The 144,179-nt window shown below is 41.2% G+C and overlaps 1 protein-coding gene across 1 annotated transcript; it reads left to right on the top strand.

The window, feature by feature from the left end:
• Positions 1-81,712: 81,712 nt before the first annotated feature.
• On the top strand, positions 81,713-142,083 carry LOC137294954 (poly [ADP-ribose] polymerase tankyrase-like). The gene is made up of 51 exons (XM_067826184.1): positions 81,713-81,860; positions 84,064-84,144; positions 86,101-86,275; positions 86,611-86,955; positions 88,458-88,553; positions 89,510-89,548; positions 90,557-90,695; positions 90,969-91,086; positions 92,504-92,673; positions 93,292-93,379; positions 100,822-100,947; positions 101,182-101,304; positions 102,478-102,558; positions 102,996-103,159; positions 103,476-103,588; positions 104,666-104,775; positions 107,234-107,390; positions 108,969-109,180; positions 109,830-109,929; positions 110,648-110,772; positions 111,485-111,532; positions 111,888-112,016; positions 113,317-113,469; positions 115,399-115,719; positions 116,930-117,098; positions 118,216-118,412; positions 118,659-118,738; positions 119,019-119,149; positions 119,773-120,007; positions 120,820-120,979; positions 121,399-121,475; positions 122,272-122,455; positions 122,971-123,048; positions 124,144-124,302; positions 124,615-124,735; positions 125,661-125,754; positions 126,136-126,400; positions 126,565-126,988; positions 128,624-128,880; positions 129,219-129,391; positions 130,152-130,257; positions 130,863-131,032; positions 131,814-131,952; positions 132,447-132,568; positions 133,018-133,099; positions 133,256-133,433; positions 134,251-134,358; positions 135,208-135,401; positions 135,574-135,666; positions 137,585-137,714; positions 138,027-142,083. The coding sequence occupies exons 2-51, from the start codon at positions 84,073-84,075 to the stop codon at positions 138,155-138,157; spliced, it is 7,461 nt and encodes a 2,486-aa protein (XP_067682285.1). The 5' UTR covers positions 81,713-81,860; positions 84,064-84,072; the 3' UTR covers positions 138,158-142,083.
• The last annotated feature ends 2,096 nt before the right edge of the window (positions 142,084-144,179 follow it).

Here is a 144,179-nt window from a genome sequence, read left to right as displayed (position 1 = left end):
ATGATTTGGACTTGCTTGTTCTCAGGCTTTAGCACCGCAGAGAGGGCATGGCAGTAGGGGGAATAATGTGGGCAGACTTGCTTAGTCCCTGAATATATAAGATTTATAGTAACAAATAAATCAGTTTATATTGAAGAGTAGCCCCAGCGATTCTGAACCCGAATAAATCTGGACCTGCTCCATTTAGGGTTTCAGCATTGCAGGGATAGTTGATCATTTAGGGAAAATAATGTAGTTCAGGACCTCTGAGACAGACTATTCTACCCTTTAAGAGGTGACTGTAGATAGGTGGACAGTCTAAGGACGCCAGTCTGTTACAGGGACATCGATTTTTTGAGGAATTAACTTTTAAACTATTAATGTTTATATCAAAGGCTTGTGTATAGACTTGAACCTTCACCACTTCATTGACATTACGATAACCGCGACATAAAGCATCATTACGAGGGGCAGCAGTTTATATTTTTCAAGAAATTGTCGTTTAAACTATTAAACAATACCTTAGAGACTTATGCAAGTCCAAGAACAGCCTCACCTTGCTCCATGGCTGCACTGAATGTTATAAGCCCATGTATGTATAGCAATTCTATCCTTAAAAAGACGAGCGGACAGATAGGACGCCGGTCTGTTATACGGATAATGTGTTAATTTTGTTTATATTTTCAGAAATAACTGTTTATTTCATTCATAAATTCATAATTACCTTAGAGACTAAGGCATGTTTCGGCAGCGTTACACACTTGTCTCACACTTTGGGAGCGCCGTCTATTCTGAGTAGTACCTGCATCCACTGCCCCGCAACAAACCAAAAAAACAAGTGATTTTTTTCGACAAGAGCATGAATTTGTCATTCCGCGGTTAATAGGCTGATATAGCGACGCGAAACAGTCAGGTCGTATTAGTATTGTCTCCCCAGTCTCCAGAATCGGCGTCAAAGTCGGCGTCTCGCATGTTACGGGTCAGCCACGACCCCAAAGCGTTCCGTCGTACAAACCGTGCTTGGGATTGGTTCGTGGAATCCGTCCAAAACAGCATGTACTCGTTTACCTTTCATATTTCAACACCGTAGCTCTTATCACGACACTCATGTTGTTCTCTTGAAAACAAATGATAATGACTGTCTGTGGTTGTAGCAATATCGCTAAAACGTCTTTCGTGTTATTTGGAAACCAAGACTGTAAAGCTTGAATTTTATTACGTTTTAAGAGTTTGGTTTAATCTCCTCTTTAGGGGCGCTTGGGTAGCCTAATATTAATGGGCAAAGCGTTCGCGCGTCACCTTGAAAAATCGGGTTCGATTCCCTGCCAGGGTACGATGTGTGAAGCCCACTTCTGGTGTCCCCGTAGTGATGTTGCTTAATACGACGTAAAGCCAAACTCACTCACTCACTCACTCACTCACTCACTCACTCACTCACCTGCCAACATGTTGCTGGATGGTCATCCTAACTGATACAGATGTGATACTGCTTTCACATTCGTGATACCCACGTTCAAACCCCCTTGCAAAGGATCCTCTCAAACCTTAGGGACGCAACTCCGCACTTGAGCAATCGACCCCATTGCAATGCAATCCCTATATATTTGAAGCAAGTCTAGATTTTCCTCAGGTTTTGAATCTCCCATCTCACTCGAGCTCTTTTCAAATGTACAAATATGAAATGTTTATAAATTCAAACAATAACGTCGTCCTGCGACCCTTTATTGTGAGATAAACATTGAGGGTAATGGTAGTTAGGTGCTCATGCTGTTTATCACTGGATTGTCTGGTGAAGCCATGATTATTTAGAGACCCCCGCCATATAGCTCGATTAGTGCGACGTTAAACAACATTCAAACAAAAGAAGCAAAGTATCACTTAATATAGCTGATGTATCGGTGTTCAACAACGTGGTTACATAAGACCTAAGGCTTCTATAAACACACATAATATTTCGCTCGGTGATTCCTCAATCGAATCAAACATTTGCAACTGCTCAATGTTCTCGGGTTAATTACGCTACTAGCCTCCGACTGAGCATAAAGCTATCTGCTAGGGGCCATATTACTGTTTGTTTATGCTACGGCCTCTTGGTACAAAATTAAAATAACAAGCTTCTTATAAATGCTGGTTTGTTTCAACCCCGGAAACGTCAACGGAAGGATCGTGAAGCAAAGGGAGGTTACTCCGTTTTCCAGCCGTGATAGAAATCACGTGAATGTGCCATGTCGATGATGCGCGGAGCCAGTAGTAACAAGAGAATTAACAGGATGGGCAGTGTTACGTGATTCACTGGGGCAAGTGCATAAACAGATATTACTCTGTGATTATTTACAACGTTACTCACTTTTTTCTTTACTCGCTGTCCGCCTCCATAGTGCAGTGGATACAGCGTTTGCCCATACAGCCGAATGACGGTGGGTCGATTCTGGATGCCGAGCGAGAGTTGCGTGAGTGAGTGAGTGAGTTAGTGGTCGAGTGATTTGGTTGGATGGTTGAGGGAGTGGGTCAGTGTGTTAGAGCTAGTTGGATGGCTGAATCGTTGCGTGTGTTAATCTTTGCATGAGCTCGTTGGATGGTTGAGTGGTTGCGTGAGGTGGTTGGATGGTTGAGTGGTTGTGTGAGTTGGCTGGATGGTTGAGTGGTTGTGTGAGCTGGTTGGATGGTTGAGTGGTTATGTGAGGTGGTTGGATGGTTGAGTGACTGCGGGAGTGTGTTAATCTTTGCCTGAGCTAGTTGGATGGTTGAGTGGTTGTGTGAGTTGAGTGGTTGATTGAGTGGTTGTGTGAGCTGGTTGGATGGTTGAGTGGTTATGTGCGGTGGTTGGATGGTTGAGTGATTGCGGGAGTGTGTTAATCTTTGCCTGAGCTAGTTGGATGGTTGAGTGGTTGTGTGAGTTGAGTGGATGATTGAGTGTGGTTGAGTGGGCTGGTTGGATTGTTGAGTAGGGGCGTGAGCTGGTTGGATGGTTGAATGGTTGTGTGAATTGACTAGATGGTTGAGTGGTTGCGGAATGTGTTAGTCTTTGAGGGAGTTAGTTGGATGGTTAAGTTATTGCGGGAGTGGGTGAATGAGTGGCTGAGGGGTCTTGTGAGTGACTGTATGGTCTTGTGAATGAGTGAATGAATCACGTTTTATGCTGACATCATCAAAGTTCCTGTAATCTGAAAAAGAACACAGCAAAATAAGCATCACATCTTGTACTTACGTATATTAAGCTTAAGATCTTCTGAATATAATTTTGGTCATGTGAATGCCTGCATACCTTACAATACAATTGTACTATGAACCATGTGACCTAAGTACGTAATAAACCTGATGAGTTGATGAGAATGTAGGCAACAGAACCCGGGACTTCGGCGTGACGAGCGAACACTTTAACCACTAGGCTACTCCACCGCCCATGAGTTACAGTAACGTGAGACAACTCATGTATAGATGCTCACAATATCACGGAACGTGTTTCAATATTCATAAAGAGCAATCATGCACCCAATTAGCCTTAGACTACATAGATCTCTGGATAAGACCTTAACGTGTTTTCATAAATGGATACTAAACTCACAACGATCTTATCTTACAAGCAGGCGTTCAAATGTTCACTTACACTAACACCAATATATCTGCTTTCCAGGTCTCAACCGATAATGGCCGTTTCTTCTTCCTCTTTCCTCGCGTTTCCTGTATCTACCCACGGGCTTACTCTTGCAATATACAAGAACCCGTTATCCTAACGGTACATCGCTGGAAGGTTATCGGCCTGAGTATCAGTGTTTGCAATGAGTTTTCTTGATTCTGTAGATACAGATTTCGTCATATGAACTGAGAGCCAATGTTTTTCATGGACATGAGAGAACCCACAATGGGCAAATTCTCTTTGGATTTCTCTGATGGTATTTCACATTCTGGTAATCAGTTTTGAACATCATTGAATGAACGCCTACCTTAAATAAAACATTTGTCCAACAGCCAGCTGCGTTATAGTATTTGAAACCATAAGGTAATTAACTGACCATAGACCCCTCCTTATCAAATCAACAATTGGTGTTTATTCACGGATACTCACAAACATGTATTTGTAGTTGTCTTCCTATTTGGCAAATTATTCCAAATTAGTGAATTCAGTTGCACGAATGGAACTGAATAAGAACATATCCAAAAGTATTCATATAAAAACGTATAATGTGCAGAGCTTCGTTCTATGTTTCAAAAAGAACCTAAGTATGGTGGCTGATTTGGGACATCCCTTTCTCGCTTTAAAATTCGGAGGCGAGAATAAACGATGGCTCTAATCAGCCACCATTAAGTAACGCATTTTATTAAATAAAGCTGGGAAAAGTGATTCAAGCAAATACTTCAACAGATTTCGTAATACACCAATCGAATCCCACGTTCATCAAACTAAGTTTCATGGGTTTGTCTGCACCAGACCTTTCCTCGTTGTCTTCACCGAAACGGTAAACGTCTAGACCTACGTCACTTCCGGCTTTCCCATATCACTTCCGGCATTCCTCTCAAATCAAGCTGATTTGCGTGTTACTCTATAGTTCTATTCAAAGCCGCCTTCAACCCAACTTACTCACAGTAGATACACTCTGGACTCATGAAGATCTGTGTTAGAATTGATCTTCAGTAACCTATGCATATGCTTGTAGTGAAAGGTAGCTTACGGAATCGGGTGGTCAGACTCGCTGTCTTGGTTGACTGACGTCATCGTATCCCAGTTGCGCAGATCGATGCTCATGCTCATGACTACTGGATTGCTTGGTCCAGACTCATTTACCGCAGTCCTATAGCTTGAATTTTGTTGAGTGTCAAACCACAACCCAACCCAACCAAAGCAGGTTACGGTCCAGAAGTCTCACGCCATTTTAACGCAAACTTACAATCGTGGCACCTCTATCAAGCAAAACACTGTGGACACTAACAAAGTCCAGTACAACTAATTGTTGGACAGCTCTTGGGTCATTTATAAAACCGCTTAACTCGGGACAGGTACTTACATAGTAAACAGTGATGGACGAGCCATCATGAGAATGAGACCCGAAGGACGCCTCAAGAGAACTAGCAAATAGCTTGAGAAGGGTAAAGACAGCACCAAAGCTATCTACAACGCTGATCAATATCAGCGAACGAAATGAAATAAGATTAATAAGAAAACAACATTTCGGATGTCCATTCCTTCTTTTCTCTGACCCCTGTGTTTTAACCAATGGATAAGCTACCAAACTGTACAACAGAATCCCGAGAGCATTCAAGCAAACATTCATTGCAGTGAATGACACTCAACTGCAAGCACTGACAGGACGTGTGTAAGAGCGGCGTTCACACGCTGACAGGGACGGAAAAGGGATTGACGAACGACGTGCGCAGGGAAGCAGCAATACTCAGTGGGTACGGAAGATGGTTCCGGAAACACGTCGGCTCCAATAGGAACGAATTGGGTGGGATAACACCCATCCTGGTGCGTCTGGTGGGAAAGTAACGATGACAGTATGCAATTGGGTCATGTCCGCCTCGGATGTTATGAAATCGGATAATGCAAACATTTGTTTGTAATGACCTTACAGCTGCAATGTTCAGGGATATTTTGGTCAAATAAATTAAGCCTGCAAAAAGAAATTGTCACCGTTGTGTTATTAGTCTGTCTCACAGTCCTTGTCTAACCCTCTCTGCCCTGAATGAAGCAAATCTAGATTTCCTCAGGTTCTGAATCTCTGTTTTCCGTTTTTTCCCTTTACAATTAATATGATTTGTTTGTTACTATCAAAATTATAAACAGACTAAGGGTAAGGCTATTGCGTGGTGTGAATGGAGTCATGTGGGCACAGTGACATTTTGTTCCCGAATAAAGTAAAAGAAGTACAGATATTTACCTAAATGGGGGTCAGGGCTGTTCTTAAGTTTTCATATGAGACAATCCGAATTTGCAAACCAATTCTGTACTTGAGTAGAAATATTTTTTAATTTATTGCTAGTGTGAAAACGTTCTCTCGCTACACCAAGCCAATATCTTCTACGTGGGTACCGTGTGTGAATCCCATTTCAAGTCCCCTTCGCAGTGGAATATTGCTCATTATCGACGTACCCGTGAAGATCCGGGCTAGAACTGATCTTCAGCAACCCATATTTGTCGTAAGAGACGACTATCGGGATCAGGGCCTCCTTTCACGAAGCAACCTTTACTAGGGTTAACCTTAACTCCCATTCTTTAACAATGCAGTAAGTTTACCTAAGTTTAGGTAGGTTACCTAGGTTTAAGATAACCTTAGTGCAATGTTAAAGAATGGGAGTTAAGGTTAACCTTAGTTAATGTTGCTTCGTGAACGCAGCCCCAAGTGAAGAGACGACTAACGGGATCAAGTGTACAGGCTCACTGACCTCGTTGATGTGTCGCCTTATCCAAATTACTGAGATCTATTCTCAAATTGTGTGATCACTGGATTGCCTGGTCCCTAAGTGATGAATTACAAACCGCTCCCGTGTAGCTGGAATAGTGTGGCCACAACCACGTTCATACTGACGCAATATAGCTGGACTATTAAGAAATAAAGTCAACCCATAAAACCGTAAAACCATGCTCACTCACTTTAACACTAGATCCGGATACTGCAACGGTAAAACCATGCTCACTCACTTCAACATTAGACCCGGATATTGCAAGTACGCCTGTTAGGATTTCTATCACTGACGCTGTGTCCTATTTTCTGGTAAAGAAAACAAATATCCATCGTATTCAAGTACCAGAGGACGAGCTACGAGTGACTTCTTCTTACTTCAGTCCATGAATGTAGTTTAAAAAGGAAGTGTGATCAAAGTTGATCGCAGTTGATGCTAATCCGTTATATAGATGGAAGATGTGGGATGTTTTGTTACCGAGAAATATGCACAGTTCAATGAAAATATACACAGGTAATTGAAATGAACCTCTCCAGTAATCAAATCAGAAAAGCAATTTGCGAACGGAGTATATACTTGGATTAGCATTAATTTACTGTGTATCTTGAATAGCTTTGTATAAATTGGACGCGAGTTTGGATACAGTTAGAAGAACGTCCGGTAAATATTTACTCATCAAGATTCGTTAGAAGTTATAAATAATTTATCTACTTATAGGTTAGGAAATACACCCTCTGCTTCTTCATCCACACAGGCATGCTATATTGCCAAGTTTGCATATTTTAAATCTCATAGCGATGGCTTCTAGATGTCGAGACACTGGAATTTAAGACGCAAAGTGAGTATTAGGTCAGTGTTCCATGATCCACAGAAGAAAAGTGTAAAAGCGAAATAGGTGGCGGTTGGGTAGCCGAGCGGTTAACGCTTTCGCTCATCATGACCGAGACATGGGTTCAATTTCCCACATGGGTACGATGTGTGAAGCCCATTTCTGGTGTTCCAGTCTTTGATAATGCTGGAATATTGCTAAAAGCAAGCGAAATAAGAGCTCTTTGAAGGTGGTTGACAAGAGGTGCAAGATTCCTAGGCCCCCGACCTATGTGTGTCATCCATGTTTTGTTTCTTTGCTGCCGTTTTTGTCCAGATGTAATCTGTCTCCAAGAACCATGACATCTATCCTACATTTCGAATGGTTAGGCGAAAGCTTGGATAACTATATTTCTGGGTCTTAACGTTACTCTGCACAAAGGCCTTTTTTATCGCGAGTGCAAGGTTAAGCATCGACGAACGATAGTCTCATTGCAAGAATAATTTGGAATATGACGTCAAATAGAGGGAGTGTAACAAGCATTTCGACAGTCGTACGTCTAAAGATTATCGACGTAACGTTAAGACTTTCAAGTGGAATAGAGATATGAATGTACCCTCGACACAATAAGTTATTCATGTGAATATCGTCCATTGGACTGACGTGGGATGTTCTATGCCACGGAGTCAATGAGAGTGATTATGACACGTGTTCCGATCTATGCATAGAGAATGAGAATGATTGACAGCTTGGAATTAAATGTGAGAAGAGACGGCGGTGCTTGAAATAATTATCTCTCATCTGAAGTCGCAGTCGAGTTCGAAACGACCTGAACGTCGACCTGGTGTGAACGTAGTGAAGTAGTTTTGAAGCAGCTGTCCCTCCGCCTTTAAAGCCATCTTATGTCATACAGCTGCCACTATCTTTTAAATCTACGCTACTCGCCGAGTGAAAATGTCGTTAAATGACACCCGGAGCTAACGCTGGTTTTCCCTGTGTCATGTTTTAAAAGAACAAAGAATTTCTACACTCTAATGATAAAATTACACCTTCTAGAGGTGAAACTTGTTTTTTAGCAAAAGAAAACCGTGACTAATTCGTTACCACCGGCGGTTATGCGGACCAAGGCATATTTACAAGATTGCTGATGTTTAAGGTCTGAGTTGCTGATGTTCTGGGATAATCAGGTTTTCGTGGAGATGTATATTGCAGTTGGTTCTGGATATATTTGGTGGTATCTTTGTGAATCATGCAACCATGCACGCGGTAAAGGTTTGATTATCTTTGAGGTTGAGGCCGCAAGGTAGCTGAAACGTGGACGCTTTCCTGACCACCCGGTGTTCGTGTCAAACTTACTCATATTGTATATACAATTTTTCGGGGCTTTTTGTTTGTTTGTTTTTTCTTCTTTTTTTAATGTGTGCACCTTTGACATCTCAATCTCAGTGAAAGAATGGACGTGGATCAGACATTCACTTTACATGGGGCGACGTTTCACAGGGAGCAATTACGCAACTTAAGGTTGACAATTTCCTGCTTTAGAAGATTTGTTTAATACCTTTCGTTGAATTACACTGCTTTCATCTCTAATTGAAAATAATTTAAGTCTATGTAGGCCAAGGAACTAAGAATAGATAGATACATGTATATTGCAACATTCCGCGTAATGATTAATAAATTAATGGTATGTATTCCTGCCAGAGCTAGATGTAAATTATGATGTTTCTGTCAAAATGAACAAATCAAGGCTATTTTGGCACCAGCTTCCGAACACTGTTAAGATCACATTCCAAGGCCTTGTCTGCCAACACAAGCACAATCGTCTTGACAACAGAAGCTTAATTTTAAGTTTCAGACTTGAAACGAGGGTAACTCAAAACAGATGAAAGATAAAACATTTTTTCACCCGGAGTCATACTGGTTTATCAAAGACGCGAAGACAGTCTAGAAATAACTCAAAAGAACGCCATTTAGGAGCAAAGGAAACGGTGAACCATAGTCATGGGCGCCCCCTTTGAAAGAAACCGAACCCCTTTCAAGTTTCTGTTTCAAGACAGATGCCTGGATTATTTCAAACGTGAGAAGGAAAAATCAGAATTTTGATTGAAAAAAATCTATGGTGTCCCCGCTCCTCAAAGAATTTGATATATGTTCTTAGAGGTCTTTGTTCGTAACAACGTCTCCAAGTGTCGGAAAACTAGACAGACTTACGATGACAACGGAGCCATACGTTCTCCGATAACGACAGCCCCGTCTTTTGAAATAGACTCTATGTTAATGTAGAGCATTATCCTTTGTGCAGACACCGTCTCGCTAGCGGTATTCATACTTCAACAGCCGGAATGGCAACAAGTAACCTTTCCGCAAAGCGGGGTCATTTAAACTGGTGATAGAAGCTTTGGACAAAGTCTATGAATCAAATGCGCAGTTCTGTTAGACGTGATGGATAGCAAACGAACGGGGGCGACAGAATCGCTTAAGATTAAAGATTTATCCTCTCCGCTTAAATGAAGCGACATGCTTCGAGCAATGAAATAAATAACCAACCCTAACGCGTATTCTATAGATGTATTACCATTATTCTAAATACAAGGAAGATACTTCTATCTTTGACTAAATCCGTTGTCGGTGAAATCGATTTACGTTTTCGCTTCCAGAAAAAATACATGCCTTCTTATTATGATATGGAAGATGCAGTATATTAGGAAATAAATGGTGGTTCTGAAGTCAGATTAACTGAAACGACAGATATTCTCGGGCGATAATTGCATAGAAGTCGTGTTTTAGAGGTGGTTAGATACAACTGAATTTCACATGGATGATCAGTCCAAGATTTAAACCAATAAGATCAATAATCGAACATTCTCGAAGGGATCACTTTCAGTTGGTATTTAAGCGTTGAGTTAAATGAAATGAATGATGTCAATCACATAATCAATATTTAAAATAGATCATATATTTCTCTATTTGGGCCAGTTTTAAGTAAGGTGGCAGGATGTCATTCCACTTGCTATGCAACACGAAAATGTTTTTCTTCGTGTACTTGAAGCAAACACTTCTGTGTTCCTATGAACTATTCGATATTTATAAAATCCAATACATTTGTTTAGTACAACATTTCAATTCTGTTATAAATGTGTTCTTTTTAATACGTTATGATAAACTAATCTTGTTGTCAAAACTCGTTCTGGGGCCATGCAACTGCTTGACATACCTGGTGTTCTGATTAATGGCTTTCCTGTTTTTCGTACGCATCAAAAGTTCTTCAAACTTCCTCCGTTTCTTCCGACACATAGTTTCTTATGTTTAACATCAAAAGATTGATTAATATGTACAGGAATGAAGTCATTATCATAAATAATCATTGTCGATATTTTGCTATCAATAAGTTCCTTACACCACAGCCATTGTTGCCGTGCGTGAAATGTTTTCATGATTAATGTTGCACATATTTGACATGGCAGCTCATGATGAGAAGAATATGAGAGTTTACAGTGCTATATGCTTCCATCATGAATAGATGTTTGACGAAATATGATAATTTATCTCCTAATGTTTAATCGACACGCCTAGATGTTTGCAAAAGAGGTTTCCTCAAAGTATGTTTTTCTCAATTTCGCCAACGTTGTCTTTGAAGTACACGTCTCCAGCGACTTCATCAAAGAATCTTTATGATTCCACGGCTGTTATTGTAGTCGTAGTGTAACTGTTGTTTCACCGGAGTGGGGTGAATACGCTCACGGCACTGACTGCGGTGTGGGGGATGGGACGAGAGATATGCCCCAGCCCCCAAGGCGCATCGTCACATATCAGTGTCATACATGACAAATACAATGTAAATTATGCCCCTTGGGAATCACCATTGTAATGTGATTAACTGAATTGATAAATACCGTAGATACGTGAAATCGGATCGACGTTATGACCAAGGACAACTGAATAATTGGAATTTTGAGAAATGACCCAGTAAATATACGTCAAATACGTTCGATCAGGGCCTGTGATCGTTTTACATTAGCCCCTATGAAGGATGTTACGCTCCTAAGGCCATGGCGCCGTGTGAAGAATGACTTCCGGGTTGGAGCCATGTTGCCGTCTCCCAGATCTAGCGAACCCCTCTCATCTGAGGGTTTAAGGCTCAGGGGGTGTAATGTAAATGTAGTACATGTGAAGGGGAAACCTACTAGCGGTATATGTATGAATGGGTCCACGGAAATGAAACGTTATGACATCTCTTGGCATGTTGGCTTCAGTTTCATTAATATTGGTTCCCCACTGTCGCTGAACTCTCACCAACTGTGCAGCTTAGGACTTTTATTTGCCATGTTTAAGTTTTCGGCATAGTAGAAAAATAATAAAATTCAAGCTATTATATTTTACTCCGTCCCCCAAATCATCATCAATATCAGCAACCCAATCTCATTTATCATCAGCAACAACCGCGACAGCAGAAGCTTGAGATTTATAATCATCTTCAACGTCTGAAACAAAAACACATTAGCAATACATTTTTTCTCTGCTCAAGTAGAGGTCCAGTTTCTTCGCTCAATGCTTCTTCCCCTTCCTACTTGGGATGTATTTTATGACATCCAAAGCTGGATCTACATGCACGATTACACTCATTCCCGTCCCCCACACATGTAACAGATGAATATCCTGTTCCATTGCTGCCCATCCCGTCTCCCCAACCTCTGGCTCTCTATATTGTCCTGTATCCCCAGAGATCGATACTAATGTCCATCTACTGCTTGCTATCGTGCAGCGTATTGACAAGCAGATACTGGGTAGCTGACGGCGCCAATGTTAGTTCTCGTAAAAGTGACACAAGATTTTGGCTTTAATTTATGTTTATTCTGCAACGCGTCTTGTCACAATTCTGTAGTATCTCTCGGTGACGTGGTTGAACTAACTTATGAGTGAACTCAAGCGGGAGCTGCTATTCAACGCTACTTGGATGATGATGATGATGATGATGATAAGGATGATAAAGAGGAGGAGGAGGAGGACGAAGGGGAGGATGATGATAAGGAGGAGGATGGCGATGATGATAATGATTAATATGATAACGACTAAGAATACGACGATGATGATGTTGGTGATGATGACGATGACGATGATACTGACGATGATCATGGTGGCTGTCAGGAGGAGGAGGAAAAGGACAACGGCTATCATGACAATGGTGGTGGTGGTGGTGGTGGTGGTGGCGATGGTGGTGGTGGTGGTGGTGGTGGTGGTGGCGATGGTGGTGATAGGCATGGTGCTGTCGTCGAGGATGGTGATAAAGAGGAGGATGAACGTGACTATGATTATGATTGAGATAATATTGCTGAAGATAAGACTGTAGGTGGTGAAGTCAGACTGAGGCTGTTTTTTGTTGATGACTTAGATGCCCGAGGGTGGTGTTTTGTAGTTAAGCTAAGAGCCCTGGGAGTTGTTTTGCAGGACAGTGAGACCCGTTTCGGTGCGCTCTTTGTTTGTTTGTATGGCGACAGTCTGCAAATAATGGAGACAAGGCAACACAAAGTTGTGACTGACATTAAGGGAAAGAACCAGGGTAACTATGACACGCAATCAACCAATGCAGCGAGTCTGACCATTCCGCCAATTAGGTCACAAATGTAGGTCAGTGCCCAGAGGAGAATATGGCTCTGCTCCTGATGGGGTCATAGCGGTCTATGAGTCATGTCAAATCAAAGATCATCTCTATCTAGGCTGTTACTCGACATCGAATATCAGATTTCTGCTTTCAGTTTTACTTCCCAAACAGCAGATGTCTTCCTTTTGACTTTTGAAACCATTTTCTTTCATCCAGATTTCGATCCGAGTGTCATTTGGCTGTACGAGCAGGTGCCTGTTGTGTAGATAAGGTCTTCACTCGACCAAATGTCCATAGATAAGACGACACTTTCCGTCTACAAGGTCGAAGTCACGTGTACAATTGTCTTTTGTGGCACAAGCCACACAGCAAACCACGCTTACAAAGAAGATCATATAGGAACTTTGGTCAGAATTTCGAAGGTTGAATAAAAGCAGGAAGTCTATTTGAATTAGGTTTGTCCGAATTAACAGTGTTTAAATACGTGGCTTTTTGATGGATCAGAAGGTAGGTCTAGTTATCGTTGGTCAGATGGTGTCAGATGGTGGCCAAGCACAATGTGGTCTACACTGGTATTCTTGGGATTCTCCTCATGTCAACAAAATAATCGTGTAGGTCACACAGATACTACACTAAGTTCTTAGTCACAGGCTAACATCTTATTTTTGTAATGAAAAGTTTCCTAAATAATGTTCATTAAAATATGATGAAAACTGTTCCAGAGACCTAGTTCATATCAAGAAACTGAACCCGTGATGTCCTGGACCCGCCATATTTCTTGGACTTTCTTAGATATCTGTTTCAGTGTGTGTACGACAAATTAAACCAGTTTGATACAACATCTTGTTTGTCAGGGCCAGCCTATTGCAATGTTTTAATGGTTGATGAGATGCACACCTTGTTATGTCTCTAGACGGTAGATTAGACTTTAAGTATTTACGAGTCACATATAATAGACAACCCATGTATGCAAGGCAGAAGGTATGTGCTGGACGCGTAATGGAGCCAGCAGTCTTTGAAAGTCACACAGTCGACAGTAGCTGTTTGTACGTTCTGCACATTAGACAGTATGTGTTGCTCAGGCACATAAAAAAAACAACAGGTGATGGAGGGCCACATGCAGCAGACAGCAGGTGATGGAGAGTCACATGCAGTAGACAACAAGTGATGGAGTGTCACATACAGCAGACCGTAGGTGATGGAGAGTTGCATGCAGTAGACTACAGCTGATGGAGGGTCACATGCAGTAGACAGCAGGTGCTGGAGAGCCACATTCAACAGATGGAAGGTGATGTGGAACACAATAAGATCTAGTCCGAAAGCTTTGGGCACATACACTAGACAAGACTTAGGGTCAGAGAGGTCAGCCCATAGTATCGAGTACAACCACTTAACAATTGAATTTGATATATGTGTATACAGATACTTAATTGGTTAGGATTTTCTCTGAAACTACTTTGATAGAGGATCTATGGTAGGTTAAGGACCCGAAGAAACGAAACAGGGCATGACTGGAACCTGTGTATTTTATCACCATGAACAACATACTATACGTTATTGATGAGGGCAGTTATGGCATTTGGCGTTGGCCCAGTTATCGCCCAAAGATTGTGGAACAGAAATCATTAAGCACTCAAAAATAGGTCAAATGAATATTTAGGGCAAACAAATGTAGGTCAAAGAAGAGTCTAGAGCAGGTCTTGTAGGTCAGAGGGAAGTCTAGAGCAGGTCTTAGTATGTCAGGCTGTATTGATCAAGCAGCATCGTCGCTGTAGGCGATGGGAGTCGCCTGGTAATTGATATCGACTGGTGGTGAAAGGCGCCAAGCGCACTCTAACAGTAACACAGTGACTGCATCATGTTCAAATGTCCATCTATGTGTGCAGTGACATTAACAGAATGATATTGTGTTCTACATGAGCATCACGTCTCTTCTAGACATGAAGTAGACCGACTGTCTCATTGCATATCACCAATGGTTAACTTGCAACAAGGATCTCTGTTGTGCAACTCTCGCTGTCATACTGTGTCAGGGAGGAGAAGGATGGATGTAGGATGCAGTATGCTGGAAGGGGCCGTCGAGTAGAAGGACATGTTTCCAGATGGTTTCCGTGTTTGATCTTGTCTTTGGCTTGTAGGGCATGATCAGATATTACCATATTCGCCAAGTGTTGAGTAATATGAGAACAGTCTAACTTGATTGAGCAACATTTTAATGGGACGTTACACATATGCAAAATATCATCTCAAGTGAGTGTGCGTGCGTGTGTGAGCGTGTGTGTGTGTGTGCGTACGTGCGTGCGTGTGTGTGTGTGTGAGTGTGTATTTTAGTTCTACGTCACTTTTAGGAACATTGTCGCAATATCACAGCGGGGAACACCAGAAAAGGGCTTCGCACATTGTACCCATATGGGTCATGAAACACTGAATTTTGGTGTGACAAGCGAACGCTTTAACCACTAGGCTACACCACCGCACCTCAAAGACCAAGTATTCCAAAGACGCCATGCAATGACGTGTCCTTCTCAGCATGGGTTATTGGAGACCAATTCTAACCCGTATCTACACGGGTCTGCACAGTAGGATTTCTCTTTGACGGAAATGTACATGTGGAGTTTGAGGACAACATCCCATAGTGTATTGCTGGTGAAATTCAGGACCTCATAAGATCGGGTGTGTTCAACGGAAACGAAAACTGACCTCATGTACATTTAACATTTGGGGAAATATAGAGATGTTTGCATGATCTGGCTGAAGTAGAAGTAGGTATAGACTGATGGAACATATAAGGGGATGATTTTGACAGCTAGAGTTGAGAAGTAGAAGTGAGTATAGACTGATGGAACATATAAGAGGATGATTTTGACAGCTAGAGTTGAGAAGTAGAAGTGAGTATAGACTGATGGAACATATAAGGGGATGATTTTGACAGCTAGAGTTGAGCAGAAGAAGTGAGTATAAATCTGATGGAACATATAAGGGGATGGTTTTGACAGCTAGACCTGAGCAGAAGAAGTGAGTATAGACTGATGGAACATATAAGAAGATGATTTTGACAGCTAGACCTGAGCAGAAGAAGTGAGTATAAATCTGATGGAACATATAAGGGGATGGTTTTGACAGCTAGACCTGAGCAGAAGAAGTGAGTATAAATCTGATGGAACATATAAGGGGATGATTTTGACAGCTAGACCTGAGCAGAAGAAGTGAGTATAGACTGATGGAACATATAAGGGGATGATTTTGACAGCTAGAGTTGAGAAGTGGAAGTGAGTATAGACTGATGGAACATATAAGGGGATGATTTTGACAGCTATACCTGAGCAGAAGTGAGTATAGACTGATGGAACATATAAGGGGATGATTTTGACAGCTATACCTGAGCAGAAGTGAGTATAGACTGATGGAACATATAAGAGGATGATTTTGACAGCTAGACCTGAGCAGAAGTGAGTATAGACTGATGGAACATATAAGGGGATGATTTTGACAGCTAGAGTTGAGAAGTAGAGTGAGTATAGACTGATGGAACATATAAGGGGATGATTTTGACAGCTAGACCTGAGCAGAAGTGAGTATAAATCTGATGGAACATATAAGAGGATGATTTTGACAGCTAGAGTTGAGAAGTAGAAGTGAGTATAGACTGATGGAACATATAAGAGGATGATTTTGACAGCTAGACCTGAGCAGAAGAAGTGAGTATAGACTGATGGAACATATAAGGGGATGATTTTGACAGCTAGAGTTGAGAAGTAGAAGTGAGTATAGACTGATGGAACATATAAGGGGGTGATTTTGACAGCTAGACCTGAGCAGAAGAAGTGAGTATAGACTGATGGAACATATAAGGGGATGATTTTGACAGCTAGACCTGAGCAGAAGAAGTGAGTATAGGCTGATGGAACATATAAGGGGATGATTTTGACAGCTAGACCTAAGAAGGAGATGTGAGTACTGACTGATAGAACTGATAAGGAAATAATTTTAAGAAAGTGGTACTGGTATAGGTTTCTGGAGCTGGCTGGAGATTGGAAGAAGTTGGTGAGTATATGTACTCCTGTAACTGACAAACACGATCAGCACCGGCTGCTGGAGCTAACAAATGGCTTAGTATAGACTGCTAGCGTTGTCCCGGGATCGAATATAAACTGTTGGAGCTGATAAGATGAAGATACGCTAACGGAGTGCATATTTAGATGACTGTTGGAAGGATTAGCTGAGAAGAACATAATTGTTATAGTTACAACCGAGAAGGAAACTGATATAGGCAACTAGACCTTAGAAGGAATAAATATAGGCAGCTGAGAAGGAGAGGCGATTGACACGAGCGAACATTCATGAAATAACTGCCCTGGGATATGTCAGAGACAATAAACCCATCCCTCCCAAATGCCCCGTCTCGCCGCTACCATCCTCGCGTGGGACGTCAATGCTATCAAGTAAGAAGGCCCTGTCATAGATGTAGGACATAGGCTACTGACATGACACATCGACCTGCATGACCACGTAGATCGGGCATATTGAGGTCACTGACCGCCTGCGGAGAAGAATGGCATTGGCAACATGCCATGCTACGTTCCGGTTATGTTTCTTTGTGTATGTCAGTCGACCGATTTATTCTGCGGTATGGAGATTGCTAGCTCATGAATATATTCCGGTTAAATTTCTCGTCGATCATTCATTACTGCGTGTTATCACAGCTTTTGGCTTCGAGTTCAAATGCTGTTAAAAGTGTTCTCACTGGTTTAGTCTTCTAAAACACTGTTCACTGGTTCTGATGCTGTTAAAAGTGTTCTCACTGGTTTAGTTTTTTTGGCATGGTTTCGTTTTGAGTTTAGTCCTCTCGCCTATCATTCTCTATTGAGTGTTTTCTATTGAGTATTGTCCCGTCATAATTTTAGCCTGCTCGTCTCTTTTTCTGCTTTGAACGTCATCAAAGTTTTAGTCTTCTAGTAGATAAGCATGTAGTGAGTGTTCTCGCTGTTTTAGTCTTCTAATGCATGATTCTCTGTTGAGTTGCATAGGATTCTCTGCTGAGTGTTAACACAGTAGTAGTCGTCTAGTACATGATTCTGTATAGAGTGTTATCAATGTTCTAGTCTTCTAATGCATGATTCTCTGTTGAGTGTTAACACAGTAGTAGTCGTCTAGTACATGATTCTGTATAGAGTGTTATCAATGTTCTAGTCTTCTAAAGCATGATTCTCTTTTGACTTGTATAGAATTCTCTGTGGAATGTTTGCATAGTTTGTATCTTCAAGTCCACGCACATGTCTCAATTTAGTTTTCCTATCAATTCAGCCTTCTCGCATCTTGTATTGTATTGATTTCTCCTCTGGTTTACACTTCTCACATATCTAGGTAAACCAATCGTGCTTTCTTTCAGTATATTCGTGTTGCATATTCTTGTGTCTTTAGTCACCTAGAATACCATTCTGTATAAAGTCTATTCACTGCGTGAGCCTACTTAATTTGTATTTACCCTACTATAAAGTTTGCATTAATGATGGATGTGATGGGTACCATGAAGTATTTTTGCTTGTTTTATTTTTTTCATATCAGTACGCACAGAACAGTAGTCACTATTAATCAAGCCTTGTACAATGTCAGAGGCAGTGAGGGGTAGCCTAGTGGTTAAAGGATTCGCTCGTGACGTCGATGACACGGGTTCGATTCCCGACTTAAGCACGATGTGTGAAGCCTATTTCCCTCGCTCCTCGCCATGTTATTGTTTGAATATTGCTGAAAGCGAAGAAAAATTAAACTCACTCGCTCTGCAGTGTGATTTTCAAACATATTATAGTGTGTTGCAAGCCGCTTGACTTATTGCCTTATATTAGGCTTCCGTAACAGACCACTCCCACTGTTCATCTTTGAGTGTTGAAGGTGAGGGTCAACGTCGTTGTCAAGGTCATTGTACCTACACAGCGACGTATATACACGTATACCTGAGGAACCTCTAATAGACCCGTCACAATTACTGCAACCACAGTGAGATATGTTAACGTATTCTCATTCATATTTTGTAAATTGCTAAAGGCGGCGTAAAACTAAACTCACTCACACATTCTGTAAGGGTGCGCATTTCAGTCCAAACGTTAGGATTTGTTTTACGCCTCAGTCGGCAATATTCCAGCTCTATGACAACGGTGTGAATAGTCGAGTCTGGACCAGGCCATCCAGTGATTGACATCATGAGCTACGGTCTACGATGGCTTGGATATGGTAATTGGCATACCTTGAAACATAATCGAAGTGAAGAGAGATTCTAAGAGAGAGAGAGTGTGTTTGTGTGTGTGTGTGTGTGTGAGAGAGAGAGAGTGAGTGAGTGAGTGTGTGTGTGTGTGTGTTTGTGTGTGTGTGTGAGAGAGAGAGAGAGTGAGTGAGTGGGTGAATCTAGGTTTTCGCTGCTGCATTCCAGCAATATCACGGCGAGGTACACCAGTAAAGGGCTTCACACAGTGTACCCATGTACCCATGTGGGGAATTGGGGAATCAATTCCTGGTTTTTTGGCGTGACGACGTGACGGCGTGACGGAAGACCGCTTAAACCACTCGGTTCCCCCACTGCATCTTTCAGTAAATTGAGAGATTTGAGCATAGACAAACATGCAGACAGACTGACATTCAGGCAATGTTGTTGGGTGCAGCGCAACAGCCCAGATGTGGTAGACGTCATCAGTGGCGATATGCTGCAACTGCCTCTTTACATATATCGATCCGGCCGTATGTGTAGGGTGTATGTCATGAAGAAACATACAATGTGAATTTAGTTCCAGTTCCACAGCCATCCTGCAGATAACCACTGAATCGGTCTCAGTGGGGAGACTAACGTGTTTAATGTATGGCAGTAAACGATGGAGGCAATGTAACGTTGGGGGTGGGGGTGGGGGGGTGGGGGGGGTGGTGGTGGTGGGGAGAGATACATAGAGAGAGACGGAGAAAGAGGCAGAATGAGAGACATACAGAGAGACAGGCACATAGAAGGGCAGACGACAGACGGAGAAATACAGATAAGAGAGAGAGAGACGCAGAGAGAGAGTTTTTAGAGAGAGAGAGAGCGAGCGAGCGAGCGAGCGAGCGAGCGAGAGAGAGACACAGAGAGAAACAGAGAATGAGTGACATGCAGAGACAGGCACACAGAAATACAAAGATACACATTGAGACAGACAGACGGAGAGAGGACGAGACGGAAAGACAGTGACGGCCGGAGGGAGAGTGAAAGAAAGCGAGAAACAGACATAAAGACGTACACAAAGAGAGAGAGAGAGAGAGAGAAACAGATGGAGAGAGCTATAGACAGAAAGAGACATAGAGAGACAGACAGAAAGAGATACAAAGAGACATAGTGAGAGTGACATAGAGAGTGAGAGAGAGAGACAAACTGAGACAGAGAAAGACAGACGGGAAGTAAGACAGAGGTAGATTTGAGGACGACGAACGAACAGACAGACGGACATGCATGCAAATAAAATGGGTGAACCGATAGGTACAGCGAATTATTATCACGGTACATGAGCTTGAATAAATTGCTAATACTGTGACTGTTTCTTCTGTAGAATTTATCATTTCGTTTCTGTCAGGACATATTACAGGATTGACGTCAGCATCAATGACACACCAGAAACTGACCGATTGACTTAAAACGACACCGCGATCTCTGTCTCATAGTCGTATAATTACAGAGACGACACCACTCACCGATCTTACGTAATGTCCAGTGCCGCGAAGGTATGTCCGGCATACATAAAACTGACCACTGATTGCCCTTTTGACCTCGCTTGATAAAAGCATAATTATCTACACCGAAAGATAGTTATAACGGTATACTAAACATGTTTCTCATCCATAAACAGATTGGTGTCATAAACAGACAGAGCAATTAGCGAATGCAAGTCTATAGACGAACTCTTTGTTTCTGAATATACGTTATTTTGATAGTAACAAATACACTCATTTTAACTGAAAATGAGTCCCAAAGAGACCAAAGATTCGGATTTCAGAAATCTTGACTTGCTTCATTTAGAACTTAAGCATTACAGAGAGGGCTAGGCAGTAGGGAAAATTATTTGCTTCGGGGACTGCAAGACAGGCTAGTCAGTCTTCTCTCAGACGTAGTTAAACAACCGTAGTTGAACAACAATGGTAAAAACTATATGTCTGTTAATGCCATTTCAAACAAGGATAAACATTTATTATAGGTTTTTATTAAGTCTATTTCAAGAACGTCTACGGAGTAACGGATTCATGATTCAGCTTCTGATGATTCTATCACGTCTTTCGTTCATATCCCACATGAATCTCGATCGCTAACCGGCGTGGGCCGAGGGTAATTGGAAATATCACGGTATCATTGAGAGGGACGGGGAGACATACTAGGATGGAGGGGGTGGACGGGGGAGGCGTCATATTGTAAAGATAAAACAGAGGGGGCGATATTACTGATACAGATCGAAAAGGTCGTATCCAGACACCGAGCTTGAATTCTGCTATTAGAAAAGAGCTTCCATTATCATGTTTTGAACGAAGTTTACTTAGACGGGCATTAGACCCAGAGCATAGACATGCCTTTGATAACATGTATATGCAACATCTTATAACGTAAGACTAGAGTGTCCCCAGCCGTGATATTGCTGGAATATTACTAAAAACGGTGTAAACTAAACTCATTTACTCGTTTAAATTTTGAGTGGCGGGGGACACCGGAAATGGGCTTCCCAAATTCTAGGGAATCGAACTCGGGTCTTCAGCTTGACGGGTGAACGTTTAAACCACGAATCTACCTAACCGCCCTCACACTCGAAAAGAGTCAAGAACATATGTTAATTTCACGGTTAAGCAGAGGCAATATATACTTGCGTAATAATGTTAGACTCGAGTTGGACTCCTTATGAAATATATTTGTCATGGTCAGGGAGACGGACGATGCGTTTTCCTTTGGGCTATAAACTTGATCCAGGTGCCATCCTGACTTACTGCTTCCGGTTTATGACCCCATAAAACAAAGTCATAGGTCATTTGGCTCATCCTGGATTAGATGTAGGGGATTATCGTCTCTGTACGTGACACAAGTGGCGGCAGCGTCTCTCTAGCGGTGTACGGGAGACATTCGGGTTTATGTTGCGCAAGGTGCGCAATGGATCCGAATCAGTAACAATACCACAGTTAGGCATTTGTCCACTTATGTACTCGATTCTTTTACATTTAATTCATCTGAAGGAATGGAGTTGTTCTTCTAAAGTAATTTCGTTCGGAAAATTCCGTTAATGTTCGAAGAATTGAGGCATAGTTCATGAATGTGATAAACAAAATTGCTGTTTGTGTGATACAAATGTAAATTCACCAGTTCGGCAGTTCGACAATTTGACAATTCGTGAGGGTAACATGAGAAATGTACCTTACATGTTAGTGAGCTCAGCGATCATATATCGGTATACAGTCTTCGGTGAGCTTCACAGAAGATAACAGAATTGGTCCTAACCAATGCCAGTTAGACATTCGGTGTAAAGGTCAGATAAGAGACTACATGTTAGTCTACGGTAGAGGGACACGTGACCTGAATGTAGAATACGACAGCACAAACAGTGAGATATCACCAGAAGAAAGACTGAAAGGGATAGCTTGTTTGTTTGTTTGTTTTGTTTATTTGCCCAAAGCCGCCCTCAGCAATATTCCACCTAAATGGCGGTATGTAAATTATCCATTCTGGACTAGACAATCCAGTGATCAACAGCATGAGCATCGATCTGCGCAGTTTTGATCCGATGACTTGTGCCAACCACGGCAGCTAGACTGACCACCCGATTACGATTCCTCCTCTTGCGACAAGCTTGGATTGCTGAAGATAAATACTAACCAGGATCCTCACGGTTTGATGGGCAATGGCCAATATGTGTGAAAGGTGAACCCATATACCCCCGGTTTAGCTGACTGAGAAGACCAGTGTACAGTTTATATGTGTGGAGAGGAAATCATTTGCAGGCCAGCCGATTCAACATTTCCTTCCTAACGTCCTTATGTAGCGACTCTCTGATTGGCTGTATCCGATGTGAATTGGTCTATTGTGTAGCTGATGTATGGAGAGTGTTAGTCAGATATACAGATAGTGTATTGTGTGACTCGAGGAGTCTTACAGTCAGATATGCAGATAGTGTGTTGTGTGACTGGATGGGTCCTATACAGGCAGATATACAGATAGTGTGTTGTGTGACTGGAGGAGTCTTTCAGTCAGATATACAGATAGTGTGTTGTGTGACAGGAGGAGTCTTACAGTCAGATATACATATAGTGTGTTGTGTGACTGGATGAGTCCTATACAGGCAGATATACAGATAGTGTGCTGTGTGACTGAAGGAGTCTTACAGTCAGACATACAGATAGTGTGTTGTGTGACAGGATGGGTTCTATACAGGCAGATATACAGATAGTGTGTTGTGTGACAATGGGGGTCATATACAGGCAGATATACAGATAGTGTGTTGTGTGACAATGGGGGTCATATACAGGCAGATATACAGATAGTGTGTTGTGTGACTGGAGGAGTCTTTCAGTCAGATATGCAGATAGTGTGTTGTGTGACAGGATGGGTTCTATACAGGCAGATATACAGATAGTGTGTTGTGTGACAATGGGGGTCATATACAGGCAGATATACAGATAGTGTGTTGTGTGACAATGGGGGTCATATACAGGCAGATATACAGATAGTGTGTTGTGTGACTGGAGGAGTCTTTCAGTCAGATATGCAGATAGTGTGTTGTGTGACTGGATGGGTCCTATACAGGCAGATATACAGATAATGTGTTGTGTGACTGGAGGAGTCTTTCAGTCAGATATACAGATAGTGTGTTGTGTGACTGGAGAGATATTCAGATATGTAGATAATGTGCTGTGTATGTGCGTGCGTACAGACCGACCGACAGACAGACAGAGAGTTAACCACATACACTGACAGACAAACACTCACTGACGCATACACACAGACAAAACACATACGGAGAGACAGTTACACACACGCACACAATGGCGCACACAACACACACTGACACACATAAAACACATCATGTGTGAGCATACATTCCGGCACACCAACCCCGATCTCTTGTAGAAACCATTCAATTCATATCATTGTAATAACAAAAAAGCGAAAAAAAACCAGAAAAAACCCGACAGCATCTGGTAACCATGGAAATGATACATATATTACTCTATACAAGTATTCTGTGAAAAGGTCAACTAGGAGCCTCTCACAAACACAGACAGAGTAAGCATAATATGCCACTATAAGTATATCAAGCGTGCACGGCGCGCTATCATACAGTCACAGTTAGTATCCTGTCTTGCGATTCCTATCAATATCTCATTAACGTTTTATGTGTGTGACGTTACTCTTGGTTTATCAGTACGACCCTTCCACACACGTACGCTTAAATACATGTTACGCTAAGCTAATGACCGTTTGAACTCCAAGCAAGTATAAATAATTTATTTCGTACACCACTGTTTACTCGATACGAAAATAGAACTGCCTGTTGGATACCTTAATCGCTCGGGGGACAAAAGCAGTTACGTTCCGTTAGAATTTCCGGAAAATTCCGATGATGCCCGGCATTCTCTCGTCATGTTCAACACGATTCGTGTGGGGCTGTGAACCCAAAGGGCGACATTCAGATCATACCTGCCATGGGAATGAAAGAGAACCAAATCGAGGCGGACTTGGTTGCACTTTCAGCAGTTGTATATGTCCGAAAGTTTGATTAATGGCCAAACTAGTCAATGTCGGCGTGATTGACGTTAGGTCGGACATTAGGACTGGTATTAAGGTTGTGTGATGTCTCTAAGTGGTTGTGGGGTATTTTCAGTTACGGCATGTGGGTTTTAGGTTCTGTGCCAAGACTGAAGAATATCTGCTTTTAATTTATTTGTAATTCTTTAAAGCCGCCCGACGTTAAAAACAGGCAACTCGAGGAGCTATATTAAATCAGCATCGGTGAAGAAGATATTTTAAACAGGTAGATTTATCACACAATGTAGAATGTCGTGGGTTAGATTTTGGCTGGTGTTTTGTTGGCACTGTCTGCTTCAGTGTTGAACAAAAGGGATATGGAATATGTCTGTTTTCATTATAATTCTACCGCCGAGAATACCCTAACAAAGGAACCGTTTAGATATTAAGACGACTCCATATACATACATGTGCGTGCGTGCGTGTGTGTGAGTGTCTCTCTCTCTCTCTCTCTCTCTCTCTCTCTATATATATATATATATATATATATGGATGGATGGATAGATACTCACTTGAACACCTGTACATACACGCACGCACGCACGCACGCACGCACGCACACACACACACACATACATACATACATACATACATACATACATATATACATACATGATAACATTACCGCAAACACGCTGATCCATGATCCGCGACATGTATTCAGTTGACGCTTGAGCGCTTGAGACAGACAGCACTCTATAGCGATAAACACGTCATATTCTCCAGGTCATTATTTCCACTAATCCCAGTCACACTATCCTAACATGACACAAAAACCACAACAACACCATAGATAACCAACAAGAAGTCACCCCGACATACACCACCGAAATCTACTCACAGCTATGGAATATATTTTATTTCTAAGGTCGAACCGACCTGCGTTGACCAATCACATAGATGCGAAATGACAAGCGTGTGTTTTGGCGATCGTTTTGCATATTTCACGGAAGTAAAGACTGTATAATTGGCATTTACGAGCCTAACCGCTCTCCTTCATATGAAATCCCGTATCTTTGCCGCCAGGTCCGACTGAGAAATACCTCATGTTCTGTTTCATAGTGCCAACTTCATGTCAAGAGAAGGGCGATAGCCTGTTGCTCGCGGCTGAAAAATAACCTACATGAATCCTATCTGTTTATCTTAATATTTATATGTTATTATGTAGCTATGCTGGTGCTTGTTATTTATCCGTGTGAATATCACGCACACGTGAAATCAACACCGAATAGCTTCCATGATTTATAATTCTCGTTTTCTGAACTTTTTACTGTTTACACATTTTTGTACATGTATTTGGTTGTAAGGCTTGAAGCCTCACAACAGTATTAGTCAGTGTTTTCATGAGTGAGGGAGGGAGGGAGTGGGTTTTACGCCGCGTTTAGCTATATTCCAGCAATCCAACGGTGGGGACACCAGAAATGGGTTTCACACATTGTACCCAAGTGGGGAATCGAACCCGGGTGTTCGGCGTGACGAGCGAACGTTTTAACCATCAGACTACCCCGAATCTCCCGTCAGTGTATGGAGTCTAGGAATGAGTACATGGTTCAGTTTTGCTCGACCATTTTTTCGGCACCATTCAAGCTATACTGGTAAACTGACGAACATAGCTACCCAAACTGGTAAAACTTAGAAACACTGCCTCAACATATCTGATCAGTCTGCCTGTCCTTGCCATACCGTCACCTTTGTAATCTCATCTTGTTTTCCACCCGGCTGCACAAATTCGGGAGTAGCGATAACATCACGACACATGCACATACAAGTCAAGCAGCTGACCCAATGACCGCAGTCTTCTCTGATCGCTCGCGATATCCCAACATGATGTCTTATTTAATAGTCAAGAAGCCTGACGGAGTATTAAACAGTATCCTATATAACATCTGACTGATCAGCGTTCTTGAAGCCATCGACATCACTGAAGACAAATCACGAAAAATACAGCTTCACAGTGATGGGAGAAATACGTTGATTGAGTGGAACAATTTGTAAGCATTTGTCTAGGTTTCCACTAATCGCTAAGGTATTATTTAACTGCTTCAATGATAATTTCTAAAAACATATTTAAAAGAAAATATTGCACCACTAACAGATCGGAGTCCGTGTTCTGTCCACCTCCTTAAAGGACTGACTTACTATGCATCCATAGTTTATCATTTAGGAGCATGGCTTATTTCTACCATATCTCATAGTTTAGGAGTCATATGGTATTAAAAGAATAGCATTCAACAAGCGAAACACAGATGTGAGAACGACGCTTTGAAATTCGACCTGTTTTATTGATTACGTGATTGCGTTTATAGATATGCATGTAAAATATTTAGAATTACTTCACATAATTCAGGCTTCATTAACTACAGCGTTTGAAGATTTCTTTTGGTAAAAACAGTTACAAACATCATCAAAAGTCGACGACGAATCGAACTTGTTTCAAACACAACCACGATAGCCGTATCGAATTCAACAGCATTAGTTAACCATTTAATGTCGATTTCATTTTCCGTCAAACATTGATGTACTTACATGTATTACTTTGCATGACCATTTTGTTGTAAAGGCAGCACAGTTTCAATAAGGATAAATGATTGTGTACAGTTTCTCCTATCCAAACAGGAAAGAGCGACAAAATTTCCAGGGAGTGAGTGAGTTTTGTTTTACGCCGCACTCAGCAATATTCCAGGTATATGGCGGCGGTCTGTAAATAATCGAGTCTGGACCAGACAGTCCAGTGATCAACCGCATGAGCATGGATCTGCGCAATTGGGAACGGATGACATGTGTCAACCAAGTCAGCAAGCCTGGCCATCCGATCTCGGAAGTCGCCTCTTAGGACAAGTGTGGGTTACTGAAGGTCAGTATTATAATCCGGGCCATCACGGGTCAATTTCAAAGGAAACACCTGTATTCCAAAAGGGTAATGCAGTGACTGATTTCCAGGTGTCAATTTTTTCATGCATAAAACTTTTGAAGGCTTAAAGAGCACAGCTATTTTGCTTAGCTTCCGTACATAATAAACACTAAACATGGTAATGCCATTGTAGTCCTGTCAAATATAGATATCGACACTCTCATTTCAGAATCGTCACGTGACACTGTGACAGGGACGTACAACCGGAAGGGTCACTACACTGGACTGTCCAGTTAGACCTGGGTATAAGCACCGACAGAAATCAGTGTGCCAACTAGTGAGTAAGTATGACTTTACCCCGCTTTTAACAATATTCCAACAATATCACGGCGGTGGACACCAAACACGGGTACCATAACCACAAGGCTACCCCACTGCCCCAAATATGGAAACTAACTGCCGGGCAAGGATACACATGAAAATATGACTTACCGTTACAAACGTTATTTGTTTAGGTAGCCTAAGGGGTTAAAGCGTTCGCTTGTAAACGCGCGGAGACCCGGGTTCGATTCCACGCATGGGTACAATGTATGAAGTCCAAGCTTTATAGCACCCCGCCAGTTTTTGTGAAGGCAACAACGCGGCAAGGTGGATCCTTTCTAGGGTTCCATTCTCATGCCATAACTCCCACTGGAGTCTTTTTTTTCTCTTTCTGTATACATGAATCTTTATTTGAAACAAATGTAACTGTGTACATCGCTCTTAACAATGTTCCCACAGCAGGGATACAACTTAGGGCAATGTGTGTATTTGGGCAATCAACATCTGCTCTTCAGCATGTCACAAACGAAGTTTTCAGTATGCATCCTCTCCCACGCGGACTCAAAAATACAACTGACAAATTGTTTATCTGTCTGCAATAAAATATTTACCGAATTCTTTGACGTTATTCACGTTATCCTTGAGAATATCCTTGTTTGTCTTCGACGGTATTTTTCGTGTTTTTTTTAGTTGTTATTATTATTTTAAAAATGACTAAACGGAATTGACGTCACAACGCTATATAATATCTGTGTCTCATCATTATTTATTCCCAGTGTCATTTTCATATCAGCTTCTACAACTATTAGAATCAGTTTTTGTAACCTACAAGATACATAGCTACATAGGAAAAACAAATCGCCTTTGAACAGGCTAGCTGGAACTCGGGGCTATATGAACAGATTATAAATAAAAATTGTTAGAAAGACACATAATATCATCAAACCTACAATAACGGCAAATGTCACCCACTGGGCCTACATCAATCATGTCCATTTCACAGCTGGTGATAACAACATGAAATGTACACCATCAAAATCCAACAATAAGACTATTATGATGATTTAAAGCATAAAGAATTTCGGACCATGTGCCCTGGCGTCAGCGTCTACAGCGACATACCGATCCGTGGTCGACCAGGTCGTTGACGTAGGTGCCATTTCTGTCAATGTCTGTTGTTAATTGCACGTCTTGTCCAGAGATGTTAATTGCAGAAGCTGTCAACAGAAGCCTATAGCTTGTCTATGTCGATGCTACAGGAAAGTGCAAGTCGGTGGTGTAGTTTATTACAGGCTATTTTCCCGCAACAGGTCAATACAACGTGCGTTCTGTCTGGACGCCGGCTTTGACATTTGGTTGCGGTAATTGCATTATTTATTTACCAGTAGCACTGCTGCCACGAGCAACAACAACCGTTATAAACGAGATGATTTCAGGTGGTGTTCCTTGAACGTATCTTGTAGCAAATGATTATTGTTTTACGCCGCTTTTAGCACTATTCATGCGATAAGATCATGAAAAGACTGATGTTATGTTAAGCCCAGTCAGAAACACTGGCGAGTGAGTTTGGCTTTATACCGCTTTTGGCAATAGTCCAGCAATATCACGGCAGGGGGACACCAGAAATGGGTTGCACAAGTTGGACCCATGTAAGGAGGTAAATAAGAGTATAGTGCGTATACTGACCGAGCTTTATTAAGTTGTATGATAAACCGATGCAGATGGGTACGTGTAGACTTGCACAAAGGTGAATGATGTTTTTGTGTGATATCTCCTAAAAGTACATGAATAAACATTAGAAGTTGTTCACTGGTCACGAGGGTTAGATGGGTTGATGTACCCTCAGTGTGTGTTTATGGTCCCTGAACCAGAATGGCGAACAAGCATTCTGGGTACGTCAACCCATGGGCTCCGAGGATCAGTAAACAACGCATTCATCTTCCGAATACCTCAATGTTAATTTTGAACTGTTTGAAGCACGGGTATTATATCATAATTAAGAGTACCGGAGTTAAGCAACAGCCCAAACACTACTAACCCGAAGTACCAAACGAACTCCTATAGTTCGGCATTTCCATTTCCATGCTAAAGCGTGTGTAAAAGGTTTAATTGTTGAAAAATACACGCTTCCTTGTCTTCAATGACTTAGGAATAAAATATGTGTCACAATTCCACATTTGATTACAACAGAAACGTCCACAACCACTGTCATAACAGCTACAACATCGATTAAAACAACCACTTACCCGTTACCATGTGGGTAATAATAATGGTCTACAGCGAGAGTGACTGAGCCTAGTTTTACGCCGCACTCCTCAATATTCTAGCCATATGGAGACGGTCGAAAGTAATCAGTTTGGTCGATCCACTGATCAACAGCATGAGCATCGACCTGATCTCTTGGGAACCGATGCCAAGTGTCAACCAAGTCAGCGAGACTGACCACCCGATTTCGTTAGTCGCCACTTACGACAAACATGGAATACTGAATTAAGACCATTTCTAACCTAGATCGTCTTGGTGTAGCGTTAAACAACAAACAAACAAACCACAACTTCAGTTGCTACAACACAACGACTTTTCCAAGGACTACCACATCACCTACCACAATAGCTGTGTCTCACGCCACACCTCTGATCTCTACCCCAAACAACAACCTCCTCCGTCCCCACCCCTCGTAGGACCCCACATACTCCTACCCTAGCCCTGTATCCTCAACGCACTGAGCTGCGTGCCACGCCCGGGTATGTGCATACGTGATAACCTCTTCTCCCCTTCCCCCCTCCACCCCACCAGTCGGACTGAATGATAAACGATCTCAGTAGTCAGCTGACTGGTGTAATTATCTTCAAGTCGCTACTTGAGTGATATACATCGTTCGAACTTAATAAGCAGCCAAATGTCATTATCATTCTGGACTTTTCTCCACCGACTCAGCGGCGTCAACCACATGTTGTATAATGAGCGGGCTTTAAATGTGAGGACTGTAATGAAATACACTACACCATAAAGAGCGAGATGTTGCTGTGTGTTGTTATTTTGATCATATTCCCTCATCTTCTCCCTCTCTCATCACAGGGACTTCCGATACACCTCGTTTCTTCTCATTCCTTCCCCCATACTGAGCGTCCAATCTCATTCCTTCTTGTACACCTACTTTCTTCTTTTATTCCTTCCCCCATACAGAACATGCACCTACAGTGGACTCTGTCAATACCGGCATCAATCGGGACCAAATAAAACATGCCGGTTTTGACAAAGACGCCGGCGCACACCGAAAGTCGTACTGTCTCGTTGGCATTAATAACATATTTGGATAAGGAACAAGGCAGTGTCAGAATAAACATTCATTTATTACTCATTCAATTGAAAACAAGGTTGTTAACATTGTGAAAACAGTCTCTGATCTTGCTTGGTATTTTCTGTGCCGATGGCTCGAGTACAATGTCCTCCGCTGCACTTTCCAAGTTCTGCACATCTTCGTGGCTAGATGCGAAGTGTTTGATCTGAGTGCACATTCTCAAAACATCACTTACGGTCAGTTTAAGAAACAGATTTTCGTTTTCGTCTTCTACATAATTCTCTTCTTCATCATGACAGTTTCTCTCAGTCTGTTTTTAAATTACTTGAGTTATCAAATCTGTTTCAAATTCACTCAAATCGGGGTTTTCAGTAGGCAAATCGTCATCACAACCGATATATTCATTGCTTGTACAACTTGTAGCTTCCTTGTTTATCGTGGCCACTGATATAGCTAGGGCAATGTTGTCATCTTCTTCGTCGTCAGTGCAAACAGCTTCACACCCACACCAAATCCACATGAAGCAAAACACTTGCGAATAGTCAGGGGTGTTGTCTCGTTCCACGCTCTTGCGGTCCAGTACACTGCATCTAATGTACTTTCGTTTCTCGATCCTCCTATACCTTCACCAAGCGTCCACACTCAATCCTTCCTCCACACCGACTTTCTTCTCTTACTTCATTCCTACGCCGAACGTCCAGCCTCGTGCCTTCCTGTACACATACTTTCTTCTCTTACTTCATCCCTATACCGAACGTCCAGTCTCGTGCCTTCCTGTACACATACTTTCTTCTCTTACTTCATCCCTATACCGAACGTCCAGTCTCGTGCCTTCCTGTACACATACTTTCTTCTCTTACTTCATCCCTATACCGAACGTCCAGTCTCGTGCCTTCCTGTACACATACTTTCCTCTCTTACTTTATCCCTATACCGAACGTCCAGCTTCGTGCCTTCCTGTACACATACTTCCTTCTCTTACTTCATCCCTATACCGAACGTCCAGTCTCGTGCCTTCCTGTACACATACTTTCTTCTCTTACTTCATCCCTATACCGAACGTCCAGCTTCGTGCCTTCCTGTACACCGACTTGGGTAGCCGACTGGTTAAACCGATCGCTCGTCACGCTGAAGCCCCGGTTCGACTCCCAACACGGGTACAATGTGTGAAGGACATTTCTGGTGTCCCCGCAGTGATGTTGTCGGAATATCGTTATAAAAGCAGTGTAAAAACATGCTCACTCACTCACGTAATGTCTCTCCTCTATCAGAGTGACGTTTTCCTTACTCATTACATTTATCCTCAATTCTAGAGGCTTCTGTACAGATGTTGTCAGCTAGAGGGCTCCGCCTGTTAGTTACAGGGCTCAATGCTCCCTTTGACCGATTAAATACCAAGAAGTCAATCGCAATTAATAGTTTCTTATCGCCATCCTGCCTATCCCCATATAAACATAAATATACGTAATCTCATTTCCAGTAACGAAAACAAACTAGTTCCATTTGAAGAATCAGAGTCTAATGTTTTGGGTGAAAACTGAAAAATTATAATTTCCAACAAATGGGGACATGGCTGTTAATTAAATAGTTGAGACGTGACATTCCCTCGGTTGAAGCTGTCATATCATTGCTGTGTCGCCTCGAACACAAACATGCTTCTCATGACATTTACAGATCGATACCGATTGATCTCCGTTGTATCGCCTAGGGCGCACCCCTAAGAAGTGCCTCTCCTTTCCACATTGCAAGGTGCTACATTCCTGACTGGGATGCTTATGATTGCGTAACGCTTTGATTAACGATAGAGGGTTGGCTCGTCCATTCATTCCTGTCTTGTATATATTGACTGCTTCTCCCAGTCCCCATTAAGAATACACAAGCCCTAACCTAATCCCCGTCTAGTATAGACTGCAGTCCCTCCCTATTCCCCGTCAAGAATACACAAAGCCTCACCTAATCCCCTTCTAGAATACAGTGCAGTCCTTTCCAATCCCCCGTGTTCTATATACTGACCGACTCTCTCAGTACCTGTCTAGTATATTACTGACTACCTCTCTCAGTCCCTGCCTAGAAACCCGTAAAGGACCCGGGGTAGAATAGGCCTTCAGCAACCCATGTTTGTCATAAAAGGCGACTATGCTTGTCGTAAGATGCGACTAAAGGGATCGGGTGGTCAGGCTAGCTGACTTGGTTGACACATGTCATCGGTTCCCAACTGCTAGCGTTGTTGATCACTGGATTGTCTGATTCAGACTCGATTATTTACAGACCGTCGCCATATAGCTGGAATATTGCTGAGTGCGGCGTAAAACTAAACTCACTGCAGTTCCTAGGAAATACTGACTGCCTCTCTCAATCCTCGTCTTGTATACACTGACTGCCTCTCGCAACCAATGTCTTGTATATACTGACCGACTCTCTCAATCCCTGTCTAGTATACACACTGACTCACCGGATCTCCGTCTACTACATTCCCCTCGGAAAGCCATGGAGGAATTTACACAAATATCACAATTATGTTTGCAGAATCTCTTAAGTCACACCATGAGTAGCTTCAGTCGCCGACAGCTTCTATGATTAACGTGTCAGTGAAGCCGTCCTACAGTTTAAGAATGTAAGAAAATTAATATAAAAAAATACACAAAAGACTATTTTTTTAGAATATACCTCATGAACTTTGATTTGTCAAAGAGAATGGTAAATGCCAAGGGATACCAAAGAAAATATCATATATTTCAATTAGAAATAGCAACACAATTTACAAATAAGACCCATAACGTTTGCATCGTAAGAAGTAACACCCACCGTTTTCAGTCAATAGCGGTTTTGTTCCTACCACCTGGCTTTGGTTTCATTGAAAACTTGATCCATCATTCATTCATTCATTCATTCATTCATTCATTCATTCATTCATTCATTCATTCATTCATTCATTCATTCGTTCCTTCGTTCGTTCCTTCGTGTGTTTGACCTTTCAAGGCGCATTCACCAAAATTAATGACGATCCGATCTGGACCAGACAATCGGGTGGCTGACATCATGAACATTGATGAACATGAAAATGTCAACCCGACCCAGTTTCACGTAAATCATGGGGGTTAGAGCTTGTGTTTGTTTCCTACTCAAATCTGTCTGTTATAGGGACTCGATGGGTTTGTGAGGGAGGTAATCAAGAATAACCCGAAACATCAAAGGGTTCAGCATCACTGTTAAGTAATTACTTTACCCTGAGGTACATGCCTCAATTATTCATCGCGTTGAAAACTACCTACAATAACGGCATGTTCCCTAGGGAATATGGTCGTACACAGTTGGACCAACCGATATCTGTGTACAACACCCCGTCAATGTGTACGAATGGACGTTGTGCATACACACAATTTCGTTCATTTTGTCATCCAAATAGTTTGTTTAATATTTTACTTCCCCACTTCTTAAATGTTGATTTAGGAACACCATATTCACAGAGGTCATTCTACATATACACGAAGGTCAATTTTCATATATACGGAGGTCATTGTACATATACACTAAGGTAAATCTACATACAAATGAATTCAGTTCTACATTTTCGCGTACATCATTTTGCATATATACTGGACTAAATAGTTGGTGATATATGTAAATTTTGGAATCATTAAAAGTGATGTATTATTTATTTGCTCACTGATAAAATATCAATAATGAAAATACCAATATCCCTAAATCATTTTGTCCAGTATACCTGATAATCGACCCAATCCACTCCATAAACACGAAGTCAGTTCTACATGTACACGAAGGTTATATGTATGTATATACAGATTTATTAGGCTGGCAATTTCACTATCAATATAAACATATCGTCCTAGTTACAAGAGTTCCGTACTTACGTCCTTACGGTATTGTATATTTATTTCTTGCAACATTCTAAGTGGCGACTGGCCTATAGTGGATTTGAGTGATTGAATGAGTGTAGTTTTACGCCTCTTTCCGCAATAATCCAGCAATATCACGGCGGGTGACACCAGAAATGGGTTTCACCCATTGTACCCATGTGGGGAATCGAGCCTGGTCTTTAATGTGATAAGCAGACGCTTTAACCACAAGGCTACCCCACAGCCCCTAATGGATTTGACTTGATAGAAGTATGAATGAATGCATATAACTCATGTCAATATAGTCATAACACACAGAATGGATAAACCGTCAAGCACTCCCTCGATGACAGCCATGATCAACCTACTCCCCTCACCCTTTTCACGTGTCCCCCGCGTCTCACAGGATCACGAGGTTCTACATCCTTGTTACAATGCCCTACATCGGGCAACTACATTGCGACTGCGACCACGCCGACGCAGTAGTAGAAACCAAAAAAAATTCTACCTCACTGACCCCTTTCTCCCTTACCATTCCCCACCCTCAAAATCATACACACATAACTCTGGGTCCCTCTCTCCTCCTTTTCCTGGTTAATCGTTACCCACTATTGTCGTCACATTATGCCAGAGGGTAATTAAGTTCAATCCAGTCGTTACCTCCAATCGTGAACTAAGCCTATATACTTTTGTAGGTCATTAATATCGATTAATGCTGGTCACAGCCCGAGTTAGTGAGACTTGTGCAGTTACACTGCTTACCACAAAACAGTGTGACCTATATATGAGACGGCGGTCATTCCTGCACACCGTACGGTCGCTGGACATGCGTCTCGCTGCCCTGGGGGTCACACATCAGTCGACCGGGGTCGTGAACTCATTAAGATAGACGTGAAAACCATAACTTTATTCTAGTGTATCTGCGCTTGTTCGTTTGAGCCGTTTGTTTGTTCCGACTGAGATCATTTCCAAGACATGATATTTCAAATGTGTTGACTTAGATGTGATATGTAATTTATGAGGGTGTCAATTTCAAAACGCCGTGTTGACGTGTGAGCTAACACGCATATCTAACTGACGAAATTAAGTTACTTGATTACTCAATCCATTTACGTATTTCTTGGTATATTTGTCTTCGGGGTATGTTTTTTGCGAATTCTAGAGCAACATTCATTCACGCAAACATGAGTGAGTGAGTGAATGAGTTGTACGAGGTGGGGGACCCTGGAAATTTGTTGCACATATTGTGATCATGACGGGATTCGAACCTGGGTCCTCGGCATTTTAACCATTTGGCTACCCACGTGCACCCATAAAACAGGAATGATGACGGCGGTGATGATGATATTGATGACGATGACCACGACGACGAATGATGATGATGATGATTATTATATGATGGTTATGATGATGACCACAACGACAGCCACGACGATGCTGGCGTTGCTAGTGTTGTTGTTGTTGCTGTTGTTGAGCGTTGTGGTAATGAAGGCAATGTTGATACTATATTGCTGATGCTGATGCCGATTTTGATGTGATCTTGTTGCTTCTGATGATATGCCATATTCACTTAGATACATAAGCACACAGCGACGAATTGATGCATGGGCTTAATGAAGAAATCCTATATCTGCCAAACCAAACGCGTTCCTCTTCGTTAATGTCAATCAGGGGCTGATAGGCACGGTGTGTGTTTCCCATATTAATGGCATGCTGTTTTCACACGGTGAACATCGACCATGTGCTCTCGCTATGTCGTCTCGCGTGGACAGCTGAAGACCATCGCCACCGATGTATGTGTGCCCACAAGGTCGGAGTGACCTTGACTTGACCACGCTTATTGATGTAAAATGACAAGCATGTCAGAACTACAACCATCAGCATCTCAACAGACCGGGAGACGTTCGTGTTAAAACTGCAATTCATGCATCCGGGATGAGCTAAGGGCGGTAACTACCGATTTGTTTACATAACTTACATAACAGAACGACTGATGCTTTTGTCACGCCAAGTCAAGCGGATGACAGATGAGAGCATATGCACATATTATTACTCAAACCATGTCCCAGCTATCAAATGACGTCACTCGGTTGACCTGCTTTGAGGAAATGCGAGACGTCTCTGTCTGACACAGGTCAAATAAGTTATGTCTGACTGTCTAACATGAAAGTATGTAACGTGGTGTTATGTAAAATATCATTTCATTAGAATAAATGGTCATGAACACACATGTACAAACTTACCGTTACGCACTAATATTTATCTAATACCTTTTCATAACACGTTGGTATAATCTAGTCTCTCTCTCTCTCTCTCTCTCTCTCTCTCTGTAGATGTGTGTGTCTCTCGTTCTCTCTCCCTCTTTCTCTCCCTTTCCTTCTCCCTCCTTCTCTCTCCCTATCCTTCCCTCTCTCCTTCCCTTTTCTTCCCCTCTCTCCTTTCTCTCCCCTCTCTCTCCCTCATCTCTTTTCCCTCTCTCTCATTCCCCCTTCCCTCCCTCTCTCTCCCTATCCTCTCCCCCTTTTCTCCCGTCTCTCCTTCCCTTTCTCTCGACCTCTCTCCCTCCCTTTCTCTCCCTCCCTTTCTCTCCCCTCTCTCCCTACCTTCCTCTCCTTCCTCTCTAACCTCCCTTCTCTCTACACTCCCTCCGTTTCTCTCCCCTTTCTCTCCTCCCCCTCTCTACCTCCTCTCTTTTCCCTCTCCCTCTCTCTCCCTTTCTCTCTCTCCTTCTCTCTCTCTATCCTCTCATCCCTTTCCCCCTTTCTCTCCTCCCTCTCTCTCCCCATTTCCTTCTCCTCTCTCTCCTTCCTTTCTCTCCCCTCTCCCGCTCTGTCGCTATCCCTCCCTCCTCTTTCTCTTCTCCCTCCTTCTCTCTATCTTCCCCTCTTTCGTTACATTTCAACAAAAAAAACCATTTTTTAGCACATCTGTAAGCATGAACAAATAAACAAACTGTTTAACACATATCGTGTTAATATACAACGTTGGATACTGATGTGACACTTATGTGATACTTATCTCAGTATGAACACACATATCCATATTTTGTTTCATTTTCCATCATGCCCATTAATTGTAAAGAACAGACACTTAGTACAATTTATTAATTGAAATGGATAGCGAGTATATCAACTGAAGTGACAGGTTTGTTACAGAAATGTAATGTAGGGCATCGATGCGGTGGATTCCAATATTGATTCAAGTCATTCTGTAAACACCATGTCACACTTTCTGGCAAGATAACCCAGATATTGGTGTTTACTGACAGCAGCGCTTATTTATTGTGATGTTTGTTTGACGCAAGCTTGAAATATTAGTGACATTAAATTTTTTTGGTTGACTGAAACTTGTCAAATTACGATGTGCAATGTAATAATTTAATATCTCATGGGGCAGTCGGGAAATTAAAGCAAAGTTGAATTATTGACAGAGAGAGAGGGGGGGGGGGGGAGAGAGAGGGAGAGAGAGAGAGAGCGAGAGAGAGGGGGAAAGAGAGACAGGGAAGGAGGGAGCGAAGGAGGAAGGAATGGAGTGATAGAGAATAAGGAAGTTACAGAGGGCGGCAGAGAGACACCTAGGGACACAGAGAGAGGCAGAGGCAAAGAGGCAGAAAAACGGGGAGAGAGACACAGAGAGAGCCTAAGAACCACAGAGACGGAGACAGAGAGACGGAGACGTACGAACAGAGGGATATAAAATGGAGCGTGAGAGATACAGGGAGAATGAGAGATAGAGAGAGACAAAGATAGAGACGGAGAGAAATGGAGAGAGACAGACACCAAGTGCTCGTGAAAAGGGTATGACCTGGTCTATCGACAGTATTTCCATTGTATCGTTTAGTACGAATCTCTGTGAGGATAAGCATCACCAATGCATCTCCTCCACATAGATTCATCAGTACGTAATTTTATAATACGTCAAAGACCACCTTCGGGTCTCCAAAATGAAGATGTGCATAAGTTAAATATAAAATAATTCTGCAAAAAAAACCATCTAAAAGACAGTAAATTACTGAAACTGGAAATAATATGAAATTTAGCTGTCTTGTTTTATTTGATTTATCTTTTGACCATATATCGGAACTAGCATAAATCTCTTACATTAATGGTCATGGGTCTTTAATAAGGTCATCTGGAAGGTCATGGCGGAAATGAAAAAAAAGGTTCACAGGCGAACACCTGCGCGGAGAAACCAGTAATATGATATTCATAGGTATGGTACAAATTCACAGCACCATCATCCCATGCGGTTCTCGGCAGCCGTTCAATTGTAAATTAAAAAGTTGCTGTCCGGAAAGAAAGCTTCACGTGATAATTAATGAAACTGTACTTACATATTTCCCAATAAAAAGTACGTCAGGAAATACGATATGTTTTAGCTTCATATAAATATTTATTGTCAAATTGTATTATCTAAACTGAATATAATTGTCTAATGGCGTCTTCTGGAGGGACAAAGGGATCTTTACAATGTAGCAGGGAAACCGTATACATGGGTTTCATGGCCGGTGTTTGCTTCCGGAGACGCTTATAATTATGGTCTTTGCTCTGTTTATCTGACAATGGTTGTCCTGGCTATCTCCACTGACCACTAATTGTCCTAACCGGTGTCGACAGGTGCTACCGGATGACCGCTTTTTACCTGAACAGGTGAAGCGTTTGTAACGACAGGTGTGAATTCCAAACTCTAGCCACGTTCATGTCAAACTTAAATCCAGTAAGAACACTGATTTAAAGGTCAACTGCTGCCTTGAGTGTCGCCTGAAAGGTCACTTCACGAACCTGTTGACAACAGAGAAAGCCATTAATATCCCCATCTTGCCAGGGGTCTGCAGATAACCGGAAAAAGAAACATAAATTGCATAAATTTCCATTCCTTGGACATTGCAGGACAATGCAAGGTTTTCATGTTCAACTTGGTGAGGATTCATCGTCCTTTAGCATGTAACCGATGTGAACGTCCACAAACATATCGCTGTGGGTCAAGACGTCAAATGGACAGTGGTCATTATAATGGTGTTGACTGTTGGCGTTAGGCCGGGAAGAAACCCTCAATATTGAGACATCGTATGTGCTTTACTGGTTGCGTTTTCAAAGGCCACAGCGCAGATCAAAGGGTGAATTGAACTGATGTGACTTTTTAAAGTGAAAGTGTGTGAAATCGTGAGTGTGTGTGAAAGAGTGTGAGTGTGTCTTGAAGAGAGAAAGAGAGAGAGAGAGAGAGAGAGAGAGAGAGAGAGAGTATGTAGTCATTGAGGACGAGGACGTTTAGTTCCCTGGGACCCAACTGCTACTATGAAAAAAGCTTGAGCTTACACATGATTTTGAAAATGAAAGTTGAGCGAGCCCACAAAATGGCTCGCTTTGCGACTGCTTACTGAAGATCAATTCTAACCTGGATCTTCACGGATCGATATGTTGAAGTAGATAATTTGGTTTTCCAAATAGGTAATGTTTTAATCTATTACCGTGTGATTGTCGTTGACAACTCCAGCATGTCACTTCCCTCCGGTCAGTGTATCACAGCTGAACTGTGGGAACATGACATGACCTTGACCTCAAGGTTGCAGACAAAATTATGATTTATCTTTATAAACTAAGGTCAAACACTCACGTACAGATTCGTGTACGCTTTCACAACACATCATCGCCAACAACGACACACTAAAGACAACAACTCAATACCAGCAACAAAGCTACACAACACACACCGCAATATCACCACTAACAATAACCCATCACTGACAACTAATCCATTCCAAAAAAAAATGAACGCAACACCAACAACAACCCAACGCCACAAACAACAACACGAGCTATGAAGCCACGCCACCAACAACAACGCAGCGCCAACAACAACGCCGTTCCACAAACAACAACGCAGCACCAACAACGCCGATCCATAAAAATCGCAACACGCCAACAACAACGCCGATCCACAAACAACAACGCAGCATCAACAACGCCGATCCATGAAAATCGCAACACCGCCAACAACAACGCCGATCCACAAACAACACAGCACAAAGAACACCAACAACGCCGTTCCGCTACACCACACACATCAACATTTATTCCATGCCATGGTATTTATAAAACTTCTGACAGTTACAATCATATTTGTCTTTCTCTCTTTTGCTCGTTTTGACAAATAAGTCAGTTATTTTAGCTGAACTCGTAAATCCTATAAATGTCTTTATCTTGATTCCATTTTGAATACATATTTGTCGAAACATTTGCATACCTGACTTTATTTGTATGTATGTATGTATGTATGTATGTATGTGCGTGCGTGCGTGCGTGCGTGCGTGCGTATGTATGTATGTATGCATGTGTGTATGTATGTGTGTGTGTGTGTGCGCGCGTGCTTGCGTGTATACAGATATGTATATATATTACATCTTTACACGTGGATTGAAACACATCTCGTCACTGCATTTGGAACTTCTGATGATGCTAGTGCAACAGGTCACGGAAATGGAATTCATATATCCATTGAAACCCGAGGCCATTTCAAAATCAAAGATGCTTTTTGAAATGACAAATGAAAACTTAAGCTTTCTTGCATCTTCAGTGGGAGAAAACAGGAACGCAAATTTAGGCTTGACAAAACCTGACAAAAGTGCCCTTTAAAAAACAGTAACTATAAACACCAACCTCCAGACAACACACCGTTCATTATACGCGTGAAACGATTACTGTAAAGATTACTGACAGACAGTGGATCAGTTTCAGTGTGGTCAGATGAATGTCATGACTTTTAGAAGTACATAGTAACATTTTAACACATCTAAGCTAGACAGAGTGTAAAGTCATTTCCTAATTGTGTACTTGTTTAATAATCTGTTATTAGGACACGTGGTAAACACTTCTACAGAAAATAAACGATGCCTTTCAGGAAGTGATCAAGTGTATCAATAAATCTTGTTTGTATTACTTTACTTGGATCTGTATTTGACTGTGAGAGGCGTAAAGATCCGGACCCAAGTCATTGTATCCCAGTTGCGTGGAAAGATGCGAATGGTGTTAATCACTTGATTGTGGTGATCGTGGAGGCATTAAACACTTGTGTTAAGTTCGAAATGGGATTAAAACAGAAATGCGCTGAAAGTAATACTGGAAACGCCAAAAGCAACCCCGGTCGCGGTAAAACAGGGTCGAGTGAGTGCATATTGTGGCCAGCAATATCCGTGCTTAGAAAATAGAGGCCACGACATTTAAGCTGGAGAAACTGCAGACTACACTGCTGGTAGCTACCCTCTCGCCTATCCAGTTGACTCCTTTAACAATGAGAATTGCATGTACGTCAAAGTGTGTATGTCAATGTGTGTACCTATGAAAGCGTGTATGTCAATGTGTGCGTGTGAAAGCGTGTAATGTATGTCAACGTGCGCGCGCGTCAAAGTGTGTGTGTCAACGTGTGTATCGTCCACGCGTGGAATTTATGTCAACTGGTGTGCGCGCCAAAGTATGTATGTCAACGTGTATGCCAAAGCGTGTATGTCAATGTGTGTGTCAACGTGTGTATCTGTCAACGCGTGTAATGTATGTCAACGTGCGCGCACCAAAGTGTGTATGTCAACGTGTATGTCAACGTGTGTAAGTGACAAATCGTGTAAATCATTAGTTCTCCTGAAGCAACATAAACCTGTAAAGATCAAGGCGAGGACATGTAGAACCTAATTTCCAGGAATAAGCTTGATTAACGTCACCAGACAACTCATCATTTCAACGAAGTGATATAAACCTGTCACCTGCAACACTTCATGCATATTTCCCGCAATAAAGGAATTTAATGCGCTGTTGTCAGCATAATTATTTAAAGGTCCACAATCACATCCACAAGCTGCTCCATACAATCTAAAAGCTCAAAACAGACCTGCGAAAATACTTTCAAATTTCACATTCAACATGGGAGTGGTGAAGTAGCCTATTGGTTAAAGCGTTCGCTTGTCACACCGTAGACCCGGGTTCGATTCCACACATGGGAATGATGTATGAACCGCATTTCTTGTGTCCCCAGTCGTGATGTTGCTGAAATATCATGTTCACTCTAAAATGGTCGGGCAAGTCTAAATTCCTTAAGTCTGATGAGAGCCTTGATCTTGACTCCATTTTGTGAATATATATTTCAAATGCATAAGACTTGACTTTATTTTTTAACTAAAAGTCAGATATGGACAAACCAGAGTTAACAGCAAGAGCAACAACTACTGGTTACCGTGAAACTGGAAGAATCAATCGAAATAATACGCCCAGAGTATCGGGGATGTAATCATACCACGACTTCCCACAGCAGGTACCAGAATAATACCATCCTTACTGTTTGGGACCGTATAACAAATATTTGGATAATTAAAAACGAAATGGATCTGTCATGATTTGCTGTGATAGATTACCGGGTCACTGAGTCTGTTCGTTCTTTGAAGAAGGTATTTTTGAATATGTTTAAACACCCATTCAAAGCTTACACAGTCTGATATTCCGGATATTAAGCGAAGTTCTTAATGCGTTAAACATCGAATTATTAAGGATGCTACTTTTAGAATTATCGGGTGATCGTGTCTGTCCATTTGAAAATAATGTTTGCAAGGCCTGCAACCTCAATTCATCGTCTATCGATAAGAACCGGAAGATGCAATAATATTAAGGGAGAAAATCGATTTTGCACATTACGCCATATCCCTGTTCGAGATAAAATCCATCACTCGTGCATCATAATTATCTCGTTATGGGTTGTGAGACATTTGTGCAAGCGCTGTATCACTTACCACTTTCTGTGCCATGTAAACAAAATTCAGTTATCACTGTGATGGGGGAAAACCGCGGACGTCTACTTCAGCATCCCCTGCTGCGCGACAGCAGCAACGACGCACAAAACCAAACTCGTCCATTTTAATACGGCGTTTATTTATCATCGATTCAAGTGATGGTTAAAAGACTGTTATAATAACATTATTTCGACAAAACCCTACTCATCCACTTTAATGTGCATTTTATTTGCCATCGATTCAAATGAATGCTGAAAGAATGTTTCAATAATATTGTCGAACTCAGTAGAGCGAGACGACGAGGAACTATCGAAATTAGTGAGTGTGGCGTTACATCTCACATAGCTGTATTCAGTGTCACTATGGAAACAACTAAGTATAGACCCCAGGCAGCGTGTCCTGTTTCCGAGTATTTTCTCAATTCGGGTGTGTCCGAAAAATATCTCAACGAGAAAAATTATCAGTTTCTATCTCTTTTGCTAAAGGTCTGACTAAATTCTGTTAATGGTGATTTCATTGTTGGAACTTTATCAGAAATATGAATACATGGTAATGTGACACAACGACTAAAATGAGTGAGTGAGTGAATGACTGAATGAGTGAGATTGGTTTTTCGCCATTTTAACAGTATTTCAGATTATCTAGAGAGAAGACTTCGAAATGAGGCAGAACTTTGACTAGCTTTGCTCCAAGGCTGTACTGAATGGATGAAGCTCATAGGTGTATACTAGTCATGTCCTTTAAAGAGTTGAGCCTAGATAAACCATCATCGACATCTCCAGGATTTTCGTTCCGATAAATCTCCACTATACCCTGGATGCATCTACGGCTCAATCAATCTATTACCTCCCTTTGCTGACTCCACATTCTCACAGTAGCCAATCAGTGAAGCCGTCGTTAGTGCCGAGCTTGCCATTGTCTACCACTGATAGTGGTCGCTGCTGCGAACTTTTGTTCGCAGTGCGACTCAGGTTTGGGGAAAATCTAGCGACGAATTGATAGGTCTGAAATTTATATTAAATATACGCATGAACTCCGTCTATGTCTTTAAAAAAACCTATGCATGGTTTGTGTTTCCAAGTTTAATCGGTTAGATAATTTAAAAAGCGAAAGTGAGCAGTGATTGGTTCGCTCAACTTCCCAGCGTAGACACCTGACTGGATAAAAAGCCCGCCAAGAGAGGTGACAAGTGTATCGGGCTGCACCATGGATGCATCCAGGGTATTGTTTAGCGTATACCCTAAAGATATCGAGGATGAGATAAACGGACAGTTCAGGAACATGAATGTATATTTTTTGATATTATCATTTTGGAGCTAGCCTCGTGGTTAGCGTCCGGTCGTCACACCAAAGGCCTGTGTTCCATTGACCACATGTGCACGATGTGTGAGGCCCATTTCTGGTGTCCTAAGCCGTGATATTGCGGAAATACCGTTAAAAGCGGATTAAAACTAAACCCACTCATATCCTCCAAAAAAACACTGACGTTATTAAGACAATATTGATAACTTATAAACTAACAGAAAGGGCGAGTTATACCAATTACCCGTTATGTTTAATTGAAAAGTACAAATTTCAAACATTTAAAATGTATCCTTAAAGTTCGTTTACGTTCAGTCTGGACATATATTTAGTTCTAGCTGCATTCCACTTGACAAAAACAAGAAAAACAATCCTAATATACACCCATAACAACTGCACTTACAGCCATAACTGTGGACAATGGAATCACAAATATATATATAATCTCTCAGACAAAGACCAAATCACGGTTCCTACGTCCTCGAAGTGTCAAAGAGAAAATTGGAGAGATTATCCCTAAAATATACAAAGAAAAAACGATTTTGCCTAGACCATGCATAAAGAATATTGCACATCGCTTATGAGTCTCCGCTCGCCAGCCCAGGTAGAACGTGTCGTGGACAGTGTACACGACGTTGACGCTTGCACGGAATGCAATTAACAATCCAGCGTCTCTGGTGCTGCTAATCACGTCTCAGTAATGAATAGCTTTGATTTTAGCTTACTTACGTGAGCAGTTCGCGGGTTAAGGGCGTAATGCAGGTGACATATTGACTAGAGGCCATGCATTGTCAATAGGGAAAGCAGTTTGACCTCAACCCCTTGCCCCACCCCCCGGAAGGACAGGGTCCGGGAAGGGGGGACGTGAGGCAAGATGTGTATGAATTGTGTAGTAATTATGTGTGCACGCTGCTTTATCTAACCAAATTTACACTGCAAGTTTTCTTTCAGAAGTTTATGAAGCTGACAACCAAGGAAGATAGTTCTGTGAATGTACTTCTTCTTTACGCCCCCAGTGATAGTGTTGGGATATTGCAAAACGTGGCGTAAAACTAAACTCACTCTTTATAGGATTCTAACAGCGTTATGTATGTGCCTATGAATATATGTGGGTGTCTTTCATATTACATGTCATCTTAATATGTAAAACAATTGTCCTTCGGTATTGTAAAGTATTGTCATCACATACCATGTCATATGTATTAGCCTTGCTCCAAGGATGTACCGAATACTGAGCCCATGTTTTAAAAACATTATATCCGCCAAAGAAGCAAGTATCTAAGGACCCAGTTCTGTTTATTATTAATTATTCCTTTGGAAATTGTCATTTAAACTATTAATTTTACCTTAGGGACTCGTGCAAGTCAGCATAGATATGTACATGTATGTAGAAATTTATTGAGGAGAAAAATATTTCGACGTACTAAAGAACACCGCCCATGAGCCTCATCTTTCTTAGTGAGTGAACCTTTTATTCAAGCTTGGCCACTTGCGGAACATGACACATAGCGTCATATTTAAAGACTCATGTTTATTCATTACCTATAGATAATGCACATGACGTGTAAGTACACTGAATTCAATATAAATGTGGCGCTATCTCATGTCCGTGTCAAGGTAGGTTTTGTTGGTGGCCTATAAAACAGGCTGCTGCGCTATAAAATGTCTTGTGCGTCCCTTCTTTTCAACTTTTAATCCCCCGGTTGTGCAGATCAGAAGGTTTACGTAACCTCTCAGGGAAAGACAGACTTAGTATCTAAGACAGTAAGAACTAGTGATGGAACTTTAAATGACAATGTAATATAATGCAGAATTGTCCTCAGACGTTATTTCTTGTACTATCTCCAGATCTAGTGAGTGAGTGAGTGAGTTTAGTTTTACGCCGTATTCAGCACTATTCCAGTTATATGGCAGCGGTCTGTAAATAATCGAATTTGGACCAGACAATCCAGTGATCAATAACATTGGGAACCGATGACATGTGTCAACCAAGTCAGTGAGCCTGACCACCCGATCCCGTCAGACGCCTCTTACGACAAGTATAGTCGCCTTTCACCGCAAGCATGGGTTGCTGAAGGCTTATTCTACCCCGGGACCTTCACGGGTCCTCCAGATCTGGAAGTACTTTAGAAATGTAAATGATAATGTTGACTGTTGTGATGATGACACTGTCACCATGGACTGCGTCATTTAACATTTTGACGGTTTCTTATATCTTGTATTCTTGCGAGGCCCATATCGTCTTGGTGCCGTCTCTCTGGCCGGTCAATGGGATAGAGCTATCAACTCGAGAGAGAGAAAGGTCGGAGTTTCGATCTCCTGCCCTGTCTCAGTGAGAAAGTCTTCAGGCTGGAGTGCCTGTCTGGATAGAGGAAGGTCGGTGGTTCGATCTCCTGGCTCGTTTTGTGTATCAAAACTGTAAGTAGTAGTGCTTCGAGAGCAATGTATAATTTAGTTTAAAAAGCTAGAAATTTAGACTTGCCTTTCGATTGCTTATTCTTGACCTACGGTGCTGACGTGTGGTCTTTCGAAAACCTTGAAATTTTAGAGAAAATGTATTTAAAATTCTTAAGACTCATTACAGGATTAAGAATTTCAACCCCTCATTTCATGCTCTATGGTGAACTAGGAAGATTCCGTATTAGAAAGCTTTGATATATAAACGTTTATTAACCTTTTGGCACAAGATAACTTACCAAGAAGGTGTTTTTAAGCTTACCACCTTAATATAGAAATACCTATCATACAAAGAAGAACAAATAAAAAATATGATCCCTGGCTACAGCACGTTAAAAATATATTAGACACTACTGGACTTTCTTGTGTTTTTGAAAATCCATCAACTTGCACAACCCAGTGGCTGCTCTCAAAAGTTGAATATATTCTTAAGGATCAGTTTATCCAAAACTGGCACAATGACATTATAACTAGCCCCAAGGGAATTTATTATCAACATCTAAAGCCGTTTCCTAATTTTGATGAACATCTCGTCCTCTCAAAACGTGTTTCATTGCCACTGTTGAGATTTAGAACATGTAACCATAATTTACCTACTGAGACGGGCCTCTGGTATAATATTCCAAAGGACGAGAGAACGTGACAGCTATGCGCTTCTAAAAACATTGGGGACGAGTATTATTATATTTTCCAGCGTAGAACATTAGATACTTTGAGGAAGCAATATCTTCCCACCCATCTCATCATTTTCCCTGATGAAATAAAGTTTACGAAAATACTATCTTCTAAAACTTCGCAAGATACAATGAATCTATCAAAATTTATTGTAAAACTATCACCCCTTGTAAGAAAAAGATGTTAATAGGTTGCTTTTCTGCCATCTTGGATCTGAGCTGATTTTGTATTTGTATAATTTGTTTATATGTTCAGGTTATATGCTCTTGTACCACCAAGGGGTTTTATTAGAATAAAGAATTGATTGATTGATTGATTGACAAAGTCATCAGGCTAGATTTAGAGTGTCTGTCTGGAGAGAGGAAGGTCCTATGGTCGATCTCCTGGCAGGGCGATGTCTCAGTGACAAAGTCATCAGGCTAGAGCGTCTGTCTGGCGAGAGGAAGGTCCTATGGTCGATCTCCTGGCTGGGCTATGTCTCAGTGACAAAGTCATCAGGCTAGAGCGTCTGTCTGGAGAGAGGAGGGTCCTAGGTGCAATTTCCTGACTGGGCGATGTCTCAGTGACAAAATTATTAGGCTAGAGCGTCTGTCTCGAGTGAGGAATATCGGAGGATCGTTCCTTTGGCTTGGCGATGTCTCAATGACAAGTCATCAGTTTAGAGCGTCTGTCTGGAGAGAGGAAAGTTGGCAGTTCGATCTCCTTTCCTGTCTTAGTGACGGCAAAGTGGTCAATACTAAGTGTCTGTCTGGAGAAACGAAGATCAATGGTTCGATCTCCAGGTCATCCCATCAAAATACGTTAAATGATGGGTTGTTCGGTTTCGCTGTCTGGCGTGTGGCATTATTGGAAATAAAACAACGACTGATAGTGTACTGTAACTGAGTGTAGAAGTCAAAGGTGGTACTTCAGTGGCCTAACACCATAGCCCTGACTTGTGAAAAGCAGACCGTATACACACATGTACGTCGGTATATGCAATGACCTTGAACACGGCAATTAACCCCAATTTCTCAGGAGCAACAAGAGCAGGGCACTACTAGTCTCAGGGCTGAATCCCTGCAGTCCTTGTATCTCTGAATGACTCTTTGTGACTTTATTCTATCACATATTAACTCAGCATTACGACTTAATTGTGCAGTTTTAGTTCTGTGGCTATTTGACCATAATCCCATGCCCCTATGTTATTATTCTGAGGCCGTACGTCCTTTCTCCTTTGAACGTATGTCTTTTATTCCATGACCGTTTGACGAAGATCACGTGACCGTATGACCTTTGTTCTATGACACTGACATTAACGTTGTACAGCCAGTATTCTGCGACTGCGTGACCGCTGTGGCTTTTCAGCATGGCTATGACTTCAGCGACGGTATGACTGTACATATATATTACCTCTACATACTAAGATCATGTGACCTTTATCCATGACGTGTCCCCATGACTGTTTGACTATGATCTAATGACTGTACCACATATATCCTGTACCTGTGATCACATGACAAAACAACGCGTTTCTATCGTTGCCAGGATCCCCTAACAGCTTGGCTTCAATGGTTCAACAATGCCTGACTCTCTGGCATTGGTGCGGCACCCTGGTGCTGAATGTAACGGTATATCTTATCAGTGCACCGCTGCATTTTGTGTTTACAGTCGGTAGCTAACCTTTGCCAGTTACAAATACCAAACATACCTGCCTTCCCATAGACACAGTATGAGGCACACATACAGATACGCTTTTCTTTAATCCAGGATGCAACATTTTGGCGCATGTTTCTAATTAACGCACGAGATATTGTGCAGCGTGTTGGGTGTAAGCTATCTGTTAAAAGATATGTTTGTGTTTATCACTAATATGGCGATGAGTTTGGGACTTTGTAGTACGTGCTTTCCAAAGAGGAAATTGACATTCCATTCCGTTAATTCATTGGTTCGCAGCTTGTGAGAAGGGCCTGTGGGTACTGGGCTTATGTTAACACACATACATGAGTTATGGCTAACCGTTGACTCAGAGGATAGGACTGATGTAATAAAGACATATACGCGTGTGCTTCTATAGAAATATTTGCTTGTTCGGGAGTTATGACATTTCTGATATTTCCGTGTGGCTTCTATCATAAGTGCATGAACATGTTTTTACCTACTCGTGCGTGTGAGTATGTGTGTGCGTGCGTGTGCGTTCTTGTTAATATTTGTCAAAGAAATTTATATAACATTTGTTTGTGCACGTATGTTGATGTTTGTTTGCGGTTTTGTTTTGTTCTTTGCACACCTTTTTGTTACATTTTTGCTTATTGTTTCATTCTCTTTCTTCTTTGAGAGTTGTTCTCTATAATTATTGTCACTTGTCAAATAATAACGACATATGACTTCTTTTTACGGAGTCAAGTTAACTTATATTGCGTTCGATAAGAGTTGTTACTATCGTTCTTTGGGGTTTCAATCACTATTTTTAGTTTCGTTTTGTTTTTTAAATCAATTTTTTGTATCTTGTTTGATTTGTTCTGAGGGGTCGTTTTCTATTCTCAAGGATACATGTCAAATGATGACACATGGGGTTCATTTTTCGGAGTCAAGTTCACTTATAAATAATTTTTTGTGTACGTAGAAGAAGGTTGTTGTTGATGATCATATTGTTTATAATCATTTTAGGATTTTTAATTTCTTTTTGGTCTGCCGGATGGTTTTCTATTCTTAACAACACTTGTGAAATAATGATACATAGGCTTTTCTTTCGGAATCAAGTCAACTTAATACACCATTTGTTTGTGTTAGAAGAAGTATGTAGGGTTTTTTTTGTTTTGTTTTGTTTTTTTTGTTTTTTGTTTTGTTGTGTTGTGTTTTTTTGGGGGTGTGGTCAAAGAATTAAGTGTAGTGGGGTTTTTTAAAATTAATTTTGCCTATTGTTTGATAGGCATCTTAATGACATATTTCAAGACTCATAGGTTCTTCTTTAGAAGTACGCACACATATGACAAGTTTAGATGTGAATTGCCCAGGCTTCACAGTATCCTGGAAAGGACACTAATGCATACATGACAAGCGTAACCAGCAATTGTCACCATGGTAACACAAAGTTCCTATTCCTCTCATTTACAGTGCATAAGTTTTATATGATCAGTGATTTTGCCAACATTCCTTAAACTTGAAAACCATTGGTGCACGTGTACAATGTAGATCGTCACATACAACATATAAAGCTTGTTAGAAGCGAGGGTTTTTTTTCGTACGGCTGACATTATGGGGGCTCGGCATATTTCGGATGCCACCTACTCTATAACAAGAGAACAATATAGGACTTTTTTATAAACAAACACGAGTTGGCATTTGTAGATTGTGTGTAGAATGATTTCATCAGTCAGATTGTTGGGTCACATGATCAGTCGGGGGATATGTGGGCAGGCATTTAACATGTATCGTTTCACAGAAAGTGGGGAATTGTACCGCTTCGTTTTAAGTTTAATCTTGTGTCAGAGTTAATGAGCTTCGAAAGTCGGTTATATTGATTTGACAATGTGGTTAGTAACATTGAGTAATGATTTTTTTTGTTTTTGTTTTGTGTTTACGCTTGTTATATATTTTAGTGTTATGTGGGGATTGGATTTCGAATATGTTTCATTATACATTTAATCTTCTCTTATTTTGCACTAGTGACAAGTATCCATCATAAAACTGTCCGTCTTTTGCCTGAACAGACAAGGATGACCTAACAGTCCAGGGCACCAAAATCGAAAACTGATCTTCGACGGTAACCAACGATTGAACCTTTAAGTCACGCCATCACACACTCTCGACAGACAATCATGGTTCCGCTCTCAGTACTCCCGCGTTGTTGATCTCTTAACGTTACGTCGCTTCCATATGTGTAAGTTGAGTGAGTTTAGTTTTACACCGCTTTTAGCTATATTCAAGTATTATATCACGGTGCTGACACCAGCGACGGGCTTCACACACTGTACCCTGATGAATCGAATCCAGGTCTTCGGTGTGATGAGCGAACGCTTTAACCACTAGGCTACCACACTGCCCCGCGTAACTTAGCCAAAAATATGTGGTTTCGATCGCATTGATAATAATCTCCGGAAAGTTCTTGGTGGGTTCGCCTTTCCGGCCTGCATGACTGTTCCAGGATCACCCGAACCCTCACTGCTGCATTTCTACCTTAATCTGTAAAACATAATAAATAATAGCATTTATAAACCCCTGTATCCATCCACAAGATGCATGCTCAAACCGGACAGGATCGGCTCTGATACCGTTCTCGAGTGAACTCGTACTCAATAGCACCCGGTGGATATTCGCTAACACCTGTGGTACATACGTGTGTTTAGTTCAGCGCGTATCTACAAAGCCGTTACGATCGTTCTAAGGGATGTTCAACAGGTGTCTCAGGAAGCCGACCTCTGATTTTGTTAAGGTAGACTGACGTTTTGCCTCTGAAAATTCTCATAACTCATAATTGCGTTGGGAAGAAAAAGTAAAACTCGCGTGGTTCATGACCAATATGTACATTTCACCATGTACATTTCACCATGTACATATCAACAACAAACACTTGACTGCACCAACCGCACAGTAGGTGTGATCTCCATGCAGTTTGCATCGAACGTGAATGCTGGAGTTTGCGCGATCTGCTATCTGCACACTTTATAAAGAACATGCTTGTACCGAACTGTCGGATATAACGGACTGTGTCTTTTTTGTCCCGGTCACCTCATATACACTATGTTCGTAGTTTGCAATACTTTCATTTGCCAGTTAACCATCGATCAGGGCCTTTTGTTACCTGCATGCTTTATAATCTACAAGCCCTGAATGAAATCTGCAGGTCCACTTTGTTGAAGTCGAACCAATAAATAGAGAATCTCACCTAAGTGTCTACTGATATCAAATATACCAACACGAGTTGATAAAGTAATAAATACTTTAACCTTTATCAATGAGTGTTGATATAATTGATATCAGTAGACACGTGGGTGAGATTCTACTTATCATCCAGAATCATTCATCATTAGTTTTCAATGAAAAATGTACATCTCTGAAGAACACAGCACTGATATTAGGTTTGAAGTGCAATGATGTCATAGTATTGTTGTCGTCATGAAGCTCATGACGAAAGAGCATTGTCATTCATTGTGCAACATCTACTGCTAAAGCAACATCCCGCACCGGCGATTAATTCGAACGCTGACGATGTTAATACAAATTCGTATCGAACTAAGGTTGTAACGAACTAATACCTTTGTGTTCGTTATAACGGTAGTGTACTGTGGTCGGAACCAGTGAAGATCCTGTCAGAAATGATCCTCACCAACCCATGCTTGTCGTAAGAGGCGACTAAATGGATCGGATGGTCAGGCACGCTGATTTGGTTGACACATGCCATCGGTTCCCAACAGGGTATATCGATGCTCATGTTGTTGATCACTCTATTGTCTGGTTCAGACTCGATTAGTCAAAGGAAACAGTGCAGCGTACAACTAAACTCACTCACTACTGTAGTCTTAATTCGAGTATTTGCCGGTACTCTAACTTCACTCGCTCTGGCAATTAATCACGGAACTTACATACTTATAAATACTTAATCAGGACACGTACACTCTTACATATATTTATTGAGCATGCTGACGCACTTATAAACCCCGACACTCGTCCTCAGTCTGAAACACAGGACAGTCCGGATTATCCAGGTTTCACTTTAGATTGAAAGCGCGTAGATCAGATTCCCAGAAACGGAGTAGGTGCCAAATCAGACCCGTCCAACAGCCAAACAGTCAATACTTGAATCTGTACATAGTTTGTCTCGCCTTAATCACAAACGACTATCATTCATGAATATGTGTTTTGGAGGCTGTCCTTGTTTAGACAGGATTACTTCAAAGATGTGTATGTAATTGTTATGATAATTATCATCGGCGTTTCGGTTTTTTTTATTATCTTAAACGAGGTGATTTCGGATAAGACACAAGCGGTGCCAAACAGCCGTCTAAATGGTCCTTTCCCCGTAAACTTGGAAACTAAATCATTATTATTGTGTCTTGAATGTCAAACTTTGATGCACTGACGGAAGAGCGAGATGTGTTTGTATGGCAGAACAGGTTCACCCAGTGCTGTAGCCCACCTTCCTCACTAAACGCTGCCAACGTCGTCACACGCGGATGCACAGGTACGTGAATACGACAGATGCTATCTCGCAATTCTGGCTAGGAGCGTTCCGAGTGACAGAAATGGAAGCGCTAAAAAATTACGAGCGTTAAAGGGCCAATGAAAGTAAGTGTTTCTGGTTAATAGTGTATATCAACCCTGAACATTGAAGTGTTCAGCTGATTACATACCGTTAATTAAATTTCAACACTAATTAGCTGTAATATCAGCTAACGATGTGCTTTACGTGTCGATGAGGTTAAATTGCGTCAACAAAATTGGCTCTGAAAAATCTTACACATGTATCACAGGGCATAAGGACACCGTGTAAACTGAAGGGTGAATGAGTGAGTTGGGATTTACGCCGCTTTTACAACATTCCAGTAATATCACAGAGGGGGACACCAGAAATGGGCTTCATACATTGTACCTATGTCAGGAAATGAGCCACGGCCTTCAGCAGCCCATGCTTGCCATAAAAGGCGACTATGCTTGTCTTAAGAGGCGACTAACGAGATCGGGTGGTCAGGCTCGCTGACTTGGTTGACACATGATATCGGTTCCCATTTGCGCAGATCGATGCTCATGCTGTTGATCACGGGATTGTTTTTTCCAGACTCGATTATTTCCATATACCTGGAATATTTCTGATTGCAGCGTAAAACTCAATTCACTCACTCACTCACTAACTCACTCGCTCGCTCTGACACCATACATTACGTTGCTTATGTTGTGAACTCGATCGAACACATTTGGGATGAGCTTGGAAGATAAGTGTGACAACAGATGAGTCATCTCAGACCTCGCCACTTGGGCAAGCACCAGTTGATCTACGGTGATGACATTCGGTTATACAGTGTTCTAACAGGACCGCCTTTCCATGAAGAAGACGAGTTGCAGTCGTTGAGTGTTTGTGGAGGAGGAGGCTGTTCTGACCTGGGTGTAGGGGTATGATACACACTTGTTTTTTTTGTTTGCTTGTTTTTTTGTTTTTTTTGTTTTTTGTTGTTTTTTTGTTATAATGAAAACATTACATCCATTTTGAGTCTAATTTTATCAAGTTTCATGTTTTTAATTTCATCGAGTATGTCTTGTTATTGCATCTGACTGCATGTCTTAAAAAACAATACACAGTCAGTTAGTCAGTCAATCAATCAATCGATCGGTCAATCAATCAATCAATCAATGCATGATTATTGCTTTCCTAATTCGACGAGTTTTCATGCGTTAACTGACCAACTACAGTATCGTGTACAAAAGTGACGTCGTGGGTCTGCATATTTAGTGGCACTTGATAATCTGTCGGCTGGTGTGGGAGGGGAACCCGGAGTAATGTATGTTAAACCATCCAGCACAGAAAATGTGACAACAAAGCGAGGATCACAATCAGTTCGAATCTACCGCCATCGGATCCTAGTACCATTAGGGGAGGGAACACGGCTCCCTACACCTCATGTCTTCGTTTATCAGTACATCACGAAGGTGTGTTTCCTCTTCATCCTGGGCACATCCATCAGTGAAGATCGTAGCATCCGTGATGAATATCCAAACGCATTCCCCCGCTCTCTCCCCTGGTCGGCATCAATGGATGCAACATCGAAAACCTGCTTCCGCAGCTCGGCTGATACAGATCGCCCATGAATATCAAGCTCCAACAAAGAGCAAGCCTTCCCCTGTGGCCGTTCCAGTCTGATTTATTCTGTATCGTCAGCCAACGACACACGCGAGGCCACGATTACTCACCTTAGTTAAAACATAGGTCAGCGTTGTAAGTCCGAATTACTTCAGGAGCCGCCAAGCGTGGACAAATTGTCTGCTCCAAACTGTTTGACTCACAAGATGAGTCACGTCTGACGAGATCGTCACTGGAAGGCTGTTTTGGGAATATATATCAAACCCAACTACCCACTCCCGCTTACGCCCCACCCTCACACCCCGTGCTCCCTTGGTTACTAATTCGCACGGCTCCGGTACAATGTTCTGGATGTCCCAAGGTGATCGTTGCATGTGGCGGTTTCTTTGTGTTTTCTGGAACGAAAAGGCAGACATTTGCTTCACTATGGAGCAGCCTTTGGCGTTTATAGTTTATGGTGCATAAAGGTCTATGTTAAGTAAAATAAATTTATAAAGAAAAAAGAAAAAGAAGAAAAATTAAGAAAAAAACGAAACAAATAAATATGTTCATGCTTTGTTTTGGTTTTCTGACTGATTATTTATTATCACAAAATGTTATTTCCGGTCTACACAAAACTACGTTTAAGAAGAACACGCTTCTAACGAACTCACCGATATCACGAACACTATTTATCTCGCCTCATGCTGTGTACTTCAGCATACGTGAACCAATCTACGGGTAATACTAGCGAAAAATGCTGCTTCCATTGAGTTCAGTATAACTGCCACAGGTCCGCAATATATTGGAATATTCCTGAGTGTGGCGTAAAACTAAATTCACTTGTTACAACAGTAAATTACTGTATTTCATTTAACATTTGTGCCGAGCAGCCCCTGTGAACCTTATCTCTCAGACAGGCGTTCCGCGACATATAAGACACATTCACACGGCAAAATGTGGCTTGTATCAATGTTCGTACAGACACTTCCTCTCGTCTCATCCCGCGTTTTAGTTACAAATATACGCCTGTGCCTCTGACCGTAGCTCGCCATCCCCAACCCCTATAGGGGTAAGTCAAAGCCATACCCCACCCCTACTCCGATTCTCGTAGATCACACAGCTATATATATACAAGTAGATATCTGTCTCCGTGGTGTTCACTGACGCTGCTTCTGATCACCCCTCCCTATTACGTCATCGAAAATTAAATATATATCATATATATTCTGCCTGACATCGCCCAATGGCTCCAGTCTTCCAGACGCCATTCCGCGAGAAACCACAACGTTGTCCGTGACATAACATCGCCGGTACACTTGTATAAGTACAATTACGGGAGGTGTAATTCATAATTGTCCGTTGAAAACAGTCTCTGGGGTTAAATACAGTTGACGAAGCATTTGAAACAAATAAAAATATCAATTTTGAAAGAAACATACCATTAGTCAATAGTCTTCCATTAATCAGTCTCCGAGTATTGATAAACAAAGTATTGCCCGAGTTTCCTTTGTGAGTGAATGGTTGCCCGACTTATTGAGGTTGCAGTAATTCTGTTATATCACGGGTTATGTGTATTAACCATTTAGCTATCGGCATGTCAGCCGTGAACCGAGATATTATGTAAGACGTTGACGGAGTAAACAATGCAAATGGCGAATGTTTTCGACGTTCGAAAATTGCAGAATTAGTGGGTGAATTTGCCTTACTCCCTTCGTAGCAATGTTCCTGTAATATCACGTGAGGAGTCACCATAAATCTCGCTTTTCTTGCCAGAAATGGGCTTCACACATTCTACCCTTGGGAATCGAACCCGATTCTGTGCGACGAGCGAACGCTTTGACCACTAAGCCACCCCCATTCACGGTTATCATCCGACAAAATTATCGAAACAAGATATTGAGTCTGGGATTCAAACCCAGGATACTAACAAGAGTAGGTGATAGATACAAGTCTCACCTTGAAGAGCAATGAAGATGACCAGCAGTGCGGAGTGACTCAATGTTAGAAATGCAAAATAACAACAATCTATCTTATTCCATTAATATTATACAAACATCTAATAAAAAAACCAAACTATACATTTATAAATATGCTTAAACCTCCCTAACCCCTACCCCGACAGCTCAAATCATGCCAAGCTAAACCACAACTGTGACTCAACCCCAAATCCCATCCCACCCATCGAAAGAAGAATTTCAAAAGCAAACTGCTTCCATCAATAAAGAACGTTGTCAGAACATCACCCATCGTTGTGCCAGTAGTTGTTTTGCCCATCCCTAATGTCACCGTGTTCTAAACCCGAGTACTCACTTACAATATACGAGGCATGTGTTGCAGTCGACGACGTTGTTTCGACACTGTAATCGACGTAGTTGTTCCCCCGAGGCTGGGGTGAAAAGGGCAATGGTAGTCTGTCACAGCTAGCACACACTGTCATCAATTGATGAGAGCAGACCAAACTCCGTGCAGCACTCTACACAAGTAGATTAATCCCATAGCACATGCCGACTAGTCAGTCAGTCGATGACTTGATATTGTTGTACGTCTGCTTGGTTTATTCTGGCGCCAAATCCTGGTTAGCGGTGTCTTGCTATGATACCAGATGGAACGGTGACATGTTTCAGACATTACGTAAAACATTACAGGTTTAAATGTGGTAACAGGCGAGTGATTGAGTTCAGTTTTACACCGCCTTTAGCAATATTCCAGCATTGTCACAGAAGGGTACACCAAAAACGAGCTTCAGCCTTTGCACCCATGCTGGGAATCGAACCTGTTTTTTTTCTGCGTGATGAGTTAACGCTTTAACAAACAGACGACCCTGCCGCTCGGTTGGAATAAGCGTCAAATACAATCCATCGTCATGTATTCCATATACAATTTGACATACATTTCAAACCGTGAGATGGTATTCTGCATAATGCTGTTTTCTTTGTAACATATTTGTCAAAGCAAACTGTTTTGCAGTAAAATTATCTCCCATCCAAAGCATTACTGAGAGGATACTTTCCGATCTTGTCTATGCCTGGTCTGGTTCCAGAAGTCCTCGTCCTGCGAGAGCTTTTTTGTCCTCCAAGAAGGATTAAGATCGCAAATGCTTTCTTACCCTAGTCTTAATGAAATTTATTGGACTTATATGCTATATTTCGTGGGCCAGCGAATACTCTTTTGGAGCTGGAATATTTGTTACAAATGTACCTCAAAACTTGAATGTCTCACCTTGCAGTATCCACATGAAATTTGGATTTGCCAAAAGAATGAAGAACTTTGCTGAAGACAATTGCCGAGAAATTGTAAACTGTAAAACAAAACTAAGATTCTTCATTCAAATGCATCTGGTTCGTTTCAAACCCAGCAGCTATTGACGTGTGTGCACGTTCTTTTTCAGTATTTGGGTGACCTTTACGGGGCTTGTGGCATTTGAATAACGCTTGTGATATTTTTGTTCCGATCTAATTTTCAGCTGTATGATGTCCATAGCCCGTCCGTTTATCCTGCAAAACATATGTAAAAAGGTGTTGAAGCCACAGCGGAATACACTTTATTTTTGTGTAAATATTTTTTAAAATCGTTCTGAAACCAGAATATTCCGAAATCATGAGCAACAACAATATGAGTGAGTGAGTGAGTGAGTTTAGTTTTACGCCTCATTTAGCAATATTCCAGCAGCATCACGGCGGGGAACACCAGAAATGGGCTTCACACATTGTACCCGTGTGGGGAATGGAACCCGGCTGCTCGGCGTGACGAGCGAAAGCTTTAACCAGCTTCCCCACACCACCTATAATATGAAAAAAAATCCAAAAGCGTTATTAGTGTAATATTTAAGTCCAGGTTGTTTTCGCTGATGTTTTTGTTGTCTTAGTTATTTTCTTTTTTTAAAATCTATGTTGGTTTTTTAGGTTGTTGCATTTGTTTCTGGGAATTTTTTGTTGTTTTTTTTCTATTTCTGGGGTTTGTTTTATTTTAATTTTGGCAAAGATCATCGTCCGTTTAATTACTCAAAACAGCAGATACAAGACGATCGCTCGGTGTACTAACCGCGTGGTCGTAAACAAAGCTACACTGAACTAACAAGCATATTTACTGTTTCAAGACGGGTCACCTGTCTCACACCTTTCCACGGCCTTGTTCAGGGTCAGGAGGTCCTGACGTCACGCCTTGGTCTCGCGCTACGTGACTCGCGGCATCGTTTTTAGGGAACCGGTTACCCGAGAGAGTTAAATGACTACCCGTGAATATTAAAGGGGGCGGTCGAAGGAGCAAGGTGCCAACAGGGGTTTGTGATCAAATTGTGCGAGGTGACTGCACATTTGTGTTGATCTGTGCTCGCAACAGTGTGCATTGACTTGACGCACTGCATGCACATACGCGGAATAGTTGACGTGGTGTGAGGAGCTTACAACCCCTTGTTAGCTTTCGCCATCCAGGCAGGTCTCTGTGTTTGCCCAGCTAACCTTTGGACGGACAACTGTTTAAACAAAGGAAATATAATTTGAGGAAAAGTTTGTTGAGGGAAATGTTCGCGAGAGTCTCAGTAACACGGGTTTGGGACAGGTGATACTGAAACTTTGTAGTGACAACGTGTTAACTATGTGAGTGAATATTGTTTTACGCCGCTTTAAACAACAGTTTAACATTCCGGCAATATCTGGACGAGGACAATAATAGTCTAGCCCAAATGTGCCCACTGGGGAGAATGGTACCGGGATGGTCGGCTTGACAAGAGAACGCTTTAACCACCAGACTACCCACACCACCCTAAGACACCACCCGTTATCAGTAAACTTAGACCGTTTCACAATCAAACTCAATACTATTGATGCGTCATCCTATGGGTTTCACAAACAATGGTTGCCTTACTATCACTACACGTGGCACGGAATATCAGAGTGGGTCAGTTCAGTTACACGCTGCCTTTGATACATTACATTCCAGCTGTGTCATGGAGGGGCACACTAGAAATGGGTTTCACACACTGGGCCCCTGCTGGGAATCGAACCCGTGTCTTCTGCGTGACGGGCGAACGCTTTAACCACTAGGCTACCCCACCGTCCCGGTTTTACTCCTACGCAATGAAAGGTCAAAGATCAAGCATTGTGAATGAACATACAATATCGTTCATCGTTTTCAACGACTACTACATATGTTGCCTACCGGTGCGGTGAACTGACTCTTGTCAGTAACAAATAGCAGTAATTTATTCACGAAAAACGTTTTTAATGATTTACAAAGACAGAAGAAAAAGTACCGTGTCGTCCTAAAATGCTTTTCAGCAGATACGATGTTCTGTACATATCGTCGCCAAATATAGAATCCAGTGGGAACCATGAGGTCATGACGTGACACTTTGTGCGACCCTTTTGTCACGTACGCCTGACAAATACACCACCTCTATCGTAGAAGTAGTTGTCACGTTGCATTTGTATACGCCAGTCGTTGTTCCTGTCGCCCTGTGACAAATCGCTCTGGACTTATGCAGTTCACTGACATTAGTCACGCGACAACGCGGCGTGCAGTCTTATGTCACGTTAAACACGCGTAGCAGGTATTTATTTCATAATGGTTGAATTAGGCTGAAAAACGTATTCTGGAGTAAATGGTGTATATTTTGTTTTACCATTAAATCTGATGGGTTTTTTTTCACTATCTACTTAGATTTATAGTTGGACTTATTTAATGGAAATTCGTGTTTCCACATGTGTTATTCCTTGCATATTCTTTATCAGTATTATATTAGAAAATATGAGGACATTGAATGCCATGTTCAGCTCCCTCTGCCAACGTCATCGTATCCCAGTTGCGTAGATCGATGTTCATGCTGTTGATCACTAGATCGTCTGGTGCCGGCTCGATTGTGTACAAATTGCCGCCATATGGCTGGAATACAGTGCGGCGTTAAGCAACAATCAATCAATCTAAGGACTGACAACCATTAACGATAGGACGTCCAAAAAGAACCTACAGCCATTGGCTAGGGCATGTCCAAGAACTAACGTCCATTTTCTATAGAGCATGTCACGTCACTAACCACCGTTAGTCACCGCACGACAAAAAGACGGCAGAGAAAATTGATACTTAACTGTGAGGCGGGTTTCCAGCATTTAAACGCCATTTGACAGAGCACAGTGACCTTTAGCCGCATCCCTGTTTAATTGACGCCATGGCCGAAAAATATATCGAATGTACACGTGGACTTGACAGAAACTGCTAACCTGTAAGGGAGTGGTGGAGTAGCCTAATGGGTAAAGCGTTCACGAACCCGGGTTCGATTCCCCACATGGACACAATGTGTGAAGCCCAATACAATTTTGGCACTGCAGAAGGGACTACGTAGAAGGGAAGATAAGACGTTGATATATGCTACAACAGTCTGTTTGTTTTCATTTGAAACTGGGGGCGGTGGGGTAGCCTAGTGGTCAAAGCGTTCGCTCGTCACGACGGAGACCCGTGTTCGATTCTCAACATCGGTACAATGTGTGAAGCCCATTTTCTGGTGTCCCCCGCCGTGATATTGCTGGAACATTGCTAAAAGCGGTGTAAAACTAAACTCACTCACTCACTCATTTGAAACCGATGAACACGAAATCTAATAATTGCAAAAAAAACCAAATCAATATTTTTCGCTATTTTGTGGACCAGTTGCTAACAAACAGCCAGGTAATCAACAAGCCTGCTTAGTGAAATTTCAATTTTCAACAACTTTTACCAACAAGTGAGCCCCCTCGTAACAAAATACTGATTTTTTTGTTAAACAACGTTTTCACTTGGATGTCCAAAATTATGAGACAAATCAATCGAGTTGGTCTGTAGATTTCATGTGACTGTGTCAAATTTGGGTTTGTTGCAATTATCACATTTTGTGTTACTGAGCAATTCATCGGTCTCAAATGGAATCAAACGGACTGTAACTGGGAGTGAGACACCGGTTTTCACACAGTGTTGCTCACCGGTTTTCACACAGTGTTGCTCCCCGGTTTTCACACAGTGTTACTGATCACGGTATTATACACAAAGGGATCAGTAACACTGTGTGAAAACCGGCCCCGTGTTGCATCTCCTTTCCCTTGTCTCCACTGCATGGCGCGTCATGCTCATGATGTTGGTTTTTATAATCCAATTTATTACGTCTGTATTTGTTCATGCCTGTGTGTTGTATTTTCAGTTTTGTTCACACCATGAATCACGTATACAAAAACACATGTGGCCGTGCCCTTGAAATTTATGAGAGAGTTACCGCCCATCTCTATTTCGGCATGACTACATGCTGTTGGGATCCTCCCCTGACTATCTGAATTAAACAGTTTGAAACTCAATATATATTCGTCCATTCGGCTGTTTCAACACCCAAAACTGACGTAAAATTCCCCTCGTTCCGCTATTCTTCTATTTGAATCCCCATAAATAATTTGAAACTTCCACTGTTCGCCCGTTCAGCTGCTTGAATCCCCAGAAATAACCCGAAACTAACCTGTCTGCCCGTTCAGGTATTTTACTCCACGGAGCTATTCTGGAACTCCCTTGTTCGCCCATTCAGCTACTTGAATCCCCAGAAATAACCTGAAACTAACCTGTTCGCCCGTTCAGGTATTTTAATCCCCGGAACTATTCTGGAACTCCCTTGTTCGCCCATTCAGGTACTTGAATCCCCACAAATAACCTGAAACTAACCTGTTTGCCCGTTTAGCTATGTTAATCCCCGGAACTGTTCTGGATCTCCCTTGTTCGCCCATTCAGCTACTTGAATCCCCGGAACTATTCTGGAACTCCCTTGCTTGCCCGTTCAGCTACTTGAATCCCCGGAACTGTTCTGGATCTCCCTTGTTCGCCCATTCAGCTATGTTAATCCCAGGAACTATTCTGGAACTCCCTTGCTTGCCCGTTCAGCTACTTGAATGCCCGGAACTATTTTGGAACTCCCTTCTTCGCCCGTTCAGCTACTTGAATCCCCAGAAATAACATGGAACTAACCTGTTTGCCCATTCAGCTATTTCAATCCCCGGAATTCCCTTGTTCTCCCGTTCAGCAGCTTGAATTCCAAGAAATAACCTGAAACTAACCTGTTTGCCCGTTCAGCTGTTTTAATCCCCGGAACAGTTCTGGAACTCCCTTGTTCGCCCATTCAGCTACTTGAATCGCCAGAAATAACCTGAATCTAACCTGTTTGCCCGTTTAGCTGTTTTAATCCCCGGAACTATTCTGGAACTCCCTTGTTCGCCCATTCAGCTACTTGAATCGCAAGAAATAACCTGAAACTAACCTGTTTGCCCGTTCAGCTATGGGCGAACAAGGGAGTTCCAGAATAGTTCCGTGGATTAAAATAGCTGAACGGTCAAACAGGTTAGTTTCAGGTTATTTCTGGGGATTCAAGTAGCTGAATGGGCGAACAAGGGAGTTCCAGAATAGTTCCGCGGATTAAAATAGCTGAACGGGCAAACAGGTTAGTTCCAGGTTATTTTGGGGGGTTCAAGTAGCTGAACGGGCAAGCAAGGGAGTTCCAAAATAGTTCCAGGGATTCAAGTAGCTGAACGGGCAAGCAAGGGAGTTCCAGAATAGTTCCGGGTATTGAAATAGCTGAATGGGCAAACAGGTTAGTTTCAGGTTATTTCTGGGGATTCAAGTAGCTGAATGGGCGAATAAGGGAGTTTCAGAATAGTTCCGGGGATTAAAATAGCTAAACGGGCAAACAGGTTAGTTTCAGGTTACTTCTGGGGATTCAAGTAGCTGAACGAGCGAACAAGGGAGATCCAAAATAGTTCCGGGGATTCAAATAGCTGAACGGGCAAACAGGTTAGATTCAGGTTATTTCTGGCGATTCAAGCTGCTGAATGGGCGAACAAGGGAGTTCCAGAACTGTTCCGGGGATTAAAACAGCTAAACGGGCAAACAGGTTAGTTTCAGGTTATTTCTTGGAATTCAAGCTGCTGAACGGGAGAACAAGGGAATTCCGGGGATTGAAATAGCTGAATGGGCAAACAGGTTAGATTCAGGTTATTTCTGGCGATTCAAGCTGCTGAATGGGCGAACAAGGGAGTTCCAGAATAGTTCCGGGTATTGAAACAGCTAAACGGGCAAACAGGTTAGTTTCAGGTTATTTCTGGGGATTCAAGTAGCTGAATGGGCGAACAAGGGAGTTCCAGAATAGTTCCGGGGATTAAAACAGCTAAACGGGCAAACAGGTTAGATTCAGGTTATTTCTGGGGATTCAAGTAGCTGAATGGGCGAACAAGGGAGCTCCAGAACAGTTCCGGGGATGAAAATAGCTGAACGGGCAAACAGGTTAGTTTCAGGTTATTTCTGGGGATTCAAGTAGCTGAATGAGCGAACAAGGGAACTCCAGAATAGTTCCGGGGATTGAAATAGCTGAATGGGCAAACAGGTTAGTTTCAGGTTATTTCTGGGGATTCAAGCAGCTGAATGGGCGAAGAAGGGAGCTCCAGAATAGTTCCGGGGATTAAAACAGTTTGCCCGTTCAGCTATTTTAGTCCACGGAACTATTCTGGAACTCCCTTGTTCGCCTATTCAGCTACTTGAATCCACGGAACTATTTTGGATCTCCCTTGTTCGCCCGTTCAGCTACTTGAATCCCCAGAAATAACCTGAAACCAACCTGTTTGCCCGTTTAGCTGTTTTAATCCCCGGAACTATTCTGGAACTCCCTTGTTCGCCCATTCAGCTACTTGAATCGCCAGAAATAACCTGAAACTAACCTGTTTGCCCATTCAGCTATTTCAATCCCCGGAACTATTCTGGAAATCCCTTGCTTGCCCGTTCAGCTATTTGAATCCCCAGAAATAACCTGATACTAACCTGTTTGCCCATTCAGCTATTTCAATCCCCGGAACTATTCTGGATCTCCATTGCTTGCCCGTTCAGCAGCTTGAATCCCCAGAAATAACCTGAAACTAACCTGTTTGCCCATTTAGCTGTTTTAATCCCCGGAACTATTCTGGATCTCCCTTGTTCGCCCATTCAGCTACTTGAATCCCCAGAAATAACCTGAAACTAACCTGTTTGCCCGTTCAGCTATTTCAATCCCCGGAGCTATTCTGGAACTCCCTTGCTTGCCCGTTCAGCTACTTGAATCCCCAGAAATAACCTGAAACTAACCTGTTTGCCCGTTCAGCTATTTTAATCCCCGGAACTATTCTGGAGCTCCCTTGTTCGCCCACTCAGCTACTTGAATCCCCGGAACTATTTTGGAACTCCCTTGTTCGCCCGTTCAGCTACTTGAATCCCCAGAAATAACCTGAAACTAACCTGTTTGCCCGTTTAGCTGTTTTAATCCCCGGAACTATTCTGGAGCTCCCTTGTTCGCCCATTCAGCTACTTGAATCCCCGGAACTATTCTGTAACTCCCTTGTTCGCCCGTTCAGCTACTTGAATCCCCAGAAATAACCTGAAACTAACCTGTTCGCCCGTTTAGCTGTTTTAATCCCCGGATCTATTCTGGAACTCCCTTGTTCGCCCATTCAGCTACTTGAATCGCCAGAAATAACCTGAAACTAACCTGTTTGCCCATTCAGCTATTTCAATCCCCGGAACTATTCTGGAACTCCCTTGCTTGCCCGTTCAGCTACTTGAATCCCCAGAAATAACCTGAAACTAACCTGTTTGCCCGTTTAGCTGTTTCAATCCCCGGAACTATTCTGGAACTCCCTTGTTCGCCCATTCAGCTGCTTGAATCCCCAGAAATAACCTGAAACTAACCTGTTTGCCCATTCAGCTATTTTAATCCCCGGAACTATTCTGGAACTCCCTTGCTTGCCCGTTCAGCTACTTGAATCCCCAGAAATAACCTGAAACTAACCTGTTTGCCCATTCAGCTATTTTAATCCCCGGAACTATTCTGGAACTCCCTTGCTTGCCCGTTCAGCTACTTGAATCCCCAGAAATAACCTGAAACTAACCTGTTTGCCCATTCAGCTATTTCAATCCCCGGAACTATTCTGGAACTCCCTTGCTTGCCCGTTCAGGTACTTGAATCCCCAGAAATAACCTGAAACTAACCTGTTTGCCCGTTTAGCTATTTTAATCCCCGGAACTATTCTGGAACTCCCTTGTTCTCCCATTCAGCTACTTGAATCCCCGGAACTATTTTGGAACTCCCTTGTTCTCCCGTTCAGCAGCTTGAATCCCAAGAAATAACCTGAAACTAACCTGTTTGCCCGTTTAGCTGTTTTAATCCCCGGAACAGTTCTGGAGCTCCCTTGTTCGCCCATTCAGCTACTTGAATCCCCAGAAATAATCTGAAACTCTTCGTTCGTTCGTTCGTCCATTCAACTATTTAGGACAATAATGCATTATGGTTCTAATGTAGTGGGTAAGTATTTGTAGTTTTACGCCGCATTCAATAATACTCCAGCTACATGGCGACGGTCTGTTATGATTAATAATCGAGACTCATCAATCCAGTGATACAAAACATGCGCATCGAACTGGCTTTAATAAAGGAGGCCTTTATTGATATTCACATAAACATTGTTGTGTTTTGGCCACAGTCGGTGGTTAAACCGAGGGAACGAGCTAAATGCGCCTTTCAGTGAATCCTTTGATAGAAATATAAAAAAAGTAGCTGAACGTACTCATTAATCGAAGGTTGAGATGCGTTGCTCCCACCACCGAAGACTGACTAAACCCAGTAACGGTTTTGTGTGTGTGTGTGACTGTGTGGTGGTGGTGGTGGTGGTGTGTGTGCGTGTGTGTGTGCGTGTGTGTGTGCGTGTGTGTGTGCGTGTGTGTGTGCGTGTGTGTGTGTGTGTGTGTGTGTGTGTGTGTGTGTGTGTGTGTGTGTGTGTGTGTGTGTGTGTGTGTGTGTGTGTGTGTGTGTGTGATATTTCCATTTTTAAACATTGGAGCCTTTCAGAATACAGTGCGTGGGTTTAATAAGCAGATACGACTACATTGCTGATTATGTGCAACATTCCCGAAATACTCCAATCTCCTAATACAGCATTGCGTCATGCAGTATAGATGATAGCTGATAAAATTATCTCACGGAAAAAGAAGCATGATCAAATAATGGTGGACGGAATAAGCATGAGTCTTGTTGACAATCTCAACAATTAATAGACGGTGTTGTTTAAACATAAGGACCTTGTAAACCGGGTTTGACGTATTAACGTTACATGGTGGCATTTATTTAGTGATGCAGTTAAGTGTTGATACGTAAGCAGTGTGTGTGTATATATATACATATTTCGTGTTTGTCCACAAGTTCCGTCCCTATATGACGTCACTGCCTTCTCTCAACACGCGCTGTGTGTGTGAATGGCGTTTGTTCGATTAGATAATTTAGTATAGGTTAACCGCAGTTGTGTCTGGTAAATATCAGCATCGCCCAACGTCAATTAACGTGTCTCGATTGTCTATTTCCCTTGTTCCTTTCTACTGTTACCCTAACATTCATTAGAAAAGCGTAAAGACGGGGCAGTTGGGGTATGACAGTGGTTTAAACGTTCGTTCGTCACGCCGCAGACTCGGGTTCGATTGCCCACATGGGTATACATTGTGTGAAGGCCATTTCTCGTGTCCCTTTCAGTGACATTGGTATAATACTCCGAAATTTTAAAAGACTCCCTGACAGGTCAACGACCCTTCCATAAGTAGAATTCTTTACAACAGACCCCCAGTATGTTTGGTTCACCTAATACAGTGAAGCTGATTTCTGCTTCTAGATGTTGCTTTTGTTTTGTTTGTTTGTTTATTTGTTTGTTTAAGTTTGTTTTTGTTTGTTTGCTTTTTTTGTTTTCTTGTCTGTTGTTTATATTTGGTTAGATTCTAAAAAATATTGGCGTCTGCATGATATCTTAGAAAATGGCAAGTATGAAATTGCGCTTGGGTTGCTAAAAATAGTTCGTGCTCTACGGTCTGGTGATGAAGCAGACTTCGTGAGGGAGATTGAATTATTGATGCGTTCATTCCTTAATTTCAATCCGGAAACGTCACTGCCGACAACAACCCAGTCTGCGGTATCCAGGCTGAAGAATTCAGACAGTAGGAGGTGTCCCTGTGTCTGCTGTGAAGGTAGAGCTGATATAGATACACATGCTGTCAATGCGGAGGCGCCTACAGTCTGTCAAAATGTCTATTGGCTACAGACTGTCCTGTGTTGAAAACATGGATCTGGTTTCACACAATGTACCTGTGAACGTCATAAAACGCTTGATTTAGTGCAGCTAAATATTATTTTGAAATGAGTTTGAACTGTTTAACATGTCCGCCGTCCCTTGTTTACTCATGGTCATTCTTATTCTGTTATTGATTTTCTGTAATTTGTTCTTAAATCATACACACACGTTTATAATACGTTCCCAGAATAAACTAGCTTCTATTTCAGTTTTCCCTTGACTTCCTTTCCAGCTAATTTTGTCTTGGAGGACGGGCTTCCCATTGGTCTCATTATAAGAAGCTGCAGGTCGTTGTGCAGAGTTATGTCCCTTACCTCTGTCAGGATCAGGTTAACGAGTCATCGAATTCCAGATTTTCCCTGGCTATATAATTCGTGCCTTCAAGCACAATATAAGCGCTGAGCGCATACGTTTATTTCTTGTCGCATGAGGTCTTGAAAGTCTTGACAAGTCTTGAAATATTGTAATACATGTGGCGTTAAAGCCTACGCGCTCATGCCATAGATTCTCAAGTGGCGGTGGGGTTGCCTGATGATTATTGCTCGTCACGCTGAAGACCCAGGTTCGATTCTTCGGTGTGACACGCGAACGATTGAACCAGTTGGCTTCCCCAGCGCCCTTTTGAAGTTATGCTACTAATCATCATCATCATCATCATCAGCAGCAGCAGCAGCAGCAGCAGTAGTAGTTCCTACTTTATTCCATTGTCTTTGTAATATCCTCTCGTTGCGTGTCCGACTTTCTCCCATCGTGTTTCAATATGCAAGTGTATTGCCAGTTGTCAGGAAGCTAATACATTCACACCTTGCAAAAACTCTGCGACATGTTTATTTCTTTTAAGAACAACCAGTTTTGCGTTATCAACAGGAAATTCATCGTTTTTGTCTGCTAAATAATACCTACGTTTCATGAATACAGTAATAATATCGATGACAATAACAGGAGCGAAGAGTGAACATATCTAGATGATGATATGTCCACGAAACTGACTGAAAACATAACAAGTTGTGTCTAATGCCACACACTAATATTTATGACAGCCTGTCAATCATTCCTTCCCTAGTGCGACTGGCATGGTTTAACCGGCATATACGTCCTGGTGTCGCCCATACAGAATGCAATACACATGTGAAGTGAAACTCACAAGTTCTTATTACATATGTATATAGCTGTCACTCTCATGCCGGAAGTGGGCGACTTATCTCGACGACAGATAAGTATCAAGTAGATTAGGTTAAGGAGGGCTCGCTTGGTGCACTATTTAACTTTGGCACTAGTAGGTTGAATACAAGTAGGGGTTTAGCATATATTTCTTAAACAAACATGTTTCTTACATCACATTTTATATGCTTCTTTCATCTCAAGGATTTGGTTTTAGTGAATTCTAATTCAACACTACATCCTCTGGCTGTACGCCTTTAGCTTTGTTTTCTTTGTTTGTTGTTTGTACCCAACTCTTTACTATTCCGGCTGTTCCGACCTGTAAATAACTACGACTGGAGAATCAATCCAGTGGTTGACAGTGTGAGCATCGATCAAGGCGTTTGGGGAACACTTTGATACGCAGTGAAACAAGTTACCAACAAGACAAACTACATTCGGTCATTCGGGACCGATTAAAATAATTAAATCTAGAGCATCAAACCAATGATTGATATAGTGAGCAACGATGCACGTTGTCATGGATATTTGTCATGGCTATCAACTAACTTACCGAGACTCATCTCCCGACCTGTCTGGATCTAAGAAAACTCTTAAAACTTTAGATTCTAGCAAACGTTTGTCAGTGTCAAGATATGACATGAAAAACGGGCTACACACATGTGCCACAAAAATCACATATTGATAATCGCCTAGATAAGGCGAGAGTATACTACCACCCCTCGGAAAACAGAGGCAACAGGGTAGCCTACTAGTTAAAGCGTTCGCGCGCTTATCACGCCATGACCTGCGTTTGATTCCCAAAATGGGTATACACCGTGTGAAGCCCATTTCTAGTGTCCCCAGCCGTGATATTGCGGGAATATTGCAAAAACTCACTCACCCACCGTAATAAAATAATGTCTCTGATCGAGTAAAGTTAGTAAGCCTGGTTTTACGCCATGTTAGTGACATTCCAGTTTTATCGCCCTTGAATTGTGAGGGGTGAACGACCAAACCTCTTAGTACAGCATGTCATTCGCCCAAAAGACAGATTAGAACTGGTCTTTAGTAATCCAAAAGGCGATTAACGGAATCGGTGGTCTTAGTGGACACATCTCATCGCAACCCAGGTGCTTTGGTCGATGCTCATGCTGTTGATCACTGGATTGTGTGGTCGACTCGACTTTTTACAGACAGCCCCATACAGCTGGAATACTGTTAGGTGCGGCATAAACTCACGCAGCAGTAAGTCGTAGGTGGGTTTTTTTAGATTTATGTAATATGACGTGTGAAAGGTCGACTCTTTAGAGCATCTGCGTCATTGGCTTCAGTTCATTTCATGATTTTACTCTACTTCGTATCAGTGTATTTAAGAGTGGGAGCGAAGTGTATAAAAGGTAAGTTACAATATCATTGTAATGAGATGGGGTTTTTCTCCAACACGCTATCTTCCATTGATGGATTGGCGGTCTTTACTTTGTTCAAGGGCATCCTGTTGTGACAGAGTATCATAATAACATGTTTTGTCCGTTTAATACGAACAAAACAATATTTACTGTTCCCATTAACAATGTCAGCGACGGTGAGCATGCAATCTGTTATGCTGTCTTTACATGGCGACAACCGAAGAGGCAGATTATATGCGAAATTAGCTGTGGGGGCGGGTTCAGCAATTTGCTGTTCTTGTGGTTGTGTTGTTGTTGGTAGTGGTTGTCGTTGGTGGTGGTTGATGTTGTTGTTGGTGGTGGTTGTTGTCTTTTTGTTGTTGGTGGTGGTGGTAGTGGTTGTTGAGTTGTCTTTGCTATTGGTGGAGATTGTTGATGTTGGTGGTGGCGGTTGTTGTTACTGGTGTTTTTGTTATTGTGTTTTTGTTGGCAGTGGTAGTGGTTGTTGTGTTGTTTTCGTTGGTGATGGCGGTTGTTGGTGGTTGGTGTTGTTGTCGATGGTGGTGGTTGTTGTGTTGGTGTTGTTGTCGTTGGTGGTTGTGTTGTTGTTGATGGTGTTGTTGTTGTTGTTGGTGGTGGTGGTGGTGTTTAACTGTTACAGTCAGCAATGCCCTGAAAATGTAGTGACTGATATTATGATCATCGATCAGCGTATTTGGGGTACGATGACCACCTGAAGTCCTCTGATGACACGCGTGGGTTGCTCAAGATCAGTTGCAAACAGGATCTTCACGGTAGTGATCAGCAAGCTTGGTTCCTGAGAGATTCTGTTTCGTCAGTCCGCCAAGATCCGGGTTAGAATTGGGTCTTCAGTAAGCCATGCTTGTCGTAAGAGGCGAGAAAGAAATTGGGTGGTCAGCTTCACTAACTTATTTAACGCATGCCATTGTATACATAGTTCGCTGATCATGCTGTTGATCAGTGGACAATCTGGTCCAGATCGCGTTCATATAGGTGGAATATTTCGGCGTTAAACAACAAACAAGCAAAACAAATGCTATAAAACTATATTCAGTAGACATTTGCTTCAGTGACTAGCCCACACTCGACACAAACAGTCTAATCGTCTAAACAGGGAAACCCGCAGGGATGTTTATTTAATCATTACGGGAGCAGTGATATTAGTTCATCTTGAGGACCAAAGGCTAACAGTGGCTGATAAAATTGGCTATAAAACGTTTATTGGGCTTGTTCTTCAAGTCACAACAATAGCCCTTGAACAATGCTCTTCGGGTCACCGTAATCTCGCCTTGTTTTGATAAAATCACGCAGGGTGTCGGGAAGTCATTCAGTGCAATGTTTGGTTCCACTTACCACCAGCACAGTTTATGAAACATTATACCAGTCACTCCAACCGAATGAACCCATCAGGTGCATACTTTCCCCGTTATAACGCTACCACGGATTCATTACACGAGCGTTGCCAGTGCGTACACGTGTTCCTGACTGTTTCACACACAACACCCAAAGTGGTTTCGATAGCAACTATTACTCTCCTAGATCGCAGCGTGAAAGTTTTTAAAGTCACCTCCATCTGACATGGGCCACTTTTCAACAGAGTTGTCCAATCACACGCAGACAACACACCTAACGAATTAGCTGATTGGCTGTTGAGGGTGAAAGGTGTGTTCGATTATGCCAAAAGGTGACCCTTCAGGCTTTAAACTTGTGTGAAACGGGTACATATAGTATATATTAAGATTTCTTTTACTAAAACGCATCCGTCATATCTTCGTTTGCGGTTTTATGTCGTTCCGTGATGACGTATCGAAATGAGACATACAAGACTTGAAAGGAATACGGAACATGTTTTAGCACTTGAATAATCTCGCCGTCTCAAGCGTAAACATGAACGTATCTCTGAGATGCATGTGTGTTACTATCAAATAAAACGCACGGGTTGACGACAGTGGGGAATGGGTGCTATTCATAACTATCAGCCTTCACACAGTATGAGTGCTGTTCATCAACAGTGAAGGAAAATTAAGATATATTGCGATATATTCCGAGATACAATGTTGCCGCTTTAGAGCGATGCATGCGGTCTGCATGTCGCATGTATGTGTGTGGGCGTTGCATGCAGGGAATGTGTCGGGATGTTACATTTTGTGGTATCGCAAATAAAACAAGGATTTGGTGTGAAACACGTACGATACAAATGTTCACCAGCAAACAGTTAGACTTTACGTTGTGGTGTTGTTCCCTCGTGATAATGTAACCCGCAAACAAATCGTTGATATCATTTAGGGCGGTGCGGTAGTCTAGTGGTTATAGCGTTCGCTCGTCACCCCGAAGGTTTCGATTCCTTACATGGGCGCAATGTGGGCAACCACGGCGGAGATACCAGAAATGGGCTTCACATATTGTACCCATGAGGTTGTACTGGTATTTAAAAGGTGATTGACATGTTTACACTTGTTCACATGACCAAAGCTGTTCTCAAACAGAGGGGGCTTTGTATACTGAATCATATAGCAGTGTGGATGCCAACTGCTTCATGCAGGAGGAGCGGCTGGGTAACCTAATGGTTAAAGTGCTCGCTCATCACACCGAAGACATGAGTTCGATTCCCCACATGGGTACAATGTGTGAGAGCCAGCCGTGGTGACATTCCTGGAATAGCGCTAATAGTAGGGTAAAATCAAATTCAGTCACCCATTCACTCTTGAAGCAGGACTCCTTGACAATGGTATAATAATGTATACCCAAGCATCGCATCATAATGTAAACTAGAACTTATCGTCCATAGGGTATCTTGTTTTTGTTATCAACTAATAAATATTGTTTCAGAGACTTACGCAGGTCTAGCTGACTGAAATGACTACTTGATGTTTGTTTCATACGTGTTATATGTCGGACCGCTCTAAATAATAATAAATAATCCGACTAGCAATTTCTGGTCAAGCCGACATTCTCTCACTTTCAAGACGAATCACACCTCATGCAAGCAAACACCCTGAGATTTCAGAATCGTGAGCTTTTTGTCACTTTCACGACCAGAAACAACACGGGGAGTGGCCAGGACGGGCCTCGCAAATTACTATCATATGTGGAGGAAGTTTTGTGTTTACACATTTCCCACAGACCGAGTTAGGTCGAACGAAACACAGCAATGTCAAGTAAAAAACAAAACAAAACATGGAATCACAAAAGATCTAACACTATTAACCACACGGATCTTTGATACAAAACATGCTTTTGTTTCCTAGCAACCATTCTGGAACTAAGATCCTCTGCACTAAGCAATAGCATAATAATCGATGTAAAAGCAACGCCAAAGCGGGAATTGTGATATTTTATTAGCGCTTCAATTGATGTCGGATTTTCTTATCTTGTTTATCTCATACTTTTTGTGTCTTGGTTGTCTTGTAGAGTCGTTGACAGATGGGAGGTGCGATTTCTGTTTTTGTCTGTGACAAATTAGATGATCACTTTTTTTATGTCAATATGACACTACATTTGCATTGTTAAAAATACACCCCCATATGATAACATGTCAGTAATTATGTTTGTCACTTGATTTATTGATGCTCCTCACGCGTGATTTAATAACTAATTTCTTTAATTTTAGTTCATTGTTTGCTGGGGGTGGAGGGGAGGGGGGTCGAGGGCGGGGGGATATTTTTAGTGCTTTCGTTCTTGCTGGTGTCACCTTTCTATATCATTTTATTGCAGCAGATGTAGTGTTTTGGTGAGGTGAGGTGAGGTGAGGTGAGGTGAGGTGAGGTGAGGTGAGGTGAGGTGAGGTGAGGTGAGGTGGGGTTCAACGTCATACTTAAGAATATTGCGCTCATATGACGACGTGCATGCGTGTTAATGTGTGGCTGCTTGTACTAGCCAAGACTTAAGCTGGTTTTATAGTGCCAGCTCACTGGGATACCATGTCGCAGATAACCATGAATACCCCACTCAGACACATTATACTGACTCCGAGCCGGCCAGTTCTTGTTGTACCCATTAATGCCGAGCGCCAGGCGGGACAAACAAGTACCACATTTTAACGTCTTTTGGTATGACACGATCGGGGATCGTACCTTTGATCTTCCGCTATTGACAAAGTTTTGGCAAGTTTACCTTCATAATCAATTGTATTTCAGTGAAACGAAATGGTAAGGAAAAGAATGAAAGCTCCAATTATCAGAATTGTAATAGAATTCACACACCCCTGAAGGTTTTTCAAATCGTAGCGTCCCCGGAAATTTGTAGTAAAGATATTGATAAGATTTGTACGATCACTCTGCATGGGGTGTGATAGAGTGAAATTAGTTTTTTACAGGAAAGAATACGTTTTAGAAAACTTTGTATCAAACACCTAATGAACATAATGGAGTACTTTCACACAAACCTCACGCAGCCACTTGCATGGCATATTCATTCATGTCAAAGGATAGCACGAAAGTTACACAAGAAGGTCGACGCGGCTCTGGATACAATGTAAGGGAAGTAACTCCAGCGGTTGCTGATTGCGATGTTTTGGGATCTGCAAAGACGAGACTTCTGTAGTAAAATTAATCTTTCCCGAATATTAAGTTAGTCCTGAACAACTATTACATGGATATGTGTTCAAAACAAAACTTCCGGAACCGGTTTCTTTTTTCAGTATGCGTTTAGAAGATACCTATAGCTGGAAGCTGAGCAAAACCAACTCGTAGGTCTGATGAAAATATCAGTGGTTGCAATCAGCATAAGTCCTAGTGTTAAGAAAGACAGAAACAAATATACAAAAACAGGGTCATTTTCAATTTCTTGATAGATATGAATTTAAGAAAAAACACATAATTATTATACAAAATCACTAATCCTCACAATGACACGAGGGCCTGTGTAGGAAACGCCATTAGAATTAAATGCACAGGACAGCAGTATAACATTTTAGAACGCTCATCTCAGAGCTGTGCGTGAAATGATCATACCCATGAATATCCGGGTTAGAACTGGGCCCACTTGCACAAAGCGATCTTAGCGCTACAACTATCTTAAGCCTATACTGGAGAATGGGAGTTACAATCATTGTAGTGCTAAGATCGCTTTGTGCAAGTGGGCCCTGATCTTCAGCAAACCATGGTTGTCGAAAGAGTGGTGGTCAAGTGAACACGTGTCATCAAATCCCAGTTGCGTAGATCGCACTGATGTTCACTGGATTGTCTGGTTCAGACCTCATATACCCGTTTATTACCCTTATAATTAATAAGAATGCTTAATTCTGATTGGTTACTAGCCCAAACATACGCAGCCACGAAGGTGGATTTGCCAGGACCTACAATTTCGAAACTCTTTTAGCGCTAAGAGTGTCGTAAGTTAACGTTAATGTATGGCACTTACGACTATCTTAACGTTAAGAAAGCTTCGAAAATCTAAGCCCAGGGTGTCAAATCTGTCATGTGACACACTACACCGGTTGTACGAATGACCTTCACCTTAGATGGAATGTGGCTGCGAAACCGCTAGCTTCAAAGATTTACAGTCGGCGTATACAATAATGAGTATAAAGAGCATAGTAAAATTGTTGCCATATTTACTTTATTTGTTTGTGTCAATAAATCAATCCATAAAATAAAATGTTTCTGAATTTCACTTGCCGTTTACAAATACTCAAATTTAATCATTTTTAGCAGAACCTAAATCATACCGAGTTATCTTTTTGTATGGCCGTTCAGGAAATATCATGGCGAAACATTTTGCGTCTCATACTGCCGAACGATGAATGTTGTTGTTGGATGATACACTAAATTAGTAGATCTTAAGGGTAATAAATTCGTTACACAGTGTTTTAAAAGTGTCTACGGGACTGTAAGACCCTTGTAAATTCCGCATTTCCTTCGGCTGCGCCTCCGTAACAACAACACAGAGGCGCAACTAATACTGTTACACAAAAGTAGTTCATATACCTTTCTGTGTTCACTAATGTCCCTCATATACCCTTCTGTGTTCACTAATGCACCTTATATCCCCTTCTGTGTTCACTAATGTACCTCATATACTCTTCTGTGTTCACTAATGTACCTCATATACCCTTCTGTGTTCACTAATGTACCTTATATACCCTTCTGTGTTCACTAATGTACCTCATATAGCCTTCTGTGTTCACTAATGTACCTCATATACCCTTCTGTGTTCACTAATGTACCTCATATACCCTTCTGTGTTCACTAATGTACCTCATATACCCTTCTGTGTTCACTAATGTACCTCATATACCTCATATACTCTTCTGTGTTCACTAATGTACCTCATATACCCTTCTGTGTTCACTAATGTACCTCATATACCTCATATACTCTTCTGTGTTCACTAATGTACCTCATATAGCCTTCTGTGTACACAAATGTAAATCATATACTTTGCATACACAAATATACTTCATATACCCTTCTGTGACACAAATGTACATCGTGTACTCTTCTGTGTACACAAATGTACCCCATATACTTTTCTGTGTACACAAACATACCTCATATACCCTTCTGTGTACACAAATGCACATCATATACCTTGTATACACAAATTTACCTCACATACCCTTCTGTAACACAGATGAACCTTACATACCAAATACACCTCATATTCCTACAATGTGTGAAGCCCATTTTCTGGTGTCCCCGCCGTGATATTGCTGGAATATTTCTAAAAGCGGCGTAAAACTTAACTCACTCACTCACTCATATTCTCTCCTGTGAATAATATACCTCATATTCCCTTCTGTGTGCACAAATATACTTCATATACACTTCTGTGACACAGATATACCTCATATACCAAATACACCTCATCTGCGCTTCTGTGTACACAAATATACTTCATACATCCTTCTGTAGCACAAATATACCTCATATATCCTGTGCACACAAAAGTACATCGTGTACTCTTCCATGTACACAAATGTGCCTCATATATCTTTCTGAGACACAAATGCACCTCACTTACCCTTCAGTGTACACAAATATGTCTCACGTACCCTTTTCTGGACACAAATGTTCCTCATATACGCTGCTGTCAGCAACAATATACCTCATATTCCCTTTTGTGTACACAAATATACTTCACATACCCTTCTGTGACACAGACATACTTCATATGCCCTTCAGTGAACACACATATACCTCATATATCCTTGCACACAGAAGTACATCGTGTATTCTTCCGTGTACACAAATGTGCCACATGGAGCTTTCTGAGACACAAATATACCTCATTTACCCTTCATATATCCTTTTGTGCACACAAATGTACCTCATATACCCGTCTGTGACTCAAGTATACCTCATACACCTTTCTGTGTATACAACAGTACCTCATATTATATAGGGTGTCCTCGAGAGAGTGAACCGGTTTTTGACAAGGATCTTCTCAGCAGCAGAGAAACTAATTTTAAAAAAAGAAGAGACAAATCACGGAGTAGCCCTAGGGTCATTCTCTTGCCACAGAGGTTACTTGTCATATCTTCCTACGTTTGTAGGAAGATGTGGCAAGTAACCTCTTTGGCAAGAGAATGCCCTAGGGTATCATCAACAAGTATACAAAATATGTAAGAAATTGCTTGAAAATCATGCAAGTATTGACAAATTCAAAACAGCATCTCCAAAAATGCAATGGCCGGGACTCTCTACCGGAGAAAGTTCACCGAGGAGTGACAGACAAATTGACCGCGCGGGCGTTAAAGGACAGGATATGGGGGAGATGTCGGTAGGAGAAATACGTAAAAAGCATTTCTTACACTGAAATAGGTGAATTTCCATTCTTTTGACATGCTGTTTTGAATTCGATAATGCTCGTATTATTTGCAACCAATCTCTTAGATAGTTTGTACTCTCGATGATGTACCCTAGGTTTAGTCTGGGAAACGTTTTAATAAATTCGGTTTACCTGTCGATAAGAAAATACGTACCAAAATTTGTTTCACTTTTTAGGGGACACCCGATATGAGGTACATTTGTGTACACAGATGGTAACAGAGTTACATTTGTGGCGAAAATGGACGAGGGTTTGTTAGGTGCTTTTGAAATATTTTCACATTTCGTAAACTAATTCAAAGAAAATCAAAGGCAACTTCTCTGGTTTAACGGAGCTAAGTGAGCGAGTGAGTTTAGTTTTACACCGCACTCAGCATTATTACAGCTATATGACGGTGGTATGTAAATAATCGAGTCTGGACCAGACAATCCAGTGATCAACAACATGAACATCGATCTGGGAACATCATGTTGGGAACCGATGACATGTGTCAACCAAGTCAGCGAGCCTGACCACCCGATCCCGTTAGTCGCCTCTTACGACAAGCATAGTCGCCTTTCATGGCAAGCATGGGTTGCTGAAGGCCTATTCTAACCCGGGACCTTCACGGGTCTTTAACGGATCTAAAGTGCAGTGGCTTCGTATAGATTACAATGCGACCAACAGCTTGAAACAAGTATAACTTGTGAATACTCGGGTTAGAACTTGCCGTTGATCAGTAAACCATGCTTGTCGTTAGAGGCGACTAACGGGGTCGTGGAGTCAGGATCGGTACCCTGGTTCTGGCGTGCCATCGTATGGCAGTTTCATTGATCATGATGTCAGTCACTGGATTGTGTAATCCAAGCTCGGTGCGTTTGAACAAACCGCATGCATTGGCTTTGATTATTGTCCGGCGCTAAGCTTTTGTGTTTGTTATTTAACGGTGCTTTCTGCAACATTCTAACACTCTCTTCATAGTCGAGTGTTGACTAAGCTCTCCAGTGATCAACAGCACCAACATCAGTCTGAGCAACTGGGTTATGGTGACAAGTGTCAACCAAGTCAGAAAGTCTGACCACCTGATCCCATTAGTAATCTCTAACGACAAGCATGGGTGGTATAAAACAGCTTCAACCTAGATCTTCACAGGTAACCAGCTTTGTGCACAAACAAATTGTAAGAAGCATTAATTTAAAGGAACAACGAATATGAATGATGAGAACGCCAGTTCATGAGTTTCGCTTATAATCAAACGCCAAAGACCCTGGTTCGATTCCCCACAATATGTGAAGGCCATTTCTGGTGTCCCACTTGGTCATATTGCTGGAATATTGCTGAAAACGGCGTAAAACTAAACTAACACATTCTGTCTTTATTACCAGAGGCCTCAAGAATAGCCAAGTAGTGAAAGCGTTCGCTCGTCAAGCCAAAGACCCCGGTTCGATTCCCCACGTAGGAACAATATGTGAAACCCATTTCTGGTGTCCCTTTGTTGGAATGTTAATCAACGTGGCGCAAAACCATACTCACTCACTCACTCAAACCTAGTTCCAAGACCTGGTACTAATACAAACAATTATACACAGATGCACCAATCCACACCGGGTACTAACTTAGATGAAAAGAAAAGACAATAGTAAAATAGTTTCGGTCTCTTTTAATTTTTATTTTATTTTAATAAATATTAGGTTCCCCTACTGGGTCTCCACAAGCGGCATGTATCAGCTTTGATGACATCGTCGTCTGGCGATTCCTCTTAAAAGTCAAACGGATTCCAATAAGTCAACTTGTTTTATTGCAACAAAAGATGTGCTTATAAAACGTGCATATTCAACTAAAATTTATATTACATTTTACAGAACATGTTTATTTCTAGCTAGGGTTTTGTTTAACTTAAAATCTAAAGAGAAACTCATGACGAAGTGATATTTATTGATAATCTGCCTCGACAAGAATAACTGCTGAACAGAATTTACAGTAAAATATATTGAAAATTTAGAGCTCTCTGAATTTCTTGTAATCAGATCTGCCGAGAAAAGATACTTCTTGAAATATTATGTTTTCGAGACATTGAGGTCACAATAGAAATATCCTCTTTGCGACGCTTAGGCTAGCGAAACCTAATTTGTATCTAATCTGTTTATAGCAAAGCGACCTACAGCGCAGTGCTGAGAGTTAGAGCTAGCTAGCACTTGATCATGTGACCACGTGTTTTTCGCTGTTATGTCTAGCGGATTACCCATACGATAAACTTTGATGTACCTATCTAAATCGGACAAAAGAAAGTGTGGTTTGTTTCCTTTATTGGTATATATTTTTGTATTATATATCTACGTTGGTTTTAGGAATGACTTTGCGTGACAGGTCGAAATATAACATCAAACTACATTTGCGTTCCAGTAGATTAAGGGAGGAAGTAAGTTGAATAGAAGAGCCAGAAAGATGGCGACCATGTGTTCGTAATGCCGGCTTACACTTGAAAATATATATCGCTTATTCTGCTAAAACGCATCGAATTTAAATCATTCAGCGTTGTTTTAAGCTGTTGATGTGAACGGTGTATACGGTGCGTATGATATATATACTGTTAGATTGTGATTTTGTTGCAATTTTTAGCCATGTGATAAAGTGATTGGCGCGTTTTGCGCTCTGGTTGTAATCCAATGGGTTGCCTGAATGGACCCCAATTTCCTGTGAATTGGTATTGCTGTGGTGTCTCGGCATTCGGCGAGTGTTGTCATCATGGATACGCATACCTAGCGCGTTTTGTCTTGAGGTGCGATTGTATTTATTTTATTGTTTACAAATATCGTATCTGCGTAATACATTAGAAGTAAACGGGATGCAATTTTCAACGTAAAGGCAAAAGTCGGATCCTTATTCTTACGAATGATAGGCGACCACATTACCTTCTCCGATCTGACTTCATTGATTTTTCAGATTTCTTTGTTTTGTTTTGCTGAGATATTACGCATACGGTAATGAGGTAGTAGTTGATAACACCGGCATGGTCGCTGATAGCGCAAAGGCATTCAACGATCTTTCATGGAAAACGCATGATTTTTTAAAACAGATCTGTTCTCACAATGGTACATGCATTTTAGGTATTACGTAATAGATTTAATGTTTAAGATCACAGTCGAACAAATTGAATCTTTAAGGAGAGATGCTTGTATTTTCTGTGTAGAAATTGGCAAAGGGTAGACTTGCCAATGAATCATGGTAATAAGCATATGTGATGTTTATTACATTGGACAGGAGATTTTTAAAGGTATGATTTGTAAAGATATTCTATTGGCTTTAAATAAAGCTATCAGAACATTGCCGCCAGTTCTGCCTCACAGAAGGTTTTCCCAGTGGTCGTATTGCTTGCACTCAGAATTTAATGAGTTTCATTAATGTTTAATCCAAGTGTCAGTCATGGTTTGCTTGTGAGGAATGTAATGATTTATCAAGAAATCAGATGGTCATCTAGACCCATTAGAAAAAAAAAGGTGTATGCTGATTTCTGTATTTTTTTAATTATTTTTTTATGAAAGTTTGAATGCAAGCTAATCATGTTCATAATTTTAGGTTAATATTTGTGATTCTTTTGAACTCAGGATTGTACAGGAGTAAATGTTGTATTGTGCACAATGGTAAATAAAAATCACTCAAAGTAAAACATACATGCTTCAAAATAAGACCAGAATTCATTTCAAGATCTGCAGATTTCTCAGTTTGTCATCGAGAAGCCGTGATTATTTTGACTTGTGTATGAACCTGTCTTTTTGAAACCTGAAACCATATAGTTGAGTCAGTGTTTTATGTGTTCAGTGTTGAAGATAACAGCAGGTAGTATGAAGAAAACATTTCGTTTTTACACATTTTGCACATTTAATCCTGTACTTGGATCTTTTATTAAACATATGCTTTGTGTCAGCTTCAACATTATACACAGTTAAGCTTTTGAAACTGGTACGACTTGTTTTCCCTTGAATCTAGGAGTAGCACTGAAATGGATAGTGGGCTTGAATGAGTTTGGAAATGCTGGAGTGTTCTCAATTTAGTATTATTGCCATGTCCAAGTGTCAGAGGATATATTTGCCAACATTTGTATTTGAAGGGAATGTTTGTGTTCTTTTTTGATGTCTTTTGTTTTTCGTTTTTGCCAAGTATTAATTTTCTGAATCTAGGTCATAAACAAATGACTGCCCATGGAGATACCTTATCAGAGTGAAACAGTTGATTCTTAAGGGAGATTTGCACCAGTCGGCCCAGCCTGAGTCATTTATAGAATTTGAAAAAAGGACAAACCTGCATCGATTATCTCGTGGGTGTAGAGTCTGTGCTAGCTTTGGGTAAAGCATGGCCAAGGAAATTTCACTTTGAATGAAATGTTACAGTAGTTTACACTAAAGTATGAAGTGTGTGTTTGTCTACCAAGAAGAAACGTCAGTTTGATTTTTCCCGCAAGAAAACAGTGTTTTGTTGAAAAATGTGACAAAAATTGTAAAAAGCCTGTTTGTCTCACTTTTTAATTCTATAATTGAATTGTATGTTATATGGCGTCTGCAATTCATTCTTTTGTTTCCAACAGTTTCTCTCTGTTTTGACATGAATATATCACAAGAAATTTTGAGAACGACAGTGATCCGACTCTTCAGATCGCAAGTGGTAGCAAATTAATCAACATTTATTTGATATAATTGCCAAACATTCCTCTATAGTTTATGCTCTTCATAGATGTGACATGAATCTATTTGTCTATTTCTATTTACATGCTGTAGGCAAACACTATGGAGAAAGGCGACAAGAGCAAGACAAAGGAGGAAGCGTCTGGCAGTGGAGGAAGTGGTCATGGAGTTAAGGTAAATACATCATCAGCATTCACTTTTTCTTAAAAGTTATATGTGTTTGTTAAATTTTCCAAAAGAGTGAGTATTTGGTATACTGAACCTCAAAAGAAACGTCACATTTCAAAATCAAATGCAAAATTTTGATCTTGCAAAATCAGGGATGGATATAATTCTTGAAGTGCTGATGTACTCCGGTTCAGTGGCACTTGTAAAATCACTTGCCCTGATAATTTTTCCACTATACCAGCCGATTCTCTTGTTGATTATTTAAATAAACAATAATTAACAATGGAAAGTCAACTGGATACCGGTACACCATGATATACAAATTACTAGCTTGCCTGACAGATAAAAACACTAGACTGTCACATCAGGCAATGGGTTATTTCCATCCCTGAAAAAGGTGTTTTTATTGTGATTGTATCGTTTTGTTAACATGGTTTTTGATCCAAATTGACAGTTATTACCAACATCAGTGTGTTTTCTGATCAGGAAGCATATACACGAAACGCACCTGAGAAGGCAGACATAAAAGGTTGACATTCGGAAAAATGAAAGTGCATGTGCATTTCGTGACAACCTTACCAATGAAAACAAGTCCCAACTCACCTGAAATGATGTTCGTTTTGACTCAGTTGCCATGACATGAATTGTGAGAGATCAGAGGAACCAAATCTTGTGACAGATTGTGTGCAACCATCTTCAAAATCACTTCTCCAAAACGACGAAAAGAACATGCCAGACACCTGGGCCTCACAACAGATCTATCAGTGGTGAGGGTGTCGACCGTTCCATGGAAGAAACCTTTGCTGTCACAGACCTCTCACCCCTCATCACAGCCAAAACCGATTTAAATGGGCAACTCCGCATCAAAAAGGCGTTATCGACAGTAGAGAATTGTGGTTTTATCTCATGACTTTTGATGTTGTATTTTGACGGTTGATTGCAGAGTGAGAGTATGGCGCAGGCTGTTTCCAATACAAAGATCATGTTCTGAACGAGTATGTGACACCGTGGGGTTCAAAAATCTTGGTCCAGGATGAGGAAATGACATGACAGCTACTCGCTGTATTGAGCAAGTCATAAGACTTCACATTGTACCACATTTTGGACATTACAGAAATCACATATTCCAGCAAGACAATGCTCTTGCTCACACTTCCAAAGACAACATGGCTTCCAAACCCTACAAGAGCTTGCACTCAGTTAAGATTTAAGTCCGATATAACACCCTAAGGACAAGATTCAAAGAAGACTAAATGACCTTGAACCAAGGCTGACAACTGCGACTGGCCTCGATCAGACACTTCGCAGAGTATGGAGCCAAGATCCAATGGCTTTCACCAGTTGGCTAATTCTTTTAATGAACAAACAATGCATTGGGATTCATCAGTGACCATAGAGACCACGGACAATGCTGACTTTTTTGTGTCTTTATCATTAAGATGATACCATTTTTGGTGATTTTGTTTGTGTGATTCACAATTAACCATAATTGTCAAGTTTGAACTGGATCCTCCATCTTGATAGTGATGTTATTGTGAGTGAATATTAGTGTTTGCTTCAAGAAACCACTGTAAGTGTGATATTTCTTTTGTGGTTCAGTATAGTTATCGAAAGTTTGGAATCATGAGTATTATGGATGGCTTATTTCTGTATTGAACTTGAAGATTGATCACATAGTTTCATAACAGTATCCCTCAAAATATTCTTTTTATTGAAATCTAAACTTGTTAGTCTTTGTTTGTGGCAATGGTATACATTGCTGTTTAATGTAATACTCTGCCAGCTTATACTGTCCAAGTTTAAGTGCACTTTTTCATTGGTTTCCTTATTATATTTTTTAAATCCCAAACCCTACACACCTACAGCCCCACCCTACCTGATGAGACGATGGGGTTAAGCTGAGTTACTACACAGGCAAACACCACTTCAAAAGTTTCACAATTTAAATTTTTTCTTTTTCAGAGAAAGAAGGTATACAATGTGGAGCCCCGTACTCCATTGAAGCGCCAGCGTATCCCTGTTGCCAGGTTCCAGTCCCCTGTCCTGGAGGAGGGAGCTGTCAAACCTAAACCTCCAAAGGAAGAAATCGTCATCCTCTACAAGAAGGGCATCTTCCTGGCTGTACGTGGTGCAGAGAGTAAGTTCCTATGAGATATTTCTACACTGATAAAATAGCAAGTTTAATGACAGTTGCATAGCTAATGGTTTCGACCAAAGCCCTTTGACAGATTGTTGATTATTTGTCTGAAAGTCTTTGGGGCGGTAGGGGAGCCAAATGATCAAAGCATCCGCTTGTCATGCTGATAACTAGAGTTTGATTCCCCACACGGGTACAATGACTGAAAACCATTTCTGAAGCTAATTATGATTGCATCTGGTTTCACCATCACCACTGCAACATTCTCATATTTTTGTCTCGATATCTCAAGATATTGCAAAAAATTATAGACAAAGTTGCTAATTCTTTTACAGATTCTGTCTACTTGTGCAAGACTCAACAGAATGTGCACAGCACTACGCGCCAGTTCCGTATCCAGTGGCTCAATCTGGACCAGCCCCCCAACATCTACAAGATGGACTACATTGACCATACTGACATTGAGTGCGTGCTTACCAATGTCCGAATGGAGCGTATTGCTCGGGATACTTTGCGCCTGCCCCACGCAGAGCAGGAAAGGGCTGAGAAGATTCTTCAGAGAGCAGTGAAGGCTGAACGTGGGGAGCCTTTTGAGGAAGATGAAGACGTTGTTGCTGATGCTGATGAAGAAGAGGTTAAAGAGGAAGACGATTCAGAAGAGGAAGAGGAAAATGAAGGAGGTCAGTTAACCTCACACAGTCACTTGTCCCAAGTGAAGATTCGATAAATACTTCTGTTATTCCAAATTGCAATTGTTCATTTGTGCAAATCAAACCATGGACTTTTTCTAGTGAAATCTTATGTATACCTACCACGTATTTGTTTCAGGAATCGCTGTTATTTATAGTTACTAAGATTTCATAACAAAATATTTCATCAGTGTTTGAATGAGCTTCCTAACGTCCATCACATTTCATTGTCTGTGACAGATTTGTTTTGATGAATTTAAAATTAGTTACAGATTATGCATAGCATCTTATTGAGAATAAGCTCTGATTATTTGGTAGAAAATAGGTAGAATTGGTTTTCAGTTTCTTACTAGAAAAGTTCTAGTTTCTTAAACTTTTATTTTAAAAGTTTTGGGATTTAATTACTTCAGAGTCATGGGGTAGTTCATGTCAATTCAACAGGCATGCATTACCATGTTTGTGAATTGGGTATGGGAGAGAATAATATGCGGGTCTTTCTATCAGTGTATTTTTCCTCATGGGCTGCAAACCATGTGTGAAAATAGTGTGATACCTGTAGTTTCACATTTCTATGGGTCAGTGTGGCTTGCAGTAAATATGTGTTCCTTTTTGTAATGAGGCCAGAAGCAGTGTATGCAATAATTAATTTTACCAGTTGGCCAGCAGGGCAGTCTGTCTCCTGCAGGCTATAAAATCTAAAGGCCCTGAATGAAATCGGCAGGCTGATTTTGTCACAGTCGACCCAATGAAAACAAAATAGACTACACCATACACAGTTTCACATCATTTGTACTAATTCAGTTAGTGAAGCCTATGGCGCATTTGATAAATACTGGTGTTGACATTCCTATGGACAAAGCCCGAAACACCATGAAGTGAAACTGTAAGTTATCGTAATATGATTGTTCATGGATGATTCCTAAACATTAATAAAAAAAATATAGATAACAATTATGAGAAAGATTCCAGTTGAAAAAAAGATAAATAATTTATTGAGTTCCAGAAGGTCCTGCAAATAGTTGAAACTGCCAGCCCTCTGCAGTAACAACTGGTGCTGGGCTGATGGGCCAGCCATTATTTCGAAAGCTGGTCAGTTAGAGTTAGTCATCACCATGATCACTTAGAGCATCTATCGTCTTTGATGGCAGCCTGGTATTTAGCATATGTTACATTTGGGATTACACTTTCTCAGGACATTTACATTCAACCACTGTCTCATTGATATTGGGGGCGGTGGGGTAGCCTAGTGATTAAAGCGTTCGCTCGTCACGCCGAAGACCCATGTTTGATTCCCCACATGGGTACAATGTGTGAGGCCCATTTTCTGGTGTCCCCCGCTATGATATTGCTGGAATATTGCTAAAAGCAGCGTAAAACCAAACTCACTCACTCACTCACTCACTCACTCATTGATGTTGTGTATTCACAGCTTAGTGTTTTGTCTATATATTTTTTTCATACATTGCTTAAAGTAGGGCTTTTTATTATTTCAGACTGGGATGATGAACCATCGCCTAAGAAACCTGTCAAAGGCAAATCCAAGCCTTCAAAACAATCAAAATCAGGAATCAAGGTGGCTTTGTCTAAAGGTGAGTTGCTATTATTTGTTGTAAAGCTGAATGTATTGTACCAGTTTCTATGGTTTCAAAAATGGCTCAGAAGTAATTATTTGAGCTTGTGTAACTATTTTGTTTTCTAAACAGCATGAAGTCTCATCCTGTCAGTTTATTGTGTAGTGCTGCACCAAGCGGTATTCCCACTAGATGGCAGCAATCTGCAGGAATTCAAAGATCACATTGCCCGACACCCAGGACAAGTTAGGTTTCATTTTGGGCAATCAAATAATGGTATCTTCCTTGTCCGTGAGCTACCAGATAATTTCTGCTTGCGGTTTTGTACTGCAAATAAACTTGGATTTCAGTTGATGCTGAAAATGTAGCTTTGAAATTTCACAATGATAATAAAGTAGAGTTATCTTTCTTTGCTATTTATCACTTCTCAATAAGTAGTCCACTAAACATTGATATCAAATACCATGTTGATTTATTCTGTAACATCATCATGATTATGTCATAAACATCAGGGCAAGTTGAACTCTGGTCCAGACAAGTTAATTTCTTAAAATCACTTGCACTGTGGCAAGTGACTTTTTAAAAAATAATTGGACCCCTGAGTCTGTAAATAATTGAGTCCTGACCAGACAGTCCAGTGATCAACAGCAAGAGCATCAATCTACGCAGTTTGGATACAATAAAGTGTTCACCAAGTTAGCAAGTCTGACCACCTGATTCTGTTAATAGTCTTATGAAAAATTTGGTTGCTGAAGATCAGTTCATACCAGGATTTTCACGGGTCACTCATCCTGTCAGGGATACAGTACACTACCAGATACTGTGACACGGATGATGTGTGATTGCTAACAGTAGTTTTTTGTCTTTTTGGTTTATGATTTGAAAGTTGACATAATAAGGTGAGTAATGTAGCTGTGACCTAAGTCCCAGGCCACTTCATCTGCTAATTTGTTTTGTGGGTTTACTGTTTTCAGGTAAGAAGTCGAAGCTGTCACAACAGAGGAAAGAGAAAGGTAGGTTAGCAACCAGCATGAAATGACAATATGATTTTTGTGTATTCAGCTGAATTTCTTGATTCTCCCCTGAACCAAAAGAAATGCTCTTTGATTTTTTTGTTCAAAATTTTTATGAGTAGGTTAGACTAGTTTATTATCTGCTGCCACGAAGCTCCATCCGTCTGAGATCAAATTTTCTCAGGAACATTACAGATAGGGAAGCAAATTAGGTGTGCTTTCAAGACATGAATGCCATGATGGATGTCAAAAATGGAGACTCTGTTACCCACTTTACTTTTACTGAGTTATGGCCCTTGTCAAGTGTTTCTTGCACTGTAACCCCAATAGCGACAGATTTCTTCAAAGTTCAATCTGTGCAACTGGGAACCGATGACATGTCAATGTCAACCAAGTCAGCGAGTCTGGCCACCCGATCCTGTTAGTCGCCTCTTACGACAAGCATAGTCGCCTTTTATGGCAGAGCCTGGAAAACACAGACTGATGGAGTGGAAGTTGAGCATAATGATGAAAGTGTCCACTCATGACGCTGAAGACTCAGGTTCAATTTCCTGCATGGGTACAATGTCTGAAGCCCAATTCTGATGTTCCCTGCTGTGATGTTGCGGCGTGATACTACAATCACTCGCTCACTTGGGACTTAGTCTCTGATGACTGAGTAGAACTCATAGTCAAGGGTTGGCCCATGTTCAGTGTTTCAAATAGGGATACATTGTTAAAAAATCCCATTGCCCGGTGCCCAGCTCAAGTCAGTTTTTCAAGGCAATTCATCTTTGTTCTTCTGATATACAGGAACTGCCACCCTTTTGGAAAACAGATTCTATTGTCACCTGCCTGCCAGGTTCATCATCACAACAACCAAAACTTCTCTCACTCCCGTTGACTTCTGTCAATGGCCATGCTGACCCTTAATACTTATTAGCAGTAGTTCAATGACTTGCTTTTATCGCTGCAGATATATTTACATCTTTTTTCTGCAGAAAATATAGTTTCTTCTTTTGTTTACAGACAAGAAAAAGGGGAAAGGAAAAGAAAAGAGAAAGAAAGAAACGAAGAAAAAAGAAGCAAAGAAGAAGGGACCTGATAGAAATTTGAAACCAAACCCCAAAATCAAAGTGCTGGAAAAAAATCTGTTCTTCGAAACCAAGTAGGTGAAAATTATTTTGTGTAAAAATCAGTGTGATTGTGTAAAATCTATAAATATATGTGTGAATATATCCTGGACAAAATAAGTTAGGGATATTGGTATTTTTATGATTGATACTTTATCAGTGTCAGTCAATTGATAGATCATTATTCGTAATTTCAAATTTACATATATGCCTAACTATTTTGTCCAGTATATATAAGTCCCAGGTGAAATATGCTCATAGTTGAAAATAGAAGAGGAAAATTGTAATTATGTTTTTTTTCTTTTCAGAGACAAGATACCATTCATATCGGTCCCTGTGAAAAGTCGACAGGTTATCCGAGCTGTGCTGACCAAGGACATTGACCTGCTGAAGTCTCTTATTGCTAGTGAGAATGATGTCTACAGGGTGAGTATATTGATGTATTTATACTGAAACTCATGTATAGCTTGAACCTTTTAGTCCAAAATGGGGACTGATTGTCAAGCTCTGAGCTTATAGTTTACTTGTCACTGTACTACAGAAATATGGATTGTAGCACCAACTTGATGGGGATTGCAACAGCCCAATGGTTTGTATTGTTGCAAATAAACTTATAGTGTGGATTGTTGCACCCAAATGTGTGATGTGGATTGTAGCACCCAAATATTTTGTGTGCATTGCAGCATCTAAATGTTTGGTGTGGATTGTTGCACCCAAATATTTTGTGTGCATTGTAGCACCCAGATTTGTAGTGGGATTAATGCACCCAAATGTGTGGTGTGGATTGTTGCACCCAAGTGTATTGTGTGGATTGTAGGACCCAAATGTGTGGTGTGGATTCTTGCACCCAAATGTGCTGTGTGGATTGTAGTACACCAGTGGAGTGGATTGTACCACAACAGTATGGGTTGTAGAACTACAATGGTATGGGTTCTAGCCTTCAAATGGAATGGATTGTATCACCCAAATGGTATGGGTTGAAGTATAAAAGTGTTGTGGATTCAAGCACCACAACAATATGGATTTTAATTGTAGCCTCCAAATGGATTGGATTGAAGCATACCAATGGTGTGGATTCTAGCACTATAATAGTATGGGTTGTAACTGTAGCACCCAAATGGAATGGATTCTAGCACCATAATGTTGTGGATTGACGTATATCAAAGGTGTGGATTCCAGCACCTCAACAGCATTGATTGTACTTGTAGCACTCAAATGCTGTGGATTCTAACACGACGACAGTATTGGTTGTAGCACTCAAATGGTGTAGATTCCCGCACCACAACAGTATTGGTTGTAACCCCGAAATAGTGTCGATTGTGGTACACCAGTAGAGAGGGTTGTAGCACCATGACAATATGGACTGTAGCACCCAAAAGTCACAGGTTGTCACATCCAGTGGGTGTGGATTTGGGCATTAAGATGTTTGGATTGTAGCACCACAACTGTACTAAATGGAGCAACACAACTATACTAAATGGAGCACTCAAACGGTGTGAGTTGTAGCACCCAAATGGCATGGTCTGTAGTCATCACAATGGTGTGGATTGCAGTATGTTAATCAGGTGGATTATTGCACATACTCTCAGTCCCAGTTGCCAGGTGATAGGTGGTCATGATGTTGCCAGTACATTAACTCACTCCTGATTCTGACAAAATGTTAAATAATTCCTTTAAGAGTTCATCTTGAGTTATCCTTTCCAATGTATTTTAACAATAACTACTTAAAAGAAAAAAGAAACATTGCTGTGATTTACCTTCTGGCATACAAGAAGTGAAAGAAGTGTGGTAAGTTACCCTTTTGTCATGAGGAATAATGGCACAATATTTATTCTTTCAACAGCTTGATGTGACTCGTTCCATTGGGTGTGAAAAGACAGCTGTTGACTATGCCATAGAGAGAGGCCATAAGGAGATACTGGAGCTGTTGATCAGCGATATCTTTAATCCAGATAACAAGAGACATAAGCAAGATTGCCCTACATGTCTACTGAAAGAAGTGGATGTTGGAAGGTGAGTGAATCGCAGAATTATCCCTGTTACATGACAAGACTCCAGGCTTAATGATCAAGAATAAGACAAAATGTTATGGATGTCAACTTCTTTATTGTTTACACACAGTTTCTTGGCTATTCCTTTGCTTTTCCTTGCCCCCTCCTTCCTCATCCACCTGACGAAGGGGCAAGGAATAGCCCAGAAACATTGTGTAAAAAATTAAGAAGATGACATCCTTAACATTTTGTCTTATTTCTGAATACCAACTTCTAGATGCCTCTCAAGAACCTCTTAATGACCAAGGGGGTCAACATGGGGATTGCAGGATTTTAAGCAGCTCTCAAAAAAATATTTGTTTAAAAGGTCCATGTAGGCAATACGATGGTACTGTGAAGTAACTATGTTATGATCATTGCTTTTGAGCCTGGAATGAATTGTTGATCATGTGGACTGATGGGTGAAATGATGCCCACAACTGCTGTGAAAGAAACAACGAAACACTTGCAAAGTCATTGATGTGATGTGGGTATAGTGAACATGTTGTTTGTCCTGTTGGACGCAGAGAATCATTAGTCTTCGCCCGTTCTCCTGTACCTCGTTTGTTGTAGACTACACTCAGTGATGTATCTCTTGCAGCTACAACCCAACGTCTCTTGGTGTGGGTAATATCCGGGCACTCAATGTCAGCAGAGGTGCTAAAGAGGGCAATGAAGCTTTTCTCAAGGTAGGCTTTGGAATAGCAAGTGACTACTGCTTTGTCGTGAGAGATGAAATAAGGATGAGATGGCTGTGTGTCATCTCAAGATTTGTCTTGAATTCCATCATAGCCTTTTCGAAGAAAATACTTTGATCCTAATGAGGATATTACATTTGATATTGCATTCTGAGCAACAACCGAAAACTCAGCTTTAGAACAACCTGTTCTTGTAGGTCAGTAAAATGCAACTTGCCTTTACAAAGTTATAAACAATACTTGTGTCATGCTGGTAGTTGGATGATATTGATCATGTATTTTACCCACTGTGCTCTGGCTCCCAGATTGTTTAAGAAAATTTTTGTTACCAAAGTAGATCTTTCGAACTCATGAATGTATTATTATGGAGTTTAAAACTCCTCAGCTTAGCTGATATTGTGCCAAAGACTGTTAGACACAAATGCACCCATATCTCAATCTCAATCTTTCCTTATCAAACTCTGTACGTTAATATCACAGCTGCACAACTATCGCGAAGCAAGGATATGGTATAACACTCCGTCTGTGCACCTAGATGGACATTCGAACTGAAATGTCTTAAGAACTCTTGACTAGATTCCTTTCATACCAGTGACCTAGGTTCATCACAGTACAAGAAAAGTTGAATTTTTAACTTACCTTACCATAGGTCTTATGCATATTACCTCAAGCTTCGCTAGAAGAGATCAGACAGTCGTTGATTCGCCATTCCCTAGATGGCTACCTCATGTAATCTACGAATGTAGTCACGGAAGTGACGTGATCTCCCCACTCGCGCAAGCGCGAACAATCCAAAAATCACTTTTACTTCTAGCGTTCGTCTGTTCGGACGTTTTTGGTTCGCTTAGTTTACCTACTTTGTGGTTCAATAAAGTTGTTTCCTCAGGGGTAGGTATGGTTTGTATCCCTTAGGTGTGCGTGTTAAGGTAAGTTATCTTTTAACTGCACTTACTTTGCTACCTCGTGTTATTTTTTCTCTCACTTCGGGGTGGGTTCGCCCGCGTCGTGTGTGAGTGCGGCATGGCGTCCGTGGGGGTATTATATCTTGCTGGTTTTCTCCCTCCATGTGGTTTTCCATGTCGATTAGTATTTTTGCCAGGTTTCACTGCATTTATATGTTTTTTCGTGCCACGTTGCGATGTACGCAGGCAACCGTTTTGGTTGTTTGCCCTTCGCTGTCACGAGCTTACGGGCGTGCCTACTTTATAGTGGGGGTGCGTTGGTGCTGCATTTCTGGTATAGGGGTGTTTTTTCTACCTCCTAGCGTTGGTTTCAACGCATTGTTATGTTTGTTTGTTGCACTTAACTGTGTATATCTCCCCAGTTTTGCACTATCTGCTTGGGGCAGGAATCGGCGAATATCCCCACCCTTGGTGCCCGGATTGTGCGTCTCTAGCCTGCTCTTTTGAGGTGTTATTGGTGGCGGATTTCGAGAGTCGTCGTTGGGATCTCTGCCGGACGACCCTGACTTACAACCGCCTTCAACGCCTGTGCCGACGCCTGGGATGGGGCGTTCGTCTGTGACGCCTGTACGCTTGTCCCCGGAACCACCTCGCTCGGATTTCATCGTGGATCTGTTTTCATCCAGATGCCTTGTCTCATCCGGAAGTCCAGAGGTTCCTGCGCTCTCTCCTGACGCCCGGTGCTGCTGCGATGCCAGCGTCTCGACATCTCGACACCAGCGCCTATGCCAACACCAGCGCCTTTGCTTACGCCAGTGCCTATGCCTACGCCAGCACCTATGTCTACGCCAGCGCCAGAGGCTGTGCTTGCGCTAGTGACTACGCCAGCGCCTATGCCTACGCCAGCGCCTATGTCTACGCCAGCGCCAGCGCCTGTGCTTGCGCCAGTGCCTATGCCTATGCCTACGCCAGCGTCTGTCTACGCCAGCGCCAGAGGCTGTGCTTGCGCTAGTGCCTATACCTACGCCAGCGCCTATGCCGACGCCGGACCCTATGCCAGCGCCAGCGCCTGCGCCTTACCGTATACCCAGGGTGTTGCATACGTTGTCCAGGGAAGAGGTTTTACAACGACAGTTGGATGAAGGGCGCGCTCGGCGCTTGGAGGCAGAGCGCTCTCGGCGCAGATCGCGCTCCAGGTTCCCTGGGAGTCGGTGATCCTGTACCCTCCACAGTAGTCTTTGTCGGCGCTCTCGGTCCCCGCTACGCCCTTTGAATGAGGACTCTCGCTTTACTACCAGGTGAAGACGGTGCTTGCGCTCCCAGTCCATATCACCTCGACGCTCCTCTAGAACTCGGCGTTTGCGGTCGCCGGAACCACCTTGGATCTCGTCCAAGGAATCTGCTGCTCATGCATCGACTTGGTCTCCTACGTCGCGGCGTGATTCGAATTCCGTTTCCTATGAGGACCTGGAAGGACAGGTTTTTGGCCCGGACTTCGACGAGGAGGCAGGAGGCGACGGCGATGGTGATGGCACTTAACTACCCTTATCAGTCGTCTTCGAGTGGATTGCTGACAGGTTACCGTACTGCCCTTCACCTTCGGCTAATTCCAACAACCCTGCAGCACTTCATTTATCGCCGGAGTTACTCATCCCGCCTGATCCTATGGTGGTGGACGCCGTGGCTGTATTAGATGCGGTCTTTGAAAAATTGTCATCTAATCCGAATTTCTAAGTGTGTAAATCCAAGAAGTCAGATTACAAGATACACAGCCTGGTTTTCGCGGACAGCGTGGCGGTCTTGGTTGAATCTATGTAGCGGTTATTGGGCTCCTCGCAGCTCTCTTACAGAGTGCAGGATTCTAAGCGGGTGACCATTGAGACTGAACTCAAGCGGATGCTTAAACCGTTGTCTGCTCTGGTGTCAGCTACCTCGGCGACGGCGATGGACTTGTCTGAAGACAACGCCTCGAGGATTGATCACCGTACCAGATATTCCTCTGCTGGTAGGCGTGAGACTGGGTGTCCTTTGGAGGGACTGGCTGCATCCTCGAAGATCCTTACTTTACAATTTGTCTACATATACTTCAAGCGGAGAAAGTTTTCTTTCACGTGCTTTACGCATTGTGTCACGAAGATTTTTCGAGACAACTACAAAGTGCCACGCCTAACTACACCTCTTATTATAGAGAGGGCAGCATTTATCTTCGGGGAAAATTCCAACACATGTACTTGGAAAGCAATTTGTCTACGTCCGTTTCAAGCGGCGGAAGGGTTTTCGCGCGCTTTACTCCTTTAGACACGTGCTCGCCATACAGCATGGTTACTGTTAAGCCTACAGGCTAGCAGGGTATCACCGTTTACAAGATTTCATGGTGATTAGTTACCTGCTACACCGGTGACGTCACGTCTACATTTTGATTGGTCCCCGAGAGACAACGCCCTGCAAAGGATCCCAGGACGTTACATCTACGATCTGATTGGTCATCGAGGGACAACGCCCTGCGCAGAATGTGTTGTTATTATTCTAGTGTAAGGAAGTTGTCTGCAGTGACTTAGTCATTTACGATGGAAAGATGTCGTTACACTCTAGACTAGCAGTCTACAGCGGCACTGGATTTCTCTACTCGGCATAGAGATCCTCTAACAGTAGTCTCAACGCTGCCTATCAGGAGGCGTGCAGCGATGTATGGCAGTTTCTGATCGGACAGACAGCCAGCTATAAATAGACTTCCTTGAAATGTCAACACATTCATAATGAACAGCGTGGTTATTCTGAAGTCGAAGAATGACGCATCTTTACGGCATACAAGATTATCTTGAGAGGGGTGGACTTCATTATCAGGCTATTAGGTCAGCTTGGATGACTAACTAACTCCGCGGGAGTTGATTCATCACATCGCCGTCCCAGGTTCGGGGGTCGAAGTTCAAGGCGATGTTAAAAGCAAGCTGTACTCTGTCCGTTATCACTATGTCAGTGATAATGTCTACTCGATTTGCTCACGTCACCTTAGGATATGATCAGACGTAGACGTCTACTATTACGTCTATGACAGCGTTTTCTTGATCATGATTTCAAGACAGGTTTACGACTTTGGACGTCTTGACTCCACACCAGTGGTAGACTCGCTGGTCAATGTTTGGAACTTGCATATTAGAGCCGTCATTCAACAACCATCTTTAGGTTGACACGTCTCTACCAGGATTGAGTGCCTATCTAGTCAAGGAGGTTGCAGCAGGATTCTGGGGGAGTGGAGCTCTATCTCTTCACATCACCCAGTTGAAGATAAGCGGTGATGCATGTCTATTATTGGCTGACAGCACCGAGAGACAAGCTACTGATGATCCATTCGGTCAACTCAATAGTAGCCCTCTAGGTAAACAAGGGTCAAGGAGACCACGACCTCTACTACACTTGTCGTTTCTACCCTTCGACGTGGTCGAGTCTGATCCTCCATATAAAAGCATCTCACACACCAGGAGCCTGCATCTTCATGGCAGACGCCTTATCTCGCCCCCTATGTCTATCTCCAACAGAGAATATGTTGTGTCGAGAGACGTTTCAAATATCGGCTGCCAGAGTGGGACCAATTGTTGTACCATCCTCACAATTGGACACTGCACCTGGATCCGTCACGGTTTCATCTTTGCGCCTGGACCATCTGTGATAGTCTTGAGGGCCAAGGGGTACTCATCTCAAGTGGCGAAATTAATCACCCTGGAGCACAGGGTTTCCACTCAGTCACTTTATGGACCTGCAGGCGTGGGCGATCGACACGATCCTGCGACTGCTTTTGGTCGCACCTTGGTGGCCAGCCAGGCCATGGTTCCCCGACCTGCGTCATCTCGCCAGCGGAGAGTCGTACCAGCTCCCAGATTAGTTACGTCTGCTTCGACATCCGCACAGTTGGCAGCTGCATCCGGACCCACTGAGATTTCATCTTCACAGTTGGGTCATCTGCAGAAGGCAATAAGAGTTAAGGGCTACTCCTCGTGCGCGGCAAGCGTCCTAGCTTGTACGCATCGAATGTCCACTAGGTCCTTATATGACGACAAGTGGCGCTCATTTGAGAGTTTTTGCGCTCAAGATCGCAAGACCCTATGACAGCTTCTCCACAGTATTTAGCGAACTTCCTCCTGTTCCTGCATAACTGCAAGCATCTTAGAGGCAGTACCTTGGGGACTTATCTGTCGGCTTTGAACTCTATTCGATTAAAGCAGATAAACAGATTTCCAAGGTACCAGATCTTATTGCGCTACTCAAGGCCTGCAAATTGGAGGACCGGAAAGTTAAGCTTCGTCCTCTAGTTTGGGACCTCAACATCGTCCTACAACATCTTAGAGGACCTCCGTATAAGCCTTTAGAGGAAGCCTCCTTCGTGTATTTGTCTCAAAAAAAAAAAAAAAAAAAGGGACGGTCTTCATTCTAGTGTTAGCGCTACTGCTGATAGAGCTAGTGGAATTCATGCCCTGGACGTCACGCAGGTTCGCTTGGATCAGTCGAGGCATGGACTAGCCCACTTGGGTCTCCTGTGAGATTTTGTGGCCAAGAATCAGCTCCCTGGACAGCCAGACAGACTGTTCTCCATTCCTCTGTCATCTGCAGTCTTGGGACAACATGACTTGGAAGAGGAGCTGCTGTGTCTCGTTAGAGCCCTCAGATGTTACATCCGGAAGTTGGCTTCTAAGAGACGTTCCCCTAAAAGACTGTTCATCCCGCTTTCGACTACCTGCAAAGGGGAGGTGAACAGGAACACAGTCGCCTGATGGCTTCGATCTACGATCCTAGCGGCTTTTGATGCCAAGCGTCTACCTCATCCAGTGGCAAACATCCCACACGAGATCAGAGCGTTGGCATCTACCATGGCCCTCCATAGAAATTGCACAGTGCCACAAACTATGGAAGGCTCCTTTTGGGAGTCGTCGTCTACTGCCTTCGCTTCCAACTACCTGAGGGACTTGGCAGTTGAGGACATGGAGGGGGAGCTGCTGTGTCTCGTTTGAGCCCTCAGATGTTACATCCGGAAGTTGGCTTCTAAGAGACGTTCCCCTAAAAGACTGTTCATCCCGCTTTCGACTATCTGCAAGGGGAGGTGAACAGGAACACAGTCGCCTGATGGCTTCGATCTACGATCCTGGCGGCTTTTGATGCCAAGCGTCTACCTCATCCGGTGGCAGACAGCCCACACGAGATTAGAGCGTTGGCATCTACCATGGCCCTCCATAGAAATTGCACAATGCCACAAACTATGGAAGGCTGCTTTTGGAAGTCGTCGTCTACTGCCTTCGCTTCCCACTACCTGAGGGACTTGGCAGTTGAGGACATGGAGGGACTACAGTCTTTCAGTCCGTTGGTGGTTGCCCAGCAACTTACCCGGACGTCCGCCCATTAGGTAATAACACTGTTACTTACCGTTGGTCTTAAGATTAACCTCACCCTCAGGGTGCGTCGGTTTTTCTTTGGAGTTCCATTGGGTTACTCTTTGTCCTGCTTCCAGGTTTGTCCTGTGACTGTTGGCATTGGTCTCCCAGGTTCTCCTAATGCATGTGCACTGGTTGCTGAGGGATGGTCCTCCGGAGTCCACACCACCATCCATCTGTCGAAGCCATATGCATAAGACCTATGGTAAGGTAAGTTAAAAATTTATTAAAATCTAAATATTTTAGATATTTAAATACTTACCTTACCATAGGGCGGTGACTCCCTCCCAACGCTGGATGCTCCTCCCCACTCTGGACTCTTCGGACCTTCCTGTTGCCAGTAAAAGTGATTTTTGGATTGTTCGCGCTTGCGCGAGTGGGGAGATCACGTCACTTCCGTGACTACATTCGTAGATTACATGAGGTAGCCATCTAGGGAATGGCGAATCAACGACTGTCTGATCTCTTCTAGCGAAGCTTGAGGTAATATGCATAAGACCTATGGTAAGGTAAGTATTTAAATATCTAAAATATTTAGATTTTAATAATTTTGGTGACCTTGACTTAATTTTCAAGGTCACAGCATCATTTTGAAGATTTCATCATGTTAAATTGCATTGTTCTCAGCAAGATATCTCAAGAACCATTCAGTGAATTTTCTTCATAGACTTTCAAAACTTCTCTTTATTACTATTTTGGCTTATTTTGTACACCATTGCGTTCATATCAAGGTCAAAGTGAGAGGTTGACTGGTCTTGTTTTTGTTGACATTTAACTTCATCAAACTAAGACCTTTTTTAGTTTTTAAGTTTGATTTCATAATTTGCAGCAGGGTCTTACATCCCCATTGTAGTAATGCTTGTATACTCAATTTCTTTTGATTCAATCTAATTGGAAAATGTCAGATTCCAGATTTCATAAAACCAGCCCATCCTTAGGGAAAACCGTTGATTTGGACTTATAGGAGTGTTTCCTGTTTCTTGTGATTTCACACGATAGGCCTGTGTCACCCTTTCCCTTCAGCATGTTAGTAGTGATAAAGGTAGCCTTGGCCTCAATAAAGACCGGTCTAAGCTGAAAAATACTTCCATTTTGATCCATTTGGTTTCAGGATATGACGTCAGACACCATGTCCATGGATTACGTGATTGAGTGTCTTCTCAAGTATGATGCAGAGCCAACCTTGGTTGACCTTGTCTTAGCTGCTGACCCAGAGGAGGGAATGGAGGAGGAGCATGTATGACCTACTTTACCTATTGTGTGGTTCATATTGATATTAACTTACCTTAATATGTTCGGCAGTGTGGTCGCCAAGTGGTTAAACGTTCACTCTTCACATTGAAGACCCAGGTTCGATTCCCCCACATGGGCACAGTGTGTGCAGCCCATGTCTGGTGTCCCCATGATGATATTGCTAGTATAATGTTAGAAACGGCGTTTAACTAAACTTACTTGTTTTTCTGTCTTACAGTGGCAAACTCTGCATGACAATATCTACAGAGCATTGATTTTGGGTAACAGGAAGATAGCGGCCCGGTTGGTGGCAGACGCAGTGAAACGAGGTGGATTTGGCTTCAATTACCTTCATTCAGATGTAAGGTTCTATGCAAATTCTGTTCACCTATATATTATGCTTTTGGTAGGTGGGGTAGGCAGGTGGTTGAACTGTTCACTCCTCATGCCAAAGACATGAGTTTGATTCCCCACATTTACAAAATGTGTGAAGCCTATTTCTGGTTTTCACTTCTACCAAGGACTAATTACTACCTGCAACTCCACAACTCCACAACTGCAGTCCATAGATTGTTCTATGCATTGTTGCAGCCCTAAAACTAAGACCTGCGTCACTTCTGGGTGAGCTGTCAGTTTGAGATGACAGTGTTCAATGAACTTAATCAGCTTTAGAAACCAGGTTTTTACACTTAAAAAACCTACACAGAGCCCTGAATATGTTTTCAGAATAAGTGAAAGGCTTGCTTATAAACAGACTGCTAGGGCATGGGAGGGCACATTAGACTGAAGCAATACCAATTGTTCTGCAGAGTTGTCCACCTTAAGTCTACCAGAATCCTATGACTTTGTTGCAACCCTGTTGGTGCTGATAATTTGTAAATTTGAAATATATGTATTGCTTAGGGCTCCACTTCCACATCGGTCTTACACACATAGTCAGGGATTTTACAGGACGCGAATTCCTGTGTCCTATACTCATACACATTAACAATGGACGCAACAATATTTAGTAGTATGTCCACAAGGTCGCAGTAAAAGTCAATCAATCAAGTAACAATGAATCCCAGCATACCGATAGAACTAAATGACTGTTCTTGTGTGGATGATATGATAGTGTAGTTCGAACTACCCAAAGTGGTCGGAATTTGCAAGACCGAGTGTTGGAGGTGGTGTATTCTATGTGCTGACTGTGTCAGTCTACATGTAGGTCTTACAATATCAACGTATATTGTTGATGATTGTCTTGACAGTGTGTGCCAGTGATACATCCTTCTGCTTGTTACAAACCCGTGAAGGTCCCGGGGTAAAATAGGCCTTCAGCAACCCATGCTTGCCATAAAAGGCGACTGTGCATGTCGTAAGAGGCGACTAACGGGATCGGGTGGTCAGACTTGCTGACTTGGTTGACACATGTCATCGGTTGTTGATCACTGGATTGTCTGGCTCAGACTCGATTATTTACAGACTGCCTCCATATAGCTGGAATAAAACTAAACTCACTCACTCACTCACTCACTCACTCTGCTTGTTACAGGTGCTCAATTTTGAAAAAGAGGATTTACGAAGCAATATTCTGGTGGCATCAGTGAAGAAGAAGCCATTTGGCAATGAAGGGGTAAGCAGTCTTTGACAACTGAAATGCATTTTATGAATGAGGCACCTTCACATTTAGGTTACTTTCATTGAAACGTTATAAGTAACATACAACTCATGTTAGCCTATTTATCAAAGTAAACTTTTAACCCACTCAAAAGAATTTAAAAAACATAAAATCTTTTCACATGAGTTATTAATGTGATGTAGAGTATATTTGGCTCAAAAGCGGACCAATGAATTGCAGTCTTATCTTGAAAACTAATAAACACATAATACTCAAATGGTGATCATAATCAAAACAACAGACAAACTTTTTACAGAAGGTTTGCCCTAAAAATATCAAAGTTGTTCAATAAACTGTCACTAAAATATAGACACAGTTTAATATGTTTTGAGAGAAACGGACAGTCAGGTGTATTAGTATTTTATCTTTGATATGACAATGTCTGGTTACAGATCACACCTCTGCACTGCGCTGCCATCAACCCAAATGTGAAGTACCTGTCACGCCTGCTGCAAATAGAGCCTGATATTAGCCTGTTTGACAAGCGGAACAGAAGACCAATACACTTTGCTGCAGCCTGTCAGGGTACAGGACCACTGGAGCTGTTACTGGAGAGGTAAGAGGCTGATTGTCTCCATTCTTAAATGAACTGTCAGACCTCTAACATTGTTGAGAGCATCTTAAATTAGTATTCAGGTGGTTCAGATACGCTTGTCAACATACTGAATCTTGTGACATTTGGTTTCATACAGTGTTAGTTAGCAGTTGATATGGTAGAAAACTGAGTGTAAACATTCTTAAATCTGGGGACACCATGGTCCAATGCTCTTATCCTTTGCTATGCAGAGTTGTGTCCCTTGTCTGTGCCAGGATCCTCTGGTGTGGTCCTATGTTATGCTTAATTTACTAAGTGATTTGTGTGTTTTCTCCAGAGGAGCCACTGTCAATGAAGCTGATACTGAGGGGAACACAGCACTTCATAGTGCATGTCGAGCTGGACGGGCCACCAATGTTGACATCTTGCTGAAGAAGGCCAAAAATGATGGTAGGTATTTAAATATAACTTTGGATAACAGTCAGTTCCTGATATGATGTTTCAGTTAGCTGACTGAACTCATCCTATGTATTTTTATATTCCTTTAGAGTGTCCCATACCTGTATGTGTGATGCTCTTGGCTTATTTCTATGACTTAGGCCAGTGATCCACCTTCAGGTAGTTCCTTCCAGATTTACAGTGTAGTAATATTGAGTGGTGTACACAGTGTATAGCTCAGATCATCTGGTATCTTGCAGCTTTAACTTCACAATACAATATATTGTGATACAATTTTCCTGAACCTGTTGACCCAGTATGATCCGTTATTTTCGTGATATTGTCAAAACAATTGATAACATCTGTATTTCCCTTTTAATAGTTCTGAGAGTGTTTAGTGGTCATATAATTGCATTTGCGGAACTTTTGTTAAACCAATTAATAAACAAAAGTAGACTGACAAGGGCTGCATAAGGATAAACAAACCAAAGTCGCAGATGCCGCTGTATAAGCTTTTTTTCAAGTTCCAAACTCTAAAGCAAGGTTTTCAAGCTGGAAATAATTTCAACTGATCTTTTATAAAGAGTTCTGGCAGTGACCAGTGCATTGTGATTTCATTACCTTAAACCATCTGTCACAATTTCACAATATATACTGGAAAAAAATAGTTAAGGATATATGTAAATTTGGAAATTTTGAATAATGATGTATTTGTTCTTTGACTCACTGATAAAATATCAGTCATAAAAATACCAGTATCCCTAACTTATTTTTGTTCCGTATATGTCAATGCATATTGCAATATGCCAACACATACTGCAGTATATCACAATGCAAAACTGTTGGCAAAACCCAACTCTACTCGCTTTCTGTTTTCACTTTTAACAAGTGAGTGACCAGTAAATCGTGTAATAATTGTCTAATGCTCCCCAGGTTGTACCCAACCATGCATTGCTTTTTAAAGACTAATATATTTCATTCATCCTATGCAAGAAATAAGAAAATATTTGATAAGTTGGAAACAGGACAGGTTGTAAGACATTTTGATGATGAAATAGTGATGTTCCTGAATTTGTTATGTGTTTTCAGCCAGCGTATTGAATGATGGAGGGGTCAGCAAGTGGGGTGTTGGAGGGCTGAATCGACCAAACAGGAACACTTATTGCCCCATACATTTGGCCATATTGAATGGGCACTCGGTAAGACACCTACCTAATTCTGATGTGTGGCATTATTGCCAGTTCCTCTCAAAGCATCTTGACATAGGAAGGTTGTTGAAAATATGTGACCAAGGATTCATTCTCCCCTGCATCATGCGTAAATTAAGCAGTATTTTATCACATGGCTCAAATACTTGACTTGACTTCAAATACTTGAAGTGAAACGAGAAAACGACTTTGTCATTGAGGGCGTAAAATTTGAAATAAAACATCACTAGATAAGATAATTTACCTTTTCAATTCAAATTTATTTTTGCTTGGCATTTTATGATATGCAGGATTAAGGTTAGCATGTGTATTTGTAAACAGAAGGTGTGTGCGCATGGCGCAAGATGAAATAAATATGCCATTTTACACACGTTTTCACTGATTTTACTGTAAACTAAGACTTAAACTATGGATGATGCGATAATCATGAGGTTTGAGATTGTGAAATTTATGATATAGAGGTTAGAGTGAAAAGCAGAAGTTGTACATGCATGGAATGAGGTGAAATACACATACAACTTTGACAAGTTTGTTGTGATTGCCAACTCCAATAAATATGACATTTAGCAGAACCACATATATATACATGTCCATTTTCTCTCAACTGCACTTCCTTTCAAGGTGTGAGTGGACGCAATAATATTGTGGTTCCTGTGAAAAATGTGGATAGAAGTTATAATTGTCGGTAGTGGCTAGTTGTCTTGTTCTTAGACTTGGGTATTCACTATTCATTATAGTTTTCGTAAGAATCATTAGCGACAATCAATTATTAAATTTTGCATTCAAAGTCTCATTGGGAAAGGGTATCCCGTCAGTTTTCAATTATAATTGACCATTGGCACACCACTAATTGTGCAAGTGGCAGGATTAGAATCTTCATGTATTCAAATTATTAATTTGAAATTGTTTATTTGACAGTCTGAGACAGTCAGATATATGAATTCATGATACATGTAAAACTTCAAACTCTTTTTTCCAAGAGTTCAAGGCAATCAGTATTGCCTCACGTTGATGAGATTTGTTTCAAGTGTGACAAGTCATTTTGACTGATGGTCATGAAGAGCAAAATGAATCACTGGTGTGACAAGTCTGTAACGTGATCGAGTGTTGTGGTGTAAGTATATCTGATACTATTCATACCACATTGTTCAAACGTGACAAGACCTGTGAAGGTCCGTATAAGAATTGATCTTCAGTAACATGTACTTGTCGAAAGAGGCAACTAACAGAATCTGGTGCACAAGCCTGCTGACTTGGAGGCATGTGTCATTGTATCCCAATTGCCTAGATAGATGCTCATGCAGTTGGTCACAGGATTGCCTGGTCCAGACTCGATCATTTATCGACTGCCACCATATAGCTGGAATGCTGCTTAGTGCATCAAAAAGCTACACTCACTCAAACTTGATATGGTTGAGTTCCTTTTGCCGATCAACTGAAAATTCTTACTAGGTAGTACAACTGCCACTACTGTATACATCCCTGACTATATTCATAGGTCAAAACTAGTCAAGGACATGAAGTGTTTGTTTTCAAAGTTTGTGCTTCTGCTTGTTTGCTGCTTTTGTCTGATACATGGAGTTATGGAATTGATTTTCATGTTAATTTTATCAACAAATTAAACAGAGGTATATGCCAGTATTTCCCTCTGTTCGTAATTACCGGTATTTTACTGATAAAATATGCGCTGTACCGGTAATTTCAAATACTGTCAGTTCAGTGTACTGGAACAAGTGATATACAGTTAGTTGGCTATTAGACTAGTAGTGGTAATCATATGTTAAAAGTGCACTGAGCAATAAAATCATTTAGGTCTCATCATCACTGAAAAAATGTTAATGGAAATCCCTCTGATCTATATATAGAAGGTACCAAAGTAATCTTGACATGCCGATGTTCCCCTGTTCTTATTGGCTGAGCAAGCAGTTCGCAACAACTCTTGTCATCTCTGTCTGGTGGAAAGATACAAGTGGTTATGACAAGCTTTCAAAGCACATGGCGAATGGAGATGTCACTGTCATCATTTTTGGTAGGGGTCAAGCATATTCGCCGAAATGTAAGGCTACGAAAGTGAGGCAGCAGCTGGTGCCATCATTGCAAAAGCAATGATGGCAAAAAAGATTCAACCTGTTACAGTGATAAGAAGAGGGTCAAGCTGTGCAATGCTGACAGGAGAGGGGAGAGAAGTTGTATGGTACAGTATTGCTGAAAATTCTGTCGTACCAAAACAATTCTTTGTTGTCGGTACACTGTACCTGCGGTTTGCAAAGTTAGTGGAAACACTGCATGCTGGTTGGAGTTACTAGTAGCAGGAGTCACACGAAAGTAATAGAGAAGTTGATCTTTATGAGGCAATGCAGTTTCCATCATGCTCATTGATTCTACATCTCAGTTATATGGCAATTATAGTTTGTTTTTTACTCATAAATGGAGTGGAATTTTATTGCAGGATGTGGTTAAAGTTCTCATCAAACACGGTGCTGACCTCAACAAGCAGGTGTCTGCAGGCAAGGAGAAGAAGAGCCCCTTGATGATGGCTGCAGAGACAGGCAACCTGGATGTGGCTCGCCTTCTGGTACAGAATGGGGCCACAGTGGAACTGTTGGGTAAGTTACAGAATGTGTGGAATACAGCCAGATTATGTCTGACTGTGGAATCAGTCGATTTGTGTTAAAGCAGTTCTATTTAGACCATATGTGAGTGATATTAGGTCAGATGTGAGGTCCTATATTTTGTGGCTCCTGCATGACACTTTACTGTCACATTTATGTTTGGCTGTTACAAATCACCGTATTTGGAAGGACACAATATTATTCATTGTACCAACAACACATCTGTGACTTTGATGAGTGAGTGGTTTCTTTCAAAGCAGTTGCATGCATCATTCCACATGGTCAATGATTCTTTCCATGCTGTAAAGAAATTGTCAAAATGTACACTTCTCTACTCTGATAGTTGATTTATTGTTAGTTAGTTGGTTATTTAGTTCATAGGATCTTCATATTGCGTGCAAGGATTCTTAAAGCTAGTGATTAAGGGTCCCAGGAAACCCCATGTTTGTGACTCAAAGTAAAACCCTGCTTCTATTGTACTAACTAAGAACTGCTCACAAGATACTATTCTCAAAACGTCTGTAGACCTACAAACTTCTTAAGCCCGTTCTTAACAAATTGGCTACAAAGTTAAGAATTCTTAGGGCTACAAGTGTTTCACAAATGACTAGCCTGATCTCCAGATCCAGTGAGCAGTTTTTAGTCCCTGGTGTCTTAGACATACATCATTGAGGGCTTTCCTCCCTTACACATTATGATGATATGACACACCTGAACACTCTTCAAAGAAGTATTAGGCCTAGCTAATGATTTGTTGAATTACCGCCTGTTGATATGGGAAATTGTTTATCAATCTCTGGTTTTGTGACTGTTGGTGGTAGCCTATGTTAATCTCCCCAGTTCTTATCCTCATTTTACCCGTGAAGGTCCCGGGGTAGAATAGGCCTTCAGCAACCCATGCTTGCCCCAAAAGGCGACTATGCTTGTCGTAAGAGGCGACTAACAGATTCGGGTTGTCTGGCTTGCTGACTTGGTTGGCATATGTCATTGGTTGTTGATCACTGGATTGTCTGGTCCAGACTAGATTATTTACAGATTGCCGCCATATAGCTGTATTACTCCTGAGTGCAGCGTAAAACTAAACTCACTCAAACTCACTCTTATCCTCATTTACAATATATAGACTATTTATCCCCCGCAATGCATTTTGCGGTGGTATTGAAATGCACTCCATCTGCGCATCCATGCACATGTTCCTTTCCCAGAGCAGAACTTTAAAACCATTCACTATTTCTTCACCTAACTAGGCACATGGGTTGGTCTGGTAGTGCACTGGTGCGTTTTGGTAGTTTTTGAATTCTCTGTAAAATATTTTCAATACACTCCTTCCACTTTGCCAAAACATTTAACATCATCATAACTAGTAGACATATTCATAAAGAGTTCATGACGAGTGTTATGTCATCGCAGGAGTTATTGATGACTTTGTCTTCTTGTCAGTCTTCTATGTCACATCTTGAAGTTGACATGAAAATGACATGTTTTGTAATTTCATATGAAAAAGTATGGTTCGCAGTTAACACTCTGAACATTTGTTTCAAAGTGCAATCACAGTCATGGTTTTCTTTGCAGATAAGTTCAAGCGCTCAGCCCTGACCCATGCAGTTATAAATGGAAACAGTCATGTGGCTTCCTACCTTTTGTACTTGGGGGCTGATCCCAACCGTGCTGATTCGTCTGGCAACACCCTCGTCCACTATGCTGCTGCATATGGCTGGTTCTTCACTCTCAGGATGCTCATCAATGATTGTGGTGCAGATACCACTGTGGCCAACTCCTGGAATGTAAGTTGTTCTTGAGTTTCAAGTTTCAGATCTTCTTTTTACCAGGACGTTGATCATCATCCTAAGAATCTTTATGATGTTATTCTGTGGCAGATTTATACCAGAAACCTCACCTTTTCCAAGTTTATGTAGCATGACACATTCCTATCACAAAGTAATGGTTTTGACAAGGAAAATATTGAACCATATTGGGCAGTGTGTGATTAGGCATTACATGGAAGGTTAGGGCCTAGACTTTCAAAGCTGTCTTAGCGCTAAGTTAGTGGTAAGTGTCCTACATACATGTTAACTTTCGACTTTCCTAGCACTAAGAGAGCTTCGAAAATCTAGGCCCAGGGCTCTATTCACGGCATGGGTACAGTGTATGAAGACCATACTTATTGCATCTGTCCTTGCGGTAATATCACTGCAGTATTGCTAAAATTGACATGAAACTATACCCACTCACTTTTCCACTTGGAGTTATATTATTTTACCCCACTGATTGCGATGAAACTGATTTAAATTGGCTCTTCTTGGCAAGACTTAATGCTGACATAAATGTGAATACTGTCAAGACAGCTGTGACAGTTAGTCTGATTGAGTTGTTACAGGTTTGTGGATAAGTGTCTGAAGTTAAGTGACCGCACTGTGTTTTTGTTGTTTTCAGTGCACTCCCTTAGCCATTGCTTTCCTGAAGAACAACATGGGCATGGTGGAACTGCTCCTCAACCAGCCTGGAGTGGACATCAACTTCAAGGATGAAGCTGGTCAGTTCACTATCTAGTACTTAAGTAAGAGAGGAGTGGTGGGGTAGCCTAGTAGTTAAAGTTTTCACTCATCACACCCAAGACCTGGGTTCAATTCCCCACATGGGTACAATGCATGGGGCCCATTTCTGGTATCACCTGATAATGCAGGAATACTGTTAAAGTGGCCTGAAATTCACACGCTCACTCACAAATTTAATTGTAAAGTCAAAGGTGTTGAGGTATCATGCACCTCGGTTTAGGGAGTGAAATCAGATCATTTTATTGTATGGGTCACATGGTAACCAGTTCTTGACTGACAAATATTGATCAGGTTTAAATGTTGTAACTACCCAAAAATATGTAATGTTTTTTCTCTTTTCAGAACTTTTTTTGTCAGTCACTATCATTAGTCAGTTAATTAAAAGTGAAAAGGCTTAGAATAACAGTTAATCAATATTCTTGTCGCTAAATTGGCATTATAGACTACTTGATGACCATTGCAGTTGGTGTTTTGTCTGGCATGTTGCCGACATAGAACCACGTCTATTTTTTTTTTCTTGCAGTTTCACTGCATTGCCTGAAAAGCTTAGAATGTTTTAGAATAAGTCCCCAGAAAGCTGTACTGGTCGTAACATGCAGCTAAATAAGTGGGGGTACTCTGTGTGTTGTAGCATTTGATGGCATTCAGGAGAGCACAATTTGTCTTCAAGATCTGACTGCTGACTTGTTTCATTAGGTATGACGTTGACAAGTATTGCGGTTCGGAGCAAGGTTACAAAGGCTCTGGTCCGCCAGGTGGAGTATTTGGTTAACGACAAGAAGGCTGACCCTACCATCACAGACCTGGAAGGCAGGAATGCTGTAAGTTCAGCCTAGGCGTCATACTGCATGATATTCTGTGTTTGTATACTAGCCCTCCCTATAATATTATATGTCTTTCCTTTCCTCTTCCTGTGAACTTAACCATGAAGGAAAGGAATTTCAGATTGGGGTACATCTAATTTAGAGTGATGCTTTATTGTTATACAGAGTTAGGTCCCCTGGACATGCCAGAATCTTGGGTCCTGATTTTCGAAGCTGTCTTAGAGCTAAGAGAGTCGTAAGTTAATGTTGATGTATAGCACTCACAACTGTCTTAGCGCTAAGAGAGCTTCAAAAATCTAGGCCCTGGATTTTGAATCTCTGTTTACTCATATCATTTTTAAGGTTTGTTAGAACTATATGTATGGTGTTGGGTTTTTCACTAGCTTTGTTATGGACCTTTGTCCACATGAGTCTCAGACTATATAACCAACATACTGTTTAAATCGGCATTAAGGCGAACTTGACCCATGAAGATAGGGATAATAATTGATCTTCAACAACCCATGCTTGTCATAAGAGGCATGTAACGGGATCGGGTGGTCAGGCTTGCTGACTTGGTTGACACATAACTGTATCCCTGTTTTGTCATCAGCAGTCTTTGCCATACTGTCATCATCCTATTTTCCGCCTGGCATTGATGATGGTAGGTAAAATTCAGGTTCAAAATAATCTTTCATGAATTTTCAATAAATGGGATGTTTTGTTTCAGCTGCATCACCTCGCTGCCAACAGCATTAAAGTTTCTCTGGATTATTTTGTAAGTTGAACATTGGAGATTCAGTTCTGGTTGTACACTAAGATAATGCAGCTTAAATAGAAATGCTTAAAATGCTGTTGTGTACTTTCTAATTTAGTTTGACTAATATTGGCTAACAAGTGACAGAGTGTATTGTGGGTTTTGGTAGTGCTGTTCACTGATCGAGAATAATAAGCTGTGTCAATCACTGGATTGTCTAGCCCAGACTTGCATATTTACAGACAGCTGTCTTACAGATGGATTAATGGTGCTGTAATCATTTGGATGAAAGTAGACTGATGCCTGACATGCTAATTTCTAATGATGAATTATGGCATATTTATGACTTTCATAAAAATGTGTGGTTTGTGTTTAGAGATCTGAAGTAAGTGAGAGCGCCATGGAAACAACTGTGCAGATAGCGGAATGTCTGATTAAAGCAGGGTGCGATCCCTCACAGCCGACCAATGATGGCTGGACACCGATCATGCTGGCTGTCCAACAGGTGAGATATATTCTGGCTACAGGGAGAACATGAATGAAAATCTAGGGGTTTGAATTTGTTAAGTTTGATTGCTGTCAACATTATGGGATCCCCTTATGTATTGTATCCTCGCATGAAAAGTCATAATGCGCTGATGTATCTGTTCACACCTAATATTAACCCTCAAGGATACCTCGTAGTGAGATGCTTGTTTCTCATTAGTAACTGAAAGAGCAAAGGATTTTTGTGTCTTACTCGTGAAACCCATGTTTGTTGACAAACGGGATCAGGCTGGTTGACAGCTATCGTATCCCAATTGCGCAGATCAATATTCATGATCTGCATGACTGGCTTCTTATAGCCAGACTATATTTTTTACAGACCGACACGATATAGCTTGAATATTGGACCCGTGAAGGTCTGGGATGAAATAGGCCTTCAGCAACAGATGCTTGCCATAAAAGGCGTCTATGCGACTAGATCGAGGCAACTAACTCGATCGGGTGGTCAGCCTCGCCTCCCAATTGCGCAGATCTACTCCCAATTGCGCAGATAGATGCTCATGTTGATAATCACTGAATTGTCTGGTCTAGACTCGAGTATATCCAGACCGCCCCCATATAGCTGTAATATTGCCGAGTGGCGTAAAACTAAACTCACTCACTCACCCTTGAATGTTGCTGAGTGCAGCTTTAAACAACAAACAAATTGTAGTGTTAACGTCTGCTGGCAGTTTAGATGCCCATGCAACCACTGTTTAGGTATAGTGATAATTACATTATAGCTTTAGTCTGACTTAGCCATATTGCTTGAATATTGCTGAGTGCGGCTTTAAATAAGAAACAAAGCAATTGTTGTGTTGACGTCTGCTGGCAGTTTAGATGCCCATGCACCCATTGTCAAGGACATTTTAATGCTCCCCAAGGAGGACTTCTTCTGAAAACAGAAAGTGATAATTACATTATAGCTATAGTCAGACTCTAAAAGGATTATACTTATGCTTGGAAGATAAATAATCGACAGTAACCATTGTATATTGTCTGCTATGTCTGTGCAACATACATCTGGCTCTGGGTACATAGACTTTTACTCCGCATACCTGACACCAGATATTCTAATAATTTTCAATCTTCAGAGATACTACTAGAAATAAACAACAAAATGTAAGCGATTGTTGGTTAAACTTTTATGGTTAATTTTTTATAGAAGGGAAACGAACAACATTTTAGTTTCATGTTCTTGCATAATTGTAAACCCTCTGATAACCCTCATTATGTGTAGTTCACCCAATCCCTCATTCACTTCTAATGTTTGTATTCAGTTGAACTCCAAGCTGGTGCAGTACCTCGTGGAGAATGGAGGTACCGTGTCCCCAGAGAAGAACCCAAACACACACCAGAACGTTCTGCACATGATGGCGGAACAGTGCATGTCTACCGACCTGGCACCACTGGTGGAAATCCTGGCAGATCAGGTATGTCTATTGGAGATAACTGTATTCTGCAGTTGCTGAAGTGTACTGTTGACTGGCGAGATTTTTTTCATTAAACAGTGTTGAATTTTAAAGTGGAAAAGACAAATGATTCTCTGGCATTTGTGAGATCATTGATATGAAGTATGCAGCTTAATGCTCTAGACAGAGAAACCAGTAGCCACTAGAACTGCAATGAATCCTCCTTCAGGCACTTATGATGCATTTTATGATTATTGTGTGATGAATAGATAAATTGAGTAACAAATGCAGTGGTAAGTCAGCCAATGATGTGTTATTCAATATGTTCAGCACAACAAGAACTATATGATAAAAAGAACAAACTACAATGAAACAAATGCTGTTTTGACCATGTTGACAGAATTAATTTATCACAATGGCGAGGGATCATATTACTGTCAAATATATTGTTGTGCTGACAATTTTAGCTTGGTTGTATTCCACATGTCTTATCTTGTTTTTGATAAATAAAACCCAAATTCAAGTAATAACACTTGCTTTTTAATCAATTCATATATGCTCAATTCAGATGAACATGAATAACAAATTCATGGAGAGTGAATCCTAACAGCCCCTAATAACCACGCACAATTTTTCATATTGAACTGTTCCAGATGAATCTTCTTAAAATCAGAGTCTAAAAAAATATCCTATCTCATGGCATGTACTGTCTGGGTTACTTCATGTCAAAGACGACTGTGAAATGTTTATAAACGTTTTCGGTTCATAAACTCTTCCATTTGTTAAACAAAACCAGTTTTATTTGTCTTGCACTTTTCATGACCAATACCCAAACCGGTTACTTGATTTACTTCTATTTTCGGCTTTGCATAAATTAATGTACGGTGTGGTCCGTAGGTTTCTCAGGCAATCAGATGATACCTTTTGAAGGGCTCGCCAATGTTCGTCATTTGGTTAGCTTGGGGATTGGTCGAAAACATCACGACCGCGTGTCAATCTGAAAATAGCCAGGCACGCCAAGGGTATTTTTCAAAACGGGGTAATGGCGTGAACCAGTATAATGCAGAATAAATGCAAAAACTTGAATATGGGCGTTGATTTTCTTTTATGGACTCTAAATACTTTGATATTCTACAACAGACTTTTTGTGGGTTTTTTCTTAGAATTCGTCAGAGTGAGTGAATATATAACCATCGTCCACAAAAGTTTGTTGTTTACCTTGTTCTGTGACATTCGGCTCATCCTTATAAGGAAGTTATTTACTACGTGTGCATAAATTTGACAGCTCCCACGATGACAAGCCATCGTATTCAGGCAAGTTTAGTCAGTTGGTTTGGCAATACTACCACTGAAACATTACCAGCTGAGAAAACTGGTGGAAAAAATGACACAGAAAATGAACCTTGGCAAAGGAAACAAAAAGTTGAAAAGCGATTCCAAAGTGGCTGGCTTACAAAGTACAACTGGTTAAGATTTGAGAGATCACTTGGCATGACTTGCCATGTCCGTTTCTGAAAGCAAGACCAATGCATTTACTGTTGGCGGCCATACTTATAGGCATTCCACTCTGGTCTGGCACATGAAGGCTGATGACCACAATTCTGCTGTACAAGCTACATCTCTGAGACAGAACATGTCTATAGTTGTCTCCAAAGTGCTGAATGACAATCTTTACGACCACTGTTCTGTTGTTAATGCTATATTACAAACCAAAATATGGACCCTTCCATTTTGTTTTTGGACCCCTAATTTTTAAGTGAAGGGGTCCAACTGTCCCAAAGAAAATTTAAGCTAGAACAGACACTGCAGCCTCCGAAGATGCATGCTACATGCTCTCCAAAAGTTGACCATTTGCTGTTAAGACAAATCAAATTGTGTTTTTTATTGAGTGAATGTATCCTCTCTATAAGTAATTTTTTCAGTCCTACAATGAGATTGTAATGTTTCTAGAAAGCACGATCTGCCAGGAAACCAAAGAAGGTGGACACCCCAATCTCTGGGAAGAAGGATGAGGCTATGGAGGTGGACGAGCAGACAAGAAACAGTGACAGCAAACCAACCGAAATGAATGATGAAAAGGCAGCTGAGCTGAATGGAGAAAAGGTGGAAAAAACCTCTGAGCAGGTGGAGAAGGTGAACGGTGAGATCGAGGATGAGCCCATGCAGGAGGAGGCTGTGGAGGAGAGCATTCTCAAGAAGATGGCAGCAGCTGTGGACAAGGAAGGCATGACCCCTCTACTCCGAGCTTGTTATACTTACCGGGAATATAAGGTAGGAATTTTATGGGAAAATGTGTGTGAGTCGTATAATTGAGCTTATGCCACAAATTCATGACCAGTGGCAATTCTGCTTGATACCTTTGAAAATCTGGGTTATGTTGGTCTTCAGCAACTCATGATTGTCGTAAGACGCAATAACAGAATAGATTGTTAGGTGAAATGACTTTTTTGACCCATGTACATGTCATTGTATCCCAATTCAATAGGTTGATGCTCATGATGTCAATCACTTGATTGTCTTGTCCAGACTCTTATAGCTGGAACATTGCTGAGTACAGCATTAACTAAAAACCAAACAAACAAAAGCCTGTTTGAATGGGGTGGTCAGACTTTGTGACATTATTAATCATGTCATTGTGTTTCAACTGCATGGAGACCCGTGAAGGTCCGGGGGTAGAATAGGCCTTCAGCAACCCATGTTTGCCATAAAAGGTGACTGTGCTTGTCGTAAGAGGCGATTAACGGGATCGAGTAGTCAGACTCACTGACTTGGTTGACATATGTCATCGGTTCCCAATTGCGCAGGTCGATGCTCATGTTGTTGATCACTGGATTGTCTGGTCCAGACTCGATTATTTACAGACCGCGGCCATATAGCTGGAACATTGCTTAGTGCGGCGTAAAACTAAACTCACTCACTCACTCACTTCAACTGCATGGATCCATTGTAAGAGGGGACTAATGGAATTGGTCAGATACACTGATTTGGTTGACCCAAGTCATCGTATCCCAGTTGCGTTGATCAATGCACATGCTGTTGACCACTGGATTGGTTGGTCCAGTCTCGATAATTTACAGACCAAACCGTTAAAAAAAAAACTTCCCTCAAATCTTAAGTGTGTCTTAAGTACGAAAGATTAAAAAATAGTCATTTTCTCCTCATCCACAAATGCTCTGGAGTTTTCTCTTAAGAACTGTGTTCCAGTGGCATTTGGATCATATGTTTCCCTGATTGGTTCTTGTGCCAGTGAGTTGAAAGGTGGTTTCAAGAAAGTTCATTTTGCATTTCACCATATTGACAGTATTTTATGTGGACATTGCTGAGGGACAGTTCTTAAATATTTCTCATGCTGGGTTAAGAGGTATTCATCCTCACTCATAGATTTCTCACATACACAAGAACTTTGGACCTGTTGGTTTGGGAATTGTCTATCTCCTACAAGCTGCTGTTTCCTTGATTTGAGTGTTATTTCTCATTACAGAGCAATGGATACTGGCCTCTTCCGCAGCAGGAAAAGATCTACCAACAGGGACGTGACTTCATTCGCACATTGATTGATATGGCTGGATCAGACATTAACAAGACTGTAGAGAAGAAGTTTTTCGAAGGGAAGATGCCTGTTAAAGAAAGAGATCTATACTGCAAGGAAGGTATGCTTGTGTGAATCAAACTTAGCTTGGATCAAGTGAGTTGAATCCTTTATTGTTGTGGGTTATCAAGTGCCCTGTAACACTGTTCCATTGATGTTGGTTTGAAGCCAACATTAGCCCCTGATCTGAGCACCATTCTACATATGGCATCACGAAGTTGCTAAACCTTTGCATGAAGATACTTGTTCGAATTGACCTTTGGAAGCCCTTACTTGTCGTAAGAGGTGACAAATAGGATGAGGTGGTCAGGTTCACTGACTTGGTTGACACATGTAGTCATGTCTCAGTTGTGTAGATCAGTACTCATACTGTTTGTTCACTGGATTGTCTGGTCTAGATTTGATTTTTCACAGGCCACTGCAATACAGAGTATTGCTGATGGGGCGTAAAACTTAACTCCCTCACCTATTTCACAACATGGCAGGTTTGATCAGTTCTCCAAGATGCAGAGTTGCATTCCAGAAATATATCATGGCTTAGAATCCAGGTTTGACCAAATTATGTGTCCGAATCTGTTTGCACCAAACGTGGTTTTGGGTTTGGGGTTTCTCAAGACTGGTATGATTTCAGGCCACAGCTGATATGAACTGATATGGCATGATATGACCGGTAAACTTGTCAAATAGCTTTAAGGCCACATTCGCTTGCTACTCACTGAGTTGATGTTCTAGATGTATGACGTCTGTAAATACCATGCTTAAACATAGGCCTTTCGTGTCATAATGCTACTGTCGGTTTGTCACCAACTGAGACTATGAATTGCAAAGTAACTCAATATGGGAATGGATTTTTAAATGTCAGTTCATATCAGGTGTGAGTACCCTGGAGCAATATCTGCTGTTATGACAGGAAAAAGTTGACATCTGAAATGACTATGTTAAGCTATTGGTGTTCCGAAAACACAGCTCTATGACAGCAGTTGAGGCCGTAAGTGAGAGTAGGTTTTCTTTGTAATTCATCATTCTTGTTTGTGACAAATCAACTGTGGTTACATTCAGAGGAAATGGAGCACAGTGTCATTCGTTCTGTCACGTCACTTTGAGCTGACTCACCTGCAACTGAACTTTTGTATCTTTCTCCCAACGTCACTCTCTCAATAGTAAATGTGGTCCTGCAGGTAAATCTTCCCCACTACACATGATGGTCGGAGTCTCCGGGGAGCCGGCCATCGACCGGGGCGGTGTCAAGGTGCAGTTTCCAGGTCTGGAGCTTATCCTCAAGTACAAGCCCAAGCTGGAATTGAAGAACATTGATGACAAAACCCCACTGGCTGAAGCTGTGGAAGCTAGGAAGTTGGACGTAGTCAACTTACTGGTATGTTCTCTCTCAACCTGTTGCCTTACAGTATTCCTCTGTGTGTTTGCCTACTAACTTTGCGTAGAATCAACTGCTAGAATAATGGTGGTTTAGGCTCTCTCAATCCAGTCTGTCTATTGTTGCCTACACTGTTTACCAGTGTATTGCTGGTCTTTGCTTAAACACGTGTAGGCTCTGGATTAATTACCTGTAAGTGAAATGATATCTGTACCTTGCCTTGAGCGTTTGATCTTTCTGATTCAGCTGAAGCACGGAGCAGATCCCAACACAATCTGCAACAGTGAAGAAGATGGACCAATCTCTCCACTCCTCCAGGTTGCCATGTACGTTTGTTGATCACTGGATTGTCTGGTCCAGATTTGATTATTTACAGACCACCACCAATTGCGTGAAATATTGCTGAGAGCCGTGTTAAACAGTAACCAGAGCAAACCAACCTTCAGAACTTCAAGAACTTCAGTTTTTTTTCTGTAATAGTGTGGTATATATTTGGTCATTCTTGATTGGAAAATCGTCCAGAACATTGAAAAGGTTGATGCAATACTTGACTTTTTCTTGAAAATGTTAATGAGAATAATTTGAAATAACATTTTTCATGTTCAGGTCCTATAGCCTATCCCGAGTTACTGGTCAGGAGAAGTTGTTGAAATTGTTGGTGGAAGCTAAAGCAAATGTCAACATTACACACAAGAAATCACAGAAGACACCTCTCCATTTTGTTGTACAGCAGCGAGGTAAGGTACATTTAGCAGCAGGGTATGGTATTAAATTTAGCTGAAAAAGTCAGAATTTATGCGCCATCTTGTTTTTTTTGTGCATATACATGTTTGTATTATGAACTGAAGAGTAAAATCTGATCCTGAACTATCAAGGAGCTCTTCAAGCTGTTCTACAAATCTTTAACTTGGTTGGTTGGGAAATAATTCTGTTCTTACTTAGCTGTGAAGATCAGTTTAGGAAAGGTTTAGTAATCAATGTTTGTTGTAAGAGGTGACTAAAGGGATCTGGGAGTCAGGCTTTTTGACACAGGTCATTGTATGTTAGTTTGATGTTCATGCTGTTGATCCCAGGGTTTTCAGGGAAAGCTGCATTCTTACTGCATACTTAGACTTCTTGTTAGTCGTTTCTAATTTGACACATTGAACGTGAGTCCTGTTTAGAATAATGGGATATTATCAGATCATTGTTTTGCCACAGTAATAACTATCACATGATTCATCTGAAATAAAGTTTCAGAGAATCGTTTTGATGTTTGGATATATTCTATCATGATAAAATAAAATGTTTAGAGCATATTTCTTGCTACTCTGATTTCTTCTTTTGCTTTTCTTATAATTTTCCTCTGTTGTATTTTCAGTTAGTGAAGCAGGTATGTTGTCTATGGCCCAGACTTTGGTGTCAGCGGGGGCCAGTGTGGCAGCTGTTGATGACCACAAACGGACAGTGTTCCATCTAGCCATTAACAGCAACAACGGCGCGTCTGACACCAGCACTGATTTGGAGGAGTACCTTCTGGAGAAAGGTGCAGATGTGTTTGCCAAGGACATCCGAGAACGACTTCCTCTTCACTATGCCTTTGTCAAGATTGGAAGGTAGGGAGACAGTTTGAAAAAATCAGAGATACCATTACATGGTGTTTAGTTTGCCTGTCACTGTTGAATAAATTCGCTGATTAGAACATAGTCTGTTATAATCTGTTCAAGAGGATGTCACACTGGTCGTTTCATCATTTGAATGTCCATTGCCATGATGTAGTGAAGAACTTGATCTTGACACATACCTGGAAAACAGCTGGTGAAGATTGTGTGCCTTAAACAAGCATATGTCAGCATAAGAGCATTGTATTTGTCAGCATACCATATTGTGATAGAAGTACTTCATGGCAGTTACAATAATGTATTACAATACATTAAAAGTTAATGCAAGTGATTATTCATGAAGATCCCATTTTATATATAGATATCACAATGTCAAAGTAGGTATAGTATAGAAGGGAGATAACTCAGAGAAAAATATCTTTGGCTGAGGAGAATGTAATTTGTGAAAGAATCCCATTGAGAAGTTTTGGTTAAAACACAATGGTATTAACTGAGCTTGTTATCCATGTACAACCCATTATACCAAAACACATGCAAACAATTATTTCCAGTATGCATCAAATTAAGAATTGTATTTTACTGGTGCTATTATGAAGTGCAAGAAGACATACTACATTGACATTGATCACTGGTTATTTACAGGCTATGGTGGTATTATGTAGCTGTCCATAACAACTTTCTGCTAGAGATAAGCTCATTAAGTATTGATTTACATAATTGATGCTACGGAAATTGAAGGTCTCCCCCTGGACCTCTTTGTTGTATGAATATTTCCTTTGTTTGCTGATTATTTTGAATTTCTTCAGGCACAGGGATGGCTCTACTGTAGATCCTATAGAGTTGTGTAGTTTGCTGACATCAAAGATGGGCGCCCGTGGCATTGATGATGCTGATGTGTTTGGTCAAACCCCCTTACACTGTGCATCTGTGCGTGGTGGAACTATCTGTTGCATGCATTTAATGCAGGTGGGTGTCCTTCAACTTGGCTTTTATTGTGACAGGTTGGAATAGATTTATGCTTACTATACAATGATGGCAATTTTCAATGCATCTGTGGATTTCTGCCAGTTTTATTTCAAACTGATCAATTTTGTGAATCTTTTGAACTGGTTTTCCTTCTGGCATCCCTAACTATATCAATCATTGAATTGTCTCATTCAGACTTGATTATCTTCACTCCACAGTCATATTAGAATGTTGCTAAATGTGTGTGACAGCAAACATGATTATATGTGTTTAAAATCGAAACTTATTCATAGTGAATTCTGTGAAGAAGAATACAGCAGGTTTAAAATGTTATTAAAGTTCAGTGTTCTTGGTGTTGAATGAGATTTTGAATGATTATTGTTGCCTTTGGATGTAGATTCATAATCTTGTACTTACAGAGAAAGGCAGAGATAGGGAAAAAAGATCACAGTGGTAATACCCCATTGTCGTTAGCAGTGAAACATCAGCATGAGAGGTAAGTATAGCCTCTTAGATGAAAGTCAGCAGTGGTCACAATACCTTGTCTGTCTTTCATAGCAATCGTATATGATAGCAATTTGATAGCATAGTATCACATAGTTGGACTGAATTGCAGAGAAATACTGATACGCAGATCACAGGTATTTATCTTCGTGAAAAGAATTCACCCATGAAGATTCGGGTTAGAATTGGTCTTCAGCAACCCATGCTTGTCGAAAGGCTTCGTTTACACAAGTCACAGTATCCCAGTCTAAGTAAACTTATCCTCAGTACTTTTCGTTACACTCCACTACTGAGTCTAACAAAACCTTATGGGAGGTCGCATCAGGTAACCTTTGAGATTGACCAGTCAGAACACAGCTTACCAAATCGCTAAAGTGGACATTCGCACATACCTTTTGAACTTTTTATCTCAACCATGACAGTGGTGAGTAAACAGTTGCTGAAAAGAGTGTTTTTGGCAATATCAAAGGATGTCATCTTGTGGAAATATTAGCTGATGGAAACCATGTCAACAGAAAACCCAAAGCGTATATACTGCAGGTCAGTTAACTGTGTTATGTGTGGATCACTGGATTGTCTGACCCAGCCTTGATTAATTACAGACAACCAATGTATAGCTGTAATATTGCCAAGTGCAGTGTTAAACTACCAACAAAGCATTTTTCAGCATGTAACTGTTGCAAACCCTGAATTTGGGTCTCTTAGTAAGACACGTCATGTTACTAACTATGAGGTTATGGAATTGTACCGAAACATCACTGATGAAATGTGTATACTTTGTTTTCCAGTTGTGCCATCATGCTGATTCAGCGTTGTGATAGTGTACGAGATTTTATTGTTATCCCTCCGGTTGAGGAAAAGGCTAAAACTGACAACGACAAGAAGAAGCAGCGACCTGTGATGACCTGGAGGCCTCTCACCCAGTGGGAGAAGGTTGTTAAACCAGAGAAGGTTGTGTACTCTGTGTTCCAGGTCAGTAGTGTGTCTTTGGACCATCACAGTTGTGGTTGACGTGTGGAATGAGTTGTAAAAAATAATGCATACTTTCTCCTTCCAAGTTTTTTTTTTAGCCCCTGCAATGCATTTTTCAACATGGTATTAAAATGGCCTTTGCACCCAGATAGATCTGGTGGTGTACTGGTGCCTTTTTTGTAGTTTTAGAATTCTGAATAATATATTTTTTGCGTTTCCATGCCAATGAGTTTAGCTTTGACTGAATTTGGTGGTAGTGCTACTTTCCAGAGCAGAACTTTAAAACCTTTCAAGTACTCTTCTTACATTGATGGGAGATATTGATGACTTAGTATTCTAGTTTAAATATACATTGAAGTAGTGACTAAAACATGTTCTGTCTTTTAACAAACCGAATTCTTCTCTGATCAGGGTTTGTAAGGATGTGACTTGGGGTTGCTGCCAGAGTGGCAAATATTTGAGAACTGCATCACTTTGAGATTTCTCCCTGCAATGAATATGGTTTCATGTTTCAGGGATCTCTCCGACACGAGCTTCAGGGTGTGTCTCACTTGATACTGGACATCAATGGCATTGACTTCTCGGCTGTGGAGGTAAGTACACTAGGTGACATCCTAAACATAGGCTTTGACTGTGACAGAATCGAGATAGTGTGGTAGCTTAGTAGTTACAGCATTGGCTTGTCAAGCCAAGAAGCCGGGTTCAGCTCCAAACGTGGATGCGACATGTGAATTCCATTTCTGGTGTTTCCTCACTTTAGTATTGCTCAAGTGTTGTTCAAAGGGGTGTGAAACCATTCTCACTCATGAACAGTGTAGGATTATCAACAAGATCATGTGTATGCCATATTTGAATCATTCTCTGTATGTTCTTCAATACTATATTTCTTCTGTTTGTGTGAAATAATGTTGCTGCACAAAATAAGTTTGCTTCAGTGTTAAGAATACAAAGTTCATATCTATAACATATGACACATATTGACATACATGCTTTATTTAGTATCAGTTTTTGTATCATACTCTTTATTATCAGTGTACTTCCATATCAGGGTTAAACCGTAACTTTTTAAGGCACAAGCAAAGTCTACATGTGAGTTTTCAAGCTACCAAAGCTAAATGAAATTTCAGTAGGGAAAAACAATTGCAAAATCATGTGATTCATAACACTGCCATATTTCTCTTGTCAACACTTCTCACACAGTCTTCACCACTTTCCCTTTCACTAGGTATCATATTATTTGTAATAATGTTTGATCATAAATGCCAAATTTGACAAATGCATGTGGTCTGCCATCATTGTAACCTAAAATCCTGATGTTGAACTCGGCATGGTATTTGCTATATGTTGCAAAGTGTTTTTGCTATGAATCCTGAGTTAATTGGTATCAGTAAATAGAGGGAAATAAATCCAAATTCAGTTGAAGGATGTTTTTTCATCAACATCTTCATAACTCCAAACTGAGTATGATTGACAATGTTTTATACAACCAATCGCATTTTTCTTCTAATTTAACTCAACAAAACCATGGGACCTAAGAAAGTCATAACTTATTAAAAAACTGAACGCCACATGAATTTTTAAGAGTATTAGCATCTGTTAATTTCAGCTCTTGCATATGTGTTGAGTATGATGGGATCAGTCGTTCATTATAAAATATTTTATAAAATGCTTTATAAAATATTTCACAGGCTGCCTTCACTGAAGCTAAGTACAATATCGCTTTGCGGTTGATCAAGAGGATCCCAGAGCCAAGTCGACTTCAGGCAATCAATGAAGAAGGCAGGAATCTGTTCCACATGCTCATCTTGAAGTCTAAAGCCTCATCCAATCTGGATGCACAGCTCAAGGTCAGTGCCGGACTTCAATTGCCCACGCAGGGCTGTGCGGTCATGTTTAGTTCAAAGTGAGGCTTACCAATGATTAACTGCTTTAGTGGATATGTTGAAATTCCTGCGCTGAAGTGTTGAAGATCCTTGATACAAACATTGAACATGATGCTGTCAATCTGTGTGCTAAAAACAGAGTACACCTGTTATATTACAGCCACTTATTATCAAGCTCATTTTGAGATTGCTCAGAACTAATTTTATGTTTCAAAGGGCAACACACTTGGTAGATGCTCCTATCTTTGAGTCACAATGTATTTCCTCACAAACCAGGTAGCAAAGATGTTGCGTGACAAAGGTGTACCCGTGGGTCTGCGTGACAAACATGGCTGTACTCCACTGCAGTATGCAGCTATTCATCACTTACCAGTACAGATGGGACAGTTTTTGATTGGTGAGTCCGTATTTAAAAAATTTTCCTTTTGAGGAATTATTGATCTGATCAGACTTCTCCGTGATTGATTGACAGGATTGGGTGGCCAGACTGGCTGACATGGTTGACACATCTCATCCCAGTTGTGTAGAATGATGCTCATGCTGTTGATCATTGGATTGTCTAGTCCAGGCTCAGATGTTTACAGGCTGTTGTCACATAGCTGCAATATTGCTGAATGCAGTGTTAAACCCCAAACAAAGAAAAACAAAAATGAGTGAAGAAATTTTTCTGTAAATTTGCTGAAGCAAAAATTTCTTCTGTATTGTGTATGGTATTTTGGAGCAAAAGTGACCAGTGTACCATGCTATATAGATCTTCTGTCTAAAATGATGATTGATGGTGACTTCTTATTTTGTGTTGTTGCTGATCTTTCCCCTGCTGTTCATGTTTAAGACTGTGTTTGCCTGGCACATACTTGATAACCACGTTATGATAGCACGAGTATTGCATAATGCAGTGTTCACTCAAACTCCTTTGAAAATTTCTTCATGAATACAACCCATGAAGATCTGGGTTAGAACTGATCTTGAGTAACCCATGCTTGTCCTTACAGGCAACTAACGGGATTGGGCAGTCGGGCTCGCTGACTTGGTTGACACATCACTGATTGATGCTTATGCTGTTGATCAATGGTCTAGACTCGATTATGTCAGGGATGGCAATTTTCCTTGGATTTCCACTGATTTTATTTCAAAGTAATCAATTTTGTGAATCATCTTAACCCCCATTCGATGACACAATATTAAGTTTTCAGCTGAAAAATCGATTTTCATGTTGCCATCCCTGTTATTTGCAGACCGCTGCCATATAGCTGGAATATTGCTGAAGGTGGTGTTAAACTAATCTCAACTCATTTCATGACCACCTGTATCTGTCTCTGTAGACAACGACCCTGCCCTGGATGTGAGGAACAAGGATGCGTTGGGCAGAGATGTGATGGCAGCGTATACCTGGAACATCTGTGATGTCAATACGAAGTAAGTGTTCTTTGCAGAAACAACTAAAATGAGCTGTTTCATGTGATTGTGCATCTTGTTGGCAGAGTAGGTGAACTCCAGTGGAGGTTCCTGATCTGACTAGGCACCCAGGAACATATGCTGCAATATCATAGTGGGGCTGTAGGGAGGCCTAGCAGTTGAAGTGTTTGCTTGTCATGTAGACAACCTGGGTTCGATTCCCCTCATGGGTACAATGTGTAAAACCCATTTGGGGTGCCTTTTGTGGTGCTATTATGATGTAAAACCATGCTCATTCACTCTCCTTCAACATTTGAGCTGCTTGTTGAACTCAAATTTGTTCAATGTACAGGCCAACTCACTCCCTTTTTTATAACTTGATGGTTTTTGTCTTCAATTCAGGTGGTTAAAGATGCTGTTGGACAAGGGAGCATCATTTGATGTGCGATTAGACTGCCCCTTGCCTGACTCCCTCCTGCTTGGTTCCTGTTTGGCTGAACGATGTCCAGACTACTTTACTGACAAGAGTGATCTGCTGGTGTCCCCGCTCATCCTGGCGATACATTATTTCAAGTTCGGTTTGGCCAGCTTCATGCTCAACAATGGTGCATCACCAAACTTTGACGACAGCAACAGGCGCACTCCACTCATGCATGCTGCAAGACAAGTAAGTCCTCTGACTTATCACCTCTGACAACCACTGCCAGGATAAAATATGAACATATCACCCTTAATATGTGCTTGTGAATAGTTTATAGATCTAATAGAGAAGTAAACAAGGTTTGTGTTAACAAAATATCCATACATTCCTTGACCATGCTTTTCTTTCAGAATGATGGTGCGATCACTAAGTTGTTAATGAACTTTTCCTATGACCCCAAAGCTCCACAATCAGATAATGTCAACAAAGAGCCCACTTTGTTTAGGAGTGTGTCTCGGACTGTGTTCATGTTGCGACCAGACGGTTCCATGTCCTTGACACCTGAAGGTGTCAGACAGTTGGGCAATGGCAGTGAGAGTAAGACCCCAGAGGGGAGTGTGTGTGGGAGTTCTGTTAAACCGATGGACTTAGATAAAGAACCAGAGGAAGAAGAGGAAGAGCCAGAGGATATGTTTGAGGATGAAGAAGTGGCAGAAGACAGTGATCACGACACGGATGTAGTGGAGGATGAAGAGGAACCTGAAACTGAGAAGACTTCAGTCCTCTGCAAGCAGTTGTCTCTGAGAAAACAAGGGAGCAGCCTGGCCAGGAGAGGTAGGGCTTAAATTCTTCGAGTTTTAAAATAAAGTCTCTCTGTCCAAGATGTGTATATTTCGTGACTTACCAGTTCTTTCGCTCAGCAGGCGTCTGTTTTCCAGCATATATTTCTTCAGGTGTGTGAAAGTAAGAATGAATTTCTCCATTTTTAATATTTGTGAATCACAGTGCTTTCATCAAGGCATACAATTATTGATTATTGTTATAGCTGTAAGGAATAAATGATTGATGTTTTGGGACAGGTCTTTTATGAAAACGGTCCTCAGTTCTTGTAATATTTACACCCTGCAGTATGTAATGCTGGGGGATACAGTCAAGGGTTTGTCAATGTGTCTGTTTGTCTGTAATCGTTTTGTTCCTGGAGCATAAGCCAAAAACCATTCGATGTTCTTTTTTTAACAAAATTTGGAAGGTATAATGAACAGAACCTAAATTGGTGCCTTTTGCTTGTTACAGATTTTTGACATTATTTTTTTTTCTCAGTTTCCTTGGAAACATTTTAGACTTATTCTTAAAGGGTGGGGTATGCTACTGTTTCCCAAGCATAACTCAACAAGCGTTAGATATTTTTCTCCAAAACTTGGTAGATATATCAAGAGACCCTAAATTGTTACGATTTACAGATTTTTGTGATTTATAAATTTCTTGGTTACTATGGAAACAGGAGTGGTGGGCTTCATTTCCAGAGCACCACTCAAAAACTTCTTACTATCTATCAGCAAAGCTTGGAACATATGTGAGGCAGATCCCAAAGTGGTGTGTTTTGCTATTTACAGATTTTTGGCATTTTTATTTTTACCTGTTTCCATGGAAATGATTCAAAAACCAGTGTGGGCTTTGTTTCTGGAGCACAAATTCAATCCTTTCAGTGTCTCTCAGCAGAACTTGGCAGATATATGAGACAGATCTTGAACTGGTGCCCTTTTCTACTTACAGATTTTTGGCTTATTGTATTGTCCGTGATTCACATGGAAATTATGGAAACAGTTATTTGGATGGTTATGCGTCATTGACTAAATGGAGCAAACAGTAGTGTTACTGCTACCAGTTGACATTGACATAACTGAAGCCAGCTATGCTAATATGACCTGTTATTGGGTGGCAGAGTTCTCAAGGCAGAGTTGTGTCCCTTGCATCACCAGTAACCTATGATTGTAGATAAGAATCCCTATTTGCCCTGATTATGTTATTCAACATGCCCTTCATGCTTGTAGCTTCCTGTAGCAAAATGTTGATATCTAGTGATAAAATAGGAACATCTTTTTAAGCAGTTTATCAATCACACATGCTCATGCAGGCTCTTCTTTTAGGTTGTTTGCTAGTGTTAGAGACCCAGTATTGATATGTTTCACCTTTGAGTCTGCTAAACGGTAAAATTTATATGCCATGATTGTCAAACCAGACCAGTTGAGAGCTAGCTTTCACTCCAACTTATCATCGATTTACCTGATTCTGGTCAAACGTCAGTAAGTCAACAGTTGTCCCATCAGTTGTTATCCCATTCGTCCCGTCAGTTGTCATCCCATTTGTCCCGTCAGTTGTCATCCCATTCGTCCCATCAGTTGTCACCCATTCGTCCCATCAGTTGTTCTGGCTACCGTATCTTACATGTGTGATATGTTGGTGTTACAGTTAACATGGTCGAGAAAACAAGCAATGTAGACCTGGATGCTACAGACAACCAGGGCTGGACAATTATACACCATCTTGTGTCCCCACTGGAGCTTGGTACCTTTGATCAAGTTGAACTGTTGTGTACTCTAGCTCAAGCGGGAGCTACGCTTGATAAGAAGGATAATGCGGGTTTAACTCCCCTTGATTATGCACTCATTCGAGGAGCTCCTAATATCGCAAAAGAGTTGCAGAAGTTGTTAAAGTCAGAAAAAGAGGTAAGGAGATACATCTCTGTTGTACACTTGGTTTACCTACTTTTAAGTCCTGTGAATTCTCGGTAATGAAGTTTAGGGTCCAAGACTGGCAACATAAAACAGTTTTGATGCATGTGTCTTAGACATTCACACACATTACAACTTTACTACTTGCAGTAGGATTTACAGTTTGAAATAAATTTGTTAAGAATGAGAGTATTTATTATCAGTTTATGTGTTTTATTTAAGTGATATACCTGTTTTGCTTTGAATACCTTTAAATGTACCTTGAGGATTTTAATAGTATTTAATATTTGATTATCCTGCCAATTAAGTTGTTCAATATGAATATATTGTAGGAAAAAGCTACTTTCACATCATTTGAAGTCAGTGATGGAATTCTCAGTGATGGGGTCAAGGTCAACTTCCAGGCTGATTATGAGAAAGTCATGGAAAAACTCAAAGCTGAAGCTATGGACGAGGATGACTCATCAACACCTGTTGACGCCCATTGTCTTAACAGGGACACTTCGTAAGTGGCTGGCTGGATTCATTTTCGAGACGGGAGGTGGGGTATTCTAATGGTTAAGGCACCTGCATGTTCTGCTGAAGACCTGAGTTCTATTCTCTCTCTCTCTCTCTCTCTCTCTCTCTCTCTCTGAGAGTTCATTTTCTCAGGTGCACAAAACACTGTAGTATGCTTGTACATTGTCAAGGGTTTGAATTTTTCTGCACAATTCTGTGTGTTTGATGGTTATTTTGTTTCCGTTTTCCTCTTTTTTCACTCACATTCATTCTCATCCCTGTGTTGTATTAGACAAAATCTTTGGATGTTATTCTAACCGTGACCTACCTATGTATTGGGATATGGTGTTAGTTTTAAGTTGTTGGCCATTTCCAAAAATACTGACAGCAACTTAGATCAATAATTTTCAGGCATTTATGACTGACTATTAATTATTTATGTTGAAATATCAGACTAACGTTCATGTTTGAAATAAATTGATTTGAAGCATTCTCAAAACAGATAGGTATCAACTTCATATGGTCAAGGCTCATTGACTTCATTGATGCAAATCATCATATTCTGATGAGTCAATTGGTGCTCATGGTGTCAGTCATTGGGTTGTCCACACTGGATTGATTAAGAACTGCAATGTTAACTGTACTGCAATGTTGTTAAGGTGTATTGTTTAGTATGGCAGAACCCAACAAACCTCAGGGCATAAATATGCAAACAAGCATGACAGTGACATGACAAAAGATTTCCAGTGATCGTTTTCTTATTCCAGTGAGGTGGCTGAGGACACCAAGCAGCACATTCCGTATGATGTCTTGTTGTCAAAGGTGGATGTGTCCTATGGTTATTATGGCATGTACAACTTCTACAAGATGCAGGTGAGGAGAAATGTCACTGGTCTGTGGGGGTGGTTGGGTAGCCTAATGGTTAAAGGGTCTGCTGCTCATGATGAAGATCTGGGTTTGATTCCCCACATGGATACAAATATTGAAAGCCCATTTCTGGTGTCCCCTGCTGCGGTAATGCTGGAGTATTTCTTAAAGGGGCATATAACAACACTCACAGTTACTGTGTTCTGGATGGCATTAAAAGACTCAATATTTGATGGCTGATATTTTTTATGAATCCTGTTTTACTACTGGATGCCTTTCCTTGACTGGAAGGTGGGGTGGCACAATTCGTTTAAAGCATTCACTCAACACGCTGAAGACCTTGGTTTGATTCCCCACATGGGCACAATGTGTGAAGCACATTCCTGGTGTCTCCCAGGATGATATTGCTGGAATATTGCTTACGGACATAAAACCAAAGTCACTCACTCTCTCACTTTTTCCAAACCTATAGTTTACAGTACCAGTATCTTAAAAAGACCGTTCACTTTCTCTGGAAGTGATTTTCCGAGTTGATTGATGTTGATCCATTGAAGGACCCAGTGTGTTTCTTTGATGAGGTTGTAACGTCAAAATGTCCCTTCATGTTTCAGTTGGTCTACCAGAAAGGAAAGGATATGTATTTGTTGTTCACAAGATGGGGCCGTATCGGTGACGAAGGCCAGTTTCAACACACACCCTTCCCAAAGAAAGAAGATGGGGTGAAGGAGTTCTGTAAAGTTTTCCGCTCAAAAACTGGCAATGACTGGGCTAATGTCAAAACGTAGGTGTTTACTTTGAGCCATTTTTAACTTTGTGCTTTGCTGTTTCTGCAGTTCATTGTCCTAGGTAGCCTAGTGGTTAAAGTGCTTGCTAGTCATGCCCAAAATCAATGTTCAACTATGGGTGCAATGTGTGAAGCCCGTTTCTTTGGTCCTCTAGTGTGATATTACCATGATATTGCTGAAATCGACAAAAAAACAAGCTCACTCTTGCAGTAGCTGTGAAACACTGAAAAAGGGAATATTATTCGGGGCTGAATTGTGAAAGAAACCCATAGAAAAGTGTATTGCTGATGTAAGGATGGACAAGTTATGTTTTCTAAGTATACTAGTGAAGATTAGTCTAGGACCACTATTTTTTCATGTTACTATGGTTACTATTGATGCTATGACTGTGATAGATTTGCCATAACTGGTAAGCTAGAATGCTATGAGAAAATCAAGTAGTTCTTTTGATTTGTAAAATATGTCATGAGAAAAAGTGAAAACCTTCCTCTTAAGGAATTCTTTGCAATATTAAGTCCTGTTATGGAATGATGTTGTGATGTATTGTATGATGGAATTGATAGACAAATCTCATCAATGACGATGATTGTGAGGTAGTCTAATGGTTAAAGCGTTCACTCGTCACACGGAAGGTACAGGTTCAATTTGCCAATATGTATGATGTGTGCAGCCCAGTCCTTGTGTCCCCTGGTTTGTCCCTGGTGTGAGCTAGAAGTTGTGTAGAACCCAACTGACTTACGCCCTCGTCAGTAACATTGACTTCTGCTTTGTGTACAGCTATGTAAACCATCCAAAGAAGTACCGCCTTGTGCCAAGAGAGCAGAAGCATACCAAAGTCAAGTCGGTCGACTTCACACTGAATTCTGAGATTCCCTCCAAACTTCCCCTCCCCATCCAAGACCTTATGAAAGAAATGGTAAGTGCATGTTGGCAGTGGTTTGTTTAGCATCCAAATTGTATCATGTTGTATCAGTTGATGAGTAGCCAGCAGGAGTAAAACTTTTCCCTTGACAGACTAGAGAAAACATTGCAGTCATTGTTTGTGACGAAGTTGCCTAGTGCCTGTCATATGTTGAGGCTTTGTGTAATGGGTGGTCAGATTTGGTGGAGAGTTGATGTTCATGCCATTGATCACTGGATTTTCTGGTCAAGATTCTACAGACCCCTGCATACAGATGGAATATTGCTGAAGGCAAAATTGTGACTTTGTTGATGATTTGTCATTCATTACCATTTTGTTTGCTGATATAGTTATCAGGCCTTAAAGTTAGTTTTTATGTTGTAACTCTCTTGCTAGTTTACATCTAACCCTGCACTTTCTGTAGTGTGGGGTTTTGTTGCAGTAATAGTAAAAGTGAAAATAGCCCCAATAGTCAAGCTTATAATTCCACATATTTGTTTTTGCTTCAGAGCAACCAGACAATGTTGCATAACTCAGTGTTGAAGGCTGGGGTGGACACAAATTATATGCCCTTTGGCCGAATCAAGAGGGAGGCCCTTCTCGAGGCTAGGTCCATCCTGACTCAATTGAGGTGAGTGTCGTCAGTTTTCTAACATGTACTTGTGACGGTCAGGGTTAGAATTGGTCATCAGCAACCCATGCTTGTCATAAGAGGCAACTAACGGGATCTGGTGGTCAGGGTGTCTGACTTGGTTGACGCATGTAATCATATCCCAATTGTGTAGATCAGTGCTCATACTGTTTGTTCCCTGGATTGTCTGGTCTAGATTCGCTTATTTACAGACCACTGCGATACAGCTGGAATATTGCTGGGGCGTAAAACTAAACTCAATTACTCACCTATTTCTCAACATGTCATTGTATCCCAGTTGTCTAGATCAATGCTTGTTGATTACTGGAATTGTCTGGTCCAGACTGGATTCTTTACAGACAGCTGCCTTATAGCTGGAATATCGCTGAGTGTGATATAAAGCTAAACTCACTCACTCACATGGTGATTAAAGTGTCTTCTGGTTGCAGTGAGTTGATACAAGCGATAGACAAGCAGAAGAGGAACAACGCTCACAACGACATGTCAACTTTCCAGGACAACTGTGACAAGGTGAGGAAATTCTTCCATACTGAATCTGTATGGAGAGATCAATATTACATGACAAGACATATACTTAATTAATCATCTTGATCTGTCGTCGGAATGAAAAGGAAAACCTGTTCACAACTATGTACTCATCTCACTCCTCTGCTCCTGTAATTACAGATAGCATCTTTGACAAACGACTACTACAATCTTGTCCCTTCTCCGGGCTTTGAATATGAGGCCATCAAACCAATTAAAAAGAAGGAAAGGTTAAAGACTTGTCTTCGTTTCCTCTCTGACATGTTGGACATTGAAATTGCCAGCCGGATTGTTCTTGGATCTCAACAACATTTGAAGGGTAAGAACTTGTATTGGAAATTGGTTGTAGTCAAATTGATGATTGGTTCATTACAACCAATCAGTCATCGAAAATAATTGGTGAGCAACATTTATCAAATTGTCCTGGTTTGTTCATGCACGAAAAATAAATAAGAAAAAACATGTTGATCAAAAAATGTTTTGATTTTCTTTTTTTTTCTTTTTTTTTTTCAAATGTCACAAAAAGCATGTGCAAATTTCACCTCTTTGAAGGATGATGAGTATGTTAGGAGCATACGTTTCCTGCATCTTCCAGATAAAATGTAATCATGATTTGGAACAAGCTTGTAATGCTTGTGGAATACAACAAAACCAACCTTGCGATAAATATTGTTAATGCAAACAAGTGTCCCAAAGTTGTTTGTGTTTGATTATGACAAAACGGTATCAATTGCTTGGTCATTGCGACCCATCTTTGATTATTTTAATTAATCGGGCCACCACTAGTAAGGACACTGTCAGTATTACTCCTGTTTAATGACATTATAATTCTAGACTTGCGATTTCAAGGTAGACAGTAAGAAGTTAATTAACTCAGAATTTCTTAAGAAAGTAAAGTTTATCTGTGATGAAATTGCATAGCCATATGAAAATAGTTTAATGGTCTTGAACATTTACAAGTGTGTATGTCTAGCTGTTGTTCAATCAGACCTAATTTGATGATTGGTTTATGTGTCCCAGTTGCACAAAGTAATCATGTGCTTCTTAAGTTGATTGTCCTGAAGTACATCCAAGATGTCATCCTATGTGTGTTTGATGATAATAGTGTTTGATAACTGGACAACTTGTGTCTGCAGATATGAATCCATTGGACTATATCTACCGATCTGTGGGATGCCAGATCGAACCATTGTCTCCTGATACTTTAGAATCACAGTACATCCTCACTTACATCAACTCATCACGTAAGTAGTCCCTAATCATCTTCACTTACATCAGCTCATCACGTTCGTATCCCCTTAATGTCTTCACTTACATCAACTCATCACGTAACTAGTCCCTTATCATCTTCACTTACATCAGCTCATCACGTAACTAGTCCCTTATCATCTTCACTTACATCAGCTCATCACGTAACTAGTCCCTTAATGTCTTTGCATACCTCAACTCATCTTGTAAGTAGTTCCTCAACATCCTCATATGTCAGCTCTTCACTTAAGTCCACTAACATCTTCACTTGTATCCCGTTAAATAGTCCCTCAACTTCTTTACAATCATCAACTCATCACGTAAGTAGTCCTTTACCATCTTCACATACATCAACTCATCGTGTAAGAAGTACCTTAACATCATCACATATGTCAACTCATCAAGTGAGTAATCCCTTAATATCTTCACTTACATCAACTCATCATGGAAGTAGTTCTTTAATGTCTTTGCATGTGTCAACTCATCACGTAGGTAGTCCATTAACATCCTCAGTTACATCCTGTGAAGTAGTCCCTCAACTTTACCTACATCAACTCATCGCGCAAATCGCCTGTGTCTTCATTTACTCAACTCCTCGTGTAAGTTGTCCCTTAATGTCTTAATATGCATCAACTCTTCATGTAAGTATTCCTGTAACATCTCCATTAACATCTTACTCATGCAAGTTTTTCCTTAACATCTTCACGTAAGTAGACCCTCAATATCTTCACAAACATCAACAAATCAGATATAAAGCCCCATAACATCCTCACTTACATCAATACATTTGGCCGTGGTGTAATACCTTTTCATCTGGGATTTATTGACAATGTGACATCTTCCAGATCAAAGCAGTAAGGTTCACAGTATCTACAAACTGTCTCGACCAGGCGAGGAGGAACAGCTCCGTTCCCTCAACATGAGCAACCACTGCCTTCTGTGGCATGGCAGCAGCATGAGCAACTTCCTCAGCATCCTCAGCAGGGGATTACTCGTGGCCCCGCCCGAGGCCCCACACACAGGGCACCTGTTTGGAGAGGTAAGGCACATTCAACAGCTTGGAGCATCTGTTGTATATAATTGCGATTGTGATAACTGATCATTAAGTTGGAGTGTTGTGCTTTCCAGTTTTATCAGCTTTGCTTACATATATTGGAGTTTAAAAAAAAGCCTGTTGGTTTAGTCCAAAGAATTTGTATTTGTATTTGCAGGGAATTTATTTTGCTGACACATTTGCCAAAAGTCATGGTTACAGCTACAATCACAACCCAGAATCTGATGCTAAACTGATGCTACTTTGTCAGGTAAGACTTTTTAGAAGGAGGCGTCTCAAGATTGGAGAATATATATACAAAGGTATAAGTGTATACATACCATAGCACTTTGTATTGGGCGATGGAGTAGGCTAGTGGTTTGTCGTTTGCATGTCATGCTAAAGACCTAGGTTCTATTTCCCACAAAGTTTCAGTGTGTGACACCATCTCTGGTGTCCCCACCCTTGTTATTGCTGGAATTTTGCTGAAAGTGGAATAAAACCATACTTGCTCACTATCTCACTCTGTGAATAAGATTTAGTGACATCTTCCAAGGAGGTTGCATCAGGTGAAGTGTATTCTTTTTCTAAATTTCTTGCTACAAGTGAATGCACCATTCTCACAAGCATGCCTGACTGTACAGTGAAGCCTCTTTAGTCTGGACGCCGATAATTCGGATGTCTTGCCTCACGGACGATTTCAGGTTGTTACCAATTAATGCCTATATAATTTGCCTCGACAGTCCAGAAATTTGGTTTCCAGAACTGGATGCTAAATACCTGTAACCAATCAGTAAAACAAACGGTAAATTGCTTCACTGTCCGGACACTGTAAATCATGTTGACAATAGTAAAGGGAACCAACTCTTGCTGAAATGTGGGTCTTATTCAGTAGTCTGGATGATTCGCAATCCAGTTGAAAAACACAACCATCTGGATTAACGAGTCTTCACTGTACCTCCAAGAGTTTTGTGGTGTGTATTGAAAAACATACGAAGAAACTGTTGGAACCCTTGAAGATAACTTCTTGTTTTTAATATTCATCCCTCAGAAATACACAAAGTGAGTGAGAAAATAAATCGAGGAGAGGGAGTTCCCACGCCTAGTCTTCCGCAACCCATGCTTGTTGTAATAGGTGACTAACGGAATCGTATGGTCAGACTTACTGCCACATGCCATTGTATCCCAACTGCATAGATCAATGTTGTTTTTGATTATTTACATATCGAGTGCAGTGTTAGACTTGCTTTGCCTTGTTAATTGTCTACATTCATTGGTAAACGAAGACGACATGTAACCAGTTTAAGTCATATTTTAGTACCATGGTGTAAGTGATTGGTGTATGTGTGTTCTTGAGCTCATTCAGTTAGCAAGAATGTGTAGAAGACATGTTTCATCATCTATTTTAAGGAACTGAACACCTTCAGTCAGCTAGACAGATAATGTAGAGGACATGTTTTATCGGTTATCTACATGAACTGAACATATTCAGTCAACTAGACTATGTAAAGGACTTATCCTATTGCCTATCAAAATTAATTGAATAATTTCATATAGAGAGGCGATAAGATATGTCTCCCATATTATCTAGTTAAATGAAAGTGCTCAATTACTTTATATCCCCTAATTAATCTAGCTGATTGAATTGAACACTATCGATCTACCAGATACCATTGAGGACATGGAAGTATCACTTGTCTAAATGAATTGAACACTTTCAGCTAGACACTTAGTGTGGGTGACTATGGTTTAACACCAGTTTTTCCAGCAATATCATGGCGGGGGACACCATAAATGGGCTTCACACATTGTACCCACGTGTGGAATCGAACCCGGGTCTTCGGCGTGACGAGCTGACGCTTTAATCACTAGGCTGCCCCATTGCCCCAGGCACTTTGAGAAACACCCATTTCCAGCACATTAAGCAGAAGAAGCTATTTTAATCAACACTGTCCGCGTCATGTTTCATCTGGATAACACCACGTGCTTTAAATACTTCGAGGCTCTCGTGATACATTCCTCCGTTTTCCTCTGAAATAAGACATCCAACGTTCATGCAGACTACACGACATCGTCTGAACAAAGCAATAACCACGCCACACCTTTGACACATTTTTTGCAGATATCATGCCTTTTTTACCTATCATTAATGTGTCAGTTAACTGTCATTGATGACTTGTTTACTCTAGGTTGCCCTCGGCACGTCAAAAGTGGACAGAGACCTTGATGAGGACGATCATCTGGATACTGATATCAACTCAGTCAAGATTCTTGGCCAGCAGCAGCCTTCACCAGAATATGATGTTGCCATGCCTTTTGGTATGTAGACCAAAATACTGTTACTGTTACAAAAGGCATGATATATACGTATGTACAGACTTATGTTTCATTAAGAGTTACCTGAAGGAAACTGTTCATCCTCTTGGCATTCAGTGCATGAAGATCTCATTCGAATTTCCTCAGCAGCCCATGCCTGTTGCAGATAACGAGATGGGGTGGTCAGGCTCGTAGACTTGTTTGACACATCATCCCACTGAAACATGATTTATGCGTATGAGTTGCTGAATCTGTCCCAGAAGTGATGATTATATTCTATTGTGCCTATTCTAACTTAAATATTCCACCCAACAGGTACCAACATGCCCCTGGGCAGGACCACCTACACTGAGTCGTATCCCCGAGCGTACATGCCATACAATGAATACATTGTCCACGATGCGTCACAGGTCTGCCTACGTTACTTGATCATGTTCAGCAACTGAGATGGTCGTCCTTAGTCATAACATCCTCCTTGTGTGGACGTAATGGCAGCAACTTCATCATCGTCACAGTCGTCACCTTCATCATCGTCATCATCATTGCAACATCACCGACCACATGATGCTGTTGATACAGGCTTACTCATCGTCCGTGCATCCACCAATATTCACTGTGCTGTTAGCACACTAAATGACGTATCAGTGGATTTCATCTGTGCAGACTGTGCTGAAATAGTCTGAGGTGTTTCCTGTATATATATCATTGCTATAAAACAGAACTAGTCGATGTAGAAACTAGTTTTCTGAAAAGTCTCGTTATCATGATGCCCGTATGTGCTTTTTCATGTAAGTCACTGAACATTCAAGAATAACTGAAAGAAAGGTTGAAACATCCCTTGTAAAATACTCTCAAAAGGGGCACAGATGAATTCAGAAAATCACCTAAATAGCTGCAGATTATTTTCTATATTAGAGATAAATTCACCATGAACTCTCTGCTTTGAAATGCCGATATCTAACAAATGACCTCGTTGGATGTAAAAGTTATATTGCAGATCTTGTTCTGAAGCTTGAAAATGTTATCTGGAGATTTATAATTTCTTTTGTACGAGAAAAAATCCATTCCTGAATGTCTTTTTAAAAAAACTTCAATTGGTCATGTACATTTCAACATGACACAGTTTGTGTTCAATATATTGTATAGTGAAGCAGATATGGTTTGTCTAACTGTACAATTTGACTCAGTAATCGTGTGTATGTACCATGTTATCCTGTGAATTCCATGTTATAACTGTCTAGATCACTATATATATGTACATGTACATTGCATCAATGTAGTCTATATCTTGAACGTCGACCAGGTCAGCATGACCCCGGTGAAGTGAGAACCAGTTAATCTGACATTAACAATATTAGACTTCTTACTATCAGCAGGTGTAATATGTTCTGACATCTAGTGTTTTCTGTGCTTGAATCGAGCCATGATGATTAAAGCATTGGCTATGTTGCTTAGGTAAGATAGTCTCAAAACTAAGTCAAATTTGAATGCTTGTGTATGGATTAGCTTTTTGAGGGGGGGGATTTAAGACATTCCCCAATGGAGAAATCACTAGGTAGACATTCCACTTCATGGTTCTCATGATTTACTGGGGTGAAAGTCAAGCTGAAAATTGAAAATTTACAAAACTGAACTTTCCGTTCATGCTGTCAGCTGCGCCAAAATGGTTGTTTGAAAACAGTAAATGCAAATGAAATGAGTATTTTTGATTGATATATTTTTATTGTTTGATCACAGAATATGAGTGTCCTGCTCGCTGGCTCCGACGCATGAAGCAACTTGTACATTTAATCGATGCTGCATTGAACTGCTAATGTGAATCTGTACCAGTGCTCCATGCTTATGCTTCCTGTAGGCTTGTGACGTGGTGGATGTATGTGTGGCAGTCCTCCTGCTAAGTTCAGTCACAGTTAGCTTGGTTTATTTGAAAGGAAAACAAATTACAGTAGTTCGTTATTTACGTTTCCCAAACCAAATTGTCATAGGGGTCTTTGTATGCTAGTGCAGGTTTAGTGTTTGTAAGGTTCAGTTTCTAAATTCAATTGTACACGTTTTGTGGATGTAAATGCATGTTTTTGTTTTGGTGATTTTCCAGTACTTCATGTTTCACTTGATATGAGCCTGTCACACATTCTGTTGTCAGTCATGTGACAGTTTATGTACAAGTAGATTCTTTTGTATTAAATGCTGGTCATTAATCAAAATGTTACTCCAGTCATGTGAGGAAGAAGGTAATGAGAAGTTGCCATAAATTTAGATGCACCCTTTACTGAATTACCCGTCACTCTAGACCTTAGGCTGTTCAGTTAGGTTGCAGTCACAGAGGCAAGGTGTATACTGTGGCAATTTGCCCCAAATGTACATGCAGTGACAATTTGCCCAGAGGTATACATAGTGGCAAGTTGTCCCAAGATTTATTTATTTAATATTAAGTGGCCCTGAGACATCCAATGTTAAGCTGCCCTCAGTGCAGGTGTCCTGTAAAATATACACAGTGGCAACTTGCCCCAGTAGGTCTACACGGTTGCAAGTTGCCCCAAGATGTATTCACAATGGCAACTTGCCCCATGACTTTTATACCGTGGCAAGTTGCCCCAGGAAAGGCAAGTTTCCAGAAGGTATCTACACAGCAGCAAGTTGCCCCAAGATATTTACACAGTGGCAAGTTGCTCCATGACGTCTATATGGTGGCAGCTTACCCCAAGGAATCTACACATTGTCAAGCTGCTCGATGATATCTACATGGTTGTCAAGTTGCCCCAAGATATCTACACTGTCAAGTTGCCCCAGGATATCTACACGCTAGGAGCTTGCCCCAAGATATCTCCAAGGTGGCAAGTTGCCCCAAGATGTCTACACAGTGGCATGTTGCCCCATGACGTCTAAACGGTGGCAACTTGCCCCAAGTTATCTGCACAATGTCAAGTTGCCCCTAGATAACTACACGGCAAATTGCCCCAAGATATCTACGCAATCATGATTTGTTCCGAGATATATACACAATGGCAGTTTTTTCTGGAAGATATATACTCAGTGACACATGTAGCAGTGAGACTTTGAGAGGAGTTGTCAGCAATGACTATGAAGAATTTGGTTCAAAAGGCTATATTAGTTGCATATTTTCTTCCTAGATTTAGCAGTATGATATCTATTTCTTGACTTTCTTGTATGTGTTCATTGCTTTGGAGATGTAGATGAATCGTACAAAACCTGTTGGGAAGGCAGATATGTTGGTGGTAAAATTCAGCCAACAGCTATTGAAAAGAGAGATTGGTCACATGGCATTTCTTTTTTAGGACAGTTAAGTAGAAAGGTGACCTCATGTCTTAAAAGTGTGACCACTCTTGCCATGGGTCACATATTTCGTTTGAAAACATGGTCAAGATAAACATCATTTATCTGTGAGCTCCATGTGAGATGCTTCAACTTTATGATCTTTCGGGCTTGCTCTTGCTCTGTCTGATGCTCTGCTGATGTTATTTTGTCATTGAAATGATATACGTTGATGAAATTGTTCAGTGAATGATGTGTAGTTTATTTACTAAATCATCAGATCTCCTTTTCAAATGCAGCTGAGCCGGTTAACAAAGTGGTTTTGAGTAGACAACTACAGTCACTGTGTAGAATAATAAACTCTAACATAAATACCTTTTCAAAATGTTTCACCACTAATCAAGGATGTGAATGGACATTGTGAATGATTTTAATATCAAGGTGTGTGTAATTGGAATTTTGACAAGGGGAAACCATGATCTGAACTTTACATGTTCCGCACGTGAATGAGTGGTTGAACCGTGGAATGCTCGTGAGAGGAATAAAATATCATGGTCGTGACAGTAGTCGGTATATATTCCAAGAAACACTACAGATCAAGTATTCTGTTACACATGTGACATACTAATTTGAACTTGACTTGATATTCTTCTATAGATATTTTTGACATTTTATGGATTCAATCTTTTTAGCAGTACATACTGCAAACATCGCTTAGTTTTTTGGAAAGGTAACCCTATTTTAACTATGTCCTTTATCATTGTCTAGATGTTCACTGTATTGGTAATATCATTTTATGAACAACTTTATTGCTGGGAAATTATACATTACTGATGTATTTCATAGATGTAATTGTTTAAGTCATGGTGTACCCCCTGTTTTTTTCTTTCGCCTATTATTTGTCTTGCAACATGTATATTGGGCTGCATTGTACATGAGCCATCTTGCTCCCTTCCCCACCTCTGACCACCCCCTTGCATCAGTGCTCCCCTCTCCCTTCATCAGCTGTTTGTATCTAGTTTCTCAGTAGTAGTGTTGCTCACAGATCAGCATCCACTGGGCTAATGTATTCTAGTGGAATAAAAATTTGGAAATAAAATCTTTGTTAGTTCTTTTTGATTTAGTCGGACGAGTTCATCCTGGTCTGAATGTGACTGTTTGACATTGACATTGTTTATTATTTAATGCTGCACTCAGCTATATGGCAGTGGTCTGTAAATAATCACGTCTAGGTCAGACAATCCCGTGACCAGTATCATGAGCATTGATCTACATGATTTGGATATGGTAATTTGTCAACCAAGCCAGCAGGTCGGACCACCTCATTGGGATAAGCATCAGTTAAAGACCAGTGCTAATGCTGTTCTCATCAATGTTCTAGCTGTATGGAAGTCATCTGTAAATAATCAAGTCTAGGTCAGACAATCCAGTGATCAGCAGCATGAACATCGATCTACATGATTTGGATATGGTAATTTGTCAACCAAGCCAGCAGGTCGGACCACCTCGTTGTGATAAGCATCAGTTAAAGACCAGTGCTAATGCTGTTCTCATCAATGTTCTAGCTGTATGGAAGTCATCTGCAAATCATCAAGTCTTGACCAGACAATCCAGTGATCAGCAGCATGAACATCGATCTATGCAAATTCTATACAATGTATCAACCAAGTCTGCAAGCCTGACCACCAAATCGTCTCTTACGTTGCTTAAGATCAGTTCTATCCCAGATCTTTCAAGTGACTATATCATATTCATATGTGCATGCAAACTGAGAATAGGCCATACATACATACGTAAGCAACAACCAAACCAAAACTTAACATGAAGCTGGAATGCTGTTAATCGGCTGGAACAGGTGTAGCTCATCTACAGTCTTGTTACATTGGTGATGCTTACTGATGTTAACTCTCATTGTTCATTCACACAACTCAGAGGATGACTTTGTTGGTTTCATCACTTAACCTCGACGTGAAACTGAAAGGCACAGTGCAAACTAAGACTGTCCCAAACCTGCCCTCAACCATGGACCAAGAGATCTGTTTGACACCAATTCTGCAGGGAAAGGTTGATGTCATGAAACAAAAGGGCCTCTTGTCTTTGCCAGTGCCTGAACCTAAAGGGCCTCGTGTCTTTACCACTGCCTGAACCTAAAGGGCCTCTTGTCTTTACCACTGCCTGAACCATATTCTCCCCAACAGCATTGTTATACAAAAATACTCGTAAATCAGTCAAGTTGAGATTTTCAATTAAATTGTTGCTTCTCTCCGAGACTTAGCACTGAATAGATAAGCCTCCTGCAGACAAGAATCAGAGGTACAGGATAAAATCCACACCGATTGTAGATACAGTCCCATGCCTTCAAACCAACCGGCCACATGTGTCCCAGATAAATACGTCTGTCACCAGGAAAGGGTTCCTCAGTATTTCTGTTGTTCTTCAGTATTGTAACCGCTGACATCTGTCCAGTAAGTAGTCATGTCTTGGTACAGTCATCCTTCTTCCACTTGAGTTAATGTGCCACAAAAAAACTCTCCAAGTTTGAAAATGATGATCTGGTAACTTTAATATACTTTAATATACAGGTATACAGGTATTCAGCATATTCAGGGAGAAGGACTATCACAGGTATTTATTAAATTATTTCTGTTACCTAGGGTCAGATATGTAAGAATCTAATCTTATACAACTTGATGGCAAGCAAATGTTGACACTAATTTTGAGAAATCAGCTGATACTTGTACTTTCTTCTGTTCAAAATCTGTCAATTGATCTGCTTTCTGAAATGGTTATCACTAGGACTGACATGGACTAATATCTTTAACTTCAAACACAGTTTCATCATCCCTAGAACAGCGGAATCTCACTGAAATGAACTGGATGATGTTTGTTCTTACATAGTAGGATTTGAGATACACACCTGATACATATAAAGTAAACAAGCAAGCCATTTTTTTAAAAACATATTGAATCCCTTTGTTTCATGTATTCACCTGCAATGCTTACAAAAATATTCAAAGATGTATCCTTTTATCATGTGCCTGTGATAAACTCAATAACCACTGTTTTCACACAATTTGGAATAGATTTGTTTTACTGGATAGAAGTATCATAGATTAGGATCATGAATTAGGTTGGTACTGAATGAAATCCGTATTTGAGTCTGGTTGTACAGACAGGACTGTCCTGACGATATGC

This window comes from Haliotis asinina, chromosome 8 (genome assembly GCF_037392515.1).
Source record: "Haliotis asinina isolate JCU_RB_2024 chromosome 8, JCU_Hal_asi_v2, whole genome shotgun sequence".
Taxonomy (NCBI): Eukaryota; Metazoa; Mollusca; class Gastropoda; order Lepetellida; family Haliotidae; genus Haliotis; species Haliotis asinina.
The sequence above is the reverse complement of the archived record's forward strand: the minus strand, read 5'-3'. Positions and strand labels throughout refer to the sequence as shown.

Excerpts from the sequence above, each read along its gene's own strand:
- LOC137294954 (XM_067826184.1), top strand. The coding sequence starts at position 84,073 with ATGGAGAAAGGCGACAAGAGCAAGACAAAGGAGGAAGCGTCTGGCAGT. Across the intron at positions 100,948-101,181 it reads AGGGAATGGAGGAGGAGCAT|TGGCAAACTCTGCATGACAA; the intron begins GTATGACCTACT and ends TCTGTCTTACAG. Across the intron at positions 129,392-130,151 it reads TGTCTTAACAGGGACACTTC|TGAGGTGGCTGAGGACACCA; the intron begins GTAAGTGGCTGG and ends TTCTTATTCCAG.